Source organism: Nicotiana tabacum, chromosome 20, assembly GCF_000715075.1.
Source record: "Nicotiana tabacum cultivar K326 chromosome 20, ASM71507v2, whole genome shotgun sequence".
Taxonomy (NCBI): domain Eukaryota; kingdom Viridiplantae; phylum Streptophyta; class Magnoliopsida; order Solanales; family Solanaceae; genus Nicotiana; species Nicotiana tabacum.
In genome coordinates, this window is record NC_134099.1 from 131,775,627 (window position 1) to 131,919,805 (window position 144,179).

At 37.3% G+C, this 144,179-nt stretch overlaps 5 protein-coding genes and 2 non-coding genes across 7 annotated transcripts; 4 read left to right on the top strand and 3 right to left on the bottom strand.

The window, feature by feature from the left end:
• Positions 1-15,283: 15,283 nt before the first annotated feature.
• LOC142175044 (small nucleolar RNA R71) lies at positions 15,284-15,388 on the bottom strand. Its single transcript, XR_012704234.1, has one exon. It is a non-coding gene; the product is annotated as a small nucleolar RNA R71 (small nucleolar RNA).
• Positions 15,389-16,061: 673 nt separating this feature from the next.
• On the top strand, positions 16,062-17,183 carry LOC107790485 (uncharacterized). Its single transcript, XM_016612406.1, has 2 exons — positions 16,062-16,432; positions 16,508-17,183. The coding sequence occupies exons 1-2, from the start codon at positions 16,062-16,064 to the stop codon at positions 17,181-17,183; spliced, it is 1,047 nt and encodes a 348-aa protein (XP_016467892.1).
• Positions 17,184-27,936: 10,753 nt separating this feature from the next.
• Positions 27,937-37,804, top strand: LOC107790486 (uncharacterized). The gene is made up of 7 exons (XM_016612408.2): positions 27,937-29,340; positions 29,440-29,505; positions 32,455-32,599; positions 32,709-32,927; positions 36,562-36,748; positions 36,837-37,032; positions 37,349-37,804. The coding sequence occupies exons 1-7, from the start codon at positions 27,941-27,943 to the stop codon at positions 37,461-37,463; spliced, it is 2,328 nt and encodes a 775-aa protein (XP_016467894.1). The 5' UTR covers positions 27,937-27,940; the 3' UTR covers positions 37,464-37,804.
• Positions 37,805-46,917: 9,113 nt separating this feature from the next.
• On the top strand, positions 46,918-48,773 carry LOC142174542 (uncharacterized). The gene is made up of 4 exons (XM_075240356.1): positions 46,918-47,479; positions 47,621-47,769; positions 48,224-48,655; positions 48,765-48,773. The coding sequence occupies exons 1-4, from the start codon at positions 46,918-46,920 to the stop codon at positions 48,771-48,773; spliced, it is 1,152 nt and encodes a 383-aa protein (XP_075096457.1).
• A 6,108-nt stretch (positions 48,774-54,881) lies between these two features.
• LOC107820054 (uncharacterized) lies at positions 54,882-59,974 on the bottom strand. Its single transcript, XR_012703964.1, has 2 exons — positions 59,531-59,974; positions 54,882-55,492 (listed from the first exon to the last, which is right to left on the bottom strand). It is a non-coding gene; the product is annotated as an uncharacterized LOC107820054 (transcript).
• Positions 59,975-70,865: 10,891 nt separating this feature from the next.
• LOC107760016 (ubiquitin-conjugating enzyme E2 28-like) lies at positions 70,866-75,992 on the bottom strand. The gene is made up of 5 exons (XM_016578036.2): positions 75,861-75,992; positions 75,675-75,758; positions 74,953-75,080; positions 71,898-72,002; positions 70,866-71,226 (listed from the first exon to the last, which is right to left on the bottom strand). Exons 2-5 carry the CDS (start codon positions 75,742-75,744, stop codon positions 71,083-71,085), a joined length of 447 nt encoding a protein of 148 aa, XP_016433522.1. The 5' UTR covers positions 75,745-75,758; positions 75,861-75,992; the 3' UTR covers positions 70,866-71,082.
• Positions 75,993-93,467: 17,475 nt separating this feature from the next.
• On the top strand, positions 93,468-98,191 carry LOC107760017 (V-type proton ATPase subunit E). Its single transcript, XM_016578037.2, has 6 exons — positions 93,468-93,714; positions 93,812-93,912; positions 95,784-95,946; positions 96,629-96,822; positions 96,897-96,996; positions 97,832-98,191. Exons 1-6 carry the CDS (start codon positions 93,613-93,615, stop codon positions 97,865-97,867), a joined length of 696 nt encoding a protein of 231 aa, XP_016433523.1. The 5' UTR covers positions 93,468-93,612; the 3' UTR covers positions 97,868-98,191.
• The last annotated feature ends 45,988 nt before the right edge of the window (positions 98,192-144,179 follow it).

A 144,179-nucleotide genomic window follows, 5' to 3' on the forward strand; every position in this document is an offset into this window, starting at 1 on the left:
TAACCCCCTCGAGAACTTGCCGATGGAGGTTGATGAGGTTGAAGCTGGTAATGGTCTCGGCAGTATTGATGCAAAGCTCAGTGGCTAAAATGCCAATTTTGATAAAGTGGGAGGACGTTTCGTTCCTTGGTCAGCAAGAGAGAAGCTTGTGGTGGCTCATTTTGTTGTCATTTCTGTTGTTCGGATTATTAGGGTTATAAGTCGGATGTTGTCTTGTCCAGTTTGTTTTAGGATTTTGTTCTGGATTGTTTTGTTTGTTTTGTTATTTAAACCATTTCACCGGTAGTTTAATACAAAATACGGTCTTTTATTATTTTTAGTCATCTTTTTGTTTAGTCCTTTTATCATTTTTGTTCAATGCCGATTCTAGGGACATGACATGCGCACCCAGTTTGGGCCTAGTCTTAAAAGTTAATCATAAAACCCTGGGAAGGTGATCAAAGCATTTAAAGGAAATAAGAACGGTTTGAGATTATTTGGAGCCCGAGTCATGTGGAACTGGGGCAAGTTAAACACAAAGAAAACCGTTAAAGAAAGATTCGCCTAAATTGGCATGAGGGTCGTTCATAATAATGAGAATGAGAGTGTCGCCCAACGGTGCTTTAGAAGTGACAAATGAACAAACAGATGTTGAATATAATTGTCAAGTCCAGCACCATCGGAAGAGACTATAAATCTATTGTTTAATTGTGTTGTTTGCACTTGGCATGTCTTGAAGACTGGAATGACGAAGGCATTTTGTTCTGCTACCCAAACACTCTATCCTTCGTTACCCCTTTTGAGCCTTATTTATTTTTCTTTCATACCCCTCGTTCGGAATCAGTAGCAACGAAGAAAAAAAAAAGAGAAAGAAAGAAAACAACAACGAAAAAAAAAGAGAAAAAAAAAGAAAAGAAAAGAAAAGAAAATTGATAACAAAGAAAAAAAGAAAATCAAATGAAAAAGAGGAATTGGGAACTACGTTTGACCTGATTCCTCAAAGAGGATACGTAGGCGCTTCATGGCTCGGTCATAGGGTGCATAATGGCCACAATGGTCATAGTGTACATGGTGTAATAAAAATAATAAAAAATAAGTAAATAATCCCCCAAGCAAGAAACTGGGTCAAGGGTTGAGCTTGTGGTAAGCAAAATTGGTTCCGAAGGTTGTAATTTTAAAACCCCAAATTTATTTTGTTTTTGAGCCTTTAATACCCTTTTTTCTAGCCTGTCCAAAAACCCACATTACGGTCCAAAGAAAGACCTTCTGACCAGTCTGCAAAAGATGCCAAGTCAGACAAATGAGAGTCTTACCGGCGAACATAACATTCTGTTCCACAGCAGAAAGGACTCTAATCTCCAACAGAGAGAGTCATACCGGCAACACTCCAAATCCCCAGCTGGAAAGTGATACAAATGAGAGAGTCTTATCGGTGAAAATCTTCGCGGACACCATAAGGCGATGAAAGCTGAGAGAAAAACCAAAATGAGAGAGACTTGATAGTGAAAACCCTTCGGGCATTACAAGTCGAATAAGATTGAGAATCAGATGGGGAATTGTCAATTGAAGGTCTTGAAAGACGATTAACGACGGAGGATAGGCCACATATGCATGTCATGACCATTAGAGTCAGTGTCTGCATTTGATAGGTTTTTATTTATAGTTTCTTTTGTTACAGAGTCATTTTTTTCATTTGTCTTTTATTCTGTTCCCTTTTATCTTTTCCTTTCATAGAAAATTCCCCAGTAGAGTCTGTTTGGTTAGAACCAGCGGGAAATGATTTCAAAATAGGCCATCATCTATCCAATCATGCAAGATGAGATTTGACTAGTACATCCAAATGGTATAGTCAGCAAGGAACAAGCGCGAGGCCAGTGTCAAAAAAAGATATCCCCAGCAAAAGGGAATTGACAAAAGGATTGACGAGTGTCAAGAGGGATATCCTTGCCAAAACCAAGGTTATAAACCTCAAGGCCAAGGCCCATGAACAAAGCAAGGAAAGCAGTGAGCATGATTTGGGGAAATTCATACTAGACTAAAAGGTCGGGGAAATGCCAGTTTCCGAACTATGCCACAAAAGAAGAGGGATATCCTCAGCAGAAAGGGATTATCCCCAGCAAATAATATCATCCCCAACAAGTTGTGGAACACACAGCAAGGAAGGAGAAAGGGAAAACCATCCCAGTAGGAGTATCAGAACCAACCACCACGTTTTAAAACTAACAAATTTTGTTTGATTTGAAACAGGTAAAGGAAATGGCATTGATGCCAGAAATGCATGCCACAAGGGATATCATCAAACTGGGGCAGAAAATTTTCCTTCCATTTAGAAAATTTTCTGGAAGTCAGGTACCCATTTGGGGAAAAATAAAGATAACAAGGGAAGTGATCTCTGAACCAGTGTTGCCCCCAACATAATAAGTTTCAATGGAGGAAGTTATTCCCCAGCAGACAGAACAAAGGGATGAAGCTTGTGCTCAGAAAAGCAAAAGGCCAGTATCATTCCCAACAGCCTTTCGAAGAGTGAAGCACTAGTTCTGAAAGAATCAGAATCCCCCAGCAGTGTTATCCTCGACAGCGTTATCCCCAGCTGATAACATTCTATCCCCCCAACAGGTAAGTAAATAATTCCCCAACAGTGTTATCCCCAGCAGTTTCGAGGAGTCCAACACAAGTTTGGTGAAAATCGGTATCCTCAGCGGTTCCTTTCGGGGAAAGGCAAAACGAGTCTCAAGGGAGTTAATCTTTGAAGGAAGAAGCTATGCATAAAACAAAAACACCAAAAAAAAAGAAAAAAAAAAGAAAAAAAAAGAAAAAAAAAGAGAAAAAAAGGAAGCAGTTTGCAGAGGAATGAAACATCCTACTTAAAAGGAAGTAATTTTGGAAGGAGTAAGATAACATATTTACTCAGCAGATTTATCCTCAGCAGTGTTATCCTTAGCAGGGTTACTCAGCAGTTCGCAGTGTTATCCCCAGTGGCTCATCGAGATGTAGAAGCATCCTCGACAGAGTTTTGGGCAACCCAGAGTGGGTAAGGAAGAAAAGGAAAAGTCATCCCCATCAAAATAATCCCCAGTAGTTTCGAGGGAAGACAACACAGGTAAGTAAATAATTCAGGAAGAAGGAAATGGTTCACGCATAGGAAACGCACTTCCTAAGTGAAGATTTCATTAATAGGAGAGGCATTTCCTCCTAAGTTTGTTTTACCCATAGGAGATGCATTTCCTCCTAAGTTTGTTTTGCCCATAGGAGAGGCATTTCCTCCTAAGTTTAGTTTCACCCATAGGAGAGGCATTTCCTCCTAAGTTTAGTTTTTACCCATAGGAGAGGCATTTCCTCCTAAGTTTAGTTTCACCCATAGGAGAGGCATTTCCTCCTAAGTTTAGTTTTTACCCATAGGAGAGGCATTTCCTCCTAAGTTTAGTTCACCCATAGGAGAGGCATTTCCTCCTAAGTTTAGTTTCATTCATAGGAGATGCATTTCCTCCTAAAGTTTAGTTTCACCTATAGGAGATGCATTTCCTCCTAAGTTTGTTTCACCCATAGGAGATGCATTTCCTCCTAAGTTTGTTTCACCCATAAGAAATGCATTTCCTCCTAAGTTTGTTTTAGTTTCACCCATAGGAGATGCATTTCCTCCTAAGTTGTTGTTGAACCAATAGGAGAGGCATTTCCTCCTAAGTTTAGTTTCACTCATAGGAGATGCATTTACTCCTAAGTTTGTTTTTACCCATAGGAGAGGCATTTCCTCCTAAGTTGTTGTTAAAAGCAGGAGTCCGCCTGGAAAATAGAGACATTCAATTTCAAATTTAGCAATCAGGAGTCCGCCTGGAGAATAGAGACATTCAATTTTAAATTTAGCAATCAGGAGTCCGCCTGGAGAACAGAGACATACTTTTCAAGTTTGACGTCAGGAGTCCGCCTGAAGAACAGAGACATACAGTTTAAATTTCAAAAGTCAGGAGTCCGCCTGGAGAATAGAGACATTCAATTTTAAATTTAGCAATCAGGAGTCCGCCTGGAGAACAGAGACATACTTTTCAAGTCTGATGTCAGGAGTCCGCCTGAAGAACGGAGACACACAGTTCAAGTATTGGTTGAAGTCAGGAGCCCCCCTGGATAACAGAATGGCGATTTATTGGTTGAAGTTAGGAGCCCGCCTGAAGAGAGGAATGACGTTTATTTTTAAAGTTGTTGTTGAAGTTGGGAGCCCGCCCATAGAACAGAGGCATACATTTCAGTCTTTTTATTCCAAGTGTTGAAGTTGGGAGCCCGCCCATAGAACAGAGGCATACATTTCAGTCTTTTTATTCCAAGTGTTGAAGTTGGGAGCCCGCCCATAGAACAGAGGCATACATTTCAGTCTTTTCATTTCAAGTGTTGAAGTTGGGAGCCCGCCCATAGAACAGAGGCAAACATTTCAGTCTTTTCATTTCAAGTGTTAAAGTTGGGAGCCCGCCCATAGAACAGAGGCATACATTTCAGTCTTTTTATTCCAAGTGTTGAAGTTGGGAGCCCGCCCATAGAACAGAGGCATACATTTCAGTCTTTTCATTTGAAGTGTTGAAGTTGGGAGCCCGCCCATAGAATAGAGGCATACATTTCAGTCTTTACATTTCAAGCGTTGAAGTTGGGAGCCCGCCCAGATAACAGAGGCATACATTTCAGTTTTTCATTTCAAGTATTGAAGTTGGGAGCCCGCCCATACAACAGAGGCATACATTTCAGGATCAAGTCAGAGGACAATAAAATAGAGGGTTACAATAGGAATCCCCAGCAGGAAACAATAAAAATCCCCAGCACCGGGAAGCAGAAGGTTGCAACAAGAGGTTCCAGCACAAACTCAAGTGCATGTGTCAAAAGGAAGAAAAGCATCGGAAGAAAAGCACTGGAAGAAACGCAAGCAGACAAGAAAGCAAGGCAACAAGAACAAATTGCAGTCTAGCCTAGCTTCTTGTTTTCTTTTAAGCATGGTGTAACAAGGAGATCGGTAAGCAGTGGTAATAGCATGCAACAACAGTAACATTGCAGTCTCACGGTAGTCCCAGCTACCAAAACTTCCCGAACTACATTGACCTGATTCCTGTTTAGCCCAGGATATGTAGGAAACCTTTGAAGCAAAGGTTCGGTCAAATCTTTTTCAAAAAAATGCTTCACACGGAGTACTCGGATGGGCAAAAATCGCTCGCTTTATCTTTGCACGAAAACCCTTCGTGTCTTCGGGCAAAGAGGGGCAGCTGTAAGTACGTGATTTTTGCCCTATATGAGAATTACTCCCAAAAAATTCAAAAAATAAAATAATTTTCCTTGGTGTGCAATTTTGTGATATTTTGTGATATTTTGAATAATTATTTGTATTTGTCTATGCATGTTTATTTGCTAAATTAATAAAAAAAAATACAAAAATATGTCGCATTTTGCATGTAGGATTTAATTCTACAATTTGTTAGTAATTAAGTTTGTTTACAAAAAAATAAAAATTTACAAAAATAGGCATCGTTTGCATTTTTAGCATTTAATGTCCAAATATATAATTTTATGCTTAATTACTACTTAATTGTGCGTTAATTGTTATTTGGAGTTAATTTGCGCTTTTATAACTTAATTTAGTTATTAATAATAATTTAAGTATTTTTATAATTTAGTTTTAGAGAAATAAAAGAAGAAAAGAGAGCGAAAATATAAAGAAAGTCGGAATTGGGCCTCTTCTTCGATTTCAAGCCACAGGCCCAAAAATTGGCTCAATCTTCCCAAACGACCCAGTCCATTTCGAACTGGGTCGACCCACCCCATAACCCAACACCCCTATTATCTTACAAACAACACAAAACAAAACAAAAAAGAAGAAGAAAACCCTAAAAAATACTAACCCATCCGCCACCCCCCCCCCCTCTCTCTTTCTCTCTTCTCCTTCACCATCTTCAAGCTCCATCCATGGCTGCCCTACCCCCAACGACCACCCCCTCCAGCCCTTCCCCCTCACCCCGTCACACTCACACACACACGCACAACTCCTTCATCTTCTTTCTTCAATAAGAAAAAAAACGCAGCCAACCCTCCGTCGAACCCCGTCGCGCTGCTGCATCGTCTGCTTCTTCGTAGTTGCTGCTGCATCGTCTGCTTCTTCTACTGTTGCTGCCCGTTGCTGCATCTTCTCCTTCTTCTACTGCTGCTGCCCGTCGAGCAGCTGATTCCAAACCACCTCGTCGTCGCTGGACAGAAAACCAACGAGCAACATGAGGTGAAGAAGAAGAAGCAGCAGTCTTGGAGATGTTGCTGTCCGCCACTGCTGCGTTTTGCTGCTGCCCACTGCTGCGTTTTGCTGCTGCCCGCTGCTGCTCCGTCATGCTGCTGCTTGTTTTTGCTACGACCAGCTATGGACGAGCTTCATCGAGCTCGAACTCGAGCTCCCATGGCTGCCGTTGCGTCTTCGTCTCCATTCACGCTGCTGCTACTATGTCGCGCTGCTGCCTGCTCCGACGTGTTGCTGCTGCTGTTCCATCGTGTTGAGCTGCTGCTCCTGGAACTGCTACTGTACCTGCTGCGTCGTCTTCAAACGACGCCAAACGACCATCTTCTTCGATCGTCGTTTCGATCCGGTTAGTGGGTTTAAGATTTGGGTTTAACATTCTTGTCTTGTTCATCGTTGAATTAATTTTTTTTAGTTTGTTCATGTGTTTTGTTGGTTTAATTTTCATATTCAAATGAAAATTTAATTAATTGTTTTTCATTTTGTTTCATGTTAATTTTATTTATTTTTGTAAAAAGGAATTGTTAGTTTAGTTTTAATATAGAAAGGTATTAGTTTAAATCGTTCAAATCCGTTGTTTGTTGTTAATATAGATTTAGTTAGTGTTCATCTTGTTTGAAGTTCGTTTTTAATTTAGTAATATAATGAGAAGTTATGTTTTGGTTTTAATTTTTGGATCATGCATCTTTGTTATAAGTTTTGTTGGATTTAATTTAAGAAAGATTAGTTGATTATTTGAATATTAGTGATTTGAATATGTTTATTTGTTTTGTTTAAGTTTAATTCGAAGTTTGAACAAAGTTTGTTTGTTATTGTTATTGAATATTTTCATTCATGTTCATACTTTGTTTGGTTGATCTTGAATCCTAAATTTGTATAGTTTGATTTCTTGTTTATCATTTATGATTATTTATTGAATTTGTCTCATAATCTTGTTTAAGTTTAGTATAGGAATTGTTGGTTGTAATGTTGTTAGGGTTGATTTTAAGTTCAATATTATTGAATTTAGAAATCTGAATATACTTGTTTGTTGTTGTTGTTGTTGAATCGGAAAATAGGTTTGTTTGTTGCTAAAATATTGTTCAATCAAATTTTAGTTGTTCTTTGTTGTTCAATTTGTGTTCATGTGATTTGTTGTTGAAATATTGAAGAAATTATGTTCATGTGATTCGTTGTTTGAACATTGTTAGAAATTGATCATATTGTCTATATTTTGGTTAAGTTTGATTAATTGATTTGTTATAGCTGATGGGGTAATTTGGTAAATCGCAGTACGTTTGGGGGTAAAATAGTAATTGCAATAAGGTCGGAGGGGTAGTTTAGGAATTGTACATTTTTGTAATTTTTTATGTGAAGCATGGGTGACAAAATGAAATGGGGTGGGTTGTGATATAGTTATTTAATATAAAGGGGGGACAAGACAAATTTTAGTGTGGGGGAATCTTGTATTTGTTTATGTTAGGCATGTGGGACAAAATATAATGGGGTGGTGTGATATATTTATTTAATGTAATGGGGATGAGTGGGAAGATAATGGGTTTAGTAGAGAAAATGGGTTGATTTTAATTGATTAAAGGGTTGGGATTATATATAGGAAGTCTTGAAAGACACAATGAGAATACAGAGAGGGAAGAAGAAAGGACAGACAGAACAAAATACAGATAGAGAAAAAAGAGAGGAACGAATTTGGAACAAAAAGAAAATAAGAAGAGAAAAAAAAAGGCTGAACATTTAAGAGAGAAAAATTCCGAAAAATATTCTAACCTTCAAATAAAAAAAAACAAAAAAAAATATTCTTCTTTCTTTCATTGTTTAAAATCAGCATTAATTGTTGTTGTTTCAAAAAGTTGGAAGCATTTGTTTTGGGATTACTACTCCACCGGTCTGTTGCTGGGTTGTTACTGTTGCTGGGCTATTGCTGCTGTGTTGTACTGTTATTACTGCTGCTGATTCTCATCTTCATTTTCTTTTGCTTCCAATATCAGGTACACAACTGAAAAGCTGGTTATTGTAATCCGAAATATGAATCATGAATACGAAAAAATGAAGAGTTGAAATTCTGAATTATATTCAATTATATTCTGAATTTTGTTTGTATAAATTATTTAGCTTGCAAAAAATCAGAATCATGTAGATATTTAATACATATAGTGGAACATTCAACGATAGCTTAACAAATGAACTATCTACATCTATTGCCTAAAAATAAATAAATGGTGTAGTAATTCCGTCGAGTCAAAAATCAAACGAATAGGCCATCTAGTAGGAAGTTGGTAGAAATATTGTTTAGTTAAATAATATTGGTTAATTTCAGCATGTAAATGGTCTAGGATTAAAATTAGAATTGCTATTTTTTTTTAATTTTGACAAACTGAGAACATGCCTAGTATAATGTAACTAGGTAATAACATGTAAATAAATTAAGATATTTCTCCTTTATTTTGTAGAGACAAATTTCAATAAAAAATGTAGGCATTTTAGGACTGTCCTTTTAAAAATAAAATGAGATGAGCCTCGCCCAATAAAATGCACTAATTGCGGGGCCCTCAATAATTGTTTAATTGAGTATTTAGAATTCGGGATGGACTGTTTAGTGAATTCCACAGTCTTACCCATAAATAATAATACGCTAATCGCTTTAGGCACGATTTTAATAATAATACATTCTTAAACACGGGTGCGCATTTATGCGACCCAAATCCAAATCCCAAAACATTGAATAAAAATACGTTCCGGATCGCGGGTGCATTTTATGTGACGCAATCTAAAGACATGCTTTTAAACAATGTTCACATTCTTGTAAAAATAATTAAAATAATAAAAACGGTAAAAAGATAAAATTTGCACATAAGTTCATATTTTGTATAAAATCAGATAATCAAGCCGAATATAACAGTTGATCGACCGTGCTAGAACCACGGAATTCGGGAATGCCTAATACCTTCTCCCGGGTTAACAGAATTCCTTATCCGGATTTCTGGTTCGCAGACTGTAATACAGAGTCATTCTTTTCCTCGATTCGGGATTAAATTGGTGACTTGGGACACCCTAAATCTCCCAAGTGGCGACTCTGAAATAAATAAATAAATCCCGTTTCGATTGTCCTTTAATTGGAAAAAACTCCTTTGTCCCCACGCGGGGGCTGAAAAAGGAGGTGTGACAATAATTGTTATGACTCTGTTATGGTTTATTGCGCTTCATATGTTATTATCACCATTGTTCCCTTGCCGGGATATTTGTTTGATATTATTGTTCCCTTGCCAGGATATTTATTTGATAGTATTGTTCCCTTGCTGGGATGTTGTTGAAATATTATTGTTCCCTTGCCGGGAAGTTGTTATATTGCTCTTGTTCCCTTGCGGGGATTCCTTGTGATTATTGTTGGCTTGTAACTAGGAGCGGGTGGTACACCTACCACAAGATATAATGAAATGGGAGCGGGTAGTACGCCTACCACAAGATATAATGAAATGGGAGCGGGTGGTACGCTTACCACAAGATATAATGAAATGGGAACGGGTGGTACGCCTACCACGAGATAAATGAAATGGGATCGGGTTGCACGCCTGCGACATGATGTGAAAAGAAAGTGAAACCTGCCTTTGTTTTCCTTATTTTTGTTAGTGGTTGGATTTTGACTCCTTTATAGTTCTCTTGATATTCTGTTTTACATTTTATTCCTCGAAGCATGTTTTCCCCCTCCCATCTTTACTTGTCTATTTCTGCTTTACTTTCCGCTGTATATTATATAACTGCACAGGTTTATTTGGTGGTCTGGTCCTAGCCTCGTCACTACTTCGCCGAGGTTAGGCTAGACACTTACCAGCACATGGGGTCGGTTGTGTTGATACTACACTCTGCACTATGTGCAGATCCTGGAGAAGCTCTTAGACCGTAGTTGGAGGCTACCTTCAGTCCACGTGGAGATCCAAGGTAGACCTGCAGGCGTCCGCAAGCCCTGGCGTCTCCTCTATCTTTTATTTCCTGTTTCATCTTTTTGCTTCAGAAACAATGTGTTTTTTATTCTTGGACCTTGTATTTAGTAGTCTTAGACCGTTTGTGACACTGTGACACCAGGTTTTGGGTGATTAAGGCTTAAGTAGTTGTAATAGCTATAGAATCAGATATTTTATTATTTTTCTTCCGCTTAATTAAATATTTCGTTGTTTATACGCTATCGCTTTATATCTGTTAAAAATTAATTGGTTAATGGAGTAATTAGTTTAAAGGATTGACTTGCCTAGCTCACATTAGTAGGCGTCATCACGAGTCCCGAGGGTGGTAAATCCGGGTCGTGACATAATAATACAAAGAAACTAAGACAAAAGCTGAAAATAATAGTACAAAGAAACAGTACATACTTTCTGCATATCTGATATAAATGTGATCCCTTCACCCATTTTAAAATCTAGTGAAGTCTGTAGGTGAACAAAGAACCAGTTCCAAGTAAGTTTTATTTCTTTGTCAACAATAGCCCAAGCCAATGGATAAAAATGATTGGCATAATCTTGACCAACAGCCACCAACAGTTGACCTTTAGCTTTCCCTTTCAAAAATGTTCCATTCAATCCAATGAAAGTCTCAAACCACTCTTAAACCCAGACTTTATTGCTTGAAAACAATATACATCCTTAAAACCCTCCTTTTGCCTTCTTCAAGAGTATCTTTTTATAAGTTAATTATTACATCGCTCCCAGGATTGCTAAGTTTCTATTCATTGCCATAGGCAACAAGCTTATTATATTCATCTGAAAAACTACCTTCAAGTTTCTCCAAAATCATTTTTTTTGCCCTTTTGCACTTAGATTCACTAACATTTATATTAAATGCAACTTTCAAGCTTGTTATCATCTCTTTAACCTTAATTTTGGGATTATCTTGCAAGCCTTTTTAAAAGTAAGTAGCTATTGTATTTGCATCAACTCTTTGGTTTTCAAATGCAGCTTCACATGTGTGCTCAGGCTCTAAAGTCTTGAATTTAACCCCACCCCCTGAAGAATCTTTAGATATATGACAATCAAAGGGACAGTCACCAACACAGATGTACCTAAGCCTTGTTAGGTCACTTTTAACTTGCTGCTAGTCATATCTATTTGCAAGAGAATACATGTTGATCATTTTCATAGCTTCAGGTATATCTTTAAATGTCATTGACCTATCTAACTCTTTATAGTCAATTAACTTACCATTGATGTCCCTCTTCTTTTGTTAAAAAAGTTGCTCCAATCCATCAGAACTTAATTCAGGAGAATCAGAATCATTTTCCTCACTATCATTATCACTACAATCAGTAGCAGCTTCAACTTCTACTGTGTGTGACTCAATGTGACTGACTATATTAGGTACATCAATTGCTGGTTCACACTCTTCTACAGCAAACAAATTAATAACATTACACTGCTCACTAATAAAGTCTAATAAAGTCCTAATCCCAACATCCCCATCTATTTTATAGTATCTACTACCGGGACCCTTTACTATTAGTTGTTGCACCCCTATATACCCAAACTTGGTATCATATTCATCAACTAAATCAGCATAAGAGAACAAGTCAGAGTCAAAATCTTTATTGATGTGCACATACTTCTCTTTATATATCAGATGTGGCTTACTAGTCCATTCCCCACCATGAAGAAAAACTAACTCAACTAGCACCATCTATAAAAGGCTGCATAATAACCATGAATAAAGTTATTACAGCCTACCATAGTAAATGCATAAAGAAGTAACAAAGACAAGAGGTATAGAAATAATAAATAAATATATAAAGGAAAGCTTGAATAAACAAAAGAGGGGATAATAAAGGGAATAAAAGGTACAGAGGTAGATGAATAAAGAAACAAAATTGAATGAGGTACTATGATAAAGAAATGGACACAAGCATGCATAGGGGGGACCATATAATAAAGTATCAAACTTAGAGTCCTACCTCAATAAAATAAGCACAAAACATATCTTTAAGAGACCCACATGAGCATCATCTTCAAAATAAATGCAGGTGAAACAAGGGACCAAATAACAACAAGTCAGTTATTAACAAATACTTCAAATCCTTTTTCAGTTAAAAAACCAACCATATGCGACCCTTCTTTAAAAAGCAAAAGGGACCACACATACTTGAAATCCTAAACAAGAGAAAGTTCTTCTAAAACAAAGTAATAATAAACCAAATATTATCAATTCCACCAATGTACCCTAAACGACCAACAGAAACAGACAAATAATTAGGGTATAAAGTTGAAGTCACATGCAAACACAAACAACGACAAAAACACAGACAAAGTAAAACCCTAAATGACAAATCACATATCTCAGCATAGAATAGTGAAATCCCCAAACCACTAAGCATAATCTAAAAACCCTAACTTTAACAGAAAAGAAATGTGAACCCTAAGACAAAAATGCTTCATTTATAAACAACAAGCATATGAAACTAGCAGAAAAGTTTAGATTTTGGGGGGAAATTTTACCTTGGACAGCACTAAAAACTGAAAATAGAGGATTTTCTTTTGAACCTTCCACACTCTTCTCTCTTGTTTCTATTGAAAGTATGCAGACCAAATGACCCTCTTTGTAAATTTAGATGGATCTACTTATTTATTTAGTTGGCAAACGGGTCGCGGGTCCCGGGTGGAGACAGAAATATAATGGGTCTGTGGGATTTTAATTTGGTAGGGTCGATGACATGGCAGCTGACATGGATAAAATTGATGGGATCAGCTGTCACAGTGTCAAAACGTTAGGGTTAGGGGTAATTTTTAAAACATCATTAACGGTAGGGACGAGAATGGATGAAAAGTATAACGGCTGGCAGAAGTAAACAATAAACAATAGTATAGGGGCAATTTTGAACCTTTTCTCTTTATTGTATTGTATTGTATTGTTACTTTAAATACATTATTTTTTTGTTTTTTACTTAAATTTTATTGTATCGTATTGTTAAATTTGTAACGACGAAAACTGCCACTTTATGGAATGAAGGATTTGATGTGATGACGTCGTTACCTTGCTTTTTTTTTATCTTGCCCTTTCTTATTATTAAATTATTATATTTTATCATTTACCCTACTTTTTTTTATATAATAACTCTACTCCATATCCTATTTTTTCTTAGTAATATTGCAAGTTTATTCTTCATATTGTTAGTGAGTGACATCATGAAACAACGGTAAACGATACAATCTTTTTAAACATTGTTGATGTTTAGCTTAAAGCATATATATTTCTATGTATATCGCCTCATATTTTACATTTGTTTCATAAATTTGGGATGTTAAATGCTATGATTTATATTAATTTGAAGTGTTTTTATGTGTGGGAATGATTCGGGAGCAACTGGGGCGAAACGCGCGAGATTTGAGCCAAAACGAACGAAACCGGGCAATGTGTGAATTTGGGCGCCACAGCCCTACCTGTGGCGCCAAAAATAGTAGCTCAAAATTGTGGGGCGCCGTGGAGGGTGCCTGGAGCTAGCCAGGGCACCGATGACGTGAAATTTCTCCAATTTCACCCGGGACAAGGTTATTCGGCCCTAGACCTACACAACACGTATAAAAGCAAGACTAAACCTATTTTTGAGGGGAGAGACGCACCTTGGAGCAAAAAGACACGCAGGAAACATTGAGGATCAGGAACATCTCAGAATTCTTCATCTTTTCTAGTATTTTCAATTAATCAAAACTTATGCAATTGTTTGATTATATCATGAGTGGCTAAGCACCCATTGTTCTGGGGTTGTGATTTAACCATGAATATTGTTGTTTAACGTTGACTTGACCTTGATTATAATTCACCAATATATTGTTGTTTCTTCAATTCTGTGTTTAATTGCTTAATTGTCTGGCCAGCAGTTAGGTTCTATTTACTATCTATGTTATGCTTGGGAAAGCCATGTTTAGATTAGAGAAGAATTGAAGAGAGCATGATCTTAACCCTTAGGGGGAGCGGATTTGTGGTTAGGATAGGAATATGCCTAGTCACCATGCTTAATTAAATATCGTGATCTTAATGCATTCTTAATAGATTGATTTCATAGGAATATAGGCGTTAATCTATTAAGAATAGGTGAGTAGTACTTCGGGAGAAGGCTATGAGAGCATTTATCGATTAATTAGCAACCATAAGTAAATTATATGAAAGGGAGAGTTAATTAGAACACAATACGAATGGTGAATCGATCACAACCCTGGAATATTTGTCTCTACTGAATACATAACAATCAACTCGTTACATGATAACTTAGTTATTATTTAGAATTGTAGTATAATATAATCATATTATTGGACTTTGATTTTAGCTGGATTGAATAACAATTTTAGTGATTTAGTGAGTAATTTACACAAGTCTCTATGGGTTTGACACTCAACTTATCATTATATTACTTGTCGACCACGTATACTTGTGTATGCATTTGGGAGCAACAAGTTTTTGGCGCCATTGTCGGGGACTTGAATATTAGCTACTTGCTAGTTTTTGCTTTAATTGTCTATTTCATCGAGTCTAACGTTACTTGATTGTTGCTCGGATCTCAGGAACTTTGATTGAATGCGTAGGGTCAGGAGCCAAGACCGACTTAAAGGCTTTGATCCTGAACCTGAGAGAACATTTCACAGGAGGTTGAGGGAAGCAAGGGACACGAACAATATTCAGGCACTTGTTCAATTTCCTGTGGACATGGCAGAGGAGCAACCCATGGCTGTTCAGGAGATGGCAATGCCCAACATTGCTAATGTCACCTCCAGTATAGTGAAGCCCAGGATCACTGGGCACTTTGATTTGAAACAGAGCATGATCCAGCTACTTCATGCAAACGGGCAATTTATGGGTCTTCCACACGAGGATCCACAGTAGCATATTTTGAACTTCTTGGAGATTAGTGATACTTACATCACTAACGAGGTCACTCCAGATTATGTGAGGCTTACACTTTTTCCATTCTCTCTATTGGGCGAGGCGAAGCGATGGCTAAAAGCAGAACTAGCTAATTCAATTACATCATGGAATGATTTGGCAAGAAAATTTCTGGCAAGGTTCTTCCCTTCAGGCAAAACTGCAAAGATCAGAAGTGAGATAGTTGCCTTCAAACAGAAAGTAGGAGAATCTTTATACTCAGCTTGGGAAAGGTTCAAGGGGCTACTCAGAGACTGTCCTCATCACAATCAGACGAATGAAGTGTTATCTCACACTTTCATAGAAGGGCTACAATCTGAAACAAAGATCGTGGTAGATGCTGCAGCTGGGGGGTCAAGTGTTGGAGAAAAGCTTTGACGAGATATATGCATTATTGAACAAATTCTCCAAGAGCAATCCGGATTGGCAGAGAGAGATGGGCAGACACACAGTGCAAAAGTCTGTAGGGGTTCTTGAGTTAGATGTCGTCTCAACATTATCAGCGTAAATTTCTACACTGACCAATCAAGTCAACCAGATGAACTTGAGTATCAACAAGCAACAGGTACAACATGTTCAAGCTTTTTGTGAAATATGTGGAGAGGGGCACACGAGCGACATATGCCCCGCAAACCTAGAGTCTGTCTACTTTGTGGGTAATTCAAATAGGGGTCAAACAAACCAATATGGGAACACTTACAATCCCAACTGGAGGAACCACCCAAACTTCTCTTGGGGTGGAAACCAAGGCACTCAGAATCAATACAGGCCTCAAACACCTCAACAGCAATATAGACCACCTCAGGTTGAACAACAAGCGAGTCCTACAAGTCACCTTGAAGACATGTTGAAAAAAGTTATGGCTGAACAGTAGGCCCTCTCTCAAAAAATGATGGCTGAGCAGCAAGCCCTCGCCACAACAGTGAGAAATTTATAGCGTCAAATGGGACAGCTTGCCAGTGCTCAAAACACTAGACCAGCTGGAGCTCTTCCAAGTGATACTGAGCCCAATCCTAAAGCTCAAGTCAATGCGTTTACCTTGAGAAATGGAAGAGCACTAGAAGAAGTTCCAAAGAAAAAGAAGAATACAGATCATCCTGAAGGAGAATTAGCTCCCAAGCCAGTTGAGGGGAATGAGCAAGATGATAAAAGACCCAAGCCAGTAATTGAGAGTAGGCCACCACCTCTGTTTCCACAAAGACTGCAGAAGCAAAGAGATGATGCTAAGTACAAGAAATTCCTAGATATTTTGAGCCAAGTGAGTGTGAATCTGCCTTTGGTGGAAATTTTGCAGGAAGTGCCTAAGTATGAAAGGTATCTCAAAGATATTGTGGCAAACAAATGAAGACATGCAGAGTTTGAAACAGTTGCACTTACTGAAGAGTGCAGTGCCACAGTTCAGAGTAAATTTCCTCCTAAGTTGAAGGATCCTGGGAGTTTCACAATTCCTTTGTCTCTTGAAAAACAAGAAGTTGGTAGAGCCTTCTGTGATTTAGGGGCCAGTATAAATTTGATGTCATCCTCTTTGTTCAAGCAACTCGGATTGGGGGCACTTAGACCTACTACAATCACTTTACAACTAGCAGATAGGTCACTAGTCATGCCCGAAGGAATTATTGAGGATGTGTTAGTTCGAGTGGGAAAGTTTATTCTTCTTGCTGATTTTATTGTTTTTAGTTACGAGGCAGATGAGGGAGTGCTCATTATTTTGGGGCGACCATTCTTAGCTACTGGTGAAGCAATTACTGATGTGAGAGCAGGGAAGTTAAAAATGAGAGTTGACAATGAGGAGGTCACTTTTAATGTGTACAAGGCACTTAAGCTTCCTAAGCATTATGGGGACTTGTGCATGATTACTGTGGTAGAATCGAAGGGGATAAAGCAGAGTCCTTATGTGAATTATAGTGATCCATATGGGACAACTGAGTTAAAGGAGGTGGTATTTCCAGCTGAGCGTGTTAAGATGATTGAGAAAAGAACTAGAGATGAAAGAGGAGACCTTCCGAGAGCGTGCAAAAAGGCTAGACTTCATGGGAGAAAGAAGAAGAGAAAGCGCCCAGCCTGAGCAAAATAGCAGAGTCGTGCCACGACTATAAATAAGGCACTTGTTGGGAGGTAACCCAACCTGTATATCTTTTATCTATTGATTACTTTTTTTTTAGTATCAAGTTTTGTGCTGTTTTTATTTTGCAGAGCAGGGGAAGTCTGAGTACCCAAAGTTGAAGTTGAGGAGCATGTTTGATCTTAAGTGTGGGGTCGTCACATTCCTTTAATATTGAGGATCATGTCCGAGCTAGGTCTGAGAGGGTCTCAAGGAGTATTTCTCACCCTTGTTTTAATATTTCTCTATGATCCTGCATTGAGGACTATGCATAATATAAGTGTGGGGTGGGGAAACTACTTTCTGGAGTATAATTGTTTTTATAACTCGTAGTAGACATAGTCTAGGTTAAAAAAAATAAGTAAATAAAAAAAAAGTTGCAAAAGCTCGGACTTTTCCCGACAATGGATCTTTTGGACAGTTTTCTTGAGGGATTAAAGTCTGATTTAAAAACACCAAAAAGATTTTCTTTTTTTTGAATATCTAGGTAGTATTCCTTGGTTTTTCTTTGGGCACCGGTTCTTTTCCAAGGATGTAGCTCGAACCGGGCACTTTAATTTCTTTTTAGGAGTAGTTTAGGAAGAAACTGAGTCGTTTTGAGATACTCATTGACATGGATTGATGCTAGCACATTAGGCTATGACATACATTCTGTTTTCCCGTGTATTTGGTTTGACTTGTGAAGCCTAAGTAAAGTAAATAGCCTATTTTGTGACGCCGTTTCTTAGTTGTTTGACTTGTATACTACATAGTGCAATGTTGCTTAAATTTCTCATTTAATTGTGCTTCCTTGACTTGAGAGTTGAACAAAACCGTCTTGATTGAGTCATGTGCAACGTGTGTGTGAGGATTTATGATTTTCTGTGCTATCCTGTGTAGTCTAGAACTTGCCCCGTGTGTTAATTGAAGCGAAATTGTAAGTTGTGCTATATCTAGGAGATGACGTAGGCATTTTCTTGCTTGATCATGGATGTGCTTGTCACATAATAATAGAATTTTTCGTTGCTAGCCTCTTTGAGCCTATAGACCTTTCTTTTGGCACCCACATTACAAGTCATCCCCTATTTTGTTCTTAATTTGATATTGATTGAACCTTTACCTCCTAAGGCACTTAGTCGCTAAAAGAAGTAAGGTTAGAGATTGGGGAGTAGCTTTTGAGTGGAACCATGGAAGGGCCCGTTGGTGCACTAAAGTTGAAATCAAAAGTCACTAGCCGATGAACTTTAATGTATGGAGTGTGTGAAGAAAAGAAAAAAAAAAGAGAAAGGAAAAGAAAAATTGAAAGAAAAGAAAAAAATGATAGTGAAAGTATGTAGAAAATACTTCCAATTCTTAATAATTTGTGCTAGTGGGAGTATAGAAGTTCTTGAATGAACGTAAGGGCTATGTGTATATAGTTTGAGACAAGTAAATTGGTTGAGAAGAATATGTGCTTGAATTGTGAATGTAGTGTAGTAAAGTGCTTAGGAGAGTTAGTCACTATTTCTAAATGCACCATACCTGTCCCTTAGCCTACATTACAACTATAAAGTCCTAATTGATCCTAGATTTGGCTAGCTTAAATTAGTAGAGATATACACTACGGGCAAGCTTATGGTACAACCATGGGATGCATATGAATTCTTTGTGAGAGTGAGCGAATTTTGTTCAATTGTGCGATGTCCTTAATCTATATTCAAAAGTATATTTGAATGTGTGGACTATCTATATTCACTCTTTTGTTTGTTGGTAAGGGCACATGATCTCATGAATGATTGGTGATGTTGTAAACTTTCTTGTTGGGTAGGTGCATGAGTTGAGGGTGCTTAGTGGTTGCAAGTCGGCTCTTGAGTTTAGGTGGTGACAAATAGGTTGTTGGAATTTATTGAATTGAAATATTATACTTGGGTATGCTTAAACGGGAAGAATTTGAAATTTTGTGTGTTCATACTTGTGTGCCGATATTAATAATAGTCAAGGGTAGAGTGTGTGGTTAAAAGTTAAAGTGCTCCTCTAAAATTGATACTTGTACGTAGTTGGGGGGTTTATTAGATAGTCTCATTGCTCGAGGACGAGCAAGAGTCTAAGTGTTGGGTGTTGATGTTTAGCTTAAAGCATATATATATTTCTATGTATATCGCCTCATATTTTACATTTGTTTCGTGAATTTGGGATGTTAAATGCTATGATTTATATTAATTTGAAGTGTTTTTATGTGTAGGAATGATTCGGGAGCAACTGGGGGGCGATACGCGCGAGATTTGAGCCAAAACGAACGAAATTGGGCAATGTGCGAATTTGGGCGCCACCTGCCCTACCTGTGGCGCCAAAAATAGTAGCTCAAAATTGTGGGGCACCGTGGAGGGTGTCTGGCGCCGGTGACGTGAAATTTCTCCAATTTCACCCGGGACAAGGTTATTTCGGCCCTAGACCTACCTAACACGTATAAAAGCAAGACTAAACCTATTTTTGAGGGGAGAGACGTACCTTGGAGCAAAAAGACACGCAAGAAACATTGAGGAGCAGGAACATCTCAGAATTCTTCATCTTTTCTAGTATTTTCAATTAATCAAAACTTATGCAATTGTTTGATTACATCATGAGTGGCTAAACACCCATTGTTCTGGGGTTGTGATTTAGCCATGAATATTGTTGTTTAACGTTGACTTGACCTTGATTATAATTCACCAATATATGGTTGTTTCTTCAATTCTGTGTTTAATTGCTTAATTGTCTGGCCAGCAATTAGGTTCTATTTACTATCTATGCTATCCTTGGGAAAGCCATGTTTAGATTAGAGAAGAATTGAAGAGAGCATGATCTTAACCCTTAGGGGGAGCAGATTTGTGGTTAGGGTAGGAATATACCTAGTCACTGTGCTTAATTAAATATCGTGATTTTAATGTGTTCTTAATAGATTGATTTCATAGGAATATAGGCATTAATCTATTGAGAATAGGTGAATAGTACTTCGGGAGAAGGTTATGAGAGCATTTATCGATTAATTAGCAACCATGAGTGAATTATATGAAAGGGAGAGTTAATTAGAACACAATACGATTGGTGAATCGATCACAACTCTGGAATATTTGTCTCTACTGAATACACAACAATCAACTCGTTACTTGATAACTTAGTTATTATTTAGAATTGTAGTATAATATAATCATATTATTGGACTTTGATTTTAGCTGGATTGAATAACAATTTTAGTGATTTAGTGAGTAGTTTACACAAGTCTCTGTGGGTTCGACACTCAACTTATCATTATATTACTTGTCGACCACGTATACTTGCGTGTGCGTTTGGGAGCAACAAGTTTTTGGTGCCATTAATGCAATACAATACAATACATTATGAAACAATATATAACAAAATCCAAACAAGTTGTTGAGTGTACCCAAAAGGCTAAAAAAAAGGAGTAGGATGAGATAGAGGCATATTTAGAATTTGAAATTTATAAATTTTTACACGGACTTCAAGTTAATAATATAATAATAACTGAATTCATAATTAAATATTTATAAATACTTAGTCGATTTCTTAATACATAGGATCTGACTAAAAGTTAGTGGATCCGCACAAACCCATAGATTATACTATAATCCAGTTTTGGGGGAGGGAAAGATAAATAAATGATGATGGTCAATTAGGAAATTTTGCTTCATATTTGTACTTCTAACAATTTTTAATACGGATCATAAAGCAGATATCGAATATCGGATAGGAAACGGAAAAACTCTTTTATTTCTTTCTGAGATCTGATTGTTAAATGATAATTTTATAAATATAATATTTTTTTTATTTATCATCACCTTCCTCTATGTAGATTTTTTATTGTGTGATATGATTTTTCTTTCCTTTTTCATGTATGCTATTGGATTTTAGCAAATCAAATGTTACGCATGGAAATCCGAGTAACATGTGAAAAAAATCAAAAAGTGAAAATTGTTGTTATCGTTAGTTACATTATATAATACCAATCAAAGTTTAACTTATGCAATTTGAGAACAAAATAAAGGCGATTTAAATTTTTAATATACAGGGAAAAGAGTCGTATCACTATCCCTTAAATGATCTCTTAACGACAAAGGAGGCAGGAGTGCAAAGACAATAAGAGATTCGTATAGAAACAGACACCCTTAAGAGAGTGTATAATAGCTCATTGATCCGAGTATTGCTCCTCATGATTAATCTGAAGGGTTACTAACTCTTCTTGATGATGCCCGTTTGGCCAAAATGGCAAAAACTGCTTATTTTAAAAAGTACTTTTTTAGAAGTACTTTGAACATAATAATTTATGTTTGGCCAATTCATTTAAGAAGTATTTTTTACAATATTTGGTAAACAAATTGTGTTTGGCCAATCTTTCTGAAAAGTGCATTTGAGTGTCAAATTACCAAAAAGGATATTACCAAGGTCTTATAATTATTTTAAGGAGAAAAATGAACTTAAATATTTATCGTAAGAGACTTTTACTATTTTTTATTTTATTTAATTAAAATATATAATATAAAGTAAACATACATATTAAAGATTTAAATCAATATAACATATATAGTTATACCAAAGCATATAACATTATCTAGTATAATTATTTATTGTCCTAATCCAGTATGAATTAGAAGTCTATTTCACAAATTACAGTATATTGATAATCCACCGTGAAGTAATAAGCAAAATCACTCACACATGATAATATTTCTCAATAATTTCATCTCTAGTTATATCACACAATGCCTCCATATTAGTAGAAGACTTGCCTTGCATTTCTAAAGGACTACCAGAAGACCCATCTCCTTCCTCAATCTCTGCAGTAATGTCTTCATTAGCATAATAGTTGAATTCCTTATCGGTAGAAAAATGTGGTCGGATGAAATTAAGTATAACCATGGTAGTTGTAAAAAGATGATTCTGAGTGTCAAACTTGAAAGATGGCATTGAGCGTAAAATTTAAAAAACTTAGATATATAAAAAATTATTGTTTTCGTAAAAAAAATAGTTATGTATGTTTAAATTCAAGTTCAAGAAGAATAACTAATTATTAACAACACATAACACATATTTAATTTTTTAAAAATTTAAATTAAAAAAGAAACTAATTATTACCTAACCTAATTAACTTTGTCCTAAATTGTCATATGACCTATTGTTGGACTGTCACTAGGCTTAATTTGGAGGCTTTTTCTTCTTCTTTTAATAATATAAAGATTTTGTGATGCAATTGTAAATTTATTACCTATATGTGGGTCACAAATTAGATTTGATAATTATTTTAAAGATTTGGGATTAATAGCCTATAACATAAGAAATTATAAATGATTATTTGTAGGAAGAGCATAGATAATTCAAAGAAGGATGTAGTTTAGTGTGAGAAAGAAGAAGATAATTTGGAAAGTTACACGATATTACACAAAGAAAAAATCAAAAAAGAATTTGGAAAGTTACGATATATCCATATATATATGATATCTCCAATTTTAAAATAATGGTAGAAACTAGAAACATGGCGCAACTGGAGCTGACCGAGGACATGACCCTAGGCAGGAGAGTGTGGAGGTCGAAGATTAGGGTATAAGGTTCATAGGTAGTCAAGCGTTCCTCTTTGTCTTACTCAGTTCGCTAGTATTAGTGTTAGTATGATATCTTTTATTCATAGATGGCTATTACTACCTAGTATTAATCTCATAGATGACTATTTTTTGGAGGAATAGTCATCTATGAATTAAAATGAGAGATATGTAGGCTTTTTTCGTCCAAACATATATGCAGGTATTTTTTCAAAGGGAAAAAGGCCATTATTGCCCCCGTACTATTGGAATTTAAGCACGTTTGTCTCCCGTTACACTTTATGTTCAATCTCCACCCTACCGTTAATAAAGTTGATGCAATTACCCCTAACCCTAACGCCTCATCGATGTGGCTGCTGACCCCCTCTCTTTTTTCCAAGTCAGCTGCCAACTCAGACTTCCAACAACTTTTAATCCCCAACCAACGGCTATTTACTCCCCAAAACCCAATTTTACTCCTAGTAATTTGACCCGTACCCAACGTCTTCTTTTCTCCCCCAAAATACACTCCATTGCTAAGAACTTAGGGCTCGACTGAAATCTTCCCAAAATTTCTCTTTTCTTCATTCTCGTCGTAGCTTTGGTTAATAAATGTCGCAAGGTAGATGTTCATCACAAATTAGGTGTCGTTGTGGCATTATAGCCAACCACTTCACTTCGTCGACTCCATATAACCCTGGAAGAAAATTCTACAAATGTCCGAGGCCTAAGGTTACCATATTGTTCTGGTTTTTTTTATTAGAATTTTACTTTAATTTTGAGTTTTCTTTTTGAATTATGTTTGAAAGCCTAGTTCATGCAGGTTTTGGGAATTTGAAGATGAAATCTTTCCGCAAAGTAATTGGACTAATATTAAAGATATAACATCGTCGATGGAGGAGATTAAGATGCAAAAGGACAAATTGATTGAAGAAGTAATTGTCATGAAGGCTATACACCAATATGAAATGGATAAAGTCGTCAAGTTGGAAGATAAACTTGCAAAGACAAGGATGTTTCTTATGATTTCTTGGGGACCGTTTCTTGGTTATTTTGCAACCTCGATGATGAAGTGACTTTTTTGCAACTTCAAAGTTGCTGATTTTGAGTTTTATATGTGTAGCTGACTTTTAGGTCAATTAAGCCATGTTGTAATAGTATTCTATTTTATAGTAGAATTTGTTGCTTTCCAGCAATGTTCTTTGATGATGATGTTGTAGTAGTATTTATTGGTTAGTTTTTCCCCTTATTGTATACCCTAAAGAAGGAGCTTTTTTTCTCCAACTCCTAAAGATGTTTGTTTTCTTTATAGGCTATGATAATATATTATTTAGTATACAAAAACTTTAAGGTTCCATTTCCAGCCATGTTCTGCAGATTCTATTTTGGCATGTTGAATAACTACATTCCAAGTGCAAAACTGGAAAAACAAAAGACAGCAGCAATCCAAGCTGCAGATTCTAAATGGCATGTTCTAAATTGCTTCCAATCCATTTCATTTGACACAAAAGATAGCAGCAAGTGTAAAACTGAAAAACTTACATTCCAGACATAAAAATTGTTAACTAGATAACTGAAAAACTGAAATTGGAAAGGGAACAGAATGGACAATAATTAACTGAACACCAACTGTCAACTTTCAAAGTATTCACCAACTATCAACATTCATAAAGTGAGTTTAATAAGACAACTGGATACCATATTATAACCCCCAAAAGATGTCTATCACCTAGTTATATCATGACATCCAAATGTCACAACTAAATAACCACAACCAAAATATAAAATATACTAACATGGCAGTAATTACAATACATCCAAAAATTTACAAATGTTTAATACTAGAAGCAAAGTCCCATTACTTTTGCTCCTTACCACTACCCTTTCTTGCTTTCAACTTGTTCAACCTTTGTTTGTTCAACTGATTTTTAGTGATGGCAGATTTTTCCAGCCATGTTAGGCCTTTTGCTGAGAAAGTAAGCTTTGAAGGCTGACTTGCACCTCTTGAATCACCAACAAATTCAATTTGCCTGGTTGCAATTGGTACATTTTTCTGCCTCAGCTGGAGTCTTGTCCTTACTTCTGAGATGCTCTTTGGTCTTAAAGCTATGTGAGGCTCAGGTTCAAAGTTAGGGATCTCAAAATCTAGATCATTGCTAGTTGGAAGTTGCCTTTGAACTGTAGGGGTTGGCATAAACACAAAGTTGTTGGACTGACTGTTTTGACTTGGCTGGGATGCTGATAAATGGAAGCCATCTTCAGTTGGAATATCTGCAGCAACTGGTGATGTAGGCTGTTCAGAATTAGGTTCATCAACCAAAGTTCTTTGTTTTTTATGCTTCCCCCTTGAATTGCCACTCATTGGTTGTTTTCCTTTAGAGTACTATTATCAAATAGAACAAAATTATATGTTAGAATAAGGCAGAATAAAATAGAAGTTCAAAGTTATTATTCAAGAGATAGATTACCTTGGCACATCCCCTAGCATTATGTCCATGTTCTCCATAATTATTACACGTCATTACTCTCCCTTTTCTAGATTGAAACCATTGCCCTTGTCTATTGGTTGACTCATTTGCCTCTCTTGTTCTTTTCACTTTTGGTCTGCCAGTCTGTCTTACAAATTCAGGTGGTTCTATATTCTGGGAAGGCTCTAACTTTCAGAACTTTTCTCCTCTCACAGGTTGTAACTTATGAGAATAAGTCTGGAGATATGCCTCTTTTGAAAGGTACCAGTGAATCTCACTTAAAGGATCAACCTTCTTGTACAGTAGGGCACAAATTGCATGAGGACATGGAATTCCACAAAGGTCCCGTATCCTACAAATGCATTTTTTTGCCCCCAGATTGACAATATGCCTATCACTACCTTCTGCCACCTCATAACCTTGGTTAGCACTATCATTCACATGACATTTTTGTGCAATCCTCATGAATTAGTTATGCAATCCCCACCCATCACTTTAGCTTCATTATCATTCAACATATTTATAACCTTGATTCTGATCTCCTCTAATATTTTTATAATTGGCTTGTATCTCGCTTGCAATATACATGCATTGAATGACTCAGTCAGGTTATTATCCACTGACTAGTTCTTGCAGGTAGTATCGAATAAGGCCCTACTCCAACAAGTAGGTGGATACTTGAACAGATCTTCACCAACAACTTTACCATCATTATCCAATTGACTCATACTCTTTAACTAATTTTGGAAATCTTCTTCATAGGTACTCCAAGCTGCCCACCACAGATAGTTCTTATATTCCCCAGATCCCCATCTCTTGCACCAATTTGCTTTCATGTGTCTAACACAAAATTGTGGTGTGCCTCAGGAAGAAATCCCTGAGATTGAATAAATCAGCCCCTACATATAAAGGAAAGAAGAAGTATGAGAATCTATATGTACAGATTGATAAAATAATTAAATAATTAAATAGTAAAGTAAACTGTTCATACCTTTTGCATATCTGAGATAAAAGTGATTCCTTCACCCATCTTAAGGTCCACTGACATTTGTAGATGACCTAAAACCATCCTAACTTCAGCAATATCTTTGAATGTCATTGATCCATCCAACTCTTTATAGTCAGTCAATTTATCATTAATGTCTCTCTTCTTTTGTTTAAAAAGTTTCTCTAGTGTGTCACAATCATAGTATGAAGAAACAACATATTCATTGTCATCACAATTATCACTTTCATCACAATCAGTGGCAGCTTCAAGTTCATCAGGTTCATCATGCTCATTGTGATGGGTTATGTTAGGTACATTAATACTTGGCTCACATTCTTCTACAACAAATATGTTACTAACATTAAGCTGGTTGTTCATAAAGTCTAGTAAAGTCCTAATGCCATAATCACCTTCTATTTTATAGTATGTACCAGAAGGACCATTAACTATTAGTTGTTGGACTCCTATATACCCCAAGTTAGAAACATATTCATCCACTAAATCATTATAGGAAAGCAAGTCAGAGTCAAAACCTTTCTTAATGTGCAGAAAATTTCTTGAGTATGCTACGAGTGGTTTCTTGACCCATTCTCCACCATGATGAAAGACCAAATCCAGGAGGACTATTGTTAGTAAACTGCAGAATAAAGTTAGTTAAAATTAATAAACTAATAGATATAAATAAAGGCATAAAGACAATAGATAATAAAATAGAATCAACCACAAATTGAATAAGTCAGTCAACATTAATAAACTAATAGATGCATCCATGGATATGGGGACCATACATTACAATATTAAAGGGAATAAAGCGTCCCAGCCCCACCCTCCAATAAATAACGCAGAAAAGAACAAATAAAAGCCAATATTAAAATTCTGATTCACTTATTTTCTATAAAAAAAAAAACCAAAAGAAGTTGGGACCACAAAATATTAAAATTGAAACCCTAAATCACCAAAAGACTATTTAATACCTGATGAGTCATATGCAAACAAAAAGAGTAGAATTAGAGTTTATTACTTTAAAACCACATGCAAGTGAATACAAAAATAAAACACACACTACCAGCTTGAAATTATCGACAAAGATAGGAGAAGTGAAAATCCTAACCAACCAAGAACTACTCTGTAAACCCTAACTTCAATAAATACCAAATTAGCAAAAATTAGAAACCCTATGACAACTACACACACCTATAAGCTTCAAATAATCGAAAAAGAAAAGGGGAACTGAAATCCCTAACCAACAAAGAACAAATCTGAAAGGGATTCGAAACACCAGTAAAACTTTCTTGGGAATTTTTTTTTGGGATAAAACAAGAAAGAGATAAAGCTAACAGAAACATCAAGTTTTTGGAGAAAAATTTCTTACCCTTGCTTGAAATCGCCACTGGAAGCAAGGATCCTGACCGGTTTGGTTCTCTCGTTTTCTTTGAAGTACCAGAAGGTTGACCAAAAGAGGTGAATAAGGTGTTTTAAAAAGGGTTAATTCTATTTATTTAGTGGGAAAACAGTTACGGGTTACAGATCAATCTGATTTGCGAGTGGGATTGGGTCAATCTGATTTGGTCGTCCGTTGGCAGCTGACTTGGAAAAAAGAGAGGGGTCAGCTGCCACATCGACGAAACGTTAGGGTTAGGGGTAATTACATAAACTTTATTAACGGTAGGACGGGAATTGAACCTAAAGTGTAACAGAGTACAAACGTGCTTAAATTCCAATAGTACCGGGGCAACAATGGCCTTTTTCCCTTTTTCAAAATACCTCCAGAAAATTTCTCTCCCTCGCGCTGTCTCTCTCCCCGACTCCCACATCCACGCAAAAAAGGAAAAAAAAGAAGCATATCTCTCTCTTTCTTCTTTATCAACCCTAATCCTCTGTATTTCAATTTTCTGTATTTCTTACTTTCAATTCAAATCCCTTCCTTCTTTATCTGCATATTTCAATCCCAACACCGACTGTCAAATCATTAGCATTCGATTCATGGCGAACAGAGATGCAGACCCCAATCTGGGGTACCTCACTCGAAAAGAAACAGAGGTAAAGCTTCCTAGACCTACACGGGTGAAGAACAAAACCCCAGCTCCAATCCAAATCACCGCCGAGCAAATCCTCCGGGAAGCTAGAGAACGTCAAGAGGCCGAAATCCGACCGCCGAAGCAAAAAATCACTGACCCGACCGAACTAGCCGATTACCGCCTCCGCAAGCGCAAGGAATTCGAAAGCTTAATCAGCCGAGTCCGCTGGAACAAAAGCGTGTGGGTAAAATATGCTAAATGGGAAGAATCACAAAAGGACTTCAAACGTGCTCGTTCAGTTTGGGAGCGAGCACTCGAAGTCGATTACAGGGATCATACGATGTGGCTGAAGTATGCTGACGTGGAGATGAAGAATAAGTTTGTGAATCATGCTCGTAATGTGTGGGATCGTGCTGTTACGCTTTTGCCTAGGGTTGATCAGTTATGGTACAAGTATATTCACATGGAAGAGATGCTTGGGAATGTAGCTGGCGCGAGGCAGATTTTTGAGAGGTGGATGACATGGATGCCGGACCAGCAAGGGTGGTTAAGTTACATTAAGTTTGAGTTGAGGTATAATGAGGTGGATAGGGCGAGGGCGATTTTCGAGAGATTCGTGCAGTGTCATCCGAAAGTTAGTGCATGGATTAGGTTCGCGAAATTTGAGTTTAAGAATGGGGAGGTAGCGAGGGCGAGGAATTGTTACGAGAGGGCTGTGGATAAGTTGGCGGACGATGAGGAAGCAGAGCAGTTGTTTGTGGCGTTCGCGGAGTTTGAGGAGAAGTGTAAGGAGACAGAGAGGGCAAGGTGCATTTATAAGTTTGCACTTGATCATATTCCGAAAGGGCGAGCTGAGGATTTGTACAGGAAGTTTGTGGCTTTTGAGAAACAGTATGGTGATAGGGAAGGTATTGAGGATGCTATTGTGGGGAAAAGGAGGTTCCAGTATGAGGATGAAGTAAGGAAGAATCCGCGGAACTATGACGCGTGGTTTGATTATCTTCGGTTGGAAGAGAGTGTAGGGAATAAAGAGAGGATTAGAGAGGTTTATGAGAGAGCCATTGCTAACGTTCCTCCTGCTGAAGAGAAGCGGTATTGGCAGCGATACATTTACTTATGGTAAATCTGATAGCTTATGCATTGAATGTGATATTTGAATTCTTTTTTGGATACCTTAGTATTGCAATTATGTTTATTCGCTGACTTTGCTCTTTTTAGGATTAATTATGCATTATATGAAGAGCTTGACGCACAAGACATGGAAAGGACCAGAGATGTCTACAGGTAAAATATCATTGTCGCGATTGAAAATGTAGCTATGTAGTTCATTTGGTTGATGAACCATGTTATTTATCATGCTTTATATTTAAAACTGATTGACCTGGATGGAGGGCCAAATGTAGTAATCTAGCTTTATCAACAGTGCTTTCCCTTATGTCTAGATTATCTCTTCCTTAATTAGAAGGCCTGCAAGGGTTCTGCGGCTTGTCTCGAAATTCTTCTAGTATTCTCCTATTAATTGCATGGATTAGGTATACTTTACCTTATCAAAAAAAAAATGCATGGTTTAGGTAATTATCGAAAAGAATTGCATGGTTTAGGTCGTTATACACTGACAGTAGGAGTGCTGAGTCAAACTGGTAAACCCAGAACTCCACCTTATAAACACAACTTATCAGTCTTGATTCTGCTCCATTCATTTGTCTTATTCGGCGTTGTAGCATGATCAGTATGCAGCAATTACATCTACCATTAATTTCTGGTGTACCGACCCCATTACTAAAGGATCATTACTTGTATTAAATGATCAAAACCATCCAAGGAAGCCTTCCAAGAATCCAACAAATAGTAGCGAGGGTTTAGTCAAAATAAGCGTCAATAGAGGAAGTGCGCAGAAGCAGCACATCAAGCTAATCACAGTCAAAGTATATAACAATATGCACAAATAGAGCATATAAGGTTATGCACCCTATCTCGACCAAGCAAGGTTAGGAATGCTACAGTTGAGTTCTGATATGCCTTTTGATGTTTTATACTGTAAACAGGGTAGATTTATCTCTATGAGTTAATACGAGACTAGTTCTTGCACAGTAAACATTTGGGGCAAAACATTTTATTCCTAGGATTCCTCAGCTTGCATTTATCCAGCAGAATTATTTTTTTGTTACGTAAAGTAAAATTTTATTCATGTATCAGCATCAATTGTATGCTGGTATAGACATCTGAGTACAAAAAACGTATCGTACATTGTAAAAAAACATGTTGCTCCAAAAAGAAAGTAAGAAATACAGTTAAACTTAAGAGTAGATACATTCTTCTTTTGTCTTTCATAATTCTTGAGTTTCTCTCCTTTCATATAAACTCCTAAATTGTCCCAGGTATTGTGTTCCAATTTCTTGAATGAACACCCCTCAGAGTCCTTTTCTGGCAACCTTGCAGCAGCTTCACTGTGCCTCTTGTCAGTCTACTGTTAACCCAACAACAACAACAAAACCCATAGGTGGGGTCTGGGGAGGGTAATACACATTACCTTACCGCTACCTTGTGAAGGCAGAGAGGCTATTTCCGATAGACCCTCAGCTCAAGGAACAGTGAAAATAAAGTAACAAACAGTGGCAACAACAATGCAATAGGAGCAAATGACACAACATGTAATAATAAAGAACCAGGAGTAAGAAAAATACAAAAATAGTACTAGTACTACAAGATTAAGAGACACTAACGACTACATGTCAACCTTCCACCCTAATTCTCGATCTCCAATGTTAACCCAAAATATTGAAAAAAAAGTCCCACAATTGTGACGTAATTTTGCAATGCATAAAAATATAGTTTGTGTCTTCTGGTGCTCTTCACAGAGAGGGAATCTACTGCAGATGTTCAAACTTGTTCTTCGTACATTTGGCTGTGTTAGGCATGCACTTTTGCTTACTAACTAAGTGAGAACACTGAACCTTGTAATGGGCATTGCTTTGCCAAATCTGTTTCGAAGGCCACTTGAGTACAGCGTTCTGTGTATTATGCAAAAGTGAGTAACAAGACTTGACTGTAAAAATACCATCCTTCTTGCCTTTCGAATGGATGCTGTCCTTTTTATCTAAACGTATGCAACAGGTTCCCAACTGTTGAAGCAAATGTTCTGTCTACTCCCAGATCATTGCAATCCCTTCTAAAGTATTCTGCCAACCACTGTTTGAGTAGTATTCTGAATTAGAGGCTTCCTGGTTTTATTCACCAGAATTCTTCCTTGTCTGTATATCCAGTTGATTTCCCTGTTTTCTGGTTGACTCTGTATTGTCGTGAGAATTATGTTGCATGAATTAAGGTCATTCACATTAATTATTACATATTCCTTTTTAATTTTATCAGGGAGTCCTCAAGCTGATTCCTCATCAGATGTTCTCATTCGCAATGATTTGGTTGTTCCAGTAGTTCAGTTTGATTCTGATTGTCCTGAATTGTGGGCTAAATGTGGTGATATGGAGGTGCTATGTTACTGGTGACAACAAATTAGCTTACAAACTGTTCGCTTCCCCTGTCTCTAGAGCGTGTCCTCCTTACTTATTAGCTTACGGGGTTCTATGGCCTCTTTGAATTTTGAAAATAAACCCACTATTCCTCTACTAATTGCATGCTTTAGGTAGCTATGATATGACAGTGGGAGTTCTGTAGTCAAAATGTTAAATCCAGAAACTCCTACTTAAAAACATAAAACTTATCAATATGAGCTCTGTCCCATTTAGTTGTTTTCTTCAATGTCTTTTCATAACCAATATGCAAGCAGAATTACATCTGGCATTTTACTGATTCCTTGGATTGATTAATATTTGGGGTGCTAAACTCATTATTAAAAATTCATTAGTTGTATTATCAAAAAAGAAGGGTCATTGGCTGTATTAAACAATCAAAACTATCAATGAAATCCTCCCAAGAATCTGCAAGGAACAGAAAAACGAAAGAAAGTATGTGACACATCTTTAGGTGTTCTGTGCTGTAAGCAGGTACATTTATCTCTTAGGATATATAGACAAGACCAATTACTTGTATCTCTGTAGCAAGCATTTGATTACAGGGATATCTTTCTTGCATTTAGCTACCTGAATTCCTCTCTTCTCTACACGTTTGAAATCTTTACCATCTTCTGTTGATTATCTGTTTCCTAGACCTGTGTTAACATAATTTAAGGTCTTTCAGGTAATTTCATATGTTACAGATTCCTTTTTATTTTATCAGGGAGTGTCTTAAGCTGATTCCGCATCAGAAGTTCTCATTTGCAAAGATTTGGTTGTTGGCTGCCCAGTTTGAGATCCGGCAGTTAAGACTCAAGGAAGCACGACTGCTACTTGGAGAAGCGATTGGAAGAGCTCCTAAAGACAAGGTATTTCCCCAAACATCTTTATGTGGATTGATTCTTCTTCTGATATTTCTGAGGTATTCCTTTGCATGTAACCTTACCTATATGTGTTTTTTTGTACTCTAACATACAGATATTTAAGAAGTACATTGAGATAGAGCTGCATCTTGGAAATATAGACCGTTGTAGAAAGCTTTATGAGAAGTACTTAGAATGGTCACCAGAAAATTGCTATGCTTGGAGCAAATTCGCCGAGTTAGAGAGGTCCTTGGATGAAACGGAGCGAGCCAGGGCTATTTTTGAGCTTGCAATTGACCAACCTGCGCTGGATATGCCAGAGTTACTATGGAAGGTATTTATGTTGTTCTACTGGCTGATATGCTTGTGTTTTGTCAATAAGTTATTTAGAATGTAATTATCTTCTATTGACTCATGCTCTTGCTTGGTGCTGCTGCTGGGACTCCAGGCAGTCCTATGCTGGATGTTGCCTCTAGCTCATTGTAATATTGTATAAAGATGGATTTCTTTCAGCATAGTTAACTAACTTGGCTTTGATATCAATCCCGGAAAAGGAATCTGCTCCATAGTCACTTGTCTAACTGAAGGTTAGCAGGTCACACCAGCAATGTTGGCATTATAAGAAAATTTTTAGCACCACTTGGTGCTTTGTGTACGTCAAGCCCATTTAGATTCCCAATGTCTAAAAATAAGCCTGTCTTTGAAGGGTGCACACGTTTTCTAATTACTGTAGAAGTTTTACCATGGACATCCAATTGACTCAACTAACTATCCTGTATGCTGTCCATACTCATGGCTATCATTTTGAAAATCCATGGTCTTTGTAAGTGCCATCAATGCCTGCAACTTATATGATCTGAAATTTCGAGGAAGTCAGTAATAGAAGAGTAGTTGTGAAGGAATGTCTGCACTAGGGAAAAACAACTAACTAGTCATGAGTATAGGCTTACCCTTTTTTTTGGATGGTAATAAAAATGGGATAAGAACTGAATAAGGCATGAAAAGAAAACTAAGCATTTGGAAAATGCTCCTCATGTTTTCATATGTGATGCATTTTGGAGACTAATGGACAATAATAGTAAGGAAGGAATTTAGCCTACAAACATTGACGACTTGGGACCGGTGCTGCGCAGCTGCGGATTCATTATTTGTCCTGCGTTCCATGTGTTCCTTGTTCTTTAATGTTTGAATTCTCTCAGACAAATATCATCAGGTTTAGCAAATCTTTGTCAAAACCATTTTTGGACTGACCTTCAGTTTGCTTCCCCCTTATATAAAGAACTAGTATTCTCATCCAGATACACAATGGGTTTTTTCATTAAGTGCTGGGATATTTTGAAGCACGACATCATGGAAGCCTTCAACAACTTCCATTCCCAGGAGATGTTTGAGAAAAGCTTCAATGCAACATACATAGCCTTGATTCCAAAGAAGACAATTGCGAAAGAATTGAGAGATTTCAGGTCAATTAGTTTGATAGGGAGTTTCTACAAACTGCTCTCAAAAGTTTTGACTGAAAGACTTAAGAAGGTGGTAGGAAAATTAGTAGATGCTTAACAAATGGCTTTCATCAAAGGAAAGCCAAATAATAGATGCAGTGTTGATTGCTAATGAAGCTGTGGATTCAAGAATTAAAAAGAAAGAACCCGGAATCCTATGCAAGCTAGATATTGAGAAGGCTTATGATCATGTCAACTGGAGCTTTATACTGAAATTGTTAGACAAATGGGTTTTGGGCAGAAATGGATCAGTTGGATGAAATTTTGCATATCTATTGTTACATTCTCCATTCTCATAAATGGATCTCCTGAAGGTTTCTTCCATGCACACAAAGGTCTAAGACAAGGCGATCCTTTATCTCCCTTTCTATTCATTATAGCCATGGAAGGATTGAACAACATGATTAAAACAACCAAAGTCAATGGATGGGTTAAAGGTTTCGAGGTTCACAGGAATGGGGCAAACAGTCTAGAGATTACACATCTTCAATATGCTGATGGTACTCTAGTCTTCTGTGACGCTGAAGAGGAGCAACCCAGGTTTCTAAGGATCATCTTGGTCTTATTTGAAGGAATTTCGGGACTACACATCAACTGGAGAAAGAGCCATATTTATCCCATTAATGAAGTTAATAACATGGAGCAACTGACACAGATAGTGGGAGGAGAAGTAGGGTCCCTACCTACTGTATACCTTGGGATGCCTCTTGGTGCAAGATCCAAATCCAAAGAGATTTGGAATTCAGTCATTGAAAAGTGTGAGAAGAAGCTGTCAAGATGGTAATCGCAATACCTATCAATGGGGGGCAGGCTAGTTTTAATCAACTTAGTATTAGACTCACTTCCTGCTTACATGATGTCTTTGTTCCCAATTCATGCCGGATTCATACAGAGACTGGACAAACTCCGAAGAGCCTTCCTTTGGCAAGGGAATAAGGAGAAAAAGGTCTTCCATTTAGTTAATGGAAGATTCTCACAATGGCCAAAAAACAAGGTGGTTTAGGAATAAGAAATTTGAAGAATCAAAGCAAGACTCTTAGATTGAAATGGCTTTGGAAATATTCTCAAGAACCTCAAACTTTATGGAGCAAAGTGATCAAAGCTAAGTACGGTGAGGAAAATAACTGGGTGTCAAACAAAGTCAGCACATCATATGGAGTTAGTGTGTGAAAATCCATCAGAGAACTTTGGCCTATAATGAAGATTCACTCTTCCATAAGAGTGAACAACGGAAGGAACACATCATTCTGGAATGATAATCGGGTGGGACATGGAAGCCTAAAGGAAAGATACCCCGATATTTTTGGTTTGGCACAAAACCAGCATAGGACAGTAGCTGATATGTGGAGTTATCAAGGATGGGAACTCACTCTTAGAAGACAGTTGAATGACTGGGAGATAACAAGATTAGCTGACCTCTACAAAGAGCTGGAAACATTTAAAGGATTACAGGAAGGGGTGGATTCACTTTGGTGGCAGAGGCACAAAAGAGGGGTCTATCAGGTGAATGATGCATATAAGATTTTGAATCAAAATGATCTCCAGAAAGTGGCTTCAAGATGGAAGCATATACGGAGAACAAAGATTCCATATAAGGTAGCATGTTTCTCTTGGCTACTAGCAAAGGATGCTGTATTAACCCAAGATAATCTCATAAAAAGAGGAATTTCTCTGTGTTCAAGATGTTTCCTATGTGGGGAAAACGCTGAGACTATTAGCCATTTATTTCTACATTGCAAGATAACTGACTAACTATGGAAAATCTTTATTAGTCTTAGGGGTATTTCATGGACAATGTCATGCAGGATTAATGAAGTTCTTTATAGTTGGGAAGAAGCTGGTGTTGAAGCAACTAACAGAGATAGATGGAGGACAGTCCCGACTTGTATCTAGTGGACAGTCTGGAGGGAAAGGAATGCTAGATGTTTTGAAGATAGAAGCAACTCAGTACAGAAGATCAACTCAATTGTATTCTTCTTTTTTGTTGTTGGTGTAAACAGATTTACACAGAAGATACATTGACAAAAATACTAGGATCTTGCTAGGTTGCACACCAGCACATCTACTTACCACCTACTGGTAAATTTGGTTTTCAGTACAACCTATGTACTGATGTTATTAATATATACAAAAGTTATCAATTTCAAAAAGTATTCTCATCCAGATTTGCTGATCTGGTTTAGGTCAGTAATAAACATTGCCTTTCCAAGTGTATAAGACAATTTAGTTGGAAAACTAGCATGCACAACGGTGAAGCTTCCCAGAAGCGTTCCTCTTGAGGAAACTATCTTGTATAGAATGCCAACAGATTGTCTTTCCTGTTATATATGTAGGCCTTTTTTACTTTTAACTTTTTCACAGTTGATTAAGAGTGGTTCAAGACCAAATCATGATATCTGTGCAATTTAGTCTTGGGACATGTATTTACATAGATTCTAACAAGCTACAACTACCGTGCACTTATGATAGGCTTACATCGACTTCGAGATCTTTGAGGGTGAATTTGATAGAACAAGAGCACTATATGAAAGACTTCTTAACCGCACAAAACACTTGAAGGTGTGGATAAGTTATGCGAATTTTGAGGCCTCGGCTGTGGATTCAGAGGTTGAGGAAGATATTGAGCAGAAGAAGAAGCGCCTGCAGCATGCCAGAGGTGAGAAAATGCTATCTTTATTAGTTTCTCCATTAATTTTGAATTTAATGTTGATAATAATTTTGTCTCTCTTTTTTTGCGCATTTAGATGTTTTTGAAAAGGCCATTACGTACTACCGAACTTCTGCTCCTGAATTGAAAGAAGAACGAGCAATGCTTTTAGAAGAATGGCTGAAAATGGAAAGCGGTTTTGGTGAGCTTGGGGATGTTAACTTAGTCCGTGCAAAGCTACCAAAGAAACTCAAGAAGAGAAGGCAAATAGACATGGAGGATGGTCCAGCAGCGTATGTTCTTTTACTATATATTTGCCTATTTCTGATGTGTTTGATCTTTTTCAATGTTTGCCGGCAAAAAGCAGTTGGGGAGACAGAAAATTTTCGGATGGTCGAGTCCCTGCATGTTGGTTTTACGTTGCAGAAAGAATGGATTCTGCCAAAGCTGTTTGCATATATGGCAAAGCTTAGTTTGTTTTTAGTCTGCATTCCTTTATGTAACTTGATAAGTCATCACTCCCAATTTATTAGTACTTGAATTAGCAAATTGCTGCAAGGAATAACTTTGTTTTGTACTGTTTGTGATGATGGTTCTAAATTTTTGCAGGTACGAGGAGTATATCGATTATCTTTTTCCCGAGGAAACACAAACCACCAACCTCAAGATCTTGGAAGCTGCTTATAAATGGAAGAAGCAGCGTGTCGCATCCGAGGAGGATTAGTATCTTTCTCTGTTAGCTTCCATTTGATTTTCTGAAATGTGGCTAGCACATTTGTCTTCCCCCCCCCCCCCCCTTCTGTTTTGTACTAATTGTTGGGTAAAAGTAAGAAAAGAAAAGATGAGAAGTGTTTGTAATTGACATTTATACCTTTCTATCTCAACAAATCTAATCTGGCATTGTTGTGTAGTCAAATCCAATGTTGTAGAGTGACGGAGAGTTCCAATTTTGGTCTTGACATTGTTTAGCTGTATTTAATGTTGGCCATATTTATGATGTATAAATTATATATCAGATGTAATTTTCTATCTTGAACATTTCCTCATATTGCCTTTTTTGGTAGCATAAGATAGTAGTATTTCGTTTGCCTAATTTCATTTCTCGTGGGATAATTAATTTCCTTAATGCTTGCAAATAGTGTCATAGGTCTTCCTAATGCCGCATTATTTGGTTGAATAAGTATTTTGGAACGTCTTAAATTTGTGGTTGAATTTTTTAATAAGAATAAATTAGCTAGAGTTCTCCTTAGCCTCGAGTAATATTCTAAGTGTAAGTGAGTCTCAGAATTTACTGATGGAGTAATCTTTCATTCTCCTTTATCGTCATTCTTTTGTCTCTTTGTCGAAGCAAAGGCTAGAACAAATGGAAATTCTTGCACTTTGCGGTCAGAAAATTGACAGGAGAAAAATAAGAGGAATATTAGTATCTTTGTTGATTTGCATAGAAGAGGAGAGCTTTAATGTAGCTGGTAAAATTGTTCTATGTGACTAGGAGGTAACATGTTCAAGCAATAACCTCTTGCAAAAATACAGGTAAGGGTGCATACAATAGACGTTTGTGGCCCAGTGAGCTGCCCTTTTATTTGCATAGAAGAGAAAAGGTAGAAGAAGTACAAATCAATAAGTAATTTAATTGAAAATAATGGATTGATTGTCGTAGTAACCGAGTATAGACTAGTCCTATTATACAAATGGCCGGCGGTTACTACATTATCGTTCAACAAATCTTATTGCGAAAATCTAATCACGATTTACTTGATGCCAAACTAATGTGTTGCTGGCTTTCGTTGTCCCCCTTTTATTCGTAAAAATTGCACGGGCGACTATACCCATTTTTTTAAAAAGTTTTAATTTGTACCCTTTTTTTAAATAACTTCAGCCCCTTTCTCCTTCTCCTTCTCTTCCTCTTCCTCTTGGACAAATTTAAACTCAGCTTACCTACACAACATTCAATCAAAAGATCCTGAGCATCTCGGGCAACACGAACATCTGGGGGCAACATTTCTTTAATAAATTTTATCATAGTTGTTGAAAAGCGATACACTGGTCAGTATAGTGAAAGAAAGCAAACCATTAATGAAACTAAGTTATTTAAATCAAATACTAGCAAATTCGTGAAAATTAAACGAGTTTCAGAGATTAAGAATAAAAAGCAACATTAAATATGTTCCAGTGGAGATAGAAACCTTTTAGTTCATCAATTTGGTATTTAAGAAGTATGCCAAATTGGAGGAATCTGACCAGGAGGATTACATAAGTTAGTGAGCACCTGTATTTTAATTCGCCAGTTACAAACAAAAACTTTAGCTATAAAGCTGAAGTCGCCAGTTACAAAATAAAAACTTCAGCTCTAGAGCTGAAGTTCGCCAGTTACAAAATAAAAACTTCAGCTCTTCGCCAGTTACAAAAACAAAAACTTCAGCAATTACAAACAAAAACTTCAGCAAATAGAGAACAAAACTTTAGCTACTATGCTTAAATTCAACAATTACAAACAAAAACTTCAGCACACTTGCTACTTCAGTCTCGTCTACTAGAATGCTGAAGTTTTGCGTGATTGTCTTTGCTACTTCAGCCCCGTATGCTGAAGTTACGCGAAAAAGTGAGTACGCTTGTAATTTTTTTTGCAAAGCGAGCACAAATTAAAATGTGACCCAAAAAACAGGTATAGATGCAAATGCCCCAATTATTCCTTTGGAAGGTGATTCTCGGCTATTGTCGATCTAAGCCCGTATAGATGAAGATTAGGCCCAAGTTGTGCTGGTCCAAATCTAGGTCCAAACTTTTGTCTTCATATGTTTATTCAAGGAATTTTTACACCCTATAGAAAACCTTAGTACCCTATTTATTCTAAATAAATACCATTTTAAAATATTACATCCTATAGATACCTTTTATACTTTATAGCCAAATATCTAATTATAGTTACATCCTACATTTAAGGCACCATATATGCTAAATAATATTTCTCTCTCTCCTTTTTAGTCTTTTCTCTCACATAATCACAGTAAAATTGACTAACCACGTTCTCTCTCTTTTTGCATACACTTTACTCTTTCTCTCTCAACCCACGATTCATACTTCTCCTCCCACCCAAATTCTCTAGTTCTCCTCCATTATCACTCCATTACAATCGCCTAGGGTAAGTTTAATTCGTTGATTTTGATAGACGAAGAGCAATTGGTTCAACTGTAGCGGCTCGATTCTACTTTGGCAGTGGTCGTTGAAGTAGGGTTCACAGCTTTTGCATAATTCATGGCTTCGTTTGTGGGATTTGAGGGTTGGGGATTGTTTGTAGTTGTTGTAGGAGGTTGAGCAGATGTGTTAAGGGGCTGACCAGCCAGAATTAATGGCTGGCCGCCGGCCGGCGAAGCCATCAGGCTGCTTCTCTCTCTAGATCGCCCAAATCGCCTATTTGTATTCAGTTGTATTCGAATGTATATTTCAGTTGTATTCACATGTATTCAGTAGCATTAATTTATATATTATAGATGTATTAAAAAGTTATGCGTATTCTCTTGTATTCAGTTTTAATCAGTTGTATTTAACTATTTTACTCAGCAGAAGTTAGTTGTATTTTGTTGCATTCAAGAGTTTTATTCAGCTGTATTCAGTTGTATTTTGTTGTATTCAAGTGTTTTATTCAGATGAATTAAGTTGTATTTTGTTGTATTCAACTGTATACAGTTCTACTCAACTGTATTATTCATATGTATTTCTCTTTATTCAGCTATAATCTTTATTATGTATCTTTCAAATACAGATTAATGAGGGATCGTTTTAGTTCGTTGAGTTAAATTAGGAGAATATCATGTGATTTGATTTCCTTAGTTCGTGGAGTTAAATTAGGAGAATATCATGTGATTTGATTTCCTTAGTTCGTGGAGTTAAATTAGGAGAATATCATGTGATTTGATTTCCTTCCGTTTTTAACCAGTTTAACCTTCTGTATTTAACGTTAATGCCGCTTGAATACAGCTAAATACATGTCAAACTTAGCTGGAATTCCAGTTTTTACGCCTATTTTTTTGGTTGTATTAATGAATACAACAGCTTAAATACATAAAATACATTGTATAAAAACATAAAAGATATCTATAACACGTAATATAGCAAAGAGTATCTATAAATGACTAATTAGACTTAAAAGATGGTGCTTTATGAAAAATTCCCAAGAATTAATATAGCCAAAATAGAGGGGTTCTTTAGCAAATACCCATGGGGTGGAAAGTATTTATCTGCCCCTACCCACTTTATTTTTCCCAACCCATTTTTTTTATTACTCAACCAAATAAAGTCAAACTAAACTACTCTAAACCAAGTCAAGCCAATTCAAACAAAAAACAATGCCAAGCCAAACCAAATCAAGTCAAGTCAAGCCAAGCCAAATCAAGCTAAGCTAAACCAAAATAGCTAAGAAAAAAAAGTTGGGATGGGTGGGTAGGTAGGGGTAATTAGTTTTAATTGGGTAGGTATATATTATAAATAGTTTTCAAATGGGGAGGAAAGAGTAATTATTTTAAGCTTAATGAGTATTTTGCATAAATTGCTCAAAAATATACATTCAAATGTTTACATAGGTAATAGTACTATTATTTTGTTGTACCTATTGGTATTTTTAGATGGTTGAATGGCAAGTACCGTGTCATGTTTTACTTTCTTAATGTTGCAAGTAGAGGCGGAGTCAGAATTTTGAATATATGGGTTCTCGAATCCTAAGTTACTGTGTTCGGAATAGAATATTTTACACATATTAAGTAGATTTTTTAATACAAATATAAGATTTGAGCTGAAATTATTGGGGTCCGCGGAACTTATAGCTAGGTTGCAAGTACTTTAACCGTTGGTTTTCTTATTATTAATTTTTGTGCACGAGGGAAACACTTTGTAGGTTTAGAGTTCACACGCCTACGTGAAGCCGTGAAGCCGTCAAGCTTAAACAAACACACGTTCTTCACATAGAAAGAGTAACTGACGTCTGACAACAAGAAATAAATAAGAGTTTTAAGAAAATGATACCTGAGAAACGGTCCTCTTCAATTATTCCCAGATTAGTATACCGTAATTTTATCCCAACCAAATGTGAAATAAACTTATCTCAAATTTAATTGCGGAATTAGTTATCCCTTATCCCTCGTACCAAACAAGCCTATACCTTTCGTGCCACATTTTGCAACATGAAAAAGAAGAAATTCCCCGTATTAATTGATAAAGTTAATGAAGCTTCATTTCATGTATTCCAGGTTTTCAGCTGTACTTTTGCCCAAGGATGCCTATATAATGAACACTAAGTTGAAAAATTAAAGAAAGCAGAAACCAAAGAAATTAACACAAAGAAAACCAAAAAAAGCAAAGACATGTTTGAGTTGAGGCAAAACGGCAACCATAATATTCCAGAACACCAAACAACAAAAAAGGAAAAGGCTACATGTTACAGTACCAGAGTGTTTTATCAGGCACTGGTTTTCAGATACCACTGCACTATCCAAAAATTAACTATGAGAAAATGCCAGAATGGAAACAGTATGGATTGCTGGTGAAGGGCGATGCCAATTATAAGAGGAAGTTTGATATGGGAGCTTTCCTTTGGCCTGACCAATGAACCAAATAGAGTATTATGTTACAACGGAAAAGGAGTCATTCACTCGCCTTTATCATTCTAGTGGACTTCCCAATTACAATTACTTTATTTTCCCTCTATTATGTACGTGTTTCTCCGTTTGAGAGAAATGAACTTTTCTATTAAAGCTACTCTCTTAAATGATGTGATTTGGTGAGTGATTGGCCATATATATAAGCTATGTAGCTACAGTTTTATGCGCTTAAAATTTTAACTAGGAGTACTTCTTATGGTAGGAGAGGTATTCTTTTTATGGGTGATTATTCAAAAAATAAATTTGGTTAAAGACCTCGTTAAATCTGATGGAAAAGTCAAATATGCATGCCAAATCAGCTAAAATGCCAAGGTGGTTTCATATCAGCAAGCAAAGTCCAATATTTACCAAGATGAAAGTGATCCAAGAACGGCTCAGAATAATTCAAAGCAGATACAAATCTAGAGTTGCGAGTTCAAGTTCGAGAAGAAGGGCAAGCTTAGCCTATTGAAATGGGTTAGTGTAGTGACTTAGAAAACTAGATATGCCACCACAGTTATGATAGGTTACAAGTACCTTGTTTTATGTTTTGATGATCTAACAAACTTACTGTCAAGAACCAGATAAGGAACCTGTTACATATTCTCAAGACCTTAAGATCAAGGTTCCAGCTTGGGATATGGTTCAACTCTTCAGAGTCAGAGGAACAACAAAGGGAACAGATAGCTACCATTTCCCGAGGAAACTGCACAAGTCAACTGCCGCAGCTGTAAAGTTGCTGCCTGCACACACTACAGTGCAGGAACAGTGCAACAGTCAACTTTATGGGGAGTGTCTTTTACCTATCTTGCTTACATCATCCCAAGTGATGTCACAAATGTATTATTAACACCAAGGGAGGTAAAACATATCACTTCAATACTTAGAGCTTTTACTCAAGTACTTCCACGCTCATTGATCATCAAGTAAACAATTCTCAAGTGCATCAAGAATAAAGAACAATACTGCTACGAACCAGTTCCCCACATCAAGTTATTGAATGTCCTTAATTGAGTTGTAACTTTGTAATAGTTCTTCAATTGTAATTCATTCTTAGCTTGTTTAGAAGTATTCTGTAGGAAACCCTTTATAAATCTTAAACTCTTGTGTTTGAGTCTTGGATAGAGTTAGTCGAGTTGTAAAGTCTTTGTAATAGAGTTATTACAAAGTGGCTTGTAATAGATTATTACAAGTTAGTGAGGGATTAAGAGGTTAATTCCTAGGTTGTAATCTGAAAGTTGCTTAGTAGTGAAGCTGAAATCCTACAAGGGTAGGTCGTGGTTTTTAATACCGTTGAGCTGGGAATTTTCCATGTAAAATTCCTCTTGTCATTTACTTACTGCAATGTGTGTGTTCTGTTGAAACTAATAGAGAACCCGGTTCTCTATAGAGTTTGGTGGACCCGTAAATTTTATCAATTGGTATCAAAGCAGGTTCTTTCTATCAGGTTAACACCTAGAAAGGATCCTCGTGGCTGCTATGCCAAACTTCGAAGAAGGCCAGTCTACTTACAGACCACCAAGGTTCAACGGACAATATTATGGATGGTGGAAGATTAGAATGCACGACTTCATCATGGCTGAAGATTCAGAGCTATGTGATGTTATCTGTAATGGACCCTTTGTTCCTACCAAGAATCTTGGCGACCCAGCTGTAACCACTCCCAAGACGAGAAATGAATTCAATGACGCCGATCGAAAGGCAGTAGAAAAGAATTTTTGTGCAAAGAAAATTCTTGTTTGTGGCATTGGTCCTGAAGAATACAACAGGATATCAGCATGTCAGTCAGCCAAGGAAATTTGGTAAGCCCTTCACACAGCTCACAAAGGAACAACACAAGTTAAGCAATCCAAGATCGACATGCTCACAACTGAATACGAGCTCTTCAGGATGAAAGATGATGAATCCATCCAAGATATGCATATCGGTCCACCTCTATCATTAATGAGCTTCACTCTCTTGGTGAAATTATTCCAAGAAACAAGCTTGTTAGAAATATCCTTAGTGTGCTACCCAGTTCTTGGGAAAGCAAAGTGAACGCTTTTACAGAGGTGAAGGACTTGCAAGAGCTAACCATTGATGAGCTTATCGACAATCTGAAAACACATGAAATGAAGAAGAAGAAGAAGAAGAAGAAGGACAATGAAAGAAGAGAGCCCTAAAGGGAGAATAACATGGTCCTCAAGACAGACAACAATGATTCAAGTGGTGAGGATGGTGATATGACTTACTTGACAAGAAGATTCCAGAAGATGGTTCACAGGAATGGAGGCATTCTAAAAAGGGGAAGTTCTAGCAAGCCAAAAAATTATGACCTCTATCATAAATGTGGTAAGCCAGAACACTTTATCAAGGATTGCCCTCTCCTAAAGCAAGATCAGTACAAAAACAACTTTGACAAAGTATCTGAGAGGAACCTGGTTCCTGATAAGCCAGGAGGAACCTGGTTCCTGATAAACGTTTCAAGAGAAAGAATGACGCTGACAATGTTGTAAAACAAGCTCTTGCTGCATGGGGAGACTCCTCCAGTGAATCTGAAGAAGAAAATTATCATGGTGATAGTTCAATGATGGCAGTGGAAAGTAAAGCAACTGAGTATGATTCAATCTTTGCCTTGATGGCTCAGTCTGATGATGATGAAGATGACGATGATGATGAGGTAAATTTTCTAGATGTTCAGAGAAATATAAAATCTTGTTCTCCTAAAAACTCAAGTCATTAGCAAATGTGTTAATTGATGCTTATCACAGTCTTATAAATAATAAAGATGCTTTAACTGTGGAGTTAGGAGAAGCAGAATAGACCAGAGATGACCTAGTAGTCGTTGTAGTTGATTTAAAGGAAACAATTGAGAACCTGAAGAAAGAGAAGGATGTCTTAGATGAAAAAAATTGCAAATATAGAACATGAATGAGATGATCTAATGGTCGTCATGGTAGACCTAAAAGAGACCATTGAGTGTGTAAGAAAGGAAAAAGAAGTCTTAGCTGAGAGAGTTACTAACCTTGAGCATGAGAGAGATGACCTATTAGTGGTGTTAGTGGACTTGAAGGAAACAATTGGGGAACTTAAAATGGAGAGTAGGACTGAAAATTCTCAAAAGGGAAAGGAAGTCACACATTAAGCTTGAAAGTGACTTAAATTCGGTGAAGTTTAGTCTGTGTGTTGAGCTTGAGAAAAACAAATAACTTCAGGAAAAACTAGGTAGAGTGAAGAGTGATCTTGAAAAGTCACTCAAATGGACCTGGTCCTCTGATGCTATCATTGTCATGTACACCAACAATGGGGAAAACAGGCAGGGGATTGGGTTCCAAAGGGAAAAGATTCCCTACAATCCTCATAGCAAGTACATTACTGTACTTGAGAATTGGCTTTGCACTCACTGCGGTAATAATGGACACTTTAAAAACTGTAAGGCCAGATTTCAGTCACAGCAGAAAAACAATTTTTTTGCTGAAAAAATAACTACTAGTAGAGAACCTGGTCCCTCATATAAAAAAGGCATGATGCCTGCATGGACCAAAAGATCCCTTCACCCCTTTTCTCATTACAAGGGACCCAAACTAGTTTGGGTTCCTAAGTCTAACTCCTGATTTTCTTGTGTAGGGAATAGTGAAAGGAAATAGCCTATAATAGTACATGGATAGTTGCTGCTCAAATATGACTGGAAGTACAAATGATTTTCTTTCACTTAAGGCCATGCAATGAGGGAGTGTATCCTTTAGAAATGGAAAGAAAGGATACATTCTGGGAGTTGGAAGGATTGGGATGTCTCTTTCACACTCAATCAAAAATGTGTACTACGTGAACGGGTTGAAGTATAGCTTGCTAAGTGTTTCCCAGATTCGTGACAAGGGAAACAAGGTGAAATTTGTGTGAAAAATTTGTACAGTCACAAACCTAGTGACTGGTGAGGTGGTGCTAGTAGCAAAAAGATACAAAAATATCTGTGTTGCTGATTTTAAGTCTTTACAGAATGGTGATCTCAGTTGTCTAAGTATTGTAGATGATGATACTGAACTATGGCATAGGAGGCTGGGTCATGCAAGCTTTACATTGCTGAACAAATTGGTCACGAAGGACCTGGTTCGTGGTCTGCCCAAGTCAAGCTTCACGGATTACAAAGTATGTGAGGCATGTGTAAAAGGCAAGCAAGTCGGATCCTCATTCAAGCCCAAAAAGGAAGTCAGTACCTCAAGTCCACTTGATCTCTTTCACATGGATTTATGTGGACCTATGAAGGTGTCAAACAGAGGAGGAAAGAATTACATCTTTGTGATAGTTGATGACTACTCCAGGTTCACCAGGACCTTGTTTCTCAGAACCACAGATGAAACCTTTGAAGTGTTCGTTGCTTTTGTCAAAAAGATCCAAGTGAAGATGGGTAATAAGGTAGCCTGCATTAGGTCTGAGCATGGGACAGAGTTTGACGACGCCAAATTTGATGAGTTCTGTACTGAAAATAGTATCACTCACAATTTCTCAGCTCCAAGAACACCTTAACAAAATGGTGTTGTGGAGAGGAAGAATAGAACTCTTGATGACATGGCAAGGACAATGTTGATTGACAGTGGGATTGCAAACAATTTCTGGGTAGAAGTTGTCAACACTGCTTGCTACTTGGTGAATAGGTGCATGATTAGATCCCTTCTAAACAAAACTCCATATGAATTGTTGAATGGAAGAAAGCCCAAGCTGACACATCTAAGAACTTTTGGGTGTAAATGCTTTGTTCTCAACAATGTAAAGGAAGCTCTTGGAAAATTCAATGCCAAAAGTGATGAAGGAATCTTTCTGGGATACTCATCTCAAAGCAAAGCTTACAAAGTGTATAACAAAAGGACTCAATGTATTGAGGAAAGTATACATGTGATCTTTGATGAATATCACCTTTCCTGTGAGAAGGACAAACATGTTGATCAAGATGGAGAACCCTTATCTTTTCCAGGAGAAATTATTGACATGGCAAATGGAAAAGCAAACATGATGAGTCATGTAAAGGAATCCAGTGAAAATGATGCAAGTACACCTCCATCTATTGGAGAGGAACCTAGTCCCATGATCACACCAACTGAAACTGAAAATAGAGTTGTTGATGCAGTCCAAGGTACTCCACTTGCTGAAGTAAGAAGCGCCCAAGAACCTCAGTCAGACATACTTGGGTCCTCTACCAATAAGATTCAAGTACCAAATTGAAAGCACAAAAGCTCACATCCTCTTGACAACATAATCAGCCCTCTTGACTCAGGAGTTCAAATCAGATCAAAAGCAAGAAACTCACTTGCCTTTTCAGCCTTTATTTCCCAAATAGAGCCCAAAAATATCAAAGAAGCGTTGAAAGATGCAGACTGGATCACAGCCATGCAAGAGGAGCTGCATCAATTTGAAAGAAACAAGGTATGACACCTGGTTCCTCGACCTGCAGATCGAACTATCATAGGAACCATGTGGGTATTCAGAAACAACTTGATGAGTTTGGAAATACAACAAGAAACAAGGCAAGACTTATAGTTCAAGGCTACAATCAGGAAGAAGGGATTGATTATGATGAAACATTTGCTCATGAATGGAAGCTATTAGAATTCTTATTGCCTTTGCATCCCATATGGAGTTCACATTGTTCCAAATGGATGTCAAAAGTGCATATTTAAATGACTACTTGAAAGAAGAAGTTTATGTCAAGCAACCTCCTAGATTTGAGTGTCATGAGCATCCTAAGCATGTGTTCAAACTGGAAAATACATTGTATGGGCTAAAGCAGGCTCCCCGGGCTTGGTATGAAAGGTTGTCAAAATTCCTTCTAGAAAATGGCTTTACAAGAGGGAAAATTGACAACACTTTTTTTCTAAAGAAACAAGGGAGGAACTTGCTCATTGTTCAGGTATATATTAATGATATCATTTTTGGAGCCACAACTAACTCTCTTTGTGAAGAATTTGCAAAACTCACGGGGAGTGAGTTCGAGATGTGTATGATGGGGGAGTTAAATTTCTTCCTAGGACTTCAAGTGAAGCAATCTCAAAAGGGAACATTGATAAGTCAGCAGAACTACATAAAGGAGCTGCTGAAAAGGTTTGACATGGAAGCATCAAAAGTTATTGACACTCCTATTGCCATAACCACTCGTCTAGACATGGATGAACCCGGTTTCCCTATAAATCAGACTATGTACAGAGGGATCATAGGGTCACTCCTGTATCTCACTGCAAGCATACCAGATATTGTTTTCAACGTGGATCTTTGTGCAAGGTTTCAATCCAATCCAAAGGAATCTCATCTAAAGGTTGCCAAGAGAATATTGAGATATCTCAAAGGAATGCAGGACCTGGTTCTCTACTATCCCTCAGGTGACAGCTTTGATCTTATTGGGTATGCTGATACTAATTATGCAGGATATCTAGTGGATAGAAAAAACACGTCTGGAATGGCACATTTCCTGGGTTCTTGCCTAATCTCATGGGGTACAAAGAAGCAGAACTTAGATTTTTTTATGGAATGATATGATCGGCTAGACTTAGCCGCATATCAGCATCAATGGCACTCTCAACTGCAGAAGCAGAATATGTAGCAGATGCTTCTTGTTGTGCTCAATTACTGTGGATCAAGCAGCAGCTGGAAGACTTTGGAGTGTTCGCAGATTGTGTGCCTCTCTTATGCGATAATATAAGTGCACTCAACATGGCCAAAAATCCAGTCCAACATAAGAGGACCAAGCACATTGATGTGCGTCATCATTTTCTCAGAGACAATGTTGAAAAAGGGCTTATATGCATGAAATTCTATAGTACAGAAGATCAAATTGCAGATATCTTTACTAAATACCTAAGCAGAGAACACTTTGAGAAAAATCGCCTGGCACTGGGGTTGATAAAACCCAATTAAGAGCATGGTCCCTCAATGATTGGCTATGAAATAAATGTTCAGGTAAAATTAGCTAAAAAGTGTTTTCTAGCAAGGTCTAACTCACCTCTATATCGTTATAGGTAGACACCCATGATGATTACATAGCAAAATAGGCAGTTGATGCAGTACGCGCTGGTAAAAAGGGCAAAGCTTATAGATGCAAGATTAGTTAGGGAATCTCGTTCTCCTGACACAGGTTAGTAGTTTCTTTGGTCTCTCATGCACAATTTTGAATGGTTAAAACAAGTGCCACATCATCAGTGTGTCAGTTTCTTTTCTTTGCATCTCTTGAACCCAAACGTCTCACCTGTTAGAAATCGACCCGACTCCTAAAACTGGCGCCTTTTCTAACCGGTCCCTCATCAATCTTAAATGCATCCATCACTATCAAATCTCCTCACATCAAACGTTAAAACTTTCCTTCTTCTTTCACTCTTTCAAACTACTCATCTCTTCTCTTCAACTCATCACTCCTCTTCATGGCTGAAAATCATGAAACCTCAAGTGTCCCTTGTGACACCCCATTGAGTCCTCAACCATTCAAACACCGATATTAGACTCCTCCCTCAACACCACTACTAGCCAAAACCCTAGGGCAGATTCACCCTCACGCTCCATCTCTTTTCCCACCCAATCGAGTTCTAGTTCTCATAGGAGTCGCAAAATCTCGACTCCTAAAAGTTTTGTAGCCCCGAGCTCTCCTTATATTTCACCAAAAAAGGAATGAAAAGAGTACTGCTGACAAAGAAGAAAATCAAGAAATATCAAGTTCTCCTATGGAAGAAGGGCCAAAGGTAGATCAAACTGATAGTTCCGAGAATGTTGACTCAACAAAGACTGTTCCTAATCTTGTGTCCACAAGTAACACTCCTTCCTCTCATGAGTTTTCCATGGGTGTACAAGAGAAAGAAGCAATAGAGAACATGTTGTCCATAGTTGGTGAAGGGTTTATTGTTGAGGAAAGTAAGGTTGAGTCTGAGACTCAGGGGGAAGAGTCTAGGACTGTGGTAGAGGGTGGAGCACTTGTGCCTGTTGCTCAATCGGTACAAGATCATACTATTGGGGTTCCTCATGAAGGACCTGATCCCTCCTCGGAGGACCCAACTCAGTGGTCCTCTCAAGAGCCCAAGTCAGTATTGACCTTGCTCCATCTCCTCATTTTGATACTGAGCCATTATGTGTGGTGGTGCTTGAGGAAAGATCTGTGTCTAGGGAAGAAAAAAAGGGATAGTGAAGAGGATTCTGATGATATGCAAATAGCAAGCTTGACTAAGCGTAGACCAATGGCTGCTCAAGATTCTACTCCTAAGCGACCCATTACAAGGTTGCAAAGGAAGGAGGCTCTTGAGTATACTCTTAAGAACAGCAATGCTAAGTCAAGGAGAAGAAAGTTGGTGAAAGATGGGAAAGCTGTGAGTGAGAAATTAGTACATGTTGTGCATGTGGATGAGGAAGAAGCCGAGGAACATGGTTCTTTGACTAGAAAGCTCTCACAGAAGCATGGTCTCCCCAAGCCAAAAAGGGGATCTTCTGTGTCTGCTAAAATCTAAACAAGTCTGATGATTTTGTCTCTAGTGAAACTGTAGTGAAAGAACCTTGTGATAAGTCTGTAGAAGAGTCTGGTGCCGGTGTGATGGAAGAATTGGATGAAAAGTCTGTGAAGTCTAGTGAAAAAGGGAAGAATGTTCGCAAGTTTGCTAAAAGAAAAGTTGATTCTGATGAGGAACCTGGTTCCTCAAAAGAGGCCAGAGTTGGTGATCCAAGAAGTGCTAGGAAAGAGAGATTGAGGAGTCAAAAGGTGCTATGGGACTGCACATTTGCCTTTGATATCTTGGAGGAGGATGGTACGTGACAGCTGGTTGAGATCTGTTAGTTCCAACAGTGGACACATTTGTTCACAAATGATGCTCCAAAGGTGTATGAGGAGGAAGTTCAAAGTTTCTATGCCAACTTATTCAAAGTTGAGGATGATCACATCTGTGTGTTGATGAATAGAGTTGATATGGTAATGGACTCTGCTTTGTTGGGGTCTATTCATGGTGTGCCTGCTGAAGGGTTGTCTAGTGTTCAGGGATCCTGTTCTCAAAACTTCAAAAACGCCATCTTGAAGAACAGAGCAGTTCAGTAGGGGGAACAGGTTCAGAGGAAGGGCCTCATTTCTGTATATTAACTACTATTTGAGATGGTGAACAAGGTATTGCTGCCTTGAGCTGAGAGAAGATCTATCACCTCTCGTGTAGACCTGTTCCTCATGGAAGGATTTGACAACTTCATTACCATCAACCTGCCTGAGATCATGATAGAGCACATGAATAAAGTGACAGCTTTTAAAGATGGTAATCATGGGCTGCCTTATGGGTTCCTTCTCACCAAGGTCTTTAAGCACTTCAAGGTTCCTCTGGGTCAAGCTAAAATGGGCACTAAGAAGTAAACTTTCTCCAAAGCTACTCTTGAAGAATGTGAGTGTATTGAGAAAGTTGGAGGGGTTGGAAGAACTTCTACCATATCTCAGTTGATCAATGCTCAGAACAGTGTTACTGCTGAGATAAGGCAATTGAAAAATGGGAATGCTATCCTTGAAACTCAGTTAGGTCAGCTGCATGAGGCACCTGGTTCTAGTAGTTCTCAAAGCGAAGAGGTTACTCGTCTGACAAAAGAGAATGTTGAGCTCAGAAAATAAGTGGAGGACCTGAAAGAGAGACTGATCAACAAGTAAATGTCAGCGAATGCTCGAATGAATTTAGTCTTCCAAACCCTTGCCTCTGCATCCTAGCCCTCTCCTTCTAGTGCTCCCTAAATAGTATCCCCTCAATGTCAAGTCTTTAGTGTTGCTTTATTATGATCTAGTTTGTGGTCAGGTCCCTCAGTGTCAGTTCTTATGATGATGTTTGCGGTATTTTTTTTTTGTTCAAAATTGTGGATGGTGGTAGTAACATTGACTCTGCTCCTGTTACAAAATCCAAATTATGTTAATGCAAGCTTTTCCCTTTTTGCTGTCTATGCCTTGTCTTTATGCTCTGTTTTTAGTCATGGTGTATGCATACAAGTGGCATAAGTTAGCTCAAGCTTGACTTCTTTTTGCTATAAGCTTGTTACTATAATTTTTATGATGCCAGAAGGGGGAAGAAATGTGCATAATTGAATAATGAAATAATGATGCTATGCACTGATTAAGGGGAAACTTACGGTCTTTCTAGTTCATTGTCTGGTTCTATGCGGCTCTTTCTTTTATGGTTCACAGTTTGGTTCTGTGTGGCTCTTTCGGGGATTTTCAATTATAAGTTTGTCATCATCAAAAAGGGGAAAATTGATAGGTTACAAGTACCTTGTTTTATGTTTTGATGATCTAACAAACTTACTGTCAAGAACCAGACTAGGAACCTGTTACATATTCTCAAGACCTTAAAATCAAGGTTCCAGCTTGGGATATGGTTCAACTCTTCAGAGTTAGAGGAACAATAGAGGGAACAGATAGCTACCGTTTCCCAAGGAAACTGCACAAGTCAACTGCCCCAGCTGTAAAGTTGCTGCCTGCACACGCTACAGTACAGGAACAGTGCAACAGTCAACTTTATGGGGAGTGTCTTTTACGTACCTTGCTTACATCATCCCAAGGGATGTCACAAATGTATTATTAACATCAAGGAAGATAAAACATATCACTTGAACACTTAGAGAATTTACTCAAGCATTTCCACGGTCATTGATCATCAAGTAAACAATTCTCAAGCGCATCAAGAACAAAGAACAACATTGTTACGGACCAGTTCCCCACATCAAGTTATTGTATGTCCTTAGTTGAGTTGTAACTTTGTAATAGTTCTTCAATTGTAATTCCTACTTAGCTTGTTGAGAAGTATTCTATAGGAAACCCTTTGTAAATCTTAAACTCATGTGTTTGAGTCTTGACTAGAGTTAGTCGAGTTGTAAAATCTTTGTAATAGAATTATTACAATGCAGCTTGTAATAGAGTATTACAAGTTAGTAAGGGATTAAAAAGTTAATTCCTAGGTTGCATATGTTGTAATCTGAAAGTTGCTCAGTAGTGAAGTTGAAATCCTACAAGGGTAGGTTGTGGTTTTTAATACCATTGAACTGAGAATGTTCCACGTAAAATTCTTCTTGTCATTTACTTACTGTAGTGTGCGTGTATTCTGTTGAAACTGGTTCTCTATAGAGTTTGGTGGACCCTTAAATTCTATCTAATTTATAAGTCGTACATTAAGCATTCATTCTGTATCTGATTAGCAGGGAAATTTTGTGCATACTATCGTCAATCCGTCAACCTTTACTGTAAATTGTACCACCAATACCAAGAATGACTGACAACTTCTACCTAACAAAGTGTTGAATAGGAAAAATCTAGCATAAACCCTATGTCGTAATACTTTTCAGATCAAGAGGAAACTAAAATTTGATCATTAAGAAAGTCTTAAAATGCTTGATGTAAAATGAAATGACAGCAATGTATTTAGGACATAATTTTACACGTCAAAAATCTATTTTCTGTTAGCACAAGCAGTTAAAATTCTATTGCGCTAGACAAGCAAGGTACCCAGTGGTCTGAATTACAAGAGTTCAACATCACAGTTCACACTCTGACTCCACCAGGGATTAACTTCTTTTCTCAGTGGTCCCTTCTGTGTTCCCAAAGATCACTTCAGCAAGCAAGAATTTCTTTATTTTCTGCAAGAGGAGATGAAATTACTGATAATGAAAGCCTAATAACCACTATGCACAAGGAGCTAAAACATATAGCATCTCCCACTGAAATAACCATTAGAGTGCTTAGACTCGTTGGAGTATGATTAAAAGCAGAGGCGGACCTACATGGTGGCTTGAGGGGTCACGTGATCCCGTTAGCCTCGGCATAAATCCTGTATATACATATTATATATATTTGTACATATATATGGGACCCCTTAAATATTTTAAGTGTACCCCCTAAAACAAAGAGGTGGATGAGAGAAGTGATTACTTTGGGCCCTTTAATTCCCAACTATGATGAGGACGTTGGTTCGAAACTCCCCTTTAGCTTTTTTCTCCTCTTTTTATTTTTATTCTTTGAGTAAAATGTAATTTATATTTAATAGCAAATTGATTTATCTTTTACTTTTATCTTCTTCTTTTTAAATTCAATTATAATTTAGTACTAATATATAATAGTCAACTTTATTAATATTTTAGTTCTTTGAATACAATATAATTTATATTTAATAACAAATTGCTTTTTTTTTTTTTTACTTTTATCTTCTTTTTTATTTCATTTATAGTTTAGTACTAATACACAATAGTCAACTTAATTAATTTTATTCCTTCTCTTCCCATAGTATCCATTTTGCGAAGAAATCTCTCTTTCTCTCTCTCTCTCTCTCTCTCTCTCTCTGCGATAAAATATAAAATTAGCATATATATATATATATATATATATATATATATATATATATATCGCTGGTGATTAGCATACAGTGGTGTGCCCCCGTCTTGCTCAAATCCTGGTTCCGCCTCTGAATGTGAGGAGTAAATTTCATCCAAATCTGGAACAGAGACTGATACAAGTTTCTTATACATATTTTCTGCTTAGATGCATAACAGAAAGCCTCATTCAAGAACATCTAAAAACCAAATGTTCATTAATATATTTTTCTTTGCAACACAAGAGTAATTTTCCTTTCAGGAATTAGCCTTTACTAAAGAAGCCGATTGCGGCATACAGAAAATAAACTAACAACAGGAACATGCTCCATAATGAGCTTTTGGCAATTACATCTAGCAAGATATTTGATGAGCTTAAACAGAGTGAGAGTGACATGGTAACCGAGAATTCATATAGCTGACCTTAACTTGCTTGGTATTGAGGAGTGTTGTTGTATCTAGCAATAGGGGCGGGCATCGGTCGGTTCGGTTCGGTTTTGAACATTATCGGTTTTGTCTATCGGTTATCGGTTTACAAATATCATAACCCGATAACCAAACCGATAAGATATTGGTTATCGGTTAATCGATTATATATCGTTATCGGTTCGGTTATCGGTTTACCCGATAACATAAAACTAAAAAAATTTGCAATATATAAAACAAAGAAATCAAACTGCCAGAACGTGTAAACTGCCAACTTTTGTTGTTTCTTAACAAAAGCACGCTCCCACTTCTGTGCAGTATCTACTGATGTCTGGCGGAGAACTGGTGGTGAGTCTTGCGTCTTGACTCTTGGGGGCTGCGACGGAAATAAGAATGAGAACTGAGAGACAAACGACTGAAGACTGAAGAGGGAATTAGGAAAATAAATAACCCTAGTATATACTTAAGGGTAAATTAGTAAATTACATCATTCTTATTGGGTTATCGGTTTTTACCCAATAACAAAAATGCAAACCGAGCCCGAACCGATAACCCAATAAAAAAAAATTTAACCAGTTACCGAACCGTTAACCCAATAACCCAATACCGATAACCCAATAAAGAATTAACGGTTCGGGTTATCGGTTTTACCCGATATATGCCCACCCCTAGTTGCTTAGATAGTTGGAAGGCTCCTTGGAGCTCAACACACTTAGGCCTTAAATCAAAACTGTAAATGGTGAATTCACTCTACAAGTAGCATTTTTTTTAATTATTGATTGGCACAAGTAGCATTTGCAACAGGAATGGAAATATAATCACATTGCCAATAGATACACAAAACAAACAAAATGGCTCGTTAATAATATCAATTAGAAAGATATCAAACAGAAAACCAAAGGCAAAAAGGAAGTCTTAACAAAGCAATTTAAAGTGTTTCTTCACTCTTCTACAAATCCAATAATGATCTGGACGTTCTAATTTCTTTAGGATGAAAACTTACAAGACAACAGTAATATATGAAGAACTGAAAGGATAGAAGCACATGGAACAATTTATTACCACCACCTACCCGTCTCTCTTTCTCATCACTCTCTCCTTTCTTTTTTTTAATGATAATGACCGCTTTCCACGACTGTTTGTGCATCTTTGGTAATGCACATGACTTACGTGGTTATCTTGGTTACAAACTGTAAATTGGCCTAAGTTTGAGATTCATTTTCAATAATTTAATTTAGGCCAAATCCATGTGTTTTGCACCAAATCAGCCGACTGGGTCAAATTCCGCTACAAATGTATTCACTCTCTACCACCAATCCACCGCTAAGTTATTTTTTGTCTTTGCACATTTTTCTAGCACATTGTACCTATAAACACAAACACGAGCTCACAATTCTCCACCTAACCCAAACAGATTTTGCAGGGAAAAGGTTTCTTTTGATCATATCGTCCATATAAAACTTCAAAAACCTTAGTCTAAAGCATAATGATTTCTTGATATAAGATAATTGAAAGGTTTAACATGATAAAATTACTAATAAATCATTATTGGAATCAATTTTTGATAAATTTCTCTTGCATTTAGAAACAAAAGCTGCAACACAAACTGAAAACAAAAGGATAATTATTTGGATTGCTAATTTAGAATTCCGAATCTCTATTATGCTGGGAATATACTGGGTATGTTGTTGTTGTTGTATTATGTTACTCCCGAAAAGCTGAGCCCAAGTTGCAATCGCTACAGGATTAGAAAATCACGGTAACTTTGGGGAAAAAGTTAGAGAGGAACAAAAGTTTGAGAATGTGTTTCTTAATTCTTGTGTATTTGTACATACAATGATGCCTTGTTTACTGCAATTCCTAATGCCAAATGACATTACTAAAAGAGTTGTTTAATTTATGTTATAGCAATTAAGTCACTGTTTAATAACAATAAATCATTACCTAATTACTTTACACTAATGAAGCGGTTGCCTAATAAACCTAGACATATTCTACAACCTATCCTCATGTGCTTCAAACTTCCAACCAATACACCTTCATCAAAAACTGTTTGCTACGAACACAACGGATTTTTTATTTTTTATGTGGCAAATAACTTAATTAACATTGGGAACACTCCCGTATACAACAGGTATACCAAAAAGTAGAGAACCTACAGGCTACAACAAAACATGATTTTCTATGAATAGGAGTTTCATGGGTGCACCAAAAAGCGATCAAAGACAAAAGTATTCCTCAAGTGTACAAAATCATTTTCAATCCCCTCACATGCTCTCGTGTTTCTCTCCCTCCATATGACCCACATAAGAGCTAGTAGAGTAGCCTTCCATGCCCTTTGTCTTCTTCTCCTACGTCTACTAGCCCATCTATGCAACACATCTCTAACAATGTCTGGCATCACCCACTTTATACAAAACCAGTTCAAGATCACCCTCCACAAAGGCACAGACCCGACACCACCCTACGATGCACCAAAAGATGATCAACTTCTTCATCCGAACATTTACACATACATCACCAACTACAGAAGTAATATTTTTCTTCCTCATATTCTCAGCCGGCAGAATCGCCTCCCTCGCTGCCATCCAAGTGAGAAACCACAGTTTCCTAGGCATCCTTGGGATCCAAACAGATAAGTGTGGCGAACATGTATTCTCTCTCACCAGCAACTTCTGGTAAAAAGGTTTGACCGTGAACAAGCCATCACTCCTCAGCTCCTATCTCCATGAATCCTGATTGGATGCATGTACGATCTGTTTATATAGTACCTCCAGCAACCTTTGGAAATCCCCCAACTCTGAGTCTAGTAAATTTCTCCTAAACCTTAGATCCCAAGAGTACTTCTTCCTCTTGCACCCTTTGAATTTGATGACAAATCACCTTGGTTCGAAACTCTGAACACATTAGGGAATGAAACCCTCAATGCATCCTCCCCACACCACTTAATCACTTACGGTTCCAAAAGCTAATTCTTCTCCCATCCCCAACCCTAAAAGTAATATGATCACTGAAATCTTCCCTCCCCTTCATAATATTCAGCCACATAGTACACCCAAACAAGATCGTGATAGATTTAGTCCTCCACCACCCTCCTTCTATAAAACCATACTTCTCTACTACTACCTCCCTCCATAAAGCGTGCTCCCCTATGAACACAATTAATATTTTGTCTCTGGTTTGAATATGACAAAATAGTATGCTAAAATAAAATCAAACATAGTAAAACTCCAGCCAACTTTCTGAAAACTTTGCCGACTAGGTGTGTGACTATTGATTAGACATATCAGGTAAGTGAAATGGCTGTATGACATCAGTTTAGACAAGAATGAGCGGCAGTGAACATTCGCATTGTTGGCAGAAAGACTTCAAGCCAAGCATGTAGGTGTAGGTGGAGGATTATAAGATGAGATTTTCATTGTTGTGTTTCTCTTGACGAGATAAAACTCCTGATATGGTTTGATTGGTTAATTTCGTTATATGAGACTCATTTGCCAAGACCGCAAAACATGCATCATCTCGGACAAAATTACAAGGTAGTTATGCTGGTGGGAGGTGGCAGGTACCCAGTAGAATAATCGAGGAGCGTGCAAGCAGTCCCTTACACCAATGTTATTAAAAAAATCGCTCATAACTCAATTTTGTATGTTGGCACTATCTAATGTATTATATGCACCTATGGAAACATCATGCTTCGATCACGTCAATATAATCTTTCTATCACTCCCCGGAAACAATTCCTAGAACCTCATTTTCTTTTCTTCCATATCTAAAATGCACAAGCAATAAGGGTTAGGCACTTCTTAATGATTGTATTTTCCCCTGATCCTTTCCATGATCTAAAAGTTGCACCATAAAGTATGAAAAAAAGCCAGTAACTCTAGATATAAAATGAATTTTGCTTCACTCAACAGGTAGTTTATACAATCTAAAGATAGTGCAAAACAAGAAATCCACTAGCTTGCATTTGTTTAACAGCTGAGTCCAACTCAGCTCGCGCATAGGTCTACTAATCCACTGAGTACCTAATACACCCCTCCAGCAAGTATTGGACAACTTTGTGTACCAAGGCTTAAGCACATGAAAATTCACATAGGTGGCCTTAGTAATTTGAACCTTGAGTCCTAAAGTTGTAACTCCAACTCATTGACCGCTAAGTCACCCCTTGCAATAGTTATAACTTAATTCAGTTTAAAAAAACAACGAACTTCTGCTTTAAAACCCTTAATTACAGTTCCTCTAGACGGATTATCCAGCTATTCGCCTAACTAGCCACCCAAAGGTGAAAAATGCAGATCAAAATTCAAGTGGAGTTAAAAAAAACAACAGTAAGGAACAGAATCAAAACCAATAATAAGCATCACAAAACATATTTTTTTAAAAAGAGGCTCACACCATAATAAATTTTAATTACCTTGTTAAGGACGCATTGGCGCAAGGATTCGAGCAGACGTTGGCATTTCTCCTTATCGTAAGGCTTCTCAGTGGTGCAATTTAGAAGATCGAGTGTTTCTTGTGCGCATAAAGGATTTTGGGCGGCGTCCATGTCACTGATGAGGATTTTGTGAATTAGGGTTTAATGCATGTGTGAGAGGTGAAGGGAAGTGTGAATTTAGGAGAAATTCTGGAATCTCTGCCCCCTGTTTTGTTTTTCTTTACATAAACAGTGGGTGTTCACAGAAATTTTCTTCTTCTTCAAGAATGCTCCACATAGAGGGGATATATACTTCTCGAAAATAATGTTTACTATTTTGGTTAAAAAATCAAAATTATTCAACTAATATATAAAATATTTGGGAAATTTGCGCTATTAATCCCATAATTATTGATAAATTTTAATTTTAATCCTTGTGATATCTGGTTGAGTATATTTAGCCTTCAATTATTTGAAATATGCTCTATTGATCCCTCTTCTTGTGATCTCTATTAACCACTACGTCATTAAATCTATCCATGCTTGATGTTAAGTTTGTACTTCTATTCCATATTTGAGTGTAACATAGTTATCCAAATAGTCTAAATGTTTAGTACATATTTTCCATATGAAGGGACCAAAAACACATATTTAGCTAATTGAAGTTTAAATGTGTTTAATTAAATATCACATCGGAAATAGTCTCTCTATCCCGATGATGTAGAGGTAAGGTCTGCATACACACTACCCTCCTCATACCCCACTTGTGGGACTATATTGGGTCGTTGTTGTTATTGTTGAGGGATCAAAAGTTGTTATCCTAAAATATTTTCAATAACCTGTTTTATAAATCAGACAGCAAGCATCTAAGTAAATGTTATCAATGGAGCATCATTTTTGGAAATCGCAATCTGAAAATCCGATTATCTTTGTACTTTATATATGGCTCTTGAGCCTTAACCACTAAACCAAACGTATCCTGACATTAGCCACATCCCAAACCCAATAATCGATTAAATCATCAGCTTAAGACTAAAGTTCAACAATCAACATATGAATAATGTTTCATATTTGGTAAAAATAGCGTGGGGTAACCACTATTAAATGTGGTATTTATTTTTTATCCAGCAATTTTAATATTGAGCAAAAATAATCACAACTCTATTAAAAGTAATATAAAAAGATATTTTTACCCTTTTTTCCATTGCTTTTCTTCCCAAACCCTCGCTTCTCTCTCAAGTTCGATGCAGAGACATGTTATCATTCGCAAAGGTGGGCTACATTGTTCAAAAGCCAAGATGCTTTTGAACAAACTGCAAATTACGGTGACAAGCATTCTTCACTTCCACCAAATAAAGGCAAGCACTCATCACACCCATAAACAATTGTGATGATTTGCTTTCTAAATTTATTACAGAAAAAAATGATTACTTAACAGCTACTGAATGTTATGGAAGTGATGCAACACAGTTTCCTTCAAGCAACTTCTTTGCAGCAGCTGGGGAAGGGATTTGGGACAATGGAGCTGCTTGTGGGAGACAGTATTTCATCAGTTGCATTAACTCAATATTACCTAGAGCTTGTAAACATGGAGAAACAATTCAGATAAAGATCGTTGACCGGGCGCAAACTGCACTCTCTAAGCAAAGTAGAGATTTTGCTGCCACTTAATAGTTTGAAGTTCAAAAATTAAGGACACTTGGTCCTTAACTTAGAGTTACAAGCACAGAAATTAAGGACATGTAATCCTGAACTTAGAGTTACAAGTTCAAAAGTTAAGGACATGTAGTCCTGAACTTAGAGTTACAAGCTCAAAAACTAAGGACATGTAGTCCTTAACTTAGACTTACAAGCTCATAAATTAAGGACAACTAGTCTTGAACTTACAATAACAAACTCATAAGTTAAGGACACTTGGTCCTGAACTTAGAGTTGGAAGTTCAAAAATTAAGGACACTTGGTGCTTAACTTAGAGTTACAAGTACACAAATTAAAGACAGACAGTCCTTAACTTAGAGTTACAAGCACAGAATTTAAGGACAGGTAGTCCTGAACTTCGAGTTCCAAGTTCAAAAGTTTAGGACACGTAGTCCTGAATTTAGAGTTACAAGTTCAAAAATTAAGGACACTAGTCCTAAACTTAGACTTACAAGCTCATAAATTAAGGACAACTAGTCCTGAACTTACAGTAACAAGCTCATAAGTTAAGGACACTTGGTCCTGAACTTTATGAGCATAAGGGTATTTTCGTCCGGGCGGGTAAAGTCTATTAAAGCAGTGACTAAAAACTAAAGACAATTTAAACAGTAGCTTAAAAGTAAATGCATGTCTTATTAGTGGCTAACCGTGCACTTCCCCCTCATATTTGTCACTGTCTAAATCTATAGTGTCGTTTTAGCCTAATAGATCTCTCAAATTTGTCCTTTAGGCCGAAGCCATTATCGAGTTCAAAAATGGCCATACTATGATAACTTGTGCTTTGCCTCATGAACTAATTAAGATTGACTTCTACCTTCCTTTCTGGTGCGAGATTTGCATAAGGTGTCATATACAATTCTTATTCGGAAGCTTGTTAGATTGCAAGTCTGCCAATCATCTTTGACCTGCCCTAATCGGCTTGTCGTTTGTCATGGGTGTCACACACCTTATCCTTAGGATTCAACGTCCTCGCTCAGAGCAAAACACCAACATATTGTGAAAGTCTGGTTTTGATACCATATTGATCGTAACTAAACTAAACAAATTAATTATTAGAGAAATGACACTATATAGTCGCTCTCAAAATAATATCCGGAAAAATATATATTTATATATATATATATACACACACACATTCTGTATGTTATATAAAATTATATACAAAAATTATACAAATTTTATACACTTTTTCGACTATCATATAAATAGTTTCTGACGCGGGCTAAAAATGAAAAAAGCCCTTAATTATTCTGCTCTACTCACGTCCATCGGCCCTTTGCTCTATGCTCAAACACCATAGTTGAAGTTTGAGAATTTTTTTTACTTGCGCAGGTAAAATTTTACTCGCGCAGGTAATTCTATTACTATATTACTGTTTCTTTTTTCTTATTGGCTTTTTCTTTATATAAAGGGTTGGTATACTTGCTATTATCAAATTTCAAGATGATTATGATTTGTATAGAAAGTTATTAAGGCAACTTAACATAAATATATTATTTGAAGCTCCTTTTTTCCGTGTTAAAAAAACAGCCTAACCTATAAGCTCCAATCGAAGAAAATAATCAAGCCAATTGATCTAAAACTGAACTCTAATAAAACGAACTAAACCGGGCTTACTTGAATTGCAACACTATGAAAAGTTATAGGAAACTTCTAGACATTTTGAGAGCAAAATATCCCAAGTTGTAATTTTCTATTATTGTCCACTAACTGTACAAGTACCTGTATTTATACATTGTATATAACTGCCTAACTAACTTAATATGTACACAAAATTATTTTAATGGGGTACAACTGTCTTGGACGGTTGAGATTGAAAATGTCCAATGATTCAGATTCTTCCACGTGGAAATTGCTATGTGCCACTTATCAGCTCATTTGTGTCTCAAATGAGAGACTAAGAAATGTCTTCAAGAAAACCCTAGCCCGCATCACCCATATCGCCAACACCTCCGAAGGTGGAGGGTGAAGAAAGAACCCCCGGCTTGCCTAACAAAGAATGATGAAGTGGACCAAAGAGGGGTTAGGTGAAGACGTCGGCCAACTGTGAGTGTGACGGAACAAATGTTAAGGAAATTAAACCAGCCTAAAACTGCTGACGCACAAAGTGGCAATCAAGCTCCACATGCTTCGTGCGTTCATGAAAGACCGGATTTGTGGCGATGTGGATCTCCACCTGACTATCAGAGTGAAGGGGAACCGACAAGGATGGTGGAATAGAAAGGTCATCAAGCAGACGAACAAGCCAAGTGAGTTCAGCGACCACCTGACGCATAGATCTGTATTCAGCCTCAGCGGAGGAGAGGGAAACAGACGGTTGTTTCTTGGATTTCTAATAAATAGGGCAACTACCAAGGCTGATAAAGAACCCACTAATAGAACGGCGAGAGTCCGGGCAAGAACCCCAATCAGAGTCGCAAAAAGCCATCAAATCAAGAGACGGGGCAGCAGACATGAACAAGCCCATGCCAGGGTCAAGCAACAGATAACGAAGGCAGTGGAAAGCAGCAGATAAGTGAGAAACACGTGGGGCCTGCATAAATTGGCTCAAGTGCTGAACGACAAAGCTCAAATCTGGGTGAGTGTGTGTCAAAAAATTTAATTTCCCAAAAATGCGACGATACACAGTAGGGTCAGGAAGAAGAGTACCATCATCAGCATGCAACTTAACGGAAGGATCCAGAGAGGAAGAAGTAGAGGTCAGGCCAAGGCAATCGAATTTAGAAAGAAGCTCAAGGGCAAATTTGCGCTGAGTCGGGATGAGCCCAGAAGACTCACGAAGAACCTCTATTCCCAAAAAATAAGATAAGTGTCCTAAGTCTTTGATTTTGAATTCATCATCTAGAAACAATTTCAAATCATCTAGTTCTGCCACATTGTTACCCGTAAGAAGTATATCATCAACACAGACACCGAAGAAATAGAATCCCCAGATTTCTTATAAAAAAGGGAGTAATCATTTAGGGAATGACTGAAACCTTTAAAATTGAGAGAAGCAGTGAGACGAGCATACCACTGTTGTGAAGCTTGACGAAGACCATAGAGAGATTTCTTTAAACGACAAACCATATTAGGAGCAGGAGGAGTAATCCCAACTGGAAACTTCATATAAACCTCTCCATGTAAATCACCATATAAAAACGCATTATTAACATCTAATTGATACAAACCCTAACTTTTCTTAACTGCCAAAGCTAGAATGCATCGAATAGTGGTCATCTTGACCACAAGGGAGAAAGTCTCCGTAAAATCAATACCTTCACGTTGTGTATCACCTCTAATAACAAGCTGAGCTTTCAACCTCTCTACACTCCCATCAGACTTCAACTTGAGCTTATAAACTCATTTACAAGGGATGGCTTTCCCCCCAACAGGTAAAGGAACAACTTCCCAAGTCTCATTGGCTAATAGAGCATCAATTTCCTTTCCCATAGTTTCCTGCCAACCTGGGTGTGACGTTTCCTCAGAATATGAATTAGGCTCATGAATATGAGGTAGGATGCTTAGGAGTTTCTGGTTGGAAGGAGATAGAGTAGCAAAAGAAAAATGTTGTGGAAGTACAGGAGAAAGAAAACAGGAAGTGGAGACATCAGTAAGATGAACAACTCCACAAACATAATCAGCTAGGTAGGTAGGAGCCTTATGCTCCCTAAAAGACCTGCGTAGAATAGTTTGAAAGGTAGGAGAAGAAGAAGTAATATGAGAATCAGAATGGGGATTAGGAGAAGGCAAAGAAGGAACATAATAGGGAGATACAGTAGAAGGAGTACATTGGCTAACATGAGTAGATGAAGGGGGAGAACCAGGAGAGGTAGCAGGAGAAGGTGGAGGAAAGAATGTAGTAGGAGAAATAGGAATAGGATCACAGGATGAGGGAGAAACATGAAATAGAGGTGGAGGTTGATCTTGTAAAAAGGAAAATGGGAAGATAGTTTCGTGAAAGACAACATTTCTGGAGATAAAGAGTTTGCGAGTTGGAACATTGAGTAGTTTATAACCCTTCTTACCATAAGGATAACCCAGAAAGATGCAAGCATCAGCTCTAGGATCAAGTTTACCTCTATGGTGGGATAAAGTAGAGGCAAAACATAGGCAACCAAAACTGCGAAGAAAAGTATAGTTAGGAGCCTTATGAAACATAACCTTATAAGGAGTTTTATAGTTAAGAAGTTTAGTAGGAAACCTGTTTATGAGAAAGGTAGCAGTCAAGAGACATTCACCCCAGTAACAAATGGGGGCTTGAGACTGAAATAGCAAAACCCTACAGGTTTCCAAAAGGTGTTTGTGCTTTCGCTCAACAACCCCATTCTGTTGAGGGTGGCGGTGCCACACAGGATGTCTGATGAATGATGCCTTTGGAAAGAAGATAATCAGTGGCAACAATGCTACTACCCATTTCAAAGGCATTGTCTGACCCAATCTTTTTGATTTTGGTGTTAAATTGGGTCTCAACCATGGAAATGAAAGACTGTAAAATAGTGAAAGCATTGCTTTTAGTACTTAACAAATAAGTCCAAGTACCCCTACTACAGTCATTTACTATTGTAAGGAAATACTTAAAACCATCATGAGTGGAAGTCTTGTAAGGACCCCAGGTATCTATGTGAATCAATTCAAAGGCATGTGAGGAAGAACTGATGCTAGTAGAAAAAGGCAATTTATGTTGTCTGGCCATTGGACAAACAGTAAAAGGAAACTCAGTCACATTAGAACTGTGCTGCATAAAACTAGGAATGTATTTCATACTGGATGGAGGCAAATTCCCCAATCTAATATGCCACAAATTTGTGCAAGAAACAACAGAAGTAGACATAGAAGCATTAGAACTAGATACTGAAGGTAAAGTAGCAAATTTAGTAAATGGAGTGACTAAAGTCTTATTTTGTGTGTGCAGGGGAGCAGAAGACTCTGCAAGTTGATGAGTGGAATGAAGAAGATACAATCCAGCCTGAATTTCACCAAGAACCAGTGGCCTCCTCAAAGAAAGTCCCTGCAAGAAATAGGAAGAATTACTAAAGGTAAGAATAGAATGAAACTGTTTACAAAGTCTGTGTACAGAAATTAAGTTGAGCTTAAAATCTGGTACAAATAGGACTGTGTGTAAGGTCAATTGGGGATGAACAGTGACTTGACCAGCATGAGTGACTCTAACTCTTTGAGAATTAGGCAAAGTGACATTGATAGGTTTAGCAAGAAGTGTGACATTAGTCATAATGGTAAGATCAAAACTCATGTGTTCAGATGCCCCAGAGTCAATGATCCAGAAATGAGTTTTGGTAGGCTTAGGAAAAGAAGCAGAATGAGGTAGGAATATATCAGCACAATTGGCAGTTGCCTGAGTGTCAGAAGATGATGCACTGTGTTGACCAAATTTGACCTGTTGAAGCTTGTCCATTAATTCAGCAAGTTGATTTTGAGTAATTCCAATTGTAGCTTCATTTTCACTTGTATTCATCTGCCTGTAGTTTCTTCAGAGAATACTGCATTCCCTTGAGCTAAAGAATGATATTTGGGCTGCCTGTTGGTCACAGGATTGGAATTCTGTGGATAGCCATGAAGCTTGAAGCATCTCTCTCAATGGTATGCCCTGCTTTCTTGCAGTAGTTACAGAAGAAAGTCTTCTATTTTCCTGATTGCTTCTATAAGAATTGAGTCCATTTCCTGCATTCATATTAGATTTCTGTCTACTTTGACCAAAATGCTGCCCAGGCACAACAAAAGAACTAGATTCACTAGGATATTGGGCAATATTTTGTATACTCCTCTGTCTCTCTTCTTGTAAAAGTAAGTAATATGATCTGTCAATTGTAGGGGAAGGGTGCATCATCATTATACTTCCTCTAATTCCAGTATATGTCTCATTTAACCCTATTAAAAACTGAACCAATTTTTGTCTCTCTTCAATAGCATGATTTTTCTCAAGTGAGTCACATTTACAGTCTACACAAATGCATACAACTCTAGAATCAATCAGCTCTATTTCATCCCATATAGCTTTCCTTTTGTTAAAATATGTTGCAATATTATTTGATCCTTTCACAGTTTCTAACAATTGTTTTTGCAATTCAAATGACTATGCGAGATTGGATTGACCATACTTGTCCTCCAACTGTTTCCATAAAATCCTTGCTGATTTAGAGTGAATTACACTTGACCTAATTTCAACTGTCATAGAATTAAGCAGTCATGCAAACACCATATCATTGCATCTAATCCAATATTTAAGTTCTGGTGCTCCATCCTTAGGTCTAGGTGATGAAACCCAATTTATTATTTGTTGATAATGCAATTAACACTGATTTTCTCCATCCTTCATATCCAGATCATCAAAAGGAGGAGATACAAGTGCCATACCAGGGGAATCAGAAGCATACAAATAATATGGATGATCACAATTAATTTTCTCCATTGGAGTCACGATCGCAGATTCAGAATTAGAAATTATACCTGAAATTACAGAAATCGCTGCAGAATCCAGCGAAACAGGATTTGACATAGAAATTGGAGTAGAATCCAGTGAATTCAAATGAAACTGGATAATAAATCCAGAAAGATTGACAAATTGTCGTTGAAGAAACTAAATCTAGATCGAAAAGATCTAGCTCTGATACCATTGAAAATTATAGGAAGCTTCTAGACATTTTGAGAGCAAAATATCCCAAGTTGTAATTTTCTATTATTGTCCACTAACTGTACAAGTACTTGTATTTATACACTGTATATAACTGCCTAACTAACTTAATATGTACACAGAATTATTTTAGTAGGGTACAACTGTCATGGACGGTTGAGATTGAAAATGTCCAATGGTTCAGATTCTTCCACGTGGCAATTGCTATGTGCCACTTATCAGCTCCTTTGTGTCTCAAATGAGAGACTAAGAAATGTCTTCAAGAAAACCCTAGCCTGCATCACTCATATCGCCAACAACAGTATATAATATTTCGTGCATTTCACTTGTCTCGCGTTTTACATAACATAATGGTCTATGTAAGAATCAATTTTTCATGACCAAAACCTAAAACCAAATAGCACGCTATCATAAACTTACTAGAGTCCCAAGAAGCTAGTTGTCGGTCCTACCCTATTTCTAATTTGAGTATGGCATAGTCATAAACGCACAATGATCAACCAAAGATGTAGCCAACAGGTTAATCTTGATAATCTAAAAATTAGGGGTGTACAAAGGAAACCAACAAACCGCACCAACCCGATAATTCGAGTCAAACCGAGGAAAAAAATCCGACTATGGGTTGGTTTGATTTGGTTTGGTGTTGGAAAAAAAACCGACCATAATTTGTTTGGTTTGGTTTGGTTTTAACTAAAGAAAGTCAAAACGAAACCAAACCAACCCGACATTACATATATAGAAATTTTAGATATATTTAATATATAAATATACTTATTGTGATGTAATTTATAAATATTTCTTAAAAGATTTTATAATTTTATTTTTTGAGGTATTATTTCAAGGTTGGACTTAGAACTTTTGAATATTCCAATAAGTTTTATAGCCATTAACATTAGTAAATTAAATAGTACTAACAAAAGCCCAAACCAAAATCAAATCAATACTAATTCTAACAAAAGAAATTTAATTCAATACTACGAATGAGAATGTATTGAATATCTATTTTTTGTTTTGCAATATTTTAAATAAAATGCATAACCTATTTTTATTTTTTCTTTAGCGTTTAGTCATGTATTTAATACTCCCTTATTAGTCTATTTATTTTAGTATGACTTAATACTCTTAGATTATGTTTATTTTTATTAGAGAAAATGCATAAAGACCCAATTCAACTTGTCTTGGAAAATCATTTACACACCTAAACTTTACGGGTGTCCTAGTACCACCCTATTCTTATTCAAAGTAAAATTAGTACCTCCTTCAAAGGTGAGGTGACAGAGAAACTAATTTTACCTTACTCAAAGCACGTGGAAGGCTGAGAAAATATAAAAAGCTACTTAAATTTTACAGATGTTAATTTTTCATTGGTTGTTACATTTAATTACACTTAATTAGTTGTATTTGGTGTAATACTAACCCTTTTTATTTTCATTTTCCTGTTTTCTTTTCTTCTCCTTCCTCTTTCCTTTTCTTCTTTCTCTTTCCTCCATTGTCACAAGAGAGCAACACCATACAATCATAATCGTAACAGAACAAAAATTAAAGATTGATAGCTCTTTCTACATCTATTTTATTATCTCCTCCACCCTCCAATTGTTCTTCACAGCTTGACCGGAGCAAACAACCTAGGTGAAAACGAAAACCCAACACTTTATTGGATCTTTCTTAGTTTCCACTTGCTTTGCGGTTCTGCTCTATATATTAACTTTACTTTATATATTTATCTTTTAACCAAGATGGAAGAAAAAAATTGACGAGAAAAACCTAAAAAGAGAGACCATTTTCTTGTCAATATAGTCAGCTAGTTTCTCTTGCAAAGGTTCTATCAAAAAAACTTTTTCTAAAAAAGTCACTTCTTTAATTGTAATTTGGTTGCCCATGGAGATCCGACAAATGTGACCGAAATGTCTTAGGCAAGCTGGAAAAGTTGATAAAAATGTTTGGAATATTTTTAAGGAGAGAAAGAAAGGTTTGGTTGGGGGAGGGGGACGATTATTCCGGTCAAAGAAAGAAAAAAAATGAAAAAACCTGCGAAAATGTCACGTGTCAGCGCGTGTAAACACTACTTGGGTAGAATTTGGTTGTGGCATTTTAGGGGTTAAATAAATTCATCTTGGATAAGGATATGGTGGTAATAGGACACCCGTAAAGTTTAGGTGTGTAAATGATTTTTCAGAACAAGTTGAATGGGATCTTTATGCATTTTCTCTTTTTATTATGGCCTTTTAATTAGCAATATTTATATTACATAATTTTATTGTTGAATATTTTAGGATAATGCCATGACATATCTCATATTTTGTATTATTTTCTTGGAAAATACTTTATATAGTTGTATCTTACTAGGACTAAAGAAATATTTTGAGCATAATTTATATGTTTTGTTCTACGAAGATTTTACCGGAAAAACCCGAAAAAATCTGAAAACCCGAGAAAAATCGAGAGTGAAAAATCCTAGTTTTATTGGCTTGGTTTGGTCTTTAAATTTAATTATCCGACACAATTGATTTGGTTTGATAATTGTAAAATCCGAACTAACCCTAGGATAATACGGGCAGGAAAAAGTTAGTCAATCAGTCAAATGTCAATTATAATCTATAACCTCGCAAGTACCATACATTGACATACATTTGACATGTTCAACTGAAATAAAAAGTTCAGCTACCTTCAACCAAAAAAAATATATTATACCTCGAAACGCTTAAAATGCATGGCAACATAAATTGGTTGCGTAGTGACCAAAATTTGATTAAAACACCATGACCTTTCAAGACATCTTTAAAATGTTTTTGTCCTCGCTCTGTCAGCGACTCCTCGATTTGTTTGTAGCTGCAATTGGCTGTTTGTTCGAACATCATAACCACGAATTGTTTGCATACCAAATAAAAGTAATTTGAGATGTAGATTCGCAACTTACCCATTTGGTTTGTAATCTTGAGAAACCCCCTAGATTAACTTCATCGAAAAAGTTTGGGGATGCTCTCAATGTAAGTGAATAACTAAGTGCAGATGAAAAGGGTCAAGACACATAGATTGAACCCATCATACAGTTTCAAAACCATTAGATTCTTGCAAACAAACAGCAAATCAAATTGTTACAAGAGGGGCCTGTTCAACCTTTCCCCTTGAGTTGATTATGCATAAGAACACCATTTCTTAATACATAATAGATATACAGAATACCACAGAAGAAAAGGAGCCCCTCCAGAGATGGTCACAGCAACTAACCCATGGCATACTTTTGAGTCCAGCTCCGGGCGGTTGTTTCGTACTTGCTTTTATCAGTCTTGTACATATGAGCAATCTCCGGCACCAATGGATCATCAGGATTAGGGTCTGTTAACAGAGAACAGATTGACAGCAATACCTGCAAGGAACAAATTAATTAAGTTTCTATAATACACCCACTAAAATTTGATCTGATGAATACCTGACATCACTTGATTAATTGATTATGATTAATGGTATTGCAAAAAGAACAAATTGAGCACCCACTTGCTCTGTTTACCAATACAAAATAATAATGGGTGTTTTACTTTGAAACGAGCCGATTGCTTCTGGTATTCAACTTTTAAAATTTGAACGAAGGGGCAGAATATCAGATATCGGTTTCCACCTCGCGTCACTTAAATATCTATAAGAAGCTGTGTACATTTTTATTTTACTAACCTCTAAGCACCATAAAGAAGGCATCAGAAAAATATAATTTCAATCTCTGCATTTGTTTCAGTTGAATTAACCTAGAACTACTCCACAAACTTGGCCACATGGAAAGACAATACCATAAATTTGAATATACACAGGAATCCTCCCCATTTGAGGCTGATTTAACGAAAAGGAAAGCAAGGAATAGATAGTAGCTTTGGACATATACATCTTACTGATCTAATATTTACATTGCACCATTCTGCCATTCACTCCCTTAAGGACATTTTATTCAATTAGGGAGAATACTAGTCCTCAAAAATCTCAAGGTGTAAATATGCAAATTCAAAATGTCGAATGAGTGGTAACCGATATTCAGGAAATACAACTAACCTTGGAAATTGTAAGTGCCGGGCTCCACTGTTCCTTCAAAATGTCAAGGCAAATGCTACCATTGCTGTTGATGTTTGGGTGGAAAACCTTTGTCCTAAAAGCTACCTGGACATTTATCCCATATAATGAGGAGAAATTTGTCCACAGGGAAAAAAATAAAAAATAAAAAGAAACAAAAGCAAAGAAGTTGCAGAACAACATCCTGTAAAGAAGTTGCAGAACAACATCCTGTAGAGGGAAGACACCCAAGTTCCTCTACGAGTTTGCACATAAAATTTCTTCAAAACTTGATTATGTGCTTTGGCAGATGGATCAAAGAACATATTATGCCCAGTTAAAAGATATGAAGAGAGATTTCATTATGTGATTCAAGCAGTGTGCAAAAATTGCACTCATGGGTTGTTCATTAACTTCTTTTTAAAGCTAATATACCATCACGCGATGTGCCTAGTTGGCTAGTTCTATTAAATCCTCCAAAAATGAGTGTAAAAAATCTACACTATTAGAAATATGAAGAAAAAAAATGTTCTTGCAAAAATATAAAATATTAGCATCATCTAAGAATTTATAACACATTCGAAGATGATAATACACCATGACTACCTACATAATTCAAAATTCAGTTCCAGCTCTTTAACTTGAGCTTAATTTTAGTTCTTTGCAAACAAGTCATTACAAACTACGCCTCAATCCTAAATAAGTTGGGTCGGCCATTTAAATTAATCTACGGCCAAAAAATTTTCTTGATCAACAGGCTAACATTATATTAAATAGAAATAAAAATAAAAGTACTCCATATTTTCTATTGGCATAATAATTTTTAACAAGGATAAAAGACTCCTATTAAGCATAGGACCTAAAGTAAACACAGTAATATAACTAAAATATATTACCAACTAATTAGTATCGCCTATACAAATCTATTTCGTCCATTGTGCCTTATATTCTGCTCAGTCTGCATCAAATCAAAAAGATTGTAAGTATTTCAAGACAACTCCATTCTATATGATTTTAGGCCTACCTCGTCCTCTTTTAACACTTTCAATCATCATGGTTTCACATCTACGGACTGGTACAAGAGGTTGACGCATGGCATTAAACATTCTCTCATTTGATCTTCAATATGTGCTAGTTGTACCTTCTGGGGTATGTGATTATTTTTAATCTCATCTAATCTTGTATAACCACACATCCGTCTTATCATCGCATCTTTACAAAACTCATCTTGTGGATGTGTTGGATTTTAGCAACACAACATGTGTGTCATATAAAACTATTGGTCTTATAATTGTTCTATAGAACTTACATTTCACTTTAGTAAGCATCGTTCTCACATAACAGCCGGTAGTACTTCTCCATTTTAACCATGTGCTTTTGATTCTATGCGTAACATTTTTATCTATCATTCATTCTCCTAAAACAACGAGCCTAGATATTTGTATTGTGTGCGTTTAATCTCACTTACTTCACTCTTCTCATGCTAACTAAACTTACAGTACATATACTCAATTATACTTCTACTTATCTTTTCTTTTATGAAACAATTGGCTTCATTGATGTCATCAAGAAGATGCAAAATATTACAAGAAGCAAAAGCTACATAGTAGCTTCAAAAAGCAAAAAAGACCAACATATTAACTTACCATAGACATGCTATCTTAGATACAAAGAGCTAACAAAGTTCAAAAAGGTTTCAGGGGATTCTATAGGGAAACATTTGCCCAGCTAAATAAATACATAAGGCAATTAGCTTTTAGGGTGTGGTCAGGAGTTGATAGTCCATCAAAGCATCTTCTATTTCTTTCATTCCATATGCTCCAACATATACAAGCATTTATCATTTTCCAAATATTCTTGATGGACTTATCCTAAAAACTCTTGGATCTCTAAAGTGTTTCTCCATAGTTTAAGCTTTTGGTTGACACTCTCGCTAGTTTCATCGGCTATCACAACATCATCAATAAATAGCATACACAATGTGACTTCATATTTTAATGTATTGATTAGCTCATTCATACCGATCCCTGATGTAAATCCACGGCTACAAAAACTCCTTTGTATTTCCTGCTGTTGTTCTAAACACTAGTGGCGGCTCCTTCATACATATTCTTTATGGCATTTATATATTTAACATGAATTCCTTTCTTCTCCAACACCCACCAAAGGATTTTTCTTAGCACTTTATCATATGCTTTCTCCACGTCAATGAACACCATGTACACATCTTTCTTCCACTCACGATAAATTTTCATCAATTTTCTTAGCAAAAATATAACTCTTGTAGATTCACCGGGCATAAATCCAAACTGGTTCTCGATCGGTGTTGTAGTGTCCCTAAGTCTACGCTCTATCACTTTTTTCAGAGTTTTATCGTATGACTCATAAGTTTAATGTCACGATGGTTCGCACAGCTTTGAATATCTCCTTTGTTCTTATAAATTGGAATCAGGGTACTCGTTGTCCACTAGTCGGATATCCTGTCACTTCTTAGAATGGCTTGGTAAGCCATCCTACTCCAAACTTTTGAAAACACTTCCAAACCTCTAAGGGGATACCATTTGGACCACAAGCTTTCTAATCTCCATATTTTTCATGGCATCCTTTTCCACTGCCAACCTAATTCTTCAAGCATAGCTAAAGTTTCTATTGTGCACAAATGTATAAATCCAATTAGCAAACAAGTCATTCACATAGGTATTTTTTATATATAAAAAAAAAGGAAAAGCTAACACGAATTAAATTTGATTGACCTACTGAATGAAGGCGTTGACCCTTTACGATCTGAGTTACGACTTGGTAGGGGAAATGAAAAGGATCACGGTCAAAAGTTGACACTATTTGAGTTGAGCTTTAATATATATGTTTACCTTAAAAGTTATTAAAGTGAACAAAGACATTTCAATCCAGTTGATACAATAAAATTACAAGCCTAGAAAATGATAAGCGAATTCGATTCTGCCAAATAAGCTATCGAAAATTCAAAAATATCATGTCAATAAGCAAACAAACAGGCAACTTGTCAAGTGTCATCAACAACACAACACAAATATAATACCTTCGGTGGCTTAAATGGATAGTCAGGTGGAAAATGAATGGTAACAAGAAACACTCCGCCAGTATAAGGGCTGTCAGGTGGACCCATAATTGTTGCTTGCCAATGAAACATGTCTTCAGCAACTGGGCCTAATATGGATAACATAAGCAAGCACAGAGAATCAGAGAACAACTTGCCACATGATGACATTTAAACAAGTGTCTGAAAAACTGGGTGTACTACAAACAGATGCTCAGAAACTCATGATACGAACAACAGATGTAAGAACACACAAAAAATCAAAAAACAACTTAAACAACAGATGTAAGAACACATAAAGAATCAGAAAACAACTTAATAGATGCAGACTGTAAACAAGTCTCAAGCATGAGATTGGATATGATAGGCTGTCACCTCTACCATATGCAGGTTATTTACAAGTTCCGGCCCCCCACCCCGGAACAGGTCGTTAGGATCAATTTATGTTTGTGCAGTGCAAAGGACCTAAAAAAACCTTCAACTTTATGCACTTTCCCAAGTTAGAAATGTAAAAATGTTAACCATCTAATCATGTAGTTGAGCAACTAAAATGATAATTTTGGCATGCATCAGCAGCAAAAACTAGTAAAAGAAAGTAAAAAAAGTTCACAAATACATAATCATTAATAAAGGCAGCAAGAAAACTGAAGATCAAAAACGGAATTTGAAGTAAAATGAAAAAAGAAAAGGGTTTGAAATATCACCAGCGCTGCAAGAGGTAGGAGGATCTTTCTGGAGATCCTTGAGCTCTTTGAGAATCCGTTTGGATGCCATGATTCACCAAATCCCTAACAAAAAACCCTAGATCAGCTCAAAATGCACAAATATATACATACATATAGGGAGGTAATTAGAGCACAACTGAAGTAGAGAAAGAGGATAAACTTTACCTCAGAGATACACGTTGCAATTCAGATTCTGGACAGGACCGAGGAGAAAGCGAGAATTTTACAGTTAAATTAGGACTCCGTTTTTATAGGCAGAAGACGAATAATGTACCGTTGATCCGTTACGTTTCTTTGGTAGGTATTTTCAGCTACACCCCAGTACTTTGAAGATGTTGCAATTGGATCCCTTCACTCTAAAGGGGTGGGCGTTCGGGCAGTTCACGTTAGATATGAAAATTTCGGTTTGGATTTTCGAGTGACTGATCGAAGAAATAACAATCCAGATCTGATTCAAATAAGCTAAGATTGAATCTGATTTTCTAAATTCAGTTTTATTTAATAGATTTGGGTATTACGAATTTTTGATTTTGAGCCTATAAGTTGATATGTTTCTTCTTCTTTTTATAAAAATGAACATATAAATGAAGTGTTCATATTAAATTACCTATAAAGTTCAGCATTCACACTGCAATCATCTAAATAAAGTATACAAGTAATGAAATCATCATCAAGAAAATGCAAAAAGTATTAATAGGGGCTGATAAGAAATAGAAATAGTAAAATCATGTCCAAATGAAAGTATTAATATGACAGTAACTTAGTATTAGTATATTGAATATATGACACAATATCTAATAGGTAAGGTATTTGACTTATTACTATTGTCATATGGATAATAAACTAATTTCGAATTTTTGGATATTCAACATTCAATTTGAAATTCAAAAATTTAAAAATTAAATCCGAAATTCAATATGTTATCCGAAAATACAAATCAAAAATCAAAATAAATCGAATTTCGGTTTTGCCCTATCTATACTCACCCCTACTTCACTCCTTACAACTTACAAGTGGACAATTAACCACCATCTAGTGTTTAACATAACTTCATTTTTCCCAGCTAGCTAACTTTTTCTATATAACAGGAAAGAAAAAGAGAGATCGTGTAAAACAACTCCAAAAGCTAAAAGTTTGACTGGACCTCAAAGGCACTTTATTGTCAACATTGAGCACTTTAGTATTGTATCATATATTTAGCCCAAGTGAAAGAAAAGAAAGAGAGAGTAGACAAGTCATAACTAGAAAATATATCTAGTACTCTCTCCGTTCCAATTTATGTGAACCTGTTTGACTGCGTACGGAGTTTAAGAAAAAAATGAAGACTTTAGAATTTGTGGTCTTAAACATGTCCAAATGGGGTCCAGAGTATTTGTGTGATTATAAAAGCTTCTCATTAAGGGTAGAGTTGTAACTTTATGCTAAATTGTTACCAAATTTAGAAAGGGTTCATTCTTTTTGGAACGGACCAAAAAGGAAATAGGTTCACATAAACTGGAACAGAGGGAGTACTGTTAGCAAACTAGGTGGAGTAAGCACGTGTTCAACACGGGCCCAAGCGCTATAGCCACGGAGTTTAAGGGGGAAAAAAGAAGACTTTTGAACTTGTGGTGTAAAATGAGGCACATATAAATTATTGCGAAAAGGTAAATTGATTTCAAGTACGGGAAGGAGTTATTCTTGACCTAAAAAGGAAATAGGTTCATATAAATTGAAACACACAATTTTGGTTATTGTTGAAATGATGCTGAAGTACTAAGCAATTTTTTCAACTGTTGCAATGACGTTGAATAACTTCAAAAGTTAAATAATTCACACTTCTTCCTATCATAGGAGTAATTCTTATTTTTTGCCTCCATCTGACCTGACAATAAAAAAGAAATTAGAAGCAAAAGTAAGGGCAGTTAGACCGATATATGTTGACGCTTTCAGAGATTTGATGCTAATTTTTAATTATGCTTTTAATTAACAATTTCTTTTGTCATATAATAATAGGTCACTATTAAATCTATTGTATTTTACTACTATATTCAGTTAACCTGAATAATTCTTGTCCAAAAAGGCTGCTGCTGTTATAAAAATATCATCTTCTATGATGACTGCTCAATAGGGGAGTCTGGCCGTCTGGGTATGAATAATTTGCGCATTGGCTAGGATGGGTGTCCAAACTCCAAAAGGCGACGTGCCTTAATAGTTCTTTATGTGTTTTAATTGCGATATTATGTTTTGTTGTTTGTGAAATTATGTAACCACAGTATTGCAGGCAGTTTATCATTACAATAACCAAAGAGCGATTAAAGTCAAGAAAACTGCAAAAAAGGAAAAAGCGAACGACACATAAGTTTTGGAAGGAGTTATATATATATATGGTGAATAGCATGGCTAGAACCCAGAAGTGAGCTCTTGATCTAAACACGTCTTTTACTGAAGCATGTATTAAGTAGGTATATTGTGTTGTCAGAGTATTAATCTGCATTAACTCCCTTACTGCTCGATATCTCTTTGTTGCAAGCCTGTTGTTCCAAGACCAAGCTTGTTATAGGACATAGTCTCCAAGAAACATTAGCAATTTAGTTATTGTCTTAAAATATGAAGAACAAAAAAAGACATTGAGCCCGTTTGGATGTGCTTTTTTAAGTAACTTTTAAGTCAAAATAGATTTTAAGCCATAAGTTAGGAATTCTAACTTTTAGCTTTTGGCTTGTTTTGTTATTTTAGCTTAAAAGTATGTATTTAAAAGCACTTTTTTACTTTACTCAAATACTACAAAATGGCTTAAAAGCAATTTTCACTTAAAAGCACTTAAAACAAGCCAATCCAAAAAGGCTCATTGTCTTAATGTAATACACACACATTAATGAAATTAAGCAACAACAAAGAGAAATGTACAAACTACAACTCTTACATCTATTTACATAAAAGAAGACAACAAAGAGAAGAGAAAAGTGAAAAAGATAACCTTGCGAACCAACCAGAAGTGAAATAGCTTAAGAGAGGAGAGGAACCTGAAAAGAAATTCCAGAAGCGAGACAAAAAGCAAAAACCGAAAAGAATGATATGCTACATGATGACTATTCAGTTGCACAATGAAAAACATATAAACGATACACAAGTTGCATTAAAACACTACAAAAAGATAAAATTATCCAGAGTAAACAATAACAAAGAGAAACATACAAACTACAACTCTTACATCTATTTACATAAAAGAAGACAACAAAGAGAAGAGAAAAGTAAAAACGATAATCTTGCAAACCAACCAGAAGTGAAATAACTTGAGAGAGGAGAGGAACCTGAAAATAAATTGCAGAAGCGAGACAAAAAGCAAAAATCGAAAAGAGTGATATGCTACGTGGCGACTATTCAGTTGCACAATGAAAGACATATATACGATACACAAATTACATTAAAACACTACAAAAAGATAAAATTATCCAGAGTAAACAACAACAAAGAATAACATACAAACTACAACTCTTACATCTATTTACATAAAAGAAGACAACAAAAAGAAGAGAAAAGTGAAAAAGGTAATCTTGCGAGCCAACCAGAGGTGAAATAGCTTAAGAGAGGAGAGGAACCTGAAAAGCAATTGCAGAAGCGAGACAAAAAGCAAAAATCAAAAAAAGTGATATGCTACGTGGCGACTATTCAGTTGCACAATGAAAAACATATATACGATACACAAGTTACATTAAAACACTGCAAAAAGATAAAATTATCGAGAGTAAGCAACAACAAAGAGAAACATACAAACTACAACTCTTATGTCTATTTATATAAAAGAAGACAACAAACAAAAGAGAAAAATGAAAAAGGTAACCTTGCGAACCAACCAGAAGTGAAATAGCTTAAGAGAGGAGAGGAACCTGAAAAAGAATTCCAGAAGCGAGACAAAAACCAAAAACCAAAAAGAGTGATATGCTACGTGGCGGACTATTCAGTTGCATAATGAAAGACACATATAAGATACACAAGTTACATTAAAACACTGCTAAAAGAAAAAATTATCCAAAGTACGCAACAACAAAGAGAAAAATACAAACTACCACTCTTACATCTATTTACTATAAAAGAAGACAACAAAGAGAAGAGAAAAGTGAAAAAGGCAACCATCCGAACCAACTAGATGTGAAATAGCTTAAGAGAGGGGAGGAACCTAAAAACCAATTCCAGAAGTGAGACAAAAAGCAAAAATCGAAAAGAGTGATATGCTACGTGGCGACTATTCAGTTGCATAATGAAAGACACATATACGATACACAAGTTACATTAAAACACTGCAAAAAGATAAAGTTATCCAGAGTAAGCAACAACAAGAGAAACATACGGACTACAACTCTTACATCTTTTACATAAAAGAAGACAACAAAGAGAAAAGAAAAGTGAAAAAGGTAACATTGCGAACCAACCAGAAGTGAAATAGCTTAAGAGAGGAGAGGAACTTGAAAAGCAATTCCAGAAATCAAAAAGAGTGATATGCTACATGGCGGACTATTCAATTGCATAATGAAAGACACACATACGATACACAAGTTATATTAAAACACTGCAAAAAAAATAAAATTATCCAAAGTAAGCAACAACAAAAACAAATACACAAACTACCACTCTTACATCTATTTACATAAAAGAAAACAACAAAGAGAAGAGAAAAGTAAAAAAGGCAACGTTTTGAACCAACCAGAAGTGAAATAGCTTAAGAGAGGAGAGGAACCTGAAAAGCAATTCCAGAAGCGAGACAAAAAGCAAAAACCGAAAAGAGTGATATGCTACGTGGTGGACTATTCAGTTGCATAATGAAATACATATATACGATACACAAGCTACACTAAAACACTGCAAAAAAATAAAATTATCCAAAGTAAGCAACAATACAGAGAAATATACAAACTATAACTCTTACATCTATTTACATAAAAGAAGAAAACAAAGAGAAGAGAAAAGTTAAAAAGGTGGCCGTGCGAATCAACTAGAAGTGAAATAGCTTAAGAGAGGAGAGGAACCTGAAAAGCAATTCCAGAAGCGAGACAAAAGGCAAAAGCCGAAAAGAGTGATATGCTACGTGGCGGACTATTCAGTTGTATAATAAAAGACACATATACGATAAACAAGTTACATTAAAACACTGCAAAAAGATAAAATTATCCTCAATTTTGAATTTAATATCCAGAAACAAACATGTCGAAACCACCACTCTTTCTATAATATAAAAATAAAAATGTACTAGTACTAGAGAATACTTATTAAAAAAAATGGTTGCTAGAAGAGAAACAAAAAATATAGAAATTTCTTCATGTTAAAAATCAAACTATTTACGATTATGGGATAAGATTATTTTATCAAGACGGGACAACATTATTTTGAACCAGAAAAGCTTCTGAATGAGTAAATTTTTTTCTTTCAAAAAATTACACGAAAATAAATTGTGTGCAATTTAGGATAAGGATCATATATGTGAAGTGAAATAAGTTTGCCCAAAGAAAAAGAGTAACAACATTAGGGCTCCAAAGAAAGTTATTTAGCTTGATCTGCATGATCGTCCCATCCTAAGCAAGCGTAAATGAAAGAATTGAATGGCTCTCCATTCATTTTTTTTTTCTCACTACAATAAGTACTTAGGGAAGATAAGAGTAAGGACAAGAAAGGGGGAGTGAGAAGGTAATGAGAAACAGACGAGTCCTCGGGATTAAGCCCATGAAAATAAAATAGCTGATGGCTTCTCTAAGTTATAAAGAGCTCAGTATAGCCTGAATGAACTCAAGGAATCTAAGACTAGTAGCATTTAGAAGAGATGGAATGCTGCTCTGGTAGTAGAATAAAGGTATAATTGTAAAAGATAAAGGATGACGTTTGAGCCTTCGACTAAGTAATGATTTGAAGAGGATTTCATGGATTGTACGGAATTAAAATACCCACGTAAGGTAAATCACATTAGGATGCTATAAAATACGATTATTGAAGTACAATATCGCTCCTAAGTGAATCAGAAAAATCACTTCAAATATTCCTCGATGCAACATAAGCCCTAGTGGCAATGTATTACGTAAGAAGTTTCAAGTTATCAATGGAAGATTGTAGATAAACACTGAGATGGATCGGCAATGGATGGATAAAAGATACAAAGTACGAGATGAGATTAAGCCATCAGTCTTAAGATGAACAGTAATGAAGAAGCGTTAAAAGACTTAGCTTTATGCATATAGGATAAGCAACGAGAGTAACCTGGAGTTTGGTCGTAGACCTCAGTAACAATAAATCGAAGTAAGAGTTATGGTATAGTATGACCTACTTAGATGTAGTAAAGCTAATGACACCCAGAGGGACAACTTGACATAATTTTATATATGTTCATAAAGTGAGGCCTAAAGAATGGCTAAAAGCTGCAGGAAAGAGGAAAGAAGTGCCGCATATGTGCACATACAAAGTTAGAGTCGTACATGCTGCATGGTAGAAGGTAGCAATAGTTATGAGATTAGAAGGATTCCGACTACAAGTCGTGGTGTGAGAAAGAGACTTAAAGTGGGGAATACCCTGACCTTTGGATTTATTCAAAAGAATAGTTGCCTAAATAGAAAGAAGAATATTAAAGTATTCGCAAGAGCTATGGGTTATGAGAATGATAGGTGCATCAGTCAACATTCAAGGATGGATGTTCCTAAGGGGGGAATGATGTTACGCCCCACAGTATTATGTCGATGTTATGCCCCGCAGTATTATATTACGACAATATTACACCATGTAGTATTATACGTGAAATTGTCGTAAAATAATTGACCTCAGTTTAAGGACAAAATTATTTGGAGATTATAAGCATTATGCTATTTTAAACAAATGATGGGTAAATTCGTGAAGGTGAGAGGATAAGCAAATCGAAGAAAATAAATTTTCGACAAAGTTTGACATTTTGGGATAAAATGTGACCCGGCCTAAAATACCAGGTATTTATGGACGAGTGCCATACAAGGTACTACATGACCATAATAGTAAGGTGTACAAGGTATGTTAAAAGTGAGTAATATTTTAAGTAAGTTGAGATAATTCTTAATTATGTAGGTAATTAGTTAATTATTGGGTAATGAGATATTACCTAATTAATTAGGAATATATTGGATAAGGATTAAAATAGATTATGTGGCACCCCCTCCCCCTCAAATTAAGTGACTCATACATTTAGTTGAAAGGTGACAAACTAAAAGGGTAAATACATGACACTACATCTTCCTACGTGTAAAGACATAAGAGATTGGCATTTGCACTTTAAATATTTAAGTGATCTTATAAAGTTTTCCTATTGCAAGAACTATAAAACATACGCGAAGAATAGATAAAAAGAATCCATCATTTCATCCAATTCCTACAAGGATTATTATACATAAGTTAGGAGAAAATTACATAAGCGTGCTAAAAGCCGATGAAACTCTAAATTCCTAGAATCTTTTTACTTCACTATAAGACTCCTAATTCATAAAGAAACGTGAATTAGAATTAAGCAAAGTAACATATTTTGGACTAAATTTTCATACAAAGTTATACTGCATAATAGCAACTGGATTTGCGATTCTAAGGGAGTATGATGCAATCTTTCTCAAGAATATCATACGGATTGTTCCCCATTTCGATCTCGCCGTTACGTGTTTCGTCGTGGTTGGCGTGTATTAGAAGGATTATCAAGAGAATCGGTTCAGGTATGTTAAGGTTATTCATTCTTTCCTTTTTGGCATGATCCATACGATACAAACGAAATGAGCAAATACACAGTTTTCATAAACGACTCTATTCATAGAAGTATTAGAGGTGCCTATATTTTTGAATTCCCATGTGTCTTATTATTACATCTTCTGTTCATGGGTCTCAAAAAAATATGTAAGTTGAAAAAAGTTTACTTCATGATATTACTCAAAAGCATAATAGTCTTATGACTTCCGAGGGTTTTTTATTGACATAATTCTCATGCATTGCATTTATTTATACATGTACGTTGACCCATGATAAGATGGCGCTATATACGCGTATATATGTATATTATATGTATATGGGATATATGAAAAGGTTACGACATTAATACGCACCACCATCTGATCAGCTGGTATACGTTGATGATTTTGCCCACAGTGACCGAGATAATATGATGGGATGCCCTCAGAGGCTTGATAATGTTATGTACACCTATACCTATGTATGACACGACATTTATACATACGTGCATGACATTATAAATGTTTCAGAATTTACAAAGTTATTTAAACTTACAGGCGGAATTCTTTATTCCATGCTTCATCTATGTCTCTTATGTAGTGATCTTCATGCCTTACATACTTGGTACATTATTTGTACTGACTTTCCTTTTGCCTTGGCACGCTGCATTTCATGCTCGCAGGTCCTGATCGACAGGTCGAGAGTCCTCCAAGTAGGTTATCAGCTCAGCGGAAGATGTTGATGCCTCCATTTGCTCCGAAGTTACTTATTTGGTCACTATGATTTAGATGTGTATTGTTTGGTATGGCGGGGCCCTATCCCGACCTTTATGATAAATATGTACTCTTAGAGGCTTGTAGACAGATATCATATATGCTGATACTTGTATGGCCTTGTCGGCCTATATTTTAAGTATGTAATGGATCACATTTGCCTTATAGGCCCGTATATCACAAGTATAAGTTTCTATATCATGTTGGGTTGTCCTAACGTTTACTCTGTTTATCTCATGATGCCCCTTCTGGCCTACTTACCTATGATGATGTGATAAGTAAGATATGTATGTTGGTACTTGGTTGAGTAAGGTACCGGGGTTGATAGGTTACAAGTACCTTGGGCATAAGTACTTTGCATTATGTTTTGATGATCTAACAAACTTACCATCCAGAACCAGATAAGGAACATGTTACACATTTACAAGACCTCGAGATCACAAAATTCCAGGTTGGGATCCAGCGTGGGATATAACTCAACTCTTCAGAGTGGAAGGAACAACTGAGGAAACAGGTTCCTACCAGTTCCCGAGGAGACTGTATAAAGTCAACTCTCCAGTAGGAAAGTTGCTGCCTGCACACGCTACTGCATAGGAATAGTGCATCAGTCAACTTTCTATGGAAGACCTTTTACCTACCTTGCTTACATCATTATAAGTGATGTCACACACGTATAAATACAATCAAGGAAGGTAAAACAACTTACTTCATGAGAGAACCAGATAAAGGACCTGAAGCATGCCTGGTACATCATTCATGTTAATCAACTCAAGATAATCTAGGCAGTGTGCCTTTAGATTTACAGGAACCAGATTAGGGACCTGATCCTTTAGTGTTCCCCTAACAGAAGTATAAGTCAACAGTACAGCTAGAAAGTAACTGCAGAAAGTGACTGTCTGCAACTGTACATGCAACAGTGCAGCAGACAGTGCAACAGTCACTTCCCATTGAAAAGAGGCATGTACTAACCAAGATTTGATTAAATCAAGTAAAATCAGTCGAAGAGTAAATAAGAGAGTCAGAGATGAGAACATTTAACGCTAAAAAACCCTTTTTGCAGAAATCTCTCAGAAATCAAAACCCTAGCTTTTAGAGTAAACGAAATCGGTAAATAACAATAGTAAAAATAGAAAATCTTAAAGGAGAAATACCAAACAAATACAAAATCATTTCAGATCTAAAGAGATCTAGACGGATTCAACCAGAAAATAGCTAGGTTCGTAAAAAAAAGACAAAAGCGAATCAAATCTGGTTTGAACTAGAGATTTGAAACCCAAAAATATGAAAATACTCATACTCGCAAGTATCGAAGTGAATATAGACGGAATAATCGAGAACGGAGAGATTTTGAACCAGATTTGGTTCGAGTCTCTTGATATTCACATCAAACAGCGTAGAAATCATATAACCAGTAGAGATAAGAGACCAGATAATGCTCAAGATCGAAGAGAAACCCCATAGATCGAAGGGGTTTAGGTGACGATGGGCTAGGGTTAGGGGAAGGTTGAGAGAGAAAAGAGGAGGAGAGGATTCAGAGGCGACGTAATTGGAAAATGAGTAGGGCCTTGGGGGGGAGGGGTTATGGGTAATTAAAAAAGAAAAATGAACCTGGACCGTTGAGCTTTTGAGATCAATGGCCAGGATTTGATCTAAGGGGTTGACCGGGTTTTAAAATTGGGTCAGGGTATTTGGGCTGTGATTTTAATTGGGCCGGGGGTAATAATTTGGCTGAGGTCAGAAATTAAACAAAATTAAAGAGGCTATTTGTTAAATACCCAATTAATTGATAAAATAATTTGTAAAAATAGTTAATTAAATGATAAAAATAATTTTTATGCATAAAAATGATTTAAAATAATTACTTAATACTATAAAAATACAAAAGATTATTTTCTTTGTGAAATAAGGTAATTATGTACACATGAGCTATTATTGCAAAGATATTGCAATTATAACCCTAATACGCACATATGGCTATTCATGAAATAATTAAAGCTTGGTATAAATAGGCAGAATAGCGTAGGAGACACTTGTACTTGTTCTGATTGTCATCCTGGTCCCTACACACCATAAAGTTTCATCCAGGCACCTCAACTTAATCAAAACAAGATTTTTAAACACCTCCGGAATCGTGTGACGCTCACTTGCTTGACGTGGATGACAAATCAGCAGCCACATCACATTCTATGCCAAAATAATATTATTTAACAAAATTATAATTTCATAAATAAAAAATAAAATAAAAAAAGCAAAAGATTAAAATTAAAATTAAAGAAAACCTCTTCTCCCTTCTTCAAACCCACCCACTCAACCTTCTTAAAAGAATAACCCACATGTCATGGCTCCTCCACCATGAGTACCACCACTTCCTTCACTCCTCTTTTAAAAAATGTTATCTATCCATGAAAAATACATGAGTAGAGAATTAAGTCTTTTGAATTTTGACTTATTCCTCTACCCCAATTTGGAAGAGTTGTGAAAAATTTTGAAAGCTTAAACCACCGAAAAAAATAGAGGAGCCATAGAGAAGGGTAAAATGACATGATGGAAGAAGAAATACACACCAAGGAGAAAATCTAATGAAAGAAGGGATGAAGAAAGATGAAGAAAAAGGGGAAAAGAGGGGATCTAAAGAAGAAGCCGAGGAGAAGAGGCAGGGGGTGTTACAGAACGAAGAGGGAAGGAACTGAAGAAGAAAGGGGGAAGGGGCAGAACGAAGGGGGAGGGATGCGAAAAGAAGAGGGGGGGGGTCAGAACGAAGGGAGAAGGAATTGAAGAAGAGGGGGGGAAACGAAGAGGGAGGGATGCGAAGAAGAAGAGGAGAAGGGGGGGGGGCATAACGAATGGGGAGTCTTCTTTCATACTAGAATAACTGCTAGTATTTTTTTTATTTATTAATTTTTATTTTTTTAATAAAGAAAAATCATCAGCTCACGCACCTAATATGAGTGTAAATCACTCATTTTGTCCACTTCAGCCATATCAATGCCACATAAGCTCGATCAATGGTCAAAAGGGTTTAAAAGTCTTATTTTGATTAAGTTGAGGTGTCTGGATGAAACTTTATGGTGTGTAGGGACCGGGATGACAAACCGGAACAAGTACAAATGTCTCCCAGGCTATTCCGCCGTATAAATATAAAATTATAAAAGTAAGCAATAAAATTATCATAAAACAGTTTGTGATGCAATTAGTGATTATTTGGATAATAAAATGTTAGAATAAATTAATTAAAATCTTTTTTGAAAGATTACAGAAAATTATGGAAAAAATGCTGGTTGATGCTCATGTACTATTTTGAAAGTATATATGCATTTTAAAATATATGAGGGAAAAATTGGGTATCAACAAAAGGGTCGACTTGACACTTATTAAGATCAATATCAATAATATTTAAGCATTACGCTAAGCATGGATACCATGAATATAATGACAGTCTTAGAATCAAGGAGAAATGATATATCAATTTCAGTCATTGCATATAATAATTTGCATTTCAAAGCAATTAAACAGAGTAAATCTTGGATAAATTCCACATAAATAACATACGCACATTATGCCGAGGTTGTACGGCCCGGTCCAATATAATATAACTGTGCACTGCCAGAGGGTCGAATGACGTGAACCATAGATGCATCTATTTCTACCGAGGCAATCGGTCCGATCCACAATTAGCAATTATTATCAAGTAAGCACACATTGCTCATTTGTAGTCAAATAAATTCATACAAGTTCTCAAGTAAGTGCGTACATTCGTTTATATTTATTTATGATTCCTAGCATGTCATAAGCGATCTCAGTAGCAAGTAAAAATGTAAGCATTTGCATGTATAGTATGATACGGGTCCTAAACTACCCGGACAATTAACATAATAGTATCTACGCACGGACTCTTGTTACCACGTACGTACGTAGCCCCCACAGATAGTCACAAATATTTATTTAATTCACCTAGAGATTTATTTCCCACTTACGAGGTTAGAAAGGAGACTCACCTTGCTCCAAAGTTTACTTCCAAATTCAAGAACGTGCTCAAAACCCTCAATTCGGAGCCGAACGATCCAAAACTAATCAAACGACGTAAGAACTAGTCAATACAAGCTCAAGAGTTCATATTCTAGCTATTAGAGTAATTTTCCAACCCTAAATGCAAAGTTCCTAAAATTCCTCCCCAGGCTCACGGCCTGAATTCCAGAAATTTTTGAAGAAAGTTGTTACCCATAACCTAAGGATAAAAAATATATGATTTTTACTCCATTCCATAACAAATTTCGTGGTTAGATCTTGTTTTTATCAAAATCCTAGATTTTGCTCTAATCCCATAATTTTTCACTAATCTTTGTGTGTTAATCTACCGAAAAACCAAGTATTAAACTCACATTAAGTAGAATTATCTTACCTCAAAGTGCTAGGTTGAAATCCCCTCTTTGGAAGCTCCCAAATCGCCCAAGTGTAGAAGTGAAATGAAATAAATGACCTAAGTCCCCATTTTTAAAAGCTGTGCCCAGGCCTCTGATGTCGCATTTGCGACATCGATTCGCAAATGCGAAGGTCACATTTGCGACAAATCCATCGCAAATGCGAACATGAGCTCCCTCTGTAAGGGTCGCAAATGTGACAAAAGGGTCGCAAATGCGGACACTGCTGGGTTCGCAAATGCGAAGGAAATGTCGCAAATGCAATGACTGCCCAGCTCAGGCTTCTTCGTAATTGCGAAGCCTTCCTCACAAATGCGAACAAATCCTCGTATTTGCGAGACATGCAACACCTGACCAAAAATACTAGAAAACTGGAGTGTTTTCACTCCCAAGACACGTCCGAAACTCACCCGAGCTCTCGGGGCTCCACATCAAATACTCACACAAGTCTAACAACATCATACAAACTTTCTCGCGTGATCAGAACACCGAAATAACATCAAAAACTAAGAATCGCCACCCAAAACCAATGAATCAAACTTAAGAACTTCAAGTTCTTCAATTTACTTTCACCGTGCCGAAACATACTTATACTACTCGGATTGATACCAAATTTTGCGTGCAAGTCTTAAATGATATTACAGAACTATTCTCAGTCTCGGAATTCTATTTAGACCTCGATAACACAAAAACCTACTCCAAACCAAATATTTAAGAACTTCTAAAACCTTCAAGAACCAATTTTTATTATTATGCGCTAAAACGCTCCCGGGTCACCCAAAACCCGATTCGGACATACGCCCAAGTCCGAAATCGTAATACGAACCTATGAAAATCATCAAATCCCGATTCCACAATCGTTTACTCAAAACATTGACCGAAGTCAAACTTGACCTCTTAAGCCAACCTTAAGAAACCAAGTGTTCCGATTTCAACCCAAACTATTTCAAATCCTGAACCAACCATCCCGCAAGTTATAAATCAGTTAAAACAAGTATGAGAAGTCTTATTTAGGAAAACGGGTTTTTAGAAAGTAAAACGATCAATCGGGTTGTTACAACCAGATCTGAAATACTCAAATTTCTGCTCATGTTCCAATTAATATGCAATTTGAAATTTAACTTACAAGAACTAACCGCAAACAGACTTTCAAAAAATTTCAGCAATAAACAAGCCAAACTAGCAGATAACCAAATGACAAAGAATCAATATCACAATGAATAACTTTCACAAGTTCTATGCCTCAAAACGATATATTCACAATATAAAATCAAAATTTAAACGGGAGTAGAAGAATAAACTTTAATGGAGAAAATTTCCTTTCATGTTAATATTGAATCTTCAACCTTGGATTACAATGGAAAATGCCAACCAAACTTGAGAACCACAGTCCGAAGCTCGACGGCGAAGCAAATCAAAGAATGAGCCTCTTGCGGCTGAAATTTTACTGGTTATTGGGGTTGGTTTTGAGGTTATTTTAAGGCTGTTTCCGACTGACTTTAAGCAATGTTCATGCTGTTTTTTTGTGAAGCTTTTGGCTGCGTTTTCATGGCTGGATTTTGGGGCTGAAGTGCTGCGTTTCTTGGGCTGTTTTGGGGCTGATTTCCATGGCAAATGATAGAGTTTAAAGGTTGTTTCAATGGCTGAAGTTTTTGCTGGTTTTTATGGTTATTGAGTGAGGAAGATGAAGTTGTTTAGGGTTTTGGGTGTAACTTTCGTGTGTTTGGCTCTTTTGCGAGGAGAAGCTACGACTGCCCCCTTTCTTGCTTATCTCTCTGGGTTTCTTAATGTATCTCCCTTTTTTTGTGTGTGTTCTCCACAAGGTGTTACGTGAGTGAGGTCTTATATGATATGTGTGTGTATTAGATGGTGTGAAGTGGGTGAATTGGAGGACAAGAAATGTTCATCACACCTAGCGTGCGCTTGGCCAGTGCATTTGCTAGATAAGAACAACACAAAAACTAAATAAATAAATAAAATCAAAAAATGATGCATTCTAAAAGATCACTATATGGAAAAAAACGTGACATTCTCTTTCTTTTTTGTAGATTTTTTTTTTTTTTTTGCAAGTAACATTAATATTCCAAAAGTGTGGTTATTTTTATAGTTTTCAATTTTATTAAATGAACCTACTAAAAAGTGAAATAAATGCTAAAATATCAAGATTAAATTAACGAATATTAAACACTAAAAAGGTGATAAATTTTTTAAATATAGTCAAAAAATTAGGTGCTCTGAATGATATATGTATAATACACCCTCCATACTGAACCTCGTTGAACTCCGTGTATATTTCCTGAAAATGCATTAACACGAGATAAACTGCTGTGAGAGTGAGAGAATCATAGCTTATAATTAGATTACTATTTTTAAAACATGTTAATAAGTGCTATTAGATACTCCTCTGATGAATTAGGATTAAGTTATATGTGTCCAAAGTTTGTTCAGAGTGAGTCAACTAATAGCTTGTTCGGCCAAACTTTTTTGGGTTAAAAGTGAGTTTTTTCAAAAATTGAGGTGTTTGATCAAGTTTTTAGAAGGAAAGAAAGTGTTTTTGAGGAGAATGAGAAGCAGAAAAAAACAGCTTCTCTCCAAAAGTACTTTTCTGAGAAGCACATTTGAAAAAAATACACTTAGAAACAGTTTTTAAAAGCTTGGCCAAACACTAATTACTGCTCAAAAGTAATTTTCAAATTAATTAGCCAAACTCAAACTGCTTACCACCAAAAGTACTTTTTTGAAATGTACTTTTTTAAGAAAAACACTTCTCAAAATAAGTTAATTTTAGAAGCTTGACCAAACGGGCTATAAGCATTACAAAATGACTGAGATGATACTTTAAACTTTTATATATAATGACGGTAAAGAAAATTTTATTATCATCAGATCGCCTACAAAATAGCTACATATAATTGTTTAAATAACAGAATTACAAATTTAAAAAATAAGATAAATTATGTGATATATCATTTAATAATATATGGATAGTATGAATATTTTTTATATCATCCGTGTATATAAAGTAAAGATCATGAATGAATATTGACTCTATATGGCGGGTGCTCCTGATGATTATTTTTTTTTTAGACAACAGCTGCTTCTCCAAAATAATTGGGTTCTTGATCTGGCATCCTGACTACACATGACAATGCCTCCATTTCTATTCTTCTATGTTTGGTGTTAACAATTATATTACGGAAGTACAAAAGTTTGCAAACCGTATCTGTATGTTCCAATTCAAGAAATCTTGATTTCAGAACGGTAATATGGAAACTTTAATTTCAACTAATATTAGGCAGCTAAGCCGTTGTTATATATAGAGAACTTTGATGTATCCAAAGTAGGGGTGTCAATGGTTCGGTTCAGACAGTTATTTTATAAAATTTATACCATACCATTTTTTCGGTTATTTTATTATGTATAACCAAAATTAGACTTTTCGAAACCGTTCCAATCATGTCGGTTTCTCTTTGGTATTAGTACGGTTCGGTTAATTTTCGGTATTTTTTTAAATATCGTATAAAATTCACTAATAGAAATAGAATGCAATAACATACGTTCTTTTATAAGATTTAGCAAAACTCTCTAGACATTTTTACTGTCTAAAGGGTGATGAATTAAAAAAAATATGGCTAGAGTATAGATCCATCAATTATTCTACAACAACGTAAAAGAAATCAAACAAAGACAAAGAAAATATAAATCACACGAGTTGAAAGATATACCAAGATGAGACTCAAGAATAAAGTCTATAGAAGATAAAATATTCAAAAAGATAAATCTAAATTATATGTAAGGAAACATATTCAATACATTGTAGTTTGCTTTTGTGTCTTGCTAATACAGATACTTAAAATAACTTTGTTTAAGTAGAAGTAGCATAATATGTTTTAGGAATTAGTATTTTGTGTGTAATTACTTGTTGGCTTGTAATAGTTTTCATAATTTCAAGGCCCAAAGAAAATTTAATGCATTATTATTTTTAAACTTACCAAATAAATATATTTTCCACATGTAAAATTTATTCGGTACGGTTCGGTATTTTTTCGGTTTATTTTTATAAAATAAAAAACCTACACTAATTATCGGTGCGGTGATAGATTTATATAAAAACCTACGGTTCTTAAAAAGAAACCTAAAAATCGATTCGATACGGTACGGTTCGATCGGTTTAGTCCATTTTCGAATATCTATTGACACCCCTAATCCAAAGAATCTCCAATTTCCTAGTCCTCATAAGACAAATAACGTCATAGTTGCATGAATTCGAAAAGTTTCATGAGTTTCCTCTTCCCCTTCGAAGGTTTAACTCTGTCATACTTGAGGACTTAAAGGTAGTTTTAATTTGAAAGACAAAAGGGTAAAATACCTATCTACTACTATACAATAGCATTTAATTTTGTCACCCATTTATACATTAGGGTCATTCATAAAATTGATGTTAGTAAATATATTTTTTAGTTTTGTTGTTAGTAATACTTTGGGTCATTCATATCCTTATTGTTAGTAAATTGATTCATATTTTTATTGATCCTAATAGAGATCTAACCTGAAGTATAATAAAAGGTAATTTTACATCTTAGCCAAAAGTAATTATGTAAATTCGAACTTTTTTCACGAAATATTTTAACACGTGAGATCTACACATTATACATTGAAAGCTCTATTAAAATCAAGGGTAAATATAATATAATTTGCTAGCAATAAAGGTAAGAATGACTCCAAAATATAACGGAAAGTAAAAATTAAATATTTTGTATAGTACTCGAGTAAAATATGATACTTGAATGCAAGTTAAATAAACATCAGGGGTTGCTATAGCAATTTTGTCAAAATACGAGGGGAAAGATAGTGATCTAACTGAAGAGGGGTGGCATTAAGACAACAAATGCAATTATGTATCTACAGCTTCTGTCTTTTTTGGTCTACTAGAAGGCTCCAATATCTTCTCTGAGAAAGAAACAGCCCAAAAAAGAGCCATTCACTCAAATCACTTCATTTCACCGTTCGATTCATCCAGATCCGAAAATGAACGACACAGATGTATCCAAGCAGATCCAGCAGATGGTCAGATTCATCCGCCAAGAAGCGGAGGAAAAAGCCAATGAGATTTCCGTTTCCGCTGAAGAAGTAAGCCTCTTAATTATGCAAATCACGCTCTAATTTCGAATTAAATCGACTTTAATTAATCTCATGTAATGTACATTGGCTGTGATTTTGTTGTTAGGAATTCAACATTGAGAAGTTGCAGCTAGTGGAAGCGGAGAAGAAGAAGATCAGACAAGAATTCGAACGCAAGGAGAAACAAGTTGACGTCCGCAAGAAAATGTGATTCTCTAACTTTCTCTTAATTTGATTGTGATTAATTTCGAGATTTTTCGAGGCATTTGTTTCTAAATGTTGTTCTTTGTGGAAGAGTTAAGTTCAAAACTCTGTTTGAATTAGCAATCGTTGTTTGAGTTGTTTTAATGAATTTAAATTCTGTGCGCTCATGCTGTAAAATGTATAATACAATCATGTCATTTTTTGGGCAATGAAAGGTAAATCTCTTCATAAGCATTAACTGGTAATCTGATAAAATTGGTAACTAACCTACTACCACAGTTAAAAGTCATTTGCAGTTGCAAAGAAATCTTTATACTCTCAGTGTACATAACATAATTGTGTTTGGGATCCCCATATTGCTTACCCAATGGAGGGGCGGCCCGACGAATTTTGTGGCCTAAAACTAAACTTTACGATGGGCCTTAATTTTTTAATTTTTTTTTATGATTTATTTGAAGTCTATTTTTTTTAGCTTTTCTTAGATACAAAGTTATTAATAATTTTCTTATAATCAATAACTCCTAATAAGTATTTATCAATTGACAATATAGCTAATCCATTTAACCTTTCTTGTGACATTGTTGTTTTTAGGTAAAATAATATCAATTTTAATTTTGAAAACTTCTTTCCGCTGAAACAATGGTAACATGAGTTATGAACATTATTCCATAACCAATTTGGGCATTTGAAAAAAAATTAAATCTTTTTATTTGATTAAGTGTATCAACTAAACTGTTATCTTCTAGTTGTACTATTTTCCTTAATACTTTTAATTCAAAAAAAAAAAAATCTAAACCATCAATATCAAATTGATTATTATGCTTTAAGAAATATTCAAGATTAAGGCAATATTTTTTCAAATTTTCAACATCTAATGATCTTAGTTTTTACTGCCAAATAGAAAACCAAAAATATTTTCAAATGCTTCGAATTGTTCAAATCTATTTTGAAGTGAAAAAATAGCCTTGTCTGTTATGTATAAAAGTAATCAACTCTAAGGACTCTTCGAAAGATTTTGAGAACTCATTATCAACGTTCACATCAAATTGTTACTTCCTATATATCAAACGTTTCTTACGAAATTCAGGTTCGCTATTCATTTCAAGTGCAATTTGCTTGGTAGTAATCATAGCAGTTGCAAATCCTTGTTCTCTATATTTGTTAAAGAAAGAAATCAAACTTTTTTACTTTACATAACTCTTTTTAAAATTTATATATAGTCTATTAGGTGTAACAAAAATGGGCCCCCCACAAATTTGGGGCCTAAAACGATTGCTTTACTTGCTTTATGGAAGGGCCACCCCTGACCCAAAGATAATAAAATGAGGTTGATATAAGATTTCCAGAAGATGTTGTCTTTAACTTATAACAAATACATCTTGATTTGGCATGCCAATGTTTGTATTCGTTCGTAATTATATGATCTTTACTAGCACTTGAAACTTTCATTTTTAGGCTGAAAATTAAATCTGGATCATCATGGATTTACATTCTCCGTGGTCCATAGTATTGAGTATCCATTAGATAAAGAATTGTTTACAACACTTCTAATTAGTATTTACTGTATGTTTAGGCTTCCATGTTTTACACTGATTCTGTTTCTACTTTCATCATTAAAACCTTTCTGTTTAACAGCAATTCATGGTGGAAAAAGTGATTGCAAACCTTATTTAAACATAGTGCTGGGTTTGTGGCCTTTCGTTTTTGTTTTTCAAATAAGCCACATGATTAAATGAGATTTAATTTCATTGATTGATGTTTGGATTTGGCTCCAAAAGGTGAACATTGAACTTTTTCTTTTTAATAAATTATCTAATTTCAACTTTATTGTCCAACATAATCTTCTACTTTCTTTTGTTATGCATTTATTGCAGTGAGTATTCCATGCAACTCAATGCCTCTCGGATCAAAGTTCTCCAAGCTCAGGATGACTTGGTTAGCTCCATGAAGGAAGCAGCAGCAAAGGAGCTCTTACATGTTAGCCATCACCACAACCATCATATCTATAAGAAGCTTCTTCATGATCTTATTGTTCAGGTACTTTTGAGTAATAACCATTACCATGAGATTTTGTTCTTTGCTTCTAGATTTTCTGAAACAAATTATCAAAACTCAGAAAATTAGCCAGCTTATTTTATGAAAGACAAGCTATTCATCAGATGATAATCAGTATCTTCAGTTGATATGTTGATGTATTCATATTATCTGCACTGTTGCATACCATATTATGAATTCTTATTTAGTTCCGATCATATATTTTGTATATGACAATATGTTGATAAAATAGATTGTGAAAATAAATCTCATATTTAGTCCACACTAGTGGTTAAATTGCTAAGATTACAGGAGGCAAGGTTGCTGTTTCGGATACCAAGGAATCATTTGGTTAGCCTTACAAAGAATTTCTGTTCTCTTCAAGTTAGATCCTTCAAGAACCAAAGTTTTACTTTACAGAATCTCGAGTTCGCCACATATGTTCATTAATGTGATATCTATCCAAAAAAATGTTCATTGTAATGTGATCCTTCTTTTCCTTTGCAAGTTCCTAGTTTCTTGTGCTATCGCCAAAAGGAGATACAATGATTAAAAAAACGCTATTTGCAGTTTGTGTTGTCTATGACCATAATGTGGCTTGACTTGTCAATAGGACTAGGTGGCTTTTTGAACTGATATTGCTTCTTTCTTTGGGAATAAGATGGGAGCTACTCTTTGATTGCAGAGTTTACTCAGACTTAAAGAGCCTTCTGTCCTACTGCGTTGTCGAAAAGATGATGTACACCTGGTAGAAGATGTATTGGATGCTGCAAAGGAGGAGTATGCAGAGAAGGCAATGGTCCACTCACCTGAGATCATAGTTGACCACATCCACCTTCCACCCGCCCCATCTCATCATAATGCACATGGTCCTTCTTGGTAAGTTGCTTCAATTATCTATCAGAAATGCTAAGTAGCTCCTCTTAGTAATTTATCTTTTTTTATCCCAACAGCTCTGGAGGAGTAGTATTGGCTTCTCGAGATGGGAAAATTGTGTGTGAGAACACACTTGATGCCAGATTGGAAGTTGTGTTCCGTAAAAAACTACCCGAGGTTCTTGCTCTTGTCCTTATCTCCTACTTCTCATAATTCTGTGTCCTTGTCTTGCCAATTTTTCTAGTATTCCTTCCACCAGCGTTTATACATTTGTGGTCTATTTGCCGAGTTATATCTGTCTATTCCAAATGTCATGCATCCCGTGTTATTTTTCAGATGTCATGTGGATGAGTTACCAAGCGTCTTACATGTTCATTACCTATACAAAACATCTTACATGTTCTTTTTTTCTGTTTTTGGAATAGTCATTGTTTACATTTGTAGTTGCTGATGACGCTGATCTCCGTAAAATAGTTTTTGCATGCCAATTCAATGGCATTTTATACTTCTAACCTTGTGGCTTAAGCATCTCCAATAAGCTCCTTTGCTATTGTATTTGTTACATACATTTAGGAATTTTGGGTAGTGGGCATGTCTGACTGTCTGTTGCTTACTAGTCTTTGTCGAGACTAGGCTCTTGAAACTTCAGTTTTCATACCCCAATGGATTAATAAAATTCATAAGTAGCAATCATACATAAAGATGAGTTTAGTGGTAGATGAAAGTGAGGGTGGGTAATAAAAGGAAATGACTAAATGACAGGACATACCACTCACCAGTAAGATGAGTCGAGTGATTAGTCCTTGTAACAAGGGTGGGGGAGAGCAAGAGCGAACTTTCTGCTGTTACTTCCCCGCTTTGGCTAGGTGGGGAAAGGTTACTTAAAGCTCTATCCTTTTGTTGTGTCCATCAGATAAGTGCTGCTTCTTCCATCAATGTTGCAGATTTTATCATTGCTTCCATGGTTTCCAAGAATCTTCTCTTTGCTTAACTTGTCTCCTAAATCTTGCAGATTCGCAAGTGTCTATTTGGTCAGGTTATTGCCTGATGGATTGTAAGCGTCTGTAATTATCACGCTTGTCTCAGGATCCTGAAACTGGATATCGACTGATAAATTATCATCAAGGTTTTTGCTTGTGTACCATTTCTTTTCCGTAAAAGACATACTGCTTAGTTTTTATGGTCCTACATTCACTGGGGCATAGCGGCAGACTCCCTTAAGCGATACTTAATATTCTAGCATTAAGCTTTAAGCATTTTTTCCCTATTCTAATGTGCTGCAATAAATGTAAGTTGCCTGAACCCTGAGTTTGGTCGAGACAATAAAATGATAATGAGTGGCGGCCCTCTGTACTTTGGCCATGTTTTAGTATAAGATTTTAGAATTCACATTCATATTATGAGAGGGTGTTGCCCTGCACAAGGATGATCCGTAATTTGTCCATGGCTTTAGTTGCTGTCACTTTCGAGCGAGTTCAAAAGGCTGCCAGATACCAATGGTGTCAGGCTCCTTCTCTAGTTAATAGTATGAGTTACTGCGTCGTTTATGTTTAGATGGCATACTTTCTTTATTAGTTCGTTCCAAAAAGAATCACATATTTCTATATATGGAAACAATTTAACTTTAAATTTTTTATTTTACTAACTTTACCCTAATGAGAAGCTTTTATAGCCGTACAAATGTATACCCGACAAAGCTTTTACCTTTTAAGCTTTTAGGATCATATGTTTCAAAAGTTTTTTTTCCCCTTAAATTTTGTGTATCATTTAAATTGAAACGGAGGGAGTATGATAGTCTTTATACACAGGCTTTCCATCGAGCAATCGTCACAAATAACAAAATAGACTCAGAAAACGGTATTTCCGACGAAGTGTTCCACAAACATGCCATCGGAAATCTAAATAAATTTTTATTCAGAATATTTTTTACTGGAAAACTGCAATAACGTTTCGGCGGATAAAGTTGTCAAGAAACTATCGATGATATTCACTGATGAGTAAAATAATCCGAAACTCAGAAGCTCAGTCTTACACCAAATGTAGCTGAAAAATCCGTAGAAAATTTCCGGAGAGCTCCTTCATTCCATTGAAATTTTTTTATGACCATCATACCAATAAAATTATACTAATTAATGTCATTTTAGTTATTTTTTTATTACCCACATTCTCATAAAAATGTCTTTTAAATTGTTGATCCGCTAGTGAATAATGTAGATCAGTTTTTCAATGTCGTTTCTCAATGTTTTTTTTTTAAATTTCAAATATTGAATGTAATTGATTTTAGTCCGCAGTCAAAGAAAGAAACAAATCAAATTAAATGATTGTTTTGAAATAGTTAACACACTCAATTTCTTGTCTCTTTTTGCAACCCAAGTGTTCAAATTAATCAGCACTCAGGATAAATCGAATATCAATTAATTAATATTCGAAATATCACATAAAATACTGAGATTTTGTCATATCAAAACGACAAAGGAGTGCCTTCAAAATTGCAGTCTGGATCACTTGATATGATACCCCAAGAACTAGAATATAACCATTTTAAGACAAGAAAAGTATTTACGATCACTTGTTTTAAAATTTCGAATAATAACATCAACAATTGTCCTCACGGCAACAAGCTTTACCGAAGACATCCTAATATTTATAATTGAAAAGAAAAACTATAAAAATTCGCAGGAAGATGCTTGCTTATAAGATTGCGCCCACTAGAGTTTTAAAGTTCTTTTAAAAATAAATTTCATATTTTAATGTACCAAATGACAATCGAATAGTTACTCTATTACATCTTCCTATCAAAGCCCTACTTATTAATAGGAATTTTTAGTATCTATCGGTCACTGATTTTTACTTAGGAGTGACTTGGACCCGTTTGTTCATAAAAAAAATTCTTCTTTTTTTCGATATTTTTCTTTCCAAGCTGTATTTGTCCATGAAATATTGCAAGTTTTTAAAAAAGATTTGAAAATGAATTTTTTAAAGTCACTTTTTCAAAATTTTCAAAAAAATTTATTTCTCTGCTCATAAACTGTAACTGTAGGCATATAAATTTTACTTAAATTAAATCCATTAAATAATTTGAACTATATTTTAAATTCAAGATATATTGGTTCAAATAAACATTATGGGCTAATATATAAATGAATTAATTATATAGGTCCAATATATATGGATTAAATAAAGAGATTTTTACATACCGTACAAATCCCAAGTATCTATCTCTCAATCCCTAATTCCAGTAATGTAAAGTAAAGGAAAAAGAGCAGCAATTCCACCATTGACAACCATTAATAAGCTTTGAAGCTTTGAATTTGAATTTTCAAAAACCATTATTTGTTTGGATTGGGTGTTGTTGCAAACAACTAAAAATATAGTTTGGAGTTTATATATCAATTTTGAGGTTGTTTTGGTGAATATTAGACTTGATTTTGGCTGAATTTCAGATTGAAACTCGAAGAAGAAGAAGAAGAAGAAGAAGAAGAAGAAGAAGAAGAAGAAGAAGAAGAAGAAGAAGAAGAAGAAGAAGAAGACATGACATACATTATACTTACGAAATTGTAGGAAAGTTGTAGTAAAATTGTAGAAAAATTATAGTAAAATTGTAGAAAATTTATATTTTAGTTGTATGATATTGTAGTTGTATTTAACTGTGTAGAAGTAATGTATGAAAGTTGTAGATAAGTTGTAAATAAGTGTATATTGTATATTTAGTTGTATGATTTTTATTTTTAGTATGTACGAAAGTTGTTGATAAGTTATAAATAAGTTGCATATTATATAATTAGTTGTATAAAATATATTTTTAGTTTATATGATTAATTAATGGATTGAGAGCCTTTTAAGATAAAAAAAGAATGGAGAAGAACAATGGTTTTCTTCGTCAATAATATCAATTTCTTAATTACTTATTTGCACTAAACAATATATACATCTACCTGTTGTAGCGGAAATCTTATAGCGGAAATCTTATGAGCGACTAACTTTTTTTTTTGGATATGTTACGGGTGGAGACTGCAATGTTAAACAAAAGAACTCGGAAATGTTGTTTTTTCGCTAGGAAAAACTTGCAATGGGGGTAGATGAGAGGGTATCATTACAGTTCGACCTATCAAACAGCAGAAATTCAACGTTTTTGCAATCATACGCGACATTATCACTACCGCTATATATATAAATCACAGATCATATGGAATTTTTTATCCAAGTTGTAAAGTAGTAAGTCCATTTCGTAAATATACTAACATTTGAGGTAGAAAACTATTGCATTGACTTTTTGGTTGCATATTAAATTGCATTTGAGGAAACAAATTAGTATCCAACAACCAAACAAAATAAAAAATGTCAAAGGAAACGTTCTCTGCAAGCTCAATGTTTATAGAAAACCAGCTTTTATAAAAATGGCCATTTCAATTCCATATGTTTCAAACCCAAAAACTTTCTGTAACATCATAGGCTTCTTGTCCCTCTGTTGCAGATGGAATACACAAATCACTTTGTTATCAAATTTCTTCTACTTTTTCATTGTCGAAAATTTAAAGAAGTTATTGGACATAACTTTTGTTACCTTAAGAACATAATCTGTAACAACATGGGCTTCTTGTCCCTCTGTTGTTGCTTCCTACATTGTCACAAAACAATTATGTTTATAAGTATTTAAGGTGGATTGTATATATTTTGTAAACAAAACTTATTTATGCGGGGTAATTAACTAAACATGGACATTAAGGGTAATAAAGTTTCAAATAGTGTATATGAATGGAAAAATCCCTTAAATAAATGATTCTTAATTGATTGGGCTAGCCCATTTAATTGGGCTAAAGTGATGAGCCCACTTTATTAAGCCCAAGATGTCATCTTCCTAGAGGCCTAGCTTGGTTCCACGTGTCAAATGACGTGGCACGTCAAGTTAAGCGGAAGAGCCAATAGGATCGTGCCACGTATCAAAATGACAAAGCATGCCAAGTCACATTAAAAGCCAATGAAATTGTGCCACGTGTGCAAGTAACATGTTCTAGCCAATCAAATGCGGCCATGTCACACTTTAATTTGATTGGTCAGAAAGAGTTTGTTCTTATCATAACTCCTCCCTTCCACAACTATAAATATGGGTCTTCATAACTCAGAAAAGAGACCAGAAGTTATAACAATAAGCAAGAGAGAGCTCGTGGATCAAACACCGTAAATTTCTCTACAAGTTTCAAGCTTCAAATAATCAAGTTCAAGTTTAAGCTCAAGAACGAAGAACAATTAAAGTATTCAAGATCAAGAACTAAGTCAAATTAAATACAAGGCGTTCAGGATCAAGGCTACTTGTTCATGATACAATTCATGGCAACAATCAAAGTGTCCGCGACGGATAAATCAAATTCAAATCAAAATCAAGCTCACATGCCCTTAAATTTATATTAGAAAAGTAGAATCAGAGGAATCATAGAGATTGTACACTCATATTATTTAAAATAAAATACTACAATTGTTGCAATATCTTTCTGTGACGACCCGGCCAGTCGTCTTATTAGTTACTGCTCCGTTTTCCCCTATTTTAGCTTCTTTACGCTTTGTTATCCGTGTTTTATGTGATCGGGTTGATTAGATCGAGTTCGGAGAGGATTTGGTAAGAAATGAAACACTTAGTCTCTTTTAAGAAGGCTTAAGTTGGAAAAGTCAACCGGATGTTGACTTATATGTTAGAAAACTCAGAAGTGAGTTCCGATGGTTCGGTTAGCTTCGGGAGGTGATTTGTGACTTAGGAGCGCGATCAGAATGGGTTTTGGAGTTGTAGAGAAGATTTAGGCTTAAATTGGCGAAGTTGATATTTTGGCGGTTCCGGTTGATAGGCGAGATTTTGATATAGGGGTCGGAATGGAATTCCGAGAGTGACAGTAGCTTCGTTTTGTCATTTGGGATGTGTGCGCAAAATTTTAGGTCATTCAGACGAGATTTGATAGACTTTTCGATCGAAAGTATAATTTAAGAGTTCTTGGAGTTCTTAGGCTTGAATCCTATGTTAAATTGGTGATTGATACTGTTGTGAGCGTTCCGAAGTTTTGAACAAGTTTGAACGATGTCATGGGATGTGTTGGTACAATTGGTTTGAAGTTCCGGGAGTTTCGGGTAGGTTCCGAGATGTTTTAGGCTGAAAATCATAGCTGTAGCAGGTCCAGAAGGGTTGCAGGCCTCGGAACTCACCCGCGCAGTCCGCACAAAAAGGAGTGCGGCCGCGGTATGTGCTGTGCGGACCGCACAAAAAGAAGTACGGCCGCGGTAGGTGTTGTGCGGACCACACAAAATGGTGTGCGACCGCGGTGAAGAACATTCTGCTGGTCCTACTTCAGAAGCTCATATCTTTTGATCTACAAGGAATTTTGAGATGATTCAAAAAAGAAAGTTGTAGCTCTTCGTGTTAGTTTCTAGAAAGGTAAAGATATTGTAATTTGGACATCTGTAGCGAAAGTTATGGCCAAAATACTAAAGCCTGTCACTGCAGAGTAAGCCTGTGCGGCCGTGGTTGTTTTTGTGCGGACCACACTGGTTTTGTGCGGACCGCAGTCGATTTTGTGCGTCCCGCAGAGGTGGAGATCTGTGGGGTACTCTATAAATATGAGGTTTTGGGTTTTATTTGATATTTTGACCTACAAAGCTCGGATTTTGGCAATTTTTCGAAGGTTTTTCAAGAAATTCATCGAGGTAAGTGATTCTAACTCAGATTTGGCTAGAGTACATGAATCTATCATTGAATTCATAATTTAATTCGTGATTTGGGAAGAAAATTGTGAAATCTTTCAAAAATACAAAATGATGATTTGAAGGACCAAATGGTATCGGAATTGGATAATTTTCATATGGTTAGACTCGTGAGAGTTTAAGGATTCGAGTTTTGTGAATTTTGTCAAATTTTGAGATGTGGTCCTGGGGTTCGGGTTTGACCAAATTCTAGAATTTTGTGCTAATTCGATTGTTTTCGCTTGGGCTTTGTTCCCTTAGCCTATTGTGATGTATTCGTTCTGATTTTGGATAGATTCGACGCGCGTGGAGGCTGATTCGAGGGGCAAAGGTGTCGCGAGATAGAGATTTAGCCGGTTCGAGGTGAGTAATGATTGTAAAGATGCTCTGAGGGTTTGAAACCCCGAATTGCACATCGTAGTGCTATATTGAGGTGAGACACGCGCTCGATGATGAGCGTGAGGTCTTTTACTATTGGGGATTGAGACTTGGTCCGTCTCGACTGGTGATTTTACCGCGTATTTGACTGAAACTTATTTGTTATCATCATGATTTGGGGCTAATTGCCATATTTGGGCTTCGTGCCTACTATTTGAACCCTTCGGGGATTTTGACTGATTTTCCTCACTATACTTGTTAAAAATCGTATCCTCGGTCATGTTTCTCTATGTTTTAAACGATTCGAGCCGGTTTTGTCATACTATTCTTAAATGGGAGGAATTTGTGGGCTGAGATCCCTATCTTCTATTATTGTGCCCGAGAGGCTGTGAGGTTAGTGACTAAGAGGGGTTGAGAACCCAATGGTGAGGATATTATATATGTTATGGATCAGGCTGCAAGCCGCAACAATACTTATATAGATCGGGCTGCACGCCACAACAATATATCTCTTGGGCTATAGGAGCCCCTCCGGAGTCTGCACACCCTTAGTGAGCGCAGTCGACTATCTTTATGGATCGGGCTACACGCCGCAGCGATGTACGGATCGGGCTGCACGCCACAGCGGTTATTCTAATTTCTATTATTATGAGAGATATATGGGTCGAGAGCTGAGAATGAGCACCAAATGATGAGAGTGAGCCCGAGGAGCTGATACTGTTCTGAGTGATTGACACTGTGCTCGAGGGGTGGATTTCTGCTTGTTATTTACCTGCTGAATTATCGTTTTACCTGATTTAAAGAGATTTCACTTGCTGTCTTCACTGATTTACTGCTTTAAGTGATTTTTACTGCTTGATATAGAATTGCTTTGTGACTTTACGTATTTTCTTGCTTTCAGCCATTATTTATGATTATTACTTACTGAGTCGTAGTACTCACATTACTCCCTACACTGTGTGTGCAGATTTAGGCATCGTAGATTCCGCTCATGCGTGCTGATCCTCCCAGTCCAGGCAGTGTTTTCGGAGACTACGAGGTAGCTATTGGCATCCGCAGCCCCGTGCCTCCCTTATCTTACTATTTTCATGTTCTTGAACTTCTGTATCGAATTTCGTATCTCGTAGACCGGTATCTGGATTTATTAGTTGCTCATAACTTGTGACACCCCGGTTTGGGCTGTGTCAGGATGGTTTCTACTGTTATTATTGTTACTTCCACAAATTATGGATTATATCTTGTTTTAAAACTATTTATGGTATTTAACTGCTTAAATGAGGTGTTCTGCTTTGGTCTGGCTGGCCTTGTCTTCACGAGAGGTGCCATCACGACCGGGTTCGGGATTAGGGTCGTGACAAGGTGGTATCAGAGCCTAGGTTACTTAGATCTCACAAGTCATGAGTAGGTTTAGTAGAGTCTCACAGATCGGTACGGAGACGTTTGTATTTATCCTTGAGAGGCTGCAGAACCTTTAGGAAAAACTTCATATTGTTGAAATTCTTGTCGTGCAAACTTGTTGGTCCAAGTACTAAACTTCTGTTATTCCATTCTCACACAGATGGTGAGGACGCGAGCTACCAGATAAGGTGGACGACCACCAGTGCCACCAGTTGAGACCACTAGAGGCCGTGGACGCGGTCGTGGTCGCGACAGCAGAGCAGCGAGGGTAGCACCTGTAGATCCACCAGCTGCCCTAGTTCCGGATCAGGCTCCAGCTATGGATGCTCTAGCAGCACCAGTTCAGGCACCAGCTATGCCTATCGTGATTCTGGGTCTTCAGGAGGCCTTGACACAGATCTTATCAGTTTGCACTAGCCTGGCTCAGGCAGTTTTAGCCACTATAGCAGCAATTACTTCACAGGCCGAGAGAGGCAATCAGACCCCGCTGCTCGCACACCTAAGCAGGTAGTGCAGGGACTTCAGACGCCGGGGGCACCTCCAGCCCAGCCGGTTGCACCAGCTCAGGAGTTTGTTGTGCTAGTTATGCCGGATGATGTGCAACGTCGTCTTGAGAGGTTTGGTAGACTCCAGCCTCCGACATTTAGCGGAGCAGAGGGCAAGGATGCCCAGGCTTTCTTGGATAAGTGCCAGCGGATGCTCCGTACAGTAGGGATTCTTGAGTCTAGTGGTGTGGCATTTACTACCTTCTAGTTTTCTGGGGCTGCCTTCACTTGGTGGGATGCGTATGAGAGGCGTAGGCCGGTTGGAGCAATGCCCCTTACTTGGCAACAATTCTCCACTTTCTTCTTAGAGAAGTATGTACCGCAATCCCGCAGAGAGGAGCTGCGTAGATAGTTTGAGTGGTTGTGACAAGGGGATATGACTATGTCACAGTATGAGTCGAGGTTTTCTGAGTTGGCTCGTCATGCCATTTGGATGGTTCCAACAGATCGTGAGAGGATCAGGAGATTTGTTGATGGCCTTAACTGTCATCTCCGTATTCTTATGACCCAAGAGAGGGTGTTGGGTGCTACGTTCGAGGAGGTGGTTTATATCGCTCGCGAGATTGAGACGGTTTGCCGTCAGGATCGAGAGGAGAGGGAGGCCAAGAGGCCTCAAGGATCTGGAAGTTACAATGGTGCTCCTTCGAGGGGCTAGTTCCAGCATGGTAGAGGTCATTCTTTCAGGCCTACTCAGTTAGCCCACCTAGGTTATCATGGGGCATCTTCGGGTCATGATTATCACGGTACTCAGCAGGGCCAGTCTTCACTTAGTGCCCTCCCAGCTCAGAGTTCATCTCGTGCCCCGTCAGCTCAGGGTTCTTCCATGCCAGGTCCTTCTACTGGTCATTCCGGTGCCAGGGGTTCCCTTTAGTCCCCATCTCCAGCACCAGGTAGTTGTTATGAGTGCAGAGAGTTTGGACATATGAGGAGGCAGTGCCCTCAACTTTGTGATGGTCAACTTCAACAGAGGGGTAAACCCTTGAATTCTGCTCCAGTTACTTCACCACCTGCCCAACCAGCTAGGGGTGGGGGTCAGACAGCCAGGGGTCGCCCTAGAAGGGGAGGTCGATCAGGCGGTGGCCAGGCTCATCTTTATGCTATTCCAGGCAAGACATATGCTATTGCTTCAGATGTTGTCATTATAGGTATTGTTTCAGTCTGCCACAGAGATGCCTCTATATTATTTGATCCCGGTTCCACCTTTTCCTATGTGTCATCATACTTTGCTCGTTATTTGGGTACACCCTATGAGTTTCTTGCTTTACTTGTTCATGTATCTACCCCGGTGGGTGATACTGTTATTGTAGACCGTGTGTACCAATCATGTGTGGTGATTATTGGGGGTCTGGAGACCCGAGTAGATCTATTACTATTGAGCATGGTGGATTTTGATGTCATTTTGGGCATGGATTGGCTATCTCCGTGTCATGCTATTCTAGAATGTCATGCTAAGACAGTCACCTTGGCTACGCCGGGAGTACCGCGGATCGAGTGGCGTGGTGTGAGTGATTATGTTCCTAATAAAGTGATATCTTTCTCGAAGGCCTAGCGTATGGTCGGGAAGGGTTGCCTTTCATATTTAGCGTTTGTGAGGGATGTGGGAGCTGCGACTCCTAGCATTGATTCTATTCCAGTTGTGACGGATTTTCCCGATGTGTTTCCTGCAGACCTGCCGGGCATGCCACCAGACATGGATATTGATTTTGGTATTGACCTGGTGCCGGACACTCAGCCTATTTCTATTCCACCGTATCGTATAGCACCAACGGAGTTGAAAGAATTGAAGAAGTAGCTTCAAGGACTCCTAGATAAGGGGTTCATTCGGCCTAGTGTGTCACCATGAGAATGTTCCTTGATTTTAGGCAATTGAACAAGGTAACAATTAAGAACAAGTATACCTTGCCTCGCATTGATGATCTTTGACCAACTTCAGGGAGCGAGAGTGTTCTCCAAGATTGATCTCCGTTTGGGCTATCACCAGTTAAAGATCAGGGATACAGATATTCTAAGACTGCTTTCAGGACCATATATGGTCATTATGAGTTTCTTGTCATGTCTTTCGGGCTGACCAATGCCCCAGCAACGTTCATGCATTTGATGAACAGTGTATTTCGGCCTTATCTGGATTTGTTCGTTATTGTATTCATTGATGATATCCTGGTGTACTCACGTAGTCAGGAGGAGCACGCAAAGCATTTGCGAGTTGTATTGCAGAGATTGAGGGAGGAGAAGCTTTATGCAAAATTCTCCAAATGTGAGTTTTGGCTCAGTTCAGTGGCTTTCTTGGGACATGTGGTGTTCAGCGAGGGTATTAAGGTTGATCCAAAGAAGATAGAGGCGGTTCAGGGTTGGCCTAGACCTTCCTTAGACACAGAGATTCGTAGCTTTCTTGGATTGGCAGGCTATTATCGCCGGTTTGTTCCGGGATTCTCATCGATCGCATCGCCCTTGACCAAGTTGACTCAGAAGGGTGCTCCATTTGTATGGTCGGACGAGTGTGAGGAGAGCTTTCAAAGGCTCAAGACAACTTTGACCACAACTCCAGTATTGGTTTTGCCATCAGCTTTAGGCTCATATACCGTATATTGTGATGCTTCGAGAGTTGGGATTGGTTGTGTATTGATGTAGGAGGGTAGAGTTATTGTTTATGCTTCTCGTCAGTTGAAGCCCCATGAGAAGAACTACCCCATTCATGATTTGGAGTTGGCTGCTATAGTTCATGCATTAAAGATTTGGAGACACTACTTGTATGGCGTATCTTGTGAGATATTCACTAATCATCGTAGTCTTCAGCATTTGTTCAAGCAAAATGATCTCAATTTGAGGCAGCGAAGATGGTTAGAGTTGCTTAAGGATTATGATATCACCATATTGTACCATCCGGTAAAGGCCAATGTAGTGGCCGATGCTTTGAGCCGAAAGGCAGTGAGTATGAGGAGTTTGGCATATATTCCAGTTGGGGAGAGACCCCTTGCAGTTGATGTTCAGGCCTTGGCCAATCGGTTTGTGAGGTTAGATATTTCGGAGCCCAATCGGGTGTTGGCTTGCGTGGTTTCTCGGTCTTCCTTATTTGATCGCATTAAAGAGCGCCAGTATGATGACCCGCATTTGCTTGTCCTTAAAGATAGAGTTCAACATGATGATGCCAGAGATGTGACCATCGGTGATGATGGGGTGTTGAGGATGCATGGCCGGATTTGTGTGCCTAATGTGGATGGGCTGAGAGAGTTGATTCTGGAGGAGGCCCATAGCTCGCGGTATTCTATTCATCCGAGTGCCGCGAAGATGTACCAGGATTTGAGGCAACACTATTGGTGGAGAAGAATGAAGAAAGATATTGTGGGATTTGTAGCTCGGTGTCTCAATTGTCAGCAGGTGAAATATGAGCATCAGAGACTGGGTGGCTTACTTCAGCAGATGGTTATTCCTGAGTGGAAGTGGGAGAGGATCACTATGGACTTTGTTGTTGGACTTCCACGGACTTTGAAGAAGTTCGATGCTATTTGGGTGATTGTGGATCGGCTGACCAAGTCCACGTACTTCATTCCTATCTGTACTACCTATTCTTCAGAGCGGTTAGTAGAGTTATATATCCGAGAGATTGTTCGGCTGCATGGTGTTCCAGTTTCTATCATTTCAGATCGGGGTACTCAGTTTACTTCCCAGTTTTGGAAGTCTGTTCAGCGAGAGTTGGGTACTCAGGTGGAGTTGAGCACAACTTTTCACCCTCAGATGGACGGGCAATCTGAGCGTACTATTTAGATATTGGAGAACATGTTGCGTGTTTGTGTTATTGATTTCGTAGGTTCATGGGATATTTTCTACCATTTTCAGAATTTGCTTACAATAACAGCTACCAATCGAGTATTCAGATGGCTCCATATGAGGCTTTGTATGGGAGGCGGTGTAGATCTCCAGTTGGTTGGTTCGATCCCGTCGAGGCTAGGCTATTGGGGACAAATTTGGTTCAGGATGCCTTAGAGAAGGTGAAGGTGATTCAGGAGAGACTTCGTACAGCGCAGTCACGACAGAAGAGTTATGTGGACCGGAAGGTTCGAAATGTATCCTACATGGTTGGTGAGAAGGTCTTGCTGAAGGTTTCGCCCATGAAGGGTGTTATGAGATTTGGGAAGAAAGGAAAGTTGTGTCCGCGGTTCATTGGGCCTTTTGAGGTGCTTCGGAGGATTGGGGAGGTGGATTATGAGCTTGCTTTGCCACCCAGCCTGTCGAGTGTGCATCCGGTATTTCATGTTTCTATGCTCTGGAAGTATATTGGGGATCCGTCTCATGTTTTGGACTTCAGCACGGTTCAGTTGGATGATGATTTGACCTATGATGTGGAGCCAGTAGCAATTTTGGGTCATTAGGTTCGAAAGTTGAGGTCAAAAGATATAGCTTCAGTGAAAGTGGAGTAGAGAGGTCGGCCCGTGGAGGAGGCTACCGGGAGACCGAGCGAGAGATGCGGAGCAGATATCCTCACCTGTTTGAGGCTTTAGGTATGTTTCATGACTCGTTCGAGGACGAACGTTTGTTTAAGTTGGGGAGGATGTGACGACCCGGCTAGTCGTCTCATGATTTACCGCTCAATTTTCCCCTATTTTAGCTTCTTTACGCTTCGTTATCCGTGTTTTATGTGATCGGGTTGATTAGTTCGAGTTCGGAGAGGATTTGGTAAGAAATGAGACACTTAGTCTCTTTTAATAAAGCTTAAGTTGTAAAAGTCAACCGGATGTTGACTTATATGTTAGAAGGCTCGGAAGTGAGTTTCGATGGTTCGGTTAGCTACGGGAGATGACTTGTGACTTAAATTGTAGAGAATGGGTACCGGAATGGGTTTTGCAATTGTAGAGAAGATTTAGGCTTAAATTGGTGAAGTTGATTCCGATTGATAGGCGAGATTTTGACATAGGGTTCAAAATGGAATTCCGAGAGTGACAGTAGCTTCGTTGTGTCATTTGGGATGTGTGTGCAAAATTTTAGGTCATTCGGACAAGATTTGATAGACTTTTTGATCGAAAGCATAATTTAAGAGTTCTTGGAGTTCTTAGGCTTGAATCCTATGTTAAATTGGTGATTGATACTGTTGTGAGCGTTCCAAAGTTTTGAATAAGTTTGAACGATGTCATGGGATGTGTTAGTACAATTGGTTTGAAGTTCCGGGAGTTTCGGGTAGGTTCCAAGATGTTTTAGGCCGAAAATCATAGCTATAGCAGGTCCAGAAGGGTTGCAGGCCTCGGAACTCACCCGCGCGGTCCGCACAAAAAGGAGTGCGGCCGCGGTATGTGCTGTGCGGACCGCACAAAATGAAGTGCGGCCGCGGTAAGCTTTGTGCGGATCGCACAAAATGGTGTGCGATTGCGGTGAAGAATATTCCGCTGGTCCTACTTCGGAAGCTCATATCTTTTTATCCACAAGGAATTTTGAGAGGACGAAAAATCAAAAGTTGTAGTCCTTCGTGTCTAGTTTCCAAAAAGGTAAAGATATCGCAATTTGGACTTTTGTAGAGAAAGTAATGTCCAAAATACTAAAGCCTGTCACTACAGAGTAAGCCTGTGCAGCCGCGGTCATTTTTGTGTGGACCGCACTGGTTTTGTGCGGACCGCGGCCGATTTTGTGCGGCCTGCAGAGGTGGAGATCTGTGGGGTACTCTATAAATATGAGGTTTTGGGTTTTATTTGATATTTTGACCTACAGAGCTCAGATTTTATCGATTTTTCGAAGGTTTTTCAAGAAATTCATCGGAATAAATGATTCTAACTCAAATTTGGCTAGAGTACATGAATCTATCATTGAATTCATCATTTAATTCGTGATTTGGGATGAAATTTGGGAAGAAAATTGTGAAATCTTTTAAAAATGCAAAATGATGATTTGAAGGACCAAATGGTATCAGAATTGGATAATTTTCATATGATTAGACTCGTGAGAGTATAAGGATTCGAGTTTTGTGAATTTTGTCAAATTTCGAGATGTGGGCCCGGGGGTCGGGTTTGACCAAATTCTAGAATTTTGTGGTAATTCGATTGTTTTCGCTTGGGCTTTGTTCCCTTAGCCTATTGTGATGTATTCGTTTTGATTTTGGATAGATTCGACGCGCGTGGAGGCCGATTCGAGGGGCAAAGGCATCGCGAGATAGAGATTCAGCCGGTTCGAAGTGAGTAATGATTGTAAATGATGCTCTAAGGGTTTAAAATCCCGAATTGCACATCTTAGTGCTATATTGAGGTGAGACACGCGCTCGATGATGAGCGTGAGGTCTTTTACTACTGGGGATTGAGACTTGGTCCGTCCTGACTGGTGATTTCACCGCGTATTTGACTGAAACTTATTTGTTATCATCATGATTTGGGGATAATTGCCATATTTGGGCTTCGTGCCAACTATTTGAACCCTTCGGGGATTTTGACTGATTTTCCTCACTATACTTGTTAAAAATCGTATCCTCGGTCATGTTTCTCTATGTTTTAAACGATTCGAGCCGGTTTTGTCATACTATTCGTAAATGGGAGGAATTTGTGGGCTGAGATCCCTATCTTCTATTATTGTGCCCAAGAGGCTGTGAGGTTAATGACTGAGAGGGGTTGAGAACCTAATGGTGAGGATATTATATATGTTATGGATCGGGCTGCACGCCGCATCAATACTTATATGGATCGGGCTGCATGCCGCAACAATATAGCGCTTGGGCTATAGGAGCCCCTCCAGAATTTGCACACCCTCAGTGAGCGCAGTCGACTATCTTTATGGATCGGGCTGCACGCCGCAGCGATGTACGGATCGGGATGCACGCCGCAGCGGTTATTCTGATTTCTGTTATTATGAGAGATATATGGGTCGAGAGCTTAGAATGAGCACCAAGTGATGAGAGTGAGCCCGAGGAGCTGATACTGTTCTGAGTGATTGACACTGTGCTCGAGGGGTGGATTTCTGCTTGTTATTTACCTGCTGAATTATTGTTTTACCTGATTTAAAGAAATTTCACTTGCCGTCTCACTGATTTACTGCTTTAAGTGATTTTTACTGCTTGATATAGAATTGTTTTGTGACTTTACGTGTTTTCTTGCTTTCAGCCATTATTTGTGATTATTACTCACTGAGTCGGAGTACTCACATTACTCCCTACGCCGTGTGTGTAGATTTAGGCATCGCAGAGTACGCTCATGAGTGCTGATCCTCCCAGTCCAGGCAGTGTTTTCGGAGACTACGAGGTAGCTGTTGGCATCCGCAGCCCCGTGCCTCCCTTATCTTACTATTTTCATGTCCTTGAACTTCTATATCGGATTTCGTATCTAGTAGACCGATATCCGAATTTATTAGTTGCTCATGACTTGTGACACCTCGGTTTGGGCTGTGTCGGGATAATTTCTACTGTTGTTATCATTACTTCCGCAAATTATGGTTATTATATCATGTTTTAGAACTATTGATGGTATTTAACTGTTTAAATGAGGTGTTCTGCTTTGGTCTGGCTGGCCTTGTCTTCACAAGAGGCGCCATCACGACCGGGTTCGGGGATAAGGTCGTGACACTTTCGGTCTTGACTTTATTTTCTCGACGCAAATTTATTGTCTACTGTAATATTTTATCCAGTGAAGTGCATGTCCAAATATAATTTCAAATTCTAAATATCATTTTTTAACTTAACTCTAAATATTACTTTTTTTCAAAAATTAAAAAGGAGTATATTGAATTCTCATAAACTAAAACAGAACAACCATTTAGGACAAAGGGAGTATATTAAATATTTTTTATTGCAAGCCAACTGCATAAGCCTATAAAATGGGTAGGAGAGGAGCAAAAGTTACATGCTTGACAAAGCAACAATCACAAAGCCTATAATACTAGGGCTTTTAACACGTGTGGTCACTCGTTTTAATTTGCCTCCAACCTTTTTGGTTACCTTGTGATTTTTTCTTCAAGACAGCAATAGGAATTTTAGAGAGGAAATGGAAGATTGGTCGAGTGGAAATGCAGAGAAAAAGGAGATTTTGGTGAAAGACAAAAAAGTCCCTAAATTTAATGTGATGTCAATAAATAGTAAGGGTATTTTGGGTAATTCCTATCACCTCTGTTCCTACCTCTAAAGTTGTAGGAAGTTTATCAATAATTTGGGACCTCAATTTAGGGTCTTTAATAACCCCTAATAGTTCTAGCATGCTATCATTGGTCAAGACATTAATATTCAAGTCTGTGAACTGAGAATAAATATTATGAAGATCATTATCAGTGTTACAACACTGTTTTGAGTATTGTCCCCTATTAGAGGATTCCTGCTCATCTTCAAAAGATGAAATATAATCTTCTTCTTGGAGGACTCGTAAGTCCTCACTAGTTGATGAATCATCTCCATCACTATCAGAATTATCTGGTGAGGAATTTAAAAGAATCTTATATAAAGAATCTTAATATTGTCATCTAAATCAAGTTCCTTAATCTTATCCTTGATCTTACAATCTTTGGCAAAATGACCTACTCTACCACATTTGTAACAAGCCTGTGGGTTTTTTGATTTTATGAACTCTTTTCTAGCTTTATGAAAAGCTTTTCTCCTTTGAGATTTTACATATCTCTTTTGAGGAGATCCACCCTTTTACTTATGAAGAAAATCCTTTTTTCTATGTGATCTTTTCCTATTAGCAGGGATATCAATAGCAAATTGTTCGCAAAATTCCCCTAGTTGTTGTCTCTCAGTGAGACGATGCTTCTTTATCTCTTGATTTAGCTTAATCTCATTGCATAAAGCTAAACCTTCTTGGGTGCATACACTAAACAATTTTACATATGAGTAACAACAACAACAACAACAACAACAACAACAACAACAACAACAACAACAATAATAATAATAATAAGACCTAAAAATCGAACATCAGTTTGAAATAAACTCATTTTTTGTTTAGAAATAACTAAACCATTTTGTATAACAATTTTTTTTAAAAATATCAAGATGCTTAATATGCATCTCAAAAGTTTTAGAAAATACTAATATAAGAAATATGCTACGGTGGCTCATGAAATGTTGACTATTGTTAAATATGTCTTGAGATCAATAATTGATTTCTCAAAACAATTATTCGGGTTTATATGTAAAATTTTTGGGAGAACATATCGATTCTCTTGACAAAAAACTTGATGATTTGACTGTTTTGATAAAAGAAATGAGTACTAACAAAGGAATAATTGATATTGCCTCCACTTCAGGAAGCAAATCAAATAATCAAACTGTTCTTACTCATGTCCAAAGACCTCCTAAGGAGGAGGATTATCTTCCTCCTTTTCCTCTGCCTCTGGCCCACGAAGGGTCCATTATGCATATATAACAATTCATCTTACTCAGAGAAGTAATAATCTTGCATATCATCCCTGATATTTTTAGAATAATCATGAATTGAAAATTCATCTTCAACCATACTATCTATGATAAGTATGCTCTTTAAAAATTTGAATTTGCCAATATCCAGATTTTAAATCAAATTTTGAAAATATATTGGCATCATATAATCTAGATAGCAAATCTCTTTTATTGGGGATATGATATCTAATCCATTTCAAATATTTATTCAAAGGTTTGTAATTTATAACCAATCTAGGAACGCCACGTTTCTTAGAACTAGATGATGAGTTACGTGATAAGGTTTATAGCTTGTTATACACTTCTGGATCAGAATCTGATTATTATTCTGAGATTGAAGCTGAAGTTGATTTTCTTGATTTATCTGATAGTGATAAAAATATTGATAATACTTTCACAGCTTGCAGAAAGAATATCCTTATCAGAAACATTATCATTGTCCTGAACAATATTTGTTTGAGGGTTAACTTTAACCCTTTCAATAGGCTTATCACTAATTTTAGTAGTGATAGTGTGTAACGAGAAAACACATGGTTTTAACTATGTACCTGAATCTGAACTTATATGTTTATCTTATAGGATCTATTTCAAATTATTATCCACTTTGAATCCTCGATATAAGTTATACGATACATCGGATCAGAACATATTGGTGGAAACCAATTTTGCTAGATCTAAGCTCATCACTAGGAGACCTATTAAGTGGGAAGAAATTAATTTCTCAACTACTTGGACTTTAAATTCGGTTATATCCCCAAGTCAGATCACTGATGACTTGTCAAACAGTGAATTTTTGGATTTTTTTCTTTAATGGAATCCAAGAGTTCTTGCCCATATAATACTTTAGTCTTGGGATCTGTCTTCATTAACTTATCCCAGAAATTATTGTAAAATATCCTGTATAAACACGGGATTTGTTCTTCTGTAAATCCCATGTGTATATAGATATAGTATATATAATATATATGTATATAAAAATCTTGTTTTGTAGTATATATAGTATACTAGTATAGTATATAATATATATATATATATATATATATATATATATATATATATATATCCAAGATTTAAATATTGAGATTAATAATCTAAAGAAAGAAGTCTCAGAGTTAAAGACTTCTAATATAGCCTTAGATGAAAGAATTTTCAAACTAGAAAATTCTAACACTATGATTGACAAAGAATTCAGTACTAATATTACTGAAATAGATATTGGTGCGGGTACATCTGAAGGCAAAACTGCTAGTTTTTCCACCACAACAATCTTTTCAAATAGGAGAAAAGGATAAAATAGTATATTTTACTGCCTTTTCAAAATTATTTGAAGATGATGTAGCTACTATTATAGCTAAGAATTTGAATACTATGCTCACACAAAATAATTATACTAATATGTATGTTAGTATTCTGGATGAGCAGATTATTACAATACAGGAAAAATTGGACAAGCTTATAGCTGAAGTCCAAAAAATCCAACAAAAGGATACTAAAGGTAAAGAGCAGATTGCTACTACGAGTATCCAACCTCCTCCTGAGGTAAAAGACTTTAAATTAAAAAGTCTTGATGACATTGAAGAACTTCTCAATAAGAAGTTTGGTGAATTTAGAGTTAATCCTTTAAGTTTAGAGCATATGTCTGAAAAAAGTCTAAAAGTAGATGACGAGATTAATAAAATCTCTGAGAAATATGCCCACAAACTATACCAAAGGATGTTCTATTATCCAAGACTAACCCCACAAGATATTCCAATAGAAGAACAAGACAATGACCACTACCACCAAGGTTATAGTGGATCAGACATCTATGAATGGAACATAGATGGCCTTGCTGATAGGCAAATTTATACGGCAGTACATAAAATGCTTATGTACAGTACTATCTGTAAAGTTAATAAAAATACGGATAGGGCTATTGCTGAAATGATAATAGTCGAATTTACTGGTCAATTAAAGGGCTGGTGGGATAATTATCTCACCCACGACCAGCGTTTTCAGATTATGAATGCGAAAAAGACAGAAGATGATAAGGTTATTCAAAATTCTGTCTATTCTTTAGTTATGAATATTATAGAACATTTTTCTGGAAGATGGTATGATAATAGTGAGACTATAGGACTATGCTCCAAAATCTACGGTGTAAAAGCTTAACATCTTTTAGATGGTATAAAGATGTTTTCCTATCTAGAGCAATGGAATTACCAGAGAGTAATAGTACTCATTGGAAGTCTAAATTTATAGATGGACTCCCTTCTTTATTTGCTGAAAGGGTCAGAAAAACCCTTAGAGGCATATCAATGAGTATTGATTATAGTAATTACTCATATGAAAAATTATTTATTGTATGCACTCAAGAAGATTTAGCTTTATGCAATGAGATTAAGCTAAATCAACAGATAAAGAAGCATCGTCTCACTGAGAGATAATAATTAGGGTAATTTTGCGAACAATTTGCTATTGATATCCCTGCTAATAGGAAAAGATCACATAGAAAAAAGGATTTTCTTAATAAGAAAAAGGGAGAACCTGAAAAACGGTATGCAAAATCTCAAAGGAGAAAAGCTTTTCATAAGGTTAGAAGAGGGTTCATAAAATCAAAAAAAACCCAGGCCTGCTACAAATGTGGTAGAGTAGGTCATTTTGCTAAAGATTGTAAAATCAAGGATAAGATTAAAGAACTTGATAAGAGACTTTTTCCAATTCTGGTTTCTGCCATCTGTGAGAGCTGTTATGAAGTTTCAGGTAAGCCTCTTAGAGTAAGTGACTTAAAAGCAACTTGTATTAAACCTATATGTATGAATCTATGTGATTCCCTATAAGGGGCTAAATCACTTTTTGATAATAATCTGAAAGTGGCATGATCACTATCTACAGTGATAGTTTCTTCTATAGTTTTAACTACTTATTTAAATCCTATTTTTTCAAAGGTTCCTAACTGGTATATTACCTTAGGTTTAACTAATGATATAGTCCACTTATTTAGAAGATCTAATTGTTGGGGCAATTGATAAATGTAGAAATTAGCAGTAAAGATTAACAATGAGATTATGCAAACCAGTCTTGAAACGTTATTCAACCCTCTAGCTTAAGTGCCCTCGAACTGATTGGTGCCTAAAATAATTAAGAAGCAAAATAATGAACAAGAATATAATCTAGAAAGTAATGTATTGCTTTGACATGCGACAATGTAAGATGGTTACAAGATGATTAGGACCCTCTTTATATAGTAGAGGAATCCTATTTATGGTACAATTCTAATTACGGAAGTAAATCCTATGATTAACTAAAAACCGCCCTTGATTTGATCTGTTTCGAGATTTATGCCATGGTTTTCGGCCAGTTATCTCGCCTTTTTGTTATTGTGTTTTGCTCGATGTCTGTCTCTTTTGGTCTTGATCGCTACTGGTCTCGATCTTCGATAAGTGCCTCAGTCCTCAAACTCGGTGCCTTGTCCTCGTACCTCAGTCTGGTTCGTTGCGAGGCCGACCTTCGACATCAAACAGTAAAATCGGGTAGGCCCGATTTTAACCGTATACAAATAGTCCCCTCGTTTCTTGGAGTGTAATGAGAAGAAACAAATTGAGCCTTCTATTTTGAACCTCGACCTAGCATGATGTCATCTTCATGACGAAAGCGACGGAAGTGACTAAAACATCTTGTCAGTTCGCATATCGAGGCATTAAATGCCTGTCAGTTACTGTCCGCCATTATTGATTTTGAACCATCACCTTCTTCCTATAAATGTGCTTTCCTTTTCTTTTGCCCAAACTTTACTCTTAATTTCCGCCTTAATCTTCAAAACTTTTCACTTCCTTCAAGACTTCTCGTGCTGCATAATCTCTAGGTTTTGTTATCAACTTTTCCTCAAAACACCAAACCTCATTCCCTTCTTCCTTCTTTCAGCTTGCAGAGATGGCAAAAACATCTAAAACCGTTCCACAAAAAGAGGGTGCCTCTTCATCGCGGCCGACCGACGATAAAATGCCGGTGGAGTTATGCCTTGAGGAGTGCGTTCCTGAGGGGGGGGGGTGATCTTACTTCCGACTTCAAAGTTGAGAAAACTTCTTCTGTCCCTGGCCGATGTGAGCCAATGTTGAGATACATGTGTTCGATAACTCAGAGTGACCTTGAGCAGGTCAATAAAGAATGTCATTGGGTGAAGAAAGAGGTGGTGATTCCGAATCTCGAGGAAGATATCACTACCCACGTGAAAGGGTTTCTAAGTGTTTACACTTACCCTTTCACGCTGGGCCCTGTCGATCCTGTCATCATCGACTTCTGCCGCCAATACCAAATAACCCCTAGGTTAGATCCACCCTTCCTTTTGGCGGATTGTCATTCTGTTCCGATTTTTCGTGAGCAAAGCCAAAGGGACCTCTTTCACCCTCGACCACCTCATCAGGCTGTATAGGGGTCTTTTTCGAGGTGGGTTAATAAAGCTTCAACGTCGGGACACCAAGGTGCTGTTCTCGAGCAAAAATGAGGAAAAGGATCGAGGGTAGATGGGTCGGTTCGTTCGAGTGAAGAATTCCGACTTAATTCCGGCTGAGAAGATTCCATTTACCGAGAAGTGGAATATGAAGCGTACGTTCAATCCTTCCTTTAGCTTCTATTTATTGTTTTGTTTCTTTTACTCTTCCTCATCGACATCCTTTTCTATAATGTAGCGGTCGCTAGGATGCCTGGTGCGATTCTGAACCTCGAGAGCTGGATTCGAACCCTAGCTTCGACCTTCTAATACGCTGAGCACTCATGGCACGATTTATCAAGGGGCCGATGGGAGGCCAAAAATCATGGTAAGCCTTTTCTTTACATATCTAATGGCTTTTTGTTAAAATGTTTCCCTCCTATACTCACTTGATTTCCTTTCATACAAGCTTGGGGAAAGATGGCATCATGAGGCCCCCGTCCGGGGGGGGGGGGGAGGTTTCGCTCTCGGTCCTGAAGCCGTCGAAGGAAAAGAAAAGAAAAAGGGTCTCGCCCTCCGATACTCCAAAGCCCAAAGAGCAAGGCTCGCAAACCAAAAAAAGACATCGCCGTCCTGCCTACTGATGTATCCCAGCAACTAAGAGTGGAAGAAGAGGAAAATGAAGATGCTGGCTTCGAGCTAGTTGCCCGAACAAGGAGGAGCGCCGAGGCCCAAAGGCTGCTAAGCTGGTGATTATCGAAGAGGTTCAGCCCTGGACCGAGGAGATCTCGGAATATGGCTCGAGCAAAGTCCCCGAGTCATTGGAGGCTGAAGATGCCTTCCGCTATGATGAGCAATCAGCGGATGTTCCTGAAAGGGCCGATTCCGAGGCTCTTTGAAACAAAGAGAACACCCTAAGTGACTTGCTTGTGGCAATATATATTGGCGATTCGCCGCCCTTCCCCACATTTTTTGAGGGGAAAATTCAGGAAGCCTAGGCCATGGGGAACCCCGATGTGGGAACGACCCACGAAAGGGAGGATCTTTTCCGTGGTTGCTTCACGGGAGTCAAAAATGCTACCAATCTGGGTTATGCATCGAGTCTCTTCGATGAGGCTCAACGACTTCTGAGCCGGGTAAGCCTCATCTCCCTTCATCAATATTACGCTTGCATTTAGTTCTTCTTGCCTAATTTCCTTTCTTTTTCATAGGCCTTGACACTTCATCAAGAAGCATTTTCAAATCCCGGGCAGAGTTGAGCCGGTGCGAGGCTAATCTTAAAAAGCTCACGGAGGAGAGAGATGCCCTCAAACTTCTCTGTGGGCAAAAAGAAGAGGAGATCAAGGACCTCCAAGTTGAATTGGCCACAACTCATAAAGAGTAGACCAACCTGATTGAGCAGGTAATGAATTTTTTTTAGAAGCTCGATGTGTCAATTCGGGAACGACGACTAATACTTTGATCCTGCAGGTTCAGCAAAAAGCCAAAAATATCAAGCAACTTCGTGAGGAGACCGACATGATGAAGGCGAAGACTTTGGGGTGGAAGCAAAATATGGACCGCCTTGCCTCGGAAAAAGATATTGCTCGAGCACAACTGTCATCGGCCGAACGTCAACTCCAAAGCATGAAGGAGGAAAGCTTGCCCCAAGCCAAGAAAATTCAGGAGCTCGAGGTTCGGTTGGCCGCCGAACTTGCAAAGGCCACATGTGAGGCAGAAAAAATAAAGGCTGACGCAGAGGCGATCATGGCCGTTTACCGAGTTGATGTCGAAGCTGCTCAAGCTCGAGCAAAAGAAGTTGCTGATAGGGCTTAGACTCAATCATACTAGGTTGCCGAGCATGCCAAGTACCAGTCTCGAAGAGAAACTCTAGAGGAGATTTAGGCTCGTGGTTTTAACCTTGCTATCGATATCGAGAACGCGAAAGTACTTGAGGCCAAAGCCAAATCGTTGCTCTTTTCTAATTATGATGATTCCGGGAGCACGAGTGGATCCGAGAGTGGAGGGGATTCTAATAAAGAAGACATAGCTCCCGAAGAAAACTAGTCACTTAGGATTTTTCCTTTTTTGAATTTTTTGTGTAGGATCCTGACCGATCCATGTAAATATTTTCATATATGTATAAAACGTTTCCTTTATTATTTCGACTTTTTCCTTGTGAAAATTCCGATTTGCTTTTCGCCTTATGACAATTTTGATACACTTTATACTTTGTAAGAATTTTGACTCACTTCGTGCCTTGCAAAAATTTTGTTTGTGAATCCGAAACTTAGGCAACTTGATCGAAGTCAGACTAATATAGTCTCTATGATCGAGTGAGTACTTGTTCGAACTCGAAGTAAAAAAGAAAAACCCTTAGGTTTTAGTTGAGTGATGGTGGATTTTCGAACTCAAAAAATATAATGGCCCTTAGGCTCTTGAATTGGGCCGATATGACCTCAAAAGAGTGGCTTTTTTCCCCTTTTCGGCTTAAAATTTTTAATCATATAAAAATTTATCATGCCTTAGCACGAAGTAAGTCTGCACCCGTTGGGGTTTTTCGGGGTTTTAGTGTTATCGAAACCCTTTGCGTTTTTGTGCCTTAGCACAATTTTATTCAGTACTAAATTGTTTAAAGGTTTGAACAGTTCGATACCCTTTAGGGTTCTTCGAGGGCAGACATTGTTGGAACCCTTTGGTTGTTTTGCCGATGGTAGCCTTTTTAACCGATTTATAAAAGTATTCAAAGGCCTGTTTTCATTACGGAATTAGGACGTCTACGAACCGTCTTAGTTTGGCCGTAGCCTTAGGATTTGCCTCTTGGGCTTATTTTTCCAATTATACTTCAAACTTGTTCGAAGTGTTAGTCCCCGAGTGGGGCGGCCTTGGACTAAAAAATTGAGGATTTACTTTTCAAAGTCTCGCATATCGATTTTTGGATGGAAGTCACCGAGTATGGGGTTGATTGCTTGAGCTTTAGTTGCGATTGTCGCTTGAGCCGGTTTCCGCAACAGATCATAAGTATGAAATTGTAAAGTAGAAATTTCACTAAGGCATGTTGATACCCAATTTTTCCTTACATTTTTAAATTGTATATATATACTTTCAAAATAGTATATTTGCATCATTATTTAGTTTATAAACCTATACATGCATTTTCTATAATTTTCCATAATTTTTAGAGCTTTAAATTGATTTTTCTGCATTTAAATTACTTGAATAATTATTAATTATTCCTTCAAATTATTTTGTGATGACTTAATCATCCAAATCATTATTTTGCATCCTCATATATGTTTCATAATATTTTTTTTATTTCGTATAGTTATGTTTGTATTTTTAAGCTATTTACCTAATTTTGCAATAATAGCCTATATTCACATATAATTGCTTTTTATCTATGATATTTGTGTCAAAATAGCCTTTTATATTTTTATAATGCTAAATTATTATTGTTAATCATTTTATTGCATAAATAACATTTTATTTATTTATTAAGCATTTTTATAAATTATTTTTGTTGAATTTTGGGTATTTAAATAATAGTCCATTCATAAAATCAAATTCGGACCCAAATTAGCCCAATTACCCCTGGACCAAGACCAAACGAGCCTATATAATACCCGGTCATGACCCATTTAACCACCCGACCCTAAACCCCTTTTAAATCGTGGCCGTTGATCTCTGAGATCAACGACCCACGTTACACCCTCCCTTTTAATTATTCCCAATCCACCTAACCCTAAATCATTTCTCACCGTCCGCCGCCCTTGATTCCTCTTATCTCTCATACCTAAACCCTAGTTGTCTTCCCCCTAAATCCCTATCCTAATCCAACCTAAGATGGGATTCCATGGCCGTTTCTTGCCATATGTGACCTCTCCCTGGTACTGGGTCCTTTTCTATACTGCTTGTCTAAACATGGCAAGCAGATCTCATAAGAATCGAACCAAAATTGGTTCAGATCTTTGTCTTTTCTGATTATTCTGTCTATATTAGTCATGTGCTCTATTGTAAATACGAATATTTCTCTATCTTTTGTAGATTCTCACTTACCCTAAGTTAGGGTTTTCAGATCTACTTTAATCGAACCAAAATAGGTTCGATTCTCTAATTTTAGTGTTATTTGTGTCTATATTCATCCTATGCTATTGTTATTATGAATTTCATTGATATTTGTTTTCCCTATAACTAGGGTTTACCTATTTTTCCTAAATCTGATTTTTATTAATTTTTGCATGATAGTGCTTCCTTATTTACATTTGATTTAACAATGTTTCCTTGTTTACTTGTTTAATTTCAACTATTATATAAACCCTTCCCCCATTCTCTTTTAGACAGACTGAAAATCTTTAAGAAATTTACTAAAAACTGAAGTTACTACTCTTTGTTCTCTCATACTCCTATTCTATATTTTGGTTCTTGGCCGTCTGAAAGCCAAGGCCAGAAATTTTGGGTTCTTGCTACTGTGGACTTTGTTCTTTATTGTTTTTTCACTTAACTGGTGAGTTGCTGAACTTTTGCCACTTCATTCCTCTTTACATTTCATTTGCATATGCTTTAACTTCTAGAGATTGTAGTTTAATGTGTTTTCTGGGCTGTTCTTGTATGCAATTCTGTCTTTACTTCAATTTTAGGTCTCTCTAATCTTAAAATTCATTATGTCGGTAATCTAAGACATGTCTAAACCTGATTCGAGTTAATTAATTTCTTTTCAAGCTCATCTAGCCTATGTGTTACAACTTACTGATGTTAAAAACCTTTGCACTTTAGCCTCTCTTTAGCGTTTAATTTTGTTATCAATCTTGTTACTTGGACATGCTTTCATATCCCTTTTAATAGACTAGTTGATTGTGTTCAAAAGCAAAGGTAAGTTTTATAGAGCTGTGGTTAGAAACATATGTTCTGATCCATATGTTTTATTAGATATCATGCCTATAGGAAATAAAATGACCAATCTTTCAATTGCAGCATGTTCATTAGATATCATGATCATAGGATTCTATTAGCTTATGTTCATCTAGAAATCATGCCTATAGGAGCTAAGTATATAAAAATCAGTTTCAATCGCTAATCGTTAGAAATCCTGCATATAGGGTAACTAATCGCTTTAAGTGCTGATACTAAACTTTCAACACTATTTCGTTGCCACTATTAGAAAGCATGCCTATAAGATCAAACTAAGTAATTTTGAATATCTTCCATGGTTATCACTGCCAACTACTGCACCTAGATATCATGTCTATAAGTTTAAACACTATAATCTGTAATTTTAGTAATCAGTACGCAATACTAGACTTCCTGAAATATAAAGTTATTCATAAAGCATGCCTCTAAAATAACACCGCGCACCTAAAATTGCCTGCATGTTTGAATTCCAAAGTCACATAGAAATCATGTCCATAGGACTTAATGGCTTTAACTCGCCTCAATTCTGAAATTGTCAAACACCTAATTTGTTTGCGTGCATTTGTTATCTAAATATGGAGGCTAATATGAGCCCTTAACTGCTGTTATGTGAAGTCCAACTTATTTTGTATGTCGCTTAGTTTTTTCTCATTTTTGAGTAACCTAAGTTAGGTCTAGAACCACCTAAAATAGAGGTCCAAATGCCTCAAGGACCATAGGCATGGTACGGGTAGTACACGCATAAGGCACGATTTAGAATCAACTAGTGTTCTTTAGGTAATAACTTAAAGATAATAATCAGATAGCAGGAGATGATAGTCTGTGTCCGCTGAATAATACGAGTAACACCCCATCTTGAGGGAGTTACGAAGTATTATTTATATTGCACGGGGTGATCCTTTAGGCTAAAAAATTTAGGACCCCCTCCCTCATCTTGTCTTTAAATCAATTATTTGTATTTAATAAAACTTCCCAGACTTTTTGCTTTCTTTGTCTTTTGTTTGTCTGACTAATTCATACAATTCGAGTTCGGCCAGGACCCACAGTTGTGGACCTCGAAAAGTATCTAACACCTTCTCTTCGAGGTAATTTGAGCCCTTACCCGATCTTTTGTGATGTAAACTAGTTAAAATAGAGTTATTTGCAAATAGGTGCCCTAACACACCTTAAACTCGTTAGGTGGCGACTCTCTTTTTTAACACCTGTCTTAAAAGAGTTGTCACGTATTGAAACTTGATTTTGCGAGAAAGAAGGGGCACGACAGCATGGCGACTCTGCTGGGGATATTTTTAGGCTCTTACCATAGCGAACTTGGTCTATATGAGTTAGTCTTCTCTGATAAACATGTCTTTATTTATTGCTGTTACATGAATATCCCGCTCCCGTTTTATTGCTACCTGTACATCCTTTCCCTGTTTTCCCTTTATTTGAAGTCGCATGAATATAAAAATCTCTATTCAATTTGGTCATAACATGCGTTTTCCTTCAGGCATTTTGTTAGAATTACTACATAATGTCTCTCTCCACCCTCGCTCCCTTGTTTCTTTATTACAATTTCCACATTGCGTGAACTAACTTCTTCCTTGTTTTCCTTTATTTTTATGTCTTTACGTTTCATTTAATACTGCATTTACTATTTTCATCATGCAAAATTTTTGACAACGTGTTGTTTTATCTTTGCATAAAGCATACTCCACATTATTTTCCACTCGTGCGTAATTAATACCATAGCAGCACTTGATGAGTGTCCGCGCTCTTCCTAAATCACCCTTTAGATTTGGGAAGGCTTATTTGCAGTAAAATTAGTCGATCAGTGGTGCAGTCGACAGTTCCGTGCCTTTCCCTCTCAAGTTATTCACTTAAGAGTACCGGTCTAGACTCATCTAGAAACCCCCACTCTAATATTAACTGCGCATGCATCATGTCCAAACCTAGTATAAGTTAAAACACTATCCGTGTAATAACTCGCTAAGACAAGCCATGTCCAAAGTCCGCTGGGATTTCCATAATCCTAATGGGCACAATCACGAACTGTGCATTATTTGGAGAAAATATGCTGATATGTTGATCATTAACATGTAAATAGCTAAATTTGGAGGGGGAAAGGGCTAACTCTATTTGTCTTGCAAAAATGAAGCACGACGTCCCCAGGTTCAGCATGGTTCAAAACATCCCACCTTTGCTATTGGATTGGTGGAAAAATCTTGCACCAAGTGACAAAAACCATGTAAAAAGAGTCCTCGGGAATTTACCCTCTATGTTAGACATTTAATGCATTAATTGAGGCTACCACCATGTTCTAGGATGAGAAGAGAGCCATTTTCCGTTTTGGTGACATAGAAATGACTCCTCTTTTAGAAGAAATAAGAGGTTTCGCTGGGCTCCCATGGGATAGCCTTGATTTGTTGGTACCGAAAAATCGTTCTCCTCGAGGTTTCCTGAAAATGATGGGTTTCAGGAAAAACAATGATTTAGTCTGTCTGAAGAAGTCTTACATACCATTCATTTTCCTTTATGATCATTATGGGCACAACAAGTTATATCGCCTTTACCATGATGAGTTTGCCATCACTTCTTTGGGGTTGGACTCACCGCCGAGTTTTTGTATTCATTGTCTATTTTCTGGGGATGCTGGTATATCCAATACAAGGAGAAATGATCCACACTCGCCTAGCTATGGTCACTAAGGCTTTAATAGAGGGGATTGAGGGGCAGGCTTACATTATTGTCCCTATGATTCTGGCTTATATGTATCGGGCTTTAGATCATTGCAAAATGGGGTATAGGCATTTCAAGGATTGCAATCTATTGCTGCAAGTATGGTTGTTAGAACACCTTAAGAGGGGAGAATACTGTTATGAACTTCCGCAACGACCATGGAATGAGCACATAGCCTATCGCCATCCGAAGAGGATGACTTTTATCCCAAACAGGTTTGCGCAACCAGAGAACGCTGTGAGCTCATCATCAGATAGAGAGATACTCCTTTTCTAGTGCTAATCGGATTGAGGGAGATCTATCCTTATGCTCCTATTAGGGTTATGAGGTAAGCTGGGAGAAAGCAGGTTATACCACGAGTTTCCAAAATGGTTCAGTACAAGGCAGACTTCCAAGGAACACCATTCCATTCAAGTTCGAGTCACAACACATGTGGCATCAAAAAGTCATTGTGGAGAAAGATACCATCGAGCCAGATCGGTATCATGGTTGGTAGATGATATAGAGGGGGATGTCAAGCTAGAGATTAATCTAAAGAATAGGTTTGTAGACATCGTTGCTGAAGCACAAGTCAAATACAGGATGCCGCGCTAAAGGGTTTTCGAGTCTGAAGCCAGGCATTTGGAACAACATAAAATAAACATGGAAGTAATCAACGAGTGGTGAGAAATCGCTACTAAATCAACAGAGAGGTTGGAATATTTAGAGCAGGGGTTGATGGAGCTTGAAGGGAAGATGAAAAAGAAGGTTGCAAGCTGTCAAAACATGGATGACAATGAAGGAGGGCTCTTAGCAAGGGCATATCTGCTACTGGACATGCACGACCTGGGAATCTGATCGATGGAGAAAAGAAGGCCAAGCATGGAGAAGGTACTTCTGGGACCAAATAGATTAGGAATTTTGTTTTACTTGTTTTCTAGACTCGTTTTAGACTTTGGTTGTAATAAGGAAAATGCCATTAGTGACTCTCTATAATTATTATCGTTTTGATAGAGATTTGGTTTATTTATCATAATAATGAAATGACACAATTATTGGCATTGGTTTTCTCAAAATCTATATGTCGCTTAGGCCTACCTTGAGCACAACGAGGTCCCCAAATTAGGACGCGAATTTATAATTCTGGAATATGTGTTTAAATACCGTAAACATCCTTTTAATACTCCTTAGTGACTTGTTTACCTTTTGTTTTCTTCTTTTCCTTATTTGTTTATTCCCATCCCCGAAGGTTGGTTCGTGCATACTGGAATCATCAGTATACCACACCAGATCTAGAGGTCCTCCACCTCCTCCTCCTCCTCCTCCAAGTGATCCTAAAAGCAAAGGAAAAGCCAGAATGGATGATATGAGCAATATCAGGAAAGACAACGCTACGCGTGAGGAAAATGTCGAGACTTCAGATGGTCGGAGTACTCCGACATAGAATGATTTGGTCTTACGGTTGGAACAAAAGATATTGGAAATACAAGGGGAACTTGAGCAGGTCCGAAACTTGGCAAACCTTTCTCTTACCCTGAATGTCCCCGACGTCAACCAACAAAATGCGCAAAATCCAGCACTTCCCAGAAGACACAAAACTAACAAAATCCTCCCGTACCTCATCAGTATGCCACACCTCCTCAAAACCCTAATCCTCTACCAGTACCAACCCCTCTGTAACATCATCACCATCCGACTCAGTATCCACAAACCACCACCTACCACACTCTTCAAAATGCACCAAAACCTACCCCTGATCTACAAAAGTCAACCAACGACCATCACTACGCCCAAATTCCTGGAGTCCATCAAAGCAACCGCATATATGTGGAAACCTTACCCCACACTCCACAACAAACCATATATATACCTGAATCTGCGGAGAAGGACATGCTCATCAAGAACATGGCAGAAGAACTCAAGAAACTTACTAGCCAACTCCAAGGTATCGAAGGTGGTAAAGGCATCGAAGTTTTGAATTATGAAGATTTGTGTATTCAGCCGGACGTTGAGCTACCAGATGGTTAAAAACCTCCTAAGTTCGAAATGTTCGATGGAACAGGTGACCCCAAAGTACACTTGAGAACATATTGTGACAAGCTCGTAGGGGTTGGTAAAGATGAAAGAATCCGCAAGAAGCTATTCATGATGAGCCTCACTGGAGACTCTCTGTTCTGGTACATCAATCAAAACCTGAAGAAATGGGTTAACTGGGTAAGCATGGCATCAGATTTTATGGATCGGTTCAGGTTCAATATAGAAAATGCACCAGACATCTTCTACATTCAGAATCTTAAGAAGAAGCCAACAAAAACTTTATGCGAGTATGCTACTTGATGAAGGTCAGAAGCTGCAAAGGTAAGGCCAGTGTTAGAAGAAGAACAAATAAATAAGTTCTTCGTCAGAGCCCAAGATCTACAATATTATGAGAGGTTGATGGTCATTGAAAACCATAAGTTCTATAATATCATCAAATTGGTTGAAAGAATAGAGGAAGGAATTAAAATCGGAATGGTGACAATTTTAGGCACTCCAAGATACAAACAAAGCTTTGCAGTCGGGAGGTATCTCTAAGAAGAAAGAAGTTGGTGTAGTAATGGTAGCCCAAGGTCCGAAGTCTCCCCTCATGTACCAAACACCACCACCCACTTATCAGCCTTCACTTCCCAGATACCAACAACCCACCGCCATTTACCATACCTATAACACCCAACCTGTATATTACCACTCACCACCACCAGCCCGCTAAAATTACCAAAAACCTAAACCAAATTTCGGCCGTAGACCGCCTAGACAATACACTTCTTTTGCTGAACCCATCGATCAGTTGTATGAGATATTGAATGCTTTCGGTTATGTCACTCCCATTCCTGCTATTGCTATGGAAAACTCTTTCTAGTGGGTTAACCCAAACAAGACATGTGCCTATCATTCAGGCATGAAGGGTCATACTATTGATGAATGTCGCACTTTGAAGGATAAGATCCAGATGTTGATTGACACCAAGGTTATACAAGCAAAAGAGGCCTCACAAAATGTCCGCAACAACCCCCTCCCGGATCATAGAGGCAAAGGGGTAAATGTGATCAAAACTGATGAAGAATTGGATCCGGAAGGATCGATCGGGCTCATTCGTGAAGGGGATTAACCTAAAATATCTCTAGTCATTCTCACACCTATTGTAGTGCAGATTTAGTCACCAATTGAGGTTGAAGTAACCACACTGACTCCGTTCGAGGTTGAAGTAACAACGCCCTCAACTACGTCAACTCCGTTTGAGGTGGAAGTGACCACACCCTTCACCGTGATGGTAGTACTTACACCATCCTTTAATTCTAATGTTATACCATGAGACTATGCTGCAGAGGCGAGAAGGAAAGGAAAGGGAAAATAGAAGAAATAGGTGCCGCACAATGTATGACCAGGACCGGTAGGGTAAAACACGCCCGAGCATTTGGGAGGAACAAGTAAAGAAGCCGCTCCCAAGCAGCCTATCATTGAAGTTAGCCCGGATGATCTTTGGAGAAAAGTGCAAGCAAGAGAGTATTCTATGGTTGATCATCTGAACAAAACCCATGCTCAGATATCCATTCTATCACTACTACAGAATTCTGAGGTGTATAGGAACGCATTGATGAAAGTGTTGAACAAGCCTACGTACCCAACAACATCACTAGCGGAGAAATGGCCAACATGGTGGGACATGTGTTGGAAAGCCACAAGATCACTTTTCACGAAGACGAGCTGCCACCAGAAGGACTGAGTCACAACAGGGTACTACATATCACAGTGCAGTTTGAGGATAAATTCATTGCCAAAGTCCTAATAGATAGGGGTTCGAGTCTCAACATTTGTCCGTTGACTACGTTAAAGAGGTTGGGTAAAGGCTTGCATGAGATACAGATAGGAACTATGAAGGTGAAAGCATTCGATGGGTCCTAAAGGGACACGATCGGGGAAATCAACCTATGTTTGCGGATGGGCCCAACTTGGTTTGATGTTGAATTTCAAGTATTGGACATATCCGCCACATACAATATGTTGTTGGGTCAACCGTGGATACATGCTATTGGGGTCGTAGCCTCCACTCTACACTAGGCTGTAAAATTTGAATGGAATCATCAGGAAGTAATCATCTACGGGGATGGGAGTAACCCCATTTACACCAATCAAACTGTTTCGATTGTCGAGAATAGAAGGAAGTTGGGTGGAGAAACATACCATCGCATCGAGCGCGTCGATGCAATTGAGAAAGAAAAGTAGTGGAGTAATAAGATTGAAAGTATATTGTTATGGACAGGGTACGAACCCGGCAAGGGTCTCGGCAAGAACCTCCAAGGGATCACCAAACCGATACAGCTAAAGCACCATGGCACAACTTTTGGGCTGGGGTATGAATACACCCGACACGAGTATCAGAATTGTTTGCCACCATGGTGTGGTCCTTATTACCCACTTGAGTAGCCAATACCGCATCTACACCAGACATTTCAATAGACTGACATGATATAGGAATCTGAAGAAGATAAGGCTGCCTAAGGAATCTATTTCTAGACGATGAAGACATGGACTGCACTGCAATAGTTGAGGAGGAGGAGGAGGAGGAGGAAGGCCTTACAATTGAGATATTGGGAAAGGGAGTTGTTCTTAAGAACTGGACTGCTGCACCATCCCGGGCCCGTCGAGTTCCTGGGTAACCTGGCAACTAGCATGATTTATTTTTAAAAAGCAATTTTCAGCATTTAAGACATTTTATGTATTTTGTTTTAGATGCATTTTGTTTTGAAATAATTGCTCGAGTCATTGAGCCATACTTGTTTTAATATTTCAAGATTTATCTAATGCATTGCTATTTTAGTATTTATTATTATCCTTTACATTTTTCTCTCCACAACATTATTATTACTTATCCTGATGAACCGATGATTGTGACATGTAATGAGACAACGCAACATAAGGATAGTGATTCAGAGGAAGAAGATATAATATATGAGGAAATTATCAGAGAAGTGAATTTTTTTGAGAACAAGCCTAAGTCAAATTTGGACGAAACCGAGATAGTCAATTTGGAAGATTCTGAAACAGTCAAAGAAACTCGCATAAGCATTCACCTGTCACCATCAAAGAAAGAAGAATACACCCGTCTCCTGAAGGAGTATGAAGATATTTTTGCATGGTCTTATGATGATATGACTAGTTTGAGCACGTCTATAGTGGCTCATAAACTACCTACCAATCCGGTCGAGCCCGCCACTTCGAACGGGCATAAGCTCATTCTAGTGGCCATATACTACTCCACAAAATGGGTTGAAGCTGCATCTTACAAGGCTGTAACCAAGAAGGTCGTCACAGATTTTGTCAAAGATCATATTGCTTGCTGATTCGGTGTACCAGAATCCATTATCACCGACTACGCTGCTAACCTGAACAGCGACTTAATGAAAGCTATGTGTGAAACCTTCAAAATCAAGCATAAGAATTCCACAACGTACAAACCTCAAATAAATGGAGCTATGGGGGCTACCAACAAGAACATCAAGAAGATTCTAAGGAAAATGGTGGACAATAACAAGCAATGGCATGAGAAATTACCATTTTCCTTATTGGGATATTGTACCACAGTTCGCACATCAACCGGAGAAACTCCCTACATGTTGGTTTACGGTACTGAAGCTGTCATTCCTGCTGAGGTCAAAATTCTTTCTTTGGTAATTATACAGGAAGCAGAACTCAGTGATGCAAAATGGATACGGAGTCGCTATGAACAATTAGCTCTTATTGACCGGAAAAAAATGAATGTGGTATGCCATGGTCAGCTTTATCAGAATAGACTGTCCATAGCTTTCAACAAAAAGGTCAGACCCAGACAGTTTACACCAGGGCAGCTAGTGCTGAAGCGAATCTTCCCGCTTCAAAATGAACCCAAAGGAAAATTTTCACCGAATTGGCAAGGGCCCTACATGGTTCATAGAGTACTAATAGGAGGAGCACTCATACTTGCAGAAATGGACGGAGAAATTTGGCCAAAACCTATCAATTCAGGCACAGACAAGAGATATTATGTTTAGATTGTTTACATTTCTTCATTTGATGTAACTGAACTACGCTTTATGTTACACCCTATGTTTTCGTATGTTAGAGTATCCGTAAGTCAATTGATGTAAGCTCAAAAATGAGATCAACTTTGAAAGTACGTAAAGTAAGTTAATCCTTTTATAATGGATGTCACAAATTTTTATGATCATGAATAACGAGTACCAAAAGGGTTGGAAAGCTTAGGCGCTAAATGAATTAAAGAAAATAAGTTTCGTCGAATGTCGACAAGTTTGGAATGTTATAACCTATACTTTTGGGGTGAGACAAGGGTGATTAACATGATGATGAGGTTATGTTATGAGTTAGTTTAGTCGTATGATAGTCGTGTGTTATGTTTTTAAGTCAAGCAAGTTGTGGAACAAAAGTTGGAAAAGGTCATCACAAGTTACATTCAAGAATGAGTTGAAACTTAGGTTAAATGTAGCTGAGCTTTTATACCAACATACATTGAATCAATGGATGATATACATATGAAATTGAAGATATATGAGTGTAGTTTTCAACTCATTAAATCGTTTATCAATACAATCTTGGAGTATAGAGATATTCGCATTTTCGCGAGACCGCGCAGCTAGTAGGTGACAAGTAGGTGCATCACCTACTTGCCAAAAAGAGAGGCCTCAACTAAGTCGGTGAAGAGGGGACTTTTAAGGGATTATAAACTCAGTTATTTAACCTATCTTTCAGACCAAGAAAACCTAATTGAACCCCTGCAACTCCTCCCCAAAAATCCCACACAAACCCTAGGGTATTCCGGGTGTTACGCCGCGATTCTAGTGCTGAAAAGTCCGGACAGCTTGCTAGTTTCTCTTTCTCCTTCTTGTAGCCGTGTTGAGGAACTTATTTTTTATGAAAAAGGACCAGGTTTCGTGGTTTATACTCAGTACAAGGTAAGTTTATGCTTCTCCTTCCATTATCTATGCGTTTGCGAGTTGTAACTCGATCGTAAAGAATAGACCTAGCTAGTTTCGAAAGAATGGTATGTTGTTTGTTCTTGTGTAATTGTTGGATGGTTGTAAATTTATTTCTAAGTTGAATTCATGGCCGGTTTATTGCATAAGAGGTATAATGATGTACCTTTGGTTGTATTTCCCAATTTGAAAGAAAAGACAAGTCGAAACGTGTTTAAGTAAACTGAAAAATTATTTTTGAGTTGATGAACTTGTGGGAATATTTTTGGGCTGTTTCGTGTTGGTATTGGGTTGTCTATTTTACTAATATTTTTATGAAGTTGATAGGAGGAAGGTTGTGGATAAACACCACATAATGACAAGGTTGTTTGTTGGTCGTTCGTCGTAACATTTTCGGGTTGGTTGACACTATTATGATTGTCGTGTTGTGTATGAAGTGATAGGGGTATGTTGGGATGTTTGTGATTGTTTTGACTAGTGTGAAGTCATATATATAGGGGAGGTTCTGTCCGTTTCATTGTAAAATAGGTTGTGGTCGATACATAATAGTTACGACGCTTAAACGATAACGAGAGTGTCATTTCTCTTATTGTAGACTAAGGAGCCATGAAATTGCATAGCTTGAGGTTGGGAAGAATATACAAGGTATGTTAAGGCACTTACTTCTTTCTTTTGGCATGATCTAAAGTGACATGAACATAAACGGTACGCTAATTCATAACGGATCTACTCCTAGAAACTAAGGTTGTCCATGTTGTTCTTTCCTTATAAAGTTATTCTAAACAAGTGTGTATGATCCTTAAATCCCACTAAGGTTCATATTGATGGTAGGGATGTCCATAATGTTAATCGAAGGTGCAATGACCTTACATCACTCCGAAAAAGTTAGAACGTGATTCCATGAGTCGAGCATGCATTATATATATGTATCTATTTTACTCTACTGAGCCGCACTATAGTCGGACGGGTATGGAACCTATTATGCAACCACTGATCAGTTGGGTTTACCGAGCTCCACGTGGCTGGGTACGATTCTACCGAGCCTTATGATGGCCGGGTACGTTTTTACCGAGTCCTCTTTGAGGCCGGGTACGATATGATGATGATGATGCCCACAGAGGCGAATGTTTTTAAAAAGTTCATGTATATATATGTATTATGCATTTCATGTCAGTAGCCCCCAGAGGCACTCAGATGTTACAGGTTGTATCTCCTCTATCTCTCTTTACATTACTATTCTTGTTTATGCTTTCCTGCCTTACATACTCAGTACTTTATTCGTACTGACATCCCTTTCGCCTGGGGATACTGCGTGTCATGGCCGCAGGTCCCGATTGATAGGTTGACAGTCCTCCTAGCAGGCTATCAGCTCAGCGAAGGTGTTGGTGCACTCCACTTGCTCCGGATGCTTTGGATATATATTGATTGGTATGGCGGGTCCCTGTCCCGATCTTTATGATTTTATGTACTCTTAGAGGCTTGTAGACAGATGTTAGGTGTAGGGACACTTGTATGGCCTTGTCGGCCTATGTTTTGAGTTTACAAATGGTCATGTCGGCCTTATAGGCCCGTATGTCACATATATAAGTTTGTATATCATTTTGAGTCTTCATATGTTGAGTATTCCCTTATGTTTTATTCTTGTTATCTCATGACCAATTTTCTGGCTCATTTACTCATGATAGTATGATAAGAAAGATATGTTACATTGGTACTCGGTTGAGTAAAGCACCGGGTGCCCGTCGCGACCCTCTGATTCGGGTCGTGACAAAAGTGGTATCAGAGCAGTTCTGTCCTAGGGATTCTACAAGCCGTGTTTAGTAGAGTCGTGTTTATGGGTGTGTAGTGCACCACACTTATAAGTAGGAGGCTACAGGGCATTTAGGACTATCACTCTTTCTTTTTATTCTAGATCGTGTGGTAGAGCTCTGTTGTAAGAATTCAACCTCCTAAATTCGACTTTAGTCGTAATACAACGATACCTACATTTAAAAAGATGGTTGGTAAAAGATTGTATGTGGCTGTAAAAGAGTTGAGTTAGAGGAGCTCGATTTTTCATGATGCATATGATGGGTAAATATAAGGTCTTCAGTAGATCATGTGTGTATTAAGAAGTGTAAGCTTCTCGTTAAGGAGCCTTAAGGCAAAGAATATCTATCCACCCCTAAAGGCAATGAAAGATTCAAAAGATAGATACAAGCTTCAACAAGTAAAAGGAGCAAGATGGGAAGGGTACAAGGCACCTAGTTAATAAAGATTATCGGTATTTTCATCTCCGCCAGAAAAATATAAGCATTGTAAGTTACCCTCAACAGTAACAGAGGTATGTATAATTGACCATACCCATATCAGTTATACCCTATTGGGGGCTAACATGTGTAGATTAAGAAAAGGATGAGATATCAGGATCCGGTTGGGGTTAGGATAACCCATAATGGTGAATTGATTGTTTATGTTAGTTGACAATTTCTGAAGGATAATGCAAATGTGCTAATAAATCTCCTTGTGAGATACCCAGATTACGCACTATAAAATAGTACAGCTAGATATGAGTACTATAAAGATAGCCACTAGAAGCCTTGAAGGGATAAATATTACCTTAGCATGGCTCGTGTCCCTAGGAGAGAGAATTTTAGGCATCCCGAAGAGCCAGTGAGATGAAGCAAGGGGAGCTAAAAGCAAAAGAATGTCTTGTTGATGTTTTCAGAATAAAGTGATAGACATAAATGTTAGTAGGAAAATAAGAATAGAGTTAGTGAAGAATTATGAGTAAGATGTCCACATGGATGACAACGGTGGAAAAAAAATGATGATGAAAATGACAGAATTATAGAGTCTATAGTTAAGTGAAGGAAAATGATGAGAGGTGACAGGCCTTGAAACAACAAAGGAGTATAGGCCATAAAGTCATATCTTCTTTTCGAGAAATAAGTTCGCAACTCTAACGCGATTACCAATAGGAAAAGATATACCCAGAGTAGTAGAAATCAGTATGGGCTGGTAAACAAGATACACTAAACGTGAACTAGGGACTAAATGATATGATAATAGTTGGCATCATGAGAATTTCAGAGGTTGCGTTCCGGCGATAATAGAATGGATGCAAAAGAATGCCCTTTAATGGTCATTCAGGAAGTCGCTTCCCTAAAGCAAGCAATATGAGCAAAGTTAAGCTTAAGGGACTATGTGCGCCAGTTACACTAAGTGTGATCCTCGCGAGCAAGGAATTTTACTATCCTTGGTACAAAAAGCATTACCACAAGGCGAGTAAGGGTAATCAATGATGTGAAAAGACGTCAAATATATAGAGGTAAAATATCTATAGGTAGATCGTCGTAGCTCCAACTCTTAGTACTCCTCTAAAGGGGGGAATATGGAGTGATGTGGCATGAAGTCAGAATTTAGTGGTTCTACTAATCATGGAGTGGTAGAAGAATAATGCGGTAATGTGAAAAAAGGATGAGATTGTACTTATTCAAAGCCTACAGATATGTTACGATATCAGTGCATTATACAAACACGACATCAAGGAAAGGAAGTAAGGGTTCCTACCCGAAATGTCATTGATAGATCAGAGACCAGTGCATGAGGTAAGTTAAAACAAAGGAAATAACCCAAGAAAGATTACGCGGAAAATTAATGTGAGGATAGGCCAACGAGTATTTGGGATTTGATTAAGGAAGAGCCCAGTTATGGCTAAATAGGAGGTTATAGACGAGTCAACAGATCATGCAAGATAAACATAGTGAATCCTAATATAGTGAATTCAGTCTCGCAAATATGACATCATAAACCTTGAGAAATGCTTAGATAGGAGTTGGGGTATTTAAAGGTATTGTATAAGTATTACGGGAATAATGGAGGGTGCCACTAAGGAGATAATCAAAATCTGATTTTACAATTAATCCTACGAGCACACGACACAGAGGTATGTAAGTAAGGATGTTTGTAGGCGAGTAAGAATATCAAAAAATTTCTTCGAGTATACAGTATAACAAGATCACAACTTTACAAGATCCAAAAGGTCTCCTAAGTACTACCACGAAAGACTAGCTGAGGAAATAAGGGGGAAGGTTTCCACCTAAGCATAGTGACCTAAAAAGGAAATGATCTTTGATCTTGTAACAGCTGTCTCACTATAATATTGTATGCACTCCATAATAAAGTGTCACCTATCATGGCTAACAAACAGAAAAAAAGGAAAAAAAAACATCAAAGGTGATACTTGAGAGCATACGAGTTACAGGGAATTCCAGTGTTCGTGGGTACTATGATAAGCCAAGTATCCATGTAGCAAGTGGCAGAACGACCAGAAAAAGTAATTATTTACATTTAAAGATAGTTGAGAATGCGCAAAAGGGAATCTAAGGTGCTAGCAAGCTAAAGGAAGGTTCTGAGTAGAATAAGTAAATATGTGTAGGTCACAAGAGAAAGTATAGTAGAGTGAAAAGATTTTGGGTAGATGTGAGTAAGGGTGAGAAAAGGTGAGTTAGAAGCTGATAAGAATAGGTAAGACCTCGGTATTAAGCCCATCAAACAAGGGACCTGATGGTTTATATATGTTATAAAAGGCTCAGTATAGCTTGAATTAACACGGAGGAGTCTATGACTAGGAGCATTTAGAAGAGATGGAATGCTCCTCTGGTCATAATGTAAGGGTGTAATAGTGGCAAATTATAAAAGGATGATATATAGGCCTTCATTTGAGTAATGATTCAAAGAGAAGAGATTTCATGGATGGCACGGGACTAGGATACCCCCATAAGACGAATCACATTGGGATGCTATGAAATACGGTTATTGAAGTATAGTATTGTCCCTAGGTGGATTAGGAAAACCACTTCAAATGTTCCCCGATGAGACGCGAGACTTATGGCAATGTATTACGTAAGAGGTTTCAAGTTATCAGTGGTGGATTATAGATTAACATTAAGGTAAATTAATAATAGATGGATAAAGATTCCAAAGTATGAGAGGAGATTATGATGTCATTCTTTAGATGAACAATAACAAGGATTATACATATAGGATAAGCGGTGAGAGAGTAACCTGGAGTTGGGTGGCAGACCTCGATAATAGTAAACCGAAGTAAGAGTTATTGTATAATATGACCTACCTAGTTGTATTAAAGCCATAAGCATAGATAACTGAGGCTATGAAACAAGATATAGCAAAAGTCGTAAGTTTAACAAAGTACCGAGTGAAGAACTTCAGTATACCCATAGATGCCCAGACGAACAACATATCAAGCTTTGTATATATTTACAACGTGATACCAAGAGATTGGATAAAAGCTGGAGGAAGAAAAAAGAGTCGCATAGGCGCACGTACAAGGAAAAAGTCGTACAGGCTGCATGACAAAAAAGAGCAACAATTACGAGATTGGAAGGGGTCCGACCACAAGTCGTGGTATGAGAAGGAGGACTAAAGGGGGAATACCCTAGACTTTGGATTTATTCAAAATAGTTTCCTACATGGCTAGAAGAGTATTAAAGTGTTCACAAGAGATATGGGTTATGAAAATGATAAGTGGATCAGTCAACATTCGAGGACGAATGTTCCAAAGGGGTGAATGATGTTACACCCTATGTTTTCGTATGTTAGAGTATCCGTAAGTCAATTGATGGAAGCTCAGAAATGAGATCAACTTTGAAAGTAAGTAAAGTAAGTTAATCCTTTTATAATGGAGGTTACAATTCTTTATGATCATGAATAACGAGTACCAAAAGGGTTGGAAAGCTTAGGCGCTAAATGAATTAAAGAAAATAAGTTTCGTCGAATGTCGACAAGTTTGGAATGTTATAACCTATACTTTTGGGGTGAGACAAGGGTGATTAACATGATTATAAGGTTATGTTATGAGTTAGTTTAGTCGTATGATAGTCGTGTGATATTTTTTAAGTCAAGCAAGTTGTGGAACAAAAGTTGGAAAAGGTCATCACAAGTTACATTCAAGAATGAGTTGAAACTTAGGTTAAATGTAGCTGAGCTTTTATAGCAACATACATTGAATCAATGGATGATATACATATGAAATTGAAGATCTATGAGTGTAGTTTTCAACTCATTAAATCGTTTATCAATACAATCTCGGAGTATAGAGATATTCGCATTTTCGCGAGACCGCGCAGCTAGTAGGTGACAAGTGGGTGCATCACCTACTTGCCAAAAAGAGAGGCCTCAACTAAGTCGGTCAAGAGGGGACTTTTAAGGGATTATAACTCAGTTATTTAACCTATCTTTCAGACCAAGAAAACCTAATTGAACCCCTGCAAATCCTCCCCAAAAATCTCACACAAACCCTAGGGTATTCCGGGTGTTACGCCGCGATTCTAGTGCTGAAAAGTCCGGACAGCTTGCTAGTTTCTCTTTCTCCTTCTTGTAGCCGTGTTGAGGAAATTATTTTTTATGAAAAAGGACCAGGTTTAGTGGGTTATACTCAGTACAAGGTAAGTTTATACTTCTCCTTCCATTATCTATGCATTTGCGAGTTGTAACTCGATCGTAAAGAATAGACCTAGCTAGTTTCGAAAGAATGGTATGTTGTTTATTATTGTGTAATGGTTGGATGGTTGTAAATTTATTTCTAAGTTGAATTCATGGCCGGTTTATTGGATAAGAGGTATAATGATGTATTTTTGGTTGTATTTCCCAATTTGAAAGAAAAGACAAGTCGAAACGTGTTTAAGTAAACTGAAAAATTATTTTTGAGTTGATGAACTTGTGGGAATATTTTTGGGCTGTTTCGTGTTGGTATTGGGTTGTCTCTTTTACTAATATTTTTATGGAGTTGATAGGAGGAAGGTTGTGGAGAAACACCACATAATGACAAGGTTGTTTGTTGGTCGTTCATCGTAACATTTTTGGGTTGGTGGACACTATTATGGTTATCGTGTTGTGTATGATGTGATAGGGGTATGTTGGGCTGTTTGTGATTGTTTTGACTAGTGTGAAGTCATATATATAGGGGAAGGTCTGTCCGTTTCATTGTAAAATAAGTTGTGTTCGATACATAATAGTTACGACGCTTAAACGATAACGAGAGTATCATTTCTCTTTTTTGTAGACTAAGGAGCCGTGAAATTGCATAGCTTGAGGTTGGGAAGAATATACAAGGTATGTTAAGGCACTTACTTCTTTCTTTTGGCATGATCTAAAGTGACATGAACATAAACGGTACGCTAATTCATAACGGACTACTCCTAGAAATTAAGGTTGTCCATGTTGTTCTTTCCTTATAAAGTTATTCTAAACAAGTGTGTATGATCATTAAATCCCACTAAGGTTCATATTGATGGTAGGGATGTCCATAATGTTAATCGAAAGTGCAATGACCTTACATCACTCCGAAAAAGTTAGAACGTGGTTCCATGAGTCGAGCATGCATTATATATATGTATCTATTTTACTCTACCGAGCCGCGCTATAGTCAGCCGGGTATGGCACATATTGTGCAACCACTGATCAGTTGGGTTTACCGAGCTCCACGTGGCCGGGTACGATTCTACCGAGCCTTATGATGGCCGGGTACGTTTTTACTGAGTCCTCTTTGAGGCCGGGTACGATATGATGATGATGATGCCCACAGAGGCGAATGTTTTTAAAAAGTTCATGTATATGTATGTATTATGCATTTCATGTCAGTAGCCCCCAGAGGCACTCAGATGTTACAGGTTGTATCTCCTCTATCTCTCTTTACATTGCTATTCTTGTTTATGCTTTCCTGCCTTACATACTCAGTACTTTATTTGTACTGACATCTCTTTTGCTTGGGAATGCTGCGTGTCATGGCAACAGGTCCCGATTGATAGGTTGACAATCCTCCTAGTAGTCTATCAACTCAGCGAAGGTGTTGGTGCACTCCACTTGCTCCGGAGTTGCCTAGTTGGTTAGTATGCTTTGGATATATATTGATTGGTATGGCGGAGCCTTGTCCCGATCTTTATGATTTTATGTACTCTTAGAGGCTTGTAGACAGATGTCAGGTGTAGGGGCACTTGTATGGCCTTGTCGGCCTATGTTTTGAGTTTACAAATGGTCATGTTGGCCTTATAGGCCCGTATGTCACATATATAAGTTTGTATATCATTTTGGGTCTTCATATGTTGAGTATTCCCTTATGTTTTATTCTTGTTATCTCATGACCGGTTTTCTGGCTCATTTACTCATGATAGTATGATAAGAAAGATATGTTACGTTGGTACTCGGTTGAGTAAAGCATCGGGTGCCCGTCGCGGCCCTCTAATTCGGGTCGTGACACTTTACCTGATTCCCGTTTAAGAGGGGATACATATGTAGCCCTGTGGGTTCGGTCACATCTTAATAAAATCTTCATTTTCCTCCATGGTCAGAAACTGGGGCAGAATTTTGAGGAGGACCCTCAAAATTTTAATGCTAGGAAGTCGCAATGTCTCTAAAAGTGTCATAATCATTGATTCATCTAATTTACTCGATATCGTAATCTACTATGTTTTAAAATAACGATGTTTATCAAATACTTTCAAAAATTTTATTTCTATGGTAGCCAGCTGCTACCCAGGGTAACTCGAACATGATCTCCAGAGCAAAGCAAACAGGCGAAGGCATGAACCAAACATCCCCGCAAAACTCACGATTTTTCTTTGGATGCAGGAACGATGAACATAACAAGAGTATTCGCAAGTATATACATATCAAAATCCCTATCTTCATAACAACAAGGCTGTCAAATAGCAAACGTGTCTCCATATAAGAAAATACTCTGCTATCACTCACTATCGTTTCTTTGCATGAGGCTAAGCATTGCCTCCCATTTTGCATGAGACTAAGCACTGCCTCCTCAATTGCATAAGGCTAAGTATTTCCCTTCCCTACATGAGACTAAGCTCTATCTCTTTTCTTTGCACGAGGCTAAGCACTACCTCCCAATTTGCATGAGGCTAAGCCCTAACTCCTCAATTGCATAAGGCTAAGCACTGCCTTCCCCTGCATGAAACTAAGCATTATCTCCTCTTCTTGCATGAGGCTAAGCATTGCCTCCATATTTGCATAAGGCTAAGCATTGCCTTCCTTACATCGAGACTAAGCATTGTCTCCTCTCCTTACATGAGGCTAAGCCCTGCCTCCTCAATTGCATAAGGCTAAGCACTGCCTTCCATTGCATGAGACTAAGCCATGTCTCCTCTTCTTGCATGAGGCTAAGCATTTCCTCCCTCAACTGCATAAGGCTAAGCACTGCCTTCCATTTGCATGAGACTAAGCTCTGCCTTCTCAACCGCATAAGGCTAAGAACTGCCTTCCATTGCATGAGACTAAGCCCTGTCTCCTCTTCTTGCATGAGGCCAAGCATTGCCTCCCTATTTGCATAAGGTTAAGCATTGCCTTCCTTGCATTGAGACTAAGCATTCTCTCCTCTCCTTGCATGAGGCTAAGCCATGCCTCCTCAATTGCATAAGGCTAAGCACTGCCTTCCATTGCATGAGACTAAGCACTGTCTCCCTTTCTTGCATGAGGCTAAGCCCTGCCTCCTCAACTGCATAAGGCTAAGCTTTGCCTTTCCTTGCCCAATACCGAATGCTATGCTACTTGAAATCTAGCATTATTTTGCCTCCAGGGGGCTAAGCTCTGTCCCAATCTTATACAAGACTAAGCTCTGTCTTGTTTCGCTTATATGACCCAGCATAATGTCTTTGCATTTCATGTGCTGAAACATCGCCATTTTTGTCCAAAGGCGTCATAGTTCGAATGCATCATCCTCATAGCCAAAAGACACCATGCCATGACCTGAAGATCTCTCAATATTGCACATCATTATTCAAAGGCGCCATGGTTCAGAGGTACCATTATCATGGCCCGAGAATATCATTTCATGGTCGCGAATCCTTTATCTCACGACTCATGGCCCAGGACATCATGGTCTAAGGACATCATCCTCACCATCCAAAGACAATCTTTATGGTCAAAAGGGAATTTGCATCATGTTTAAA

Coding starts and splice junctions, on each gene's coding strand:
- LOC107790485 (XM_016612406.1), top strand. CDS start 16,062: ATGGGACAGCTTGCCAGTGCTCAAAACACTAGACCAGCTGGAGCTCTT. Junction 16,433..16,507: donor GAAGTGCCTAAGTATGAAAG/GTATCTCAAAGA, acceptor TGAAGAGTGCAG/TGCCACAGTTCAGAGTAAAT.
- LOC107790486 (XM_016612408.2), top strand. CDS start 27,941: ATGGCCTTTTTCCCTTTTTCAAAATACCTCCAGAAAATTTCTCTCCCT. Junction 29,506..32,454: donor AGGACCAGAGATGTCTACAG/GTAAAATATCAT, acceptor TTATTTTATCAG/GGAGTGTCTTAAGCTGATTC. Junction 32,928..36,561: donor TGCCAGAGTTACTATGGAAG/GTATTTATGTTG, acceptor CACTTATGATAG/GCTTACATCGACTTCGAGAT.
- LOC142174542 (XM_075240356.1), top strand. CDS start 46,918: ATGGCAAGGACAATGTTGATTGACAGTGGGATTGCAAACAATTTCTGG. Junction 47,480..47,620: donor AGTTGTTGATGCAGTCCAAG/GTACTCCACTTG, acceptor CTCTTGACTCAG/GAGTTCAAATCAGATCAAAA. Junction 47,770..48,223: donor ATCAATTTGAAAGAAACAAG/GTATGACACCTG, acceptor TTTTTTCTAAAG/AAACAAGGGAGGAACTTGCT.
- LOC107760016 (XM_016578036.2), bottom strand. CDS start 75,744: ATGGCATCCAAACGGATTCTCAAAGAGCTCAAGGATCTCCAGAAAGAT. Junction 75,081..75,674: donor TCCTACCTCTTGCAGCGCTG/GTGATATTTCAA, acceptor TATCCATATTAG/GCCCAGTTGCTGAAGACATG. Junction 71,227..71,897: donor CGGCACTTACAATTTCCAAG/GTTAGTTGTATT, acceptor TGTTCCTTGCAG/GTATTGCTGTCAATCTGTTC.
- LOC107760017 (XM_016578037.2), top strand. CDS start 93,613: ATGAACGACACAGATGTATCCAAGCAGATCCAGCAGATGGTCAGATTC. Junction 93,715..93,811: donor TTTCCGTTTCCGCTGAAGAA/GTAAGCCTCTTA, acceptor TTTTGTTGTTAG/GAATTCAACATTGAGAAGTT. Junction 95,947..96,628: donor TTCATGATCTTATTGTTCAG/GTACTTTTGAGT, acceptor CTTTGATTGCAG/AGTTTACTCAGACTTAAAGA.